The sequence below is a fragment of the Dama dama genome, chromosome 9, assembly GCF_033118175.1.
Source record: "Dama dama isolate Ldn47 chromosome 9, ASM3311817v1, whole genome shotgun sequence".
In the NCBI taxonomy this organism is placed as follows: domain Eukaryota; kingdom Metazoa; phylum Chordata; class Mammalia; order Artiodactyla; family Cervidae; genus Dama; species Dama dama.
In genome coordinates, this window is record NC_083689.1 from 20,029,673 (window position 1) to 20,166,082 (window position 136,410).

The 136,410-nt window shown below is 52.5% G+C and overlaps 10 protein-coding genes across 33 annotated transcripts in view; 6 read left to right on the top strand and 4 right to left on the bottom strand.

Moving 5' to 3' along the window:
• Positions 1-22,624: 22,624 nt before the first annotated feature.
• On the top strand, positions 22,625-39,041 carry CAMSAP3 (calmodulin regulated spectrin associated protein family member 3). 5 transcript variants are annotated; one of them, XM_061150443.1, is made up of 18 exons: positions 22,625-22,801; positions 29,542-29,795; positions 30,127-30,297; positions 30,387-30,482; positions 31,581-31,628; positions 31,896-32,034; positions 32,851-32,990; positions 33,066-33,159; positions 33,257-33,311; positions 33,489-33,562; positions 33,842-33,911; positions 34,008-35,481; positions 36,754-36,893; positions 36,976-37,283; positions 37,609-37,708; positions 38,074-38,186; positions 38,265-38,383; positions 38,473-39,041. In XM_061150443.1, the coding sequence occupies exons 1-18, from the start codon at positions 22,654-22,656 to the stop codon at positions 38,776-38,778; spliced, it is 3,849 nt and encodes a 1,282-aa protein (XP_061006426.1). In that variant the 5' UTR covers positions 22,625-22,653; the 3' UTR covers positions 38,779-39,041. The 5 variants fall into 5 exon arrangements, with proteins under 5 accessions (XP_061006426.1, XP_061006429.1, XP_061006427.1 ...); XM_061150446.1 differs by having other exon boundaries at positions 34,059-35,481; XM_061150444.1 differs by having other exon boundaries at positions 30,175-30,297.
• A 1,189-nt stretch (positions 39,042-40,230) lies between these two features.
• Positions 40,231-49,166, bottom strand: XAB2 (XPA binding protein 2). The gene is made up of 19 exons (XM_061150448.1): positions 49,020-49,166; positions 47,773-47,921; positions 47,379-47,502; positions 46,951-47,148; positions 46,094-46,228; positions 45,855-46,019; positions 44,455-44,599; positions 43,893-44,044; positions 43,665-43,784; positions 43,439-43,570; positions 43,175-43,306; positions 42,902-43,015; positions 41,856-42,018; positions 41,574-41,764; positions 41,266-41,388; positions 41,000-41,171; positions 40,670-40,799; positions 40,445-40,554; positions 40,231-40,343 (listed from the first exon to the last, which is right to left on the bottom strand). Exons 1-19 carry the CDS (start codon positions 49,068-49,070, stop codon positions 40,282-40,284), a joined length of 2,568 nt encoding a protein of 855 aa, XP_061006431.1. The 5' UTR covers positions 49,071-49,166; the 3' UTR covers positions 40,231-40,281.
• A 122-nt stretch (positions 49,167-49,288) lies between these two features.
• On the top strand, positions 49,289-51,110 carry LOC133061998 (protein PET100 homolog, mitochondrial). 7 transcript variants are annotated; one of them, XM_061150455.1, is made up of 5 exons: positions 49,289-49,405; positions 50,092-50,178; positions 50,326-50,358; positions 50,607-50,701; positions 50,971-51,110. In XM_061150455.1, the coding sequence occupies exons 1-5, from the start codon at positions 49,379-49,381 to the stop codon at positions 50,981-50,983; spliced, it is 255 nt and encodes an 84-aa protein (XP_061006438.1). In that variant the 5' UTR covers positions 49,289-49,378; the 3' UTR covers positions 50,984-51,110. The 7 variants fall into 7 exon arrangements, with proteins under 7 accessions (XP_061006438.1, XP_061006437.1, XP_061006440.1 ...); XM_061150454.1 differs by having other exon boundaries at positions 50,654-50,701; XM_061150452.1 differs by having other exon boundaries at positions 49,364-49,453.
• PCP2 (Purkinje cell protein 2) lies at positions 51,100-53,047 on the bottom strand. The gene is made up of 4 exons (XM_061150450.1): positions 53,006-53,047; positions 52,338-52,452; positions 51,961-52,085; positions 51,100-51,302 (listed from the first exon to the last, which is right to left on the bottom strand). The coding sequence occupies exons 1-4, from the start codon at positions 53,045-53,047 to the stop codon at positions 51,183-51,185; spliced, it is 402 nt and encodes a 133-aa protein (XP_061006433.1). The 3' UTR covers positions 51,100-51,182.
• Positions 53,048-57,283: 4,236 nt separating this feature from the next.
• Positions 57,284-65,888, top strand: STXBP2 (syntaxin binding protein 2). The gene is made up of 19 exons (XM_061150449.1): positions 57,284-57,400; positions 58,658-58,707; positions 58,976-59,057; positions 59,551-59,627; positions 59,784-59,862; positions 59,960-60,063; positions 60,456-60,604; positions 60,810-60,894; positions 60,984-61,114; positions 61,213-61,320; positions 61,615-61,672; positions 61,808-61,873; positions 61,977-62,057; positions 62,840-62,978; positions 63,439-63,548; positions 64,285-64,380; positions 65,088-65,173; positions 65,267-65,424; positions 65,746-65,888. The coding sequence occupies exons 1-19, from the start codon at positions 57,364-57,366 to the stop codon at positions 65,829-65,831; spliced, it is 1,782 nt and encodes a 593-aa protein (XP_061006432.1). The 5' UTR covers positions 57,284-57,363; the 3' UTR covers positions 65,832-65,888.
• A 19,080-nt stretch (positions 65,889-84,968) lies between these two features.
• On the top strand, positions 84,969-87,305 carry RETN (resistin). 4 transcript variants are annotated; one of them, XM_061149270.1, is made up of 5 exons: positions 84,969-85,061; positions 85,693-85,825; positions 86,301-86,428; positions 86,780-86,857; positions 87,143-87,305. In XM_061149270.1, exons 2-5 carry the CDS (start codon positions 85,800-85,802, stop codon positions 87,274-87,276), a joined length of 366 nt encoding a protein of 121 aa, XP_061005253.1. In that variant the 5' UTR covers positions 84,969-85,061; positions 85,693-85,799; the 3' UTR covers positions 87,277-87,305. The 4 variants fall into 4 exon arrangements, with proteins under 4 accessions (XP_061005253.1, XP_061005256.1, XP_061005252.1 ...); XM_061149269.1 differs by having other exon boundaries at positions 85,053-85,061; positions 85,755-85,825; XM_061149273.1 differs by lacking the exon at positions 85,693-85,825.
• A 6,469-nt stretch (positions 87,306-93,774) lies between these two features.
• MCEMP1 (mast cell expressed membrane protein 1) lies at positions 93,775-96,598 on the top strand. Of its 2 annotated transcripts, XM_061150458.1 has the most exons (7): positions 93,775-93,895; positions 94,186-94,275; positions 94,850-94,978; positions 95,133-95,183; positions 95,263-95,409; positions 95,714-95,782; positions 95,903-96,598. In XM_061150458.1, exons 1-7 carry the CDS (start codon positions 93,823-93,825, stop codon positions 95,914-95,916), a joined length of 573 nt encoding a protein of 190 aa, XP_061006441.1. In that variant the 5' UTR covers positions 93,775-93,822; the 3' UTR covers positions 95,917-96,598. The 2 variants fall into 2 exon arrangements, with proteins under 2 accessions (XP_061006441.1, XP_061006442.1); XM_061150459.1 differs by lacking the exon at positions 94,850-94,978.
• Positions 96,599-98,174: 1,576 nt separating this feature from the next.
• Positions 98,175-100,492, top strand: TRAPPC5 (trafficking protein particle complex subunit 5). Of its 7 annotated transcripts, none has more exons than XM_061150464.1 (3): positions 98,200-98,227; positions 99,600-99,740; positions 99,883-100,492. In XM_061150464.1, the coding sequence occupies exon 3, from the start codon at positions 99,892-99,894 to the stop codon at positions 100,456-100,458; it is 567 nt and encodes a 188-aa protein (XP_061006447.1). In that variant the 5' UTR covers positions 98,200-98,227; positions 99,600-99,740; positions 99,883-99,891; the 3' UTR covers positions 100,459-100,492. The 7 variants fall into 7 exon arrangements, with proteins under 7 accessions (XP_061006444.1, XP_061006445.1, XP_061006447.1 ...); XM_061150465.1 differs by having other exon boundaries at positions 98,209-98,227; positions 99,647-99,740; XM_061150463.1 differs by having other exon boundaries at positions 98,210-98,233.
• Positions 100,493-103,873: 3,381 nt separating this feature from the next.
• Positions 103,874-116,227, bottom strand: FCER2 (Fc epsilon receptor II). 4 transcript variants are annotated; one of them, XM_061150468.1, is made up of 11 exons: positions 116,095-116,227; positions 114,368-114,491; positions 113,247-113,366; positions 112,968-113,021; positions 109,202-109,264; positions 108,913-108,975; positions 108,743-108,805; positions 108,535-108,624; positions 106,451-106,821; positions 106,229-106,335; positions 103,874-105,952 (listed from the first exon to the last, which is right to left on the bottom strand). In XM_061150468.1, exons 2-11 carry the CDS (start codon positions 114,387-114,389, stop codon positions 105,814-105,816), a joined length of 1,092 nt encoding a protein of 363 aa, XP_061006451.1. In that variant the 5' UTR covers positions 114,390-114,491; positions 116,095-116,227; the 3' UTR covers positions 103,874-105,813. The 4 variants fall into 4 exon arrangements, with proteins under 4 accessions (XP_061006451.1, XP_061006453.1, XP_061006452.1 ...); XM_061150470.1 differs by having other exon boundaries at positions 106,451-106,602; positions 116,095-116,226; XM_061150469.1 differs by lacking the exons at positions 114,368-114,491; positions 116,095-116,227 and adding an exon at positions 113,989-114,122 and having other exon boundaries at positions 106,451-106,602.
• Positions 116,228-135,705: 19,478 nt separating this feature from the next.
• The window catches only part of LOC133061274 (C-type lectin domain family 4 member G-like), a 3,437-nt gene continuing 2,732 nt past the window's right edge, over positions 135,706-136,410 (bottom strand). Inside the window, exon 9 of the mRNA XM_061149274.1 lies at positions 135,706-136,248. Within this exon, the coding sequence (XP_061005257.1) occupies positions 136,110-136,248 (139 nt within the window). The 3' untranslated portion in view covers positions 135,706-136,109. The remainder of the gene's footprint in view (positions 136,249-136,410) is intronic.

Here is a 136,410-nt window from a genome sequence, read left to right on the forward strand (position 1 = left end):
AAAATTTATTTATGGCTGCTCTGGGTCTTCATTGCTTTTGGCGCAGGCTTTCCTCTAGTTGTGCCAAGCAGGAGCTGCTCTTTGTTGTGGTGCATGGACTGCTCATTGCTGTGGCTTCTAGTCACGAAGCACAGGCTTAGGCACACAGACTTCAGTAGTGGTGGCTCATGGGTTTAGTCAAAATCTTCCTGGACCAGAGATTGAACTTGTGTACCCTGAATGGCAGGTGGATTCTTATCCATTGCGTCACCAGGGAAGCCCCCACTTGTTTATTTTCTGTTTTTATTTCCATTACCCTAGGAGACAAATCTACAAAGATCTTTCTGTGGTTTCTAAGAGTGTCCTCCCTATGTTTTCCTCTAGGAGTTTCGTAGGATCCATTCTCATATTTAGGTCTTTAATCCATTCTGATTTTCCTTTTGTGTATGTATGGTGTTAGAGAATTTTCTAATTTCATTCTTTTGCAGGAAACTGTCCAGTTTTCCCAGCACCTCATAGTGAAGAGATTGTCTTTTTTCCTTTGTATATTTTTGCCTCCTTCATTGTAGATTAATTGACCATAGATGCATGGGTTAAAGCCTCTTTTCTATGTGAGGTGACACATTCATAGGTTCCAGGAATTACATTTTTGGAGGGAACAGAAATTATTTTGCCTACCATAAGTTCTTAGGAGAAGAGAATGGCAACAGCAACCCACTCCAGTATTCTTGCCTGGAAAATTCCGTGGACAGAGGAGCCTGGCAGGCTACAGTCCATGGAGTCACAAAGAGTCAGACACTACTGAGTGACTAACACTTTCACTTTATAAGTTCCTAAGTTCACAAGCTAAGCCAATAGAAGACCCTCAGTGAATTATGGTTGTTACTTGGATGATCAGTAGGTCATTATTGACATTATGACTATTTATACCTGGAACTTCAGCATCTCGAGGGTAGGAACTTAGTCTCCTGTGTCTCCATTGTTGAACCAATGATGGCTCCCTTCTGGGGAACAACGTCTCAGCGTGTCAGTACCATGGACAGCGAGGGTGCTATCCAAGGTGCTCCCAAGGCCCACCTCCCTCTGCCTTCACCTCCAAGCCTCTGATATCCCTGCCCCCTCCAGATCCTGGGGAATACATTAAGGTGAAAATTAAGCGCCGGTCTGTACCCTGCAGACGTCTCCACTATAATTGTCCCCCACTCCATGCTCACTTGCTCCTCCAATTCCACTAGCATTTCTTCTGCAACTCAAACTCTTCATAGATTCCTGCCTTGGAGCTCTTTACTCTGTGTAGTTGAATAAGTCTATTCTCAAATATTGCCTCTTCAGATTGTCTGAAAGTACTGTCTAAATCAGTTTCCCCACTCCCACTGCCCTGTTTTCTAGCCTTTTTTTTTCTTTTTAAAAAGTCTTTTGGCAGCACTGTGCAGCATGCATGATCTTAGTTCCCTGACCAGGGATCGAACCCATACTCCCATATTGGGAGCATGGAGTCTTAATCACTAGACTCCCAGGGAATTCCCCTCCATGCCCTTTTTTTAAAATAATTTTGTTTACTTATTTATAGCTGTGTGGGTCTTTGTTGATGTGCGGCTTTTCTCTAGTTGTGGTGAGCAGGGGCTACTCTCTGGTTGCAGTACTCAGGCTTCTCATTGTGGTAGCTTCTCTCATTCCAGAGCATGGGTGGGCTCTAGGGAGCTCGAACTTTAGTAGTTGCAGTGTGTGGGCTCAGTAGTTGTAGCTCCTGGGCTCTAGAGCACAGACTCAATAGCTATGGTGCGTGGGCTTAGTTGCTCCATGGCATGTGGGATCTTCCCAGACCAGGGATGAAACCTGTGTCTACTGCATTGGCAGGCAGACTCTTTATCACTGAGCCACCAGGGAAGCCCCCTTCCTTGCCTTTTAATCATACTTGCTGACCACAGTCACTTTACTTGTTTATCATCTGTCTCTTTTTGTTCAAATATAAGTTCCAACCCTGGAGGAGCCTTGTGCAGAAGAGCTTTTAGCCCATAGTAGGATCTTAGTAATGTTTGTCTAATGAGATCAAGCTCTAGGGGTAAAGCAAAGATACCTGACGAGTCCCCTATGCTCTAGGAATCTCAGAACCCCCACTTGGAAGCCACATAACATCCTCTTTCCCTTAAGCACATATGAGCACCACCAGCAGCAATAACAATGACAATTTTTGGAGAGAATTTCCATATATCATGTCTTGAGCTGATGCATACATATTCTCTCTTTGAACTCTCACAAAAGCTCCATGGACGATGTATATTATTATTATTATTATTATTATTATTATCCCATTTCATTGAAGAGATAACTGAAGCTCAAAGAGAGGGTCAAGTGACACAGTTGCTAAGAGATGGAGCTGGTTTTCATATTCAGAAGCTTAACCACCAACTTATACTATCTCCCTGGGAAGTGGATTTGTTGAAGTTTCCTTACTAGGCTGCATTCCTGTGGACAGCACTTGATCCTCAGGAAAGAAGTTCTCTGTGGACCTGGAAGGGGTCCCCTGATCACCCAGCTCCCTTCTCTCACTGATGCTGGGAAGGCTGGGACCCCTGGCACTTTGGAGTTGAAATGAAGTCTGTAATGGGATGATTTTTGTTGTTGTTGTTCAGTTGCTAAGTGGGGTCCAACTCTTTGTGACCCTATGGACTGCAATATGCCAGGCTCCCCTGTCCTTCACTGTCTCCTGGAGTTTGCTCAGATTCATGTCCATTGAGTCACTGATGCTATCTCATCCTCTACCGCCCCCTTCTCCTTTTGCCTTCTATCTTCCCCAGCTTCAGGGTCTTTTCCAATGAGTTGGCTCTTCGCATCAGGTGGCCAAAGTATTGGAGTTTCAGCTTAAGCATCAGTCCTTCCAATGAATATTCAGGGTTGATTTCCTTTAAGATTGACTGGTTTCCTCTCCTTGCTGTCCAAGGGACTCTCAAGAGTTTCCGCCAGCAACACAATTAAAAAGCATCAATTCTTCTGTGCTCAGTCTTCTTCTCCCACATCCATACATGACTACTGAGAAACCATAGCTTTGACTATATGGACCTTTGTCAGCAAAGTGATGTCTCTGCTTTTTAATACACTGTCTAGGTTTGTCATAGCTTCCCTTCCAAGGAGCAAACATCTTTTAATTTCATGGCTGCAGTCTCTGTCCACAGTAATTTTGGAGCCCAAGAAAACAAAATCTGTCACTGCTTCCCCTTGCCCCCCTTATATTTGCCATGAAGTGATTGGACTGGCTTTCATGATCTTTGCTTTTTCAATGTTGAGTTTCAAGCCAGCATCCCCCCTAAATCCATACATTGAAATCCTTATCCCCAGGACATCAGAATTGGACTTTATCTGGAGATGGGGTCTCTAAGAAGCAATAAAGTTGAAAGGAGATAATTCAGATGGGTCCTAATCTATTATGTGACTGGTGTCCTTGAAAAAGGGGGGAAATTTGAACACAGACACATAGAGGATTATGGGGAGACACAGCGAGAATATCACCTAAAAACCAAGGAACCCCTGAGACCTTGAGAAGCTGGGAGAGAGGCATAGAAGATTCTCCATTACAACCCTCAGAAGGAGTCAAGGCTGTACTGTAGCATCTTGATCTTGGACTTCTAGCCTCCAGAACAGAGAGAATCCATTTCTGTTGTTTAAACTACCCTGCCTGTGGTCCCTGGCTGTGGCAACCCTATCAAATGAATAGAGAGCCCTTGGTTGGACCCAGGTGCATGAGGTAGATGGGCTAGTGTATCAGTCAGGAAAATTTAGATTATACTAACCAGGGTGCATAAAATTTAGATTATGCAGATGTCACCACCCTTATGGCTGAAAGCGGAGAAGAACTAAAGAGCCTCTTGATGAAAATGAAAGAGGAGAGTGAAAAAACTGGCTTAAAACTCAACATTCAGAAAGTGAAGATCATGGCATCCGGTCCCATCACTTCATGGCACATAGATGGGGAAACAATGGAAACAGTGGTGGACTTTATTTTTTTAGGCTTCAAAATCACTGCAGATGGTGATTGCAGCCATGAAATTAAAAGACAATTGCTCGTTGGAAGAAAAGTTATGACCAACCTAGACAGCATATTAAAAAGGAAAGACATTACTTTGACAACAAAGGTCCATCTAGTCAAAGCTATGGTTTTTCCAGTGAACTGTGGTGTTGGAGAAGACTCTTGAGAGTCCCTTGGACTGCAAGGAGATCAAACCAGTCATTCCTAAAGGAAGTCAGTCCTGACTATGCACTGAAAGGACTGATGCTGAAGCTGAAGCTCCAATACTTTGGCCATCTGATGTGAAGAACTGACTCACTGGAAAAGACCCTGGTGCTGGGAAAGATAGGAGGCAGGAGGAGAAGAGACGACAGAGGATGAGATGGTTGGATGGCATCACTGACTCAATAGACATGAGTTTCAGCAAGCTCCGGGAGTTGGTAATGGACAGGGAGGCCTGGCGTTCTGCAGCCTATGGTGTTGCAAAGAGTCGGACATGACTGAGCGACTGAACTGAACCAGGGTGCCTAAAGAATAGAAAATTAATTTCTCACTCCCAGGATGTATCCATCACAGATCCACTGGGAATTCTTTCCCATGTGCCTTCACTCCATGACCCAGGTGATGAAGCAGCCACTACCTAGAATGTGTCAGGACACCATAGGAGAGGATAGGAACTCTCTGGAGGGCCTCACGCCAGCCATTCAATACTCTGGCCCAGAAATGACACAGCATTTCTGTTCACTTCTCATTGGCCAGAACAAGTCACGTGGTCCCACCCAACCAAGAGAGGGCAGGAAAGAACAGCCCTACCCTGTGCTCAGAAGAGACAGCATTGGAAACATTTGATGAATATTCATCACTAATAGAGTTATTCAGATTTCACTGGATCTTCTTGAGCTGTTTTGGCTACTTCTCTCTATTCCAGAGCTTGAGCCTCAGCTAACTCTAAGAAATCTCAGGGTTCCAGAGGCCTGACCCTGGAAATGCCCATATAGAGATTAGACAGCAAAGTGACAACTATGTTGGACCCAAGACATCTGGGAAGTTGAGTTTAAAAGACTTCTTATATACAGAGTTAGCTTATGGCCTAGCAATACCACTCCTAGGTTTCTACCCAAAAGATACGAAAGTATATGTCCACAGAAATATTGTACATGAAAGTTCAGGACATCATTCTTCATAATAGCCAATTAGATGCCCAACCACTGATGAGTGAATAAACAAAATGCGGCATATCCATACAATGGAACATTTGTTTGGACCTAAGTGGCACAGTGGTAAAGAATCCCCTTGCCAATGCAGGAGACACAAGAGATGCAGGTTCGATCCCTGGGTTGGGAAGATCCCTGGAGTAGGAAATGTCAACCCACTCCAGTATTCTTGCCTGGGAAATCCCATGGACAAAGGAGCCTGGAGGGCTACAGTCTATGGGGTCACAACTAGTCAGACACAACTGAACACAACAGAACAAAAAAGAATGAAGTACAGATACAAGTTACAATGTGGATGAAACTTGAAAGCATTATGCTAAGTGAAAGAAGCCAGATACAAAAGGCCACATGTTGTACTATTCCATTTGTAGGAGTACTTCCATTAATATGAAATATCTAGAACAGGAAATCCCTGGAGATAGACAGATTAGCAGTTGTCAGGGGTTGGTAGGAGGGGAAATATGGAATGACTGCTAATGAGCTCGGGGTTTCTTTCTGGGGTAATGGAAATGTTCTCTTTTTTTCCACCCAGCTTTTTTATCAAGGTATAATTGACAAAATTGTAAGATATTTTAAGTGTTCCATGTGATAATGTATACACTGAGAAATGATACCCTCTGTCTAGTTCATTAACACCTCCATCACCTCTCATATTTACTTTTTTTTCTTTTTTGGTGAGAACACTTCAATTCTACCCTCTTGGTCAGTTTCAGTCATACTGAAGTTTCAGTGTTATTCACAGTAATCACCATGTTATACATTAAATCCTCAGATCTATCTATTCATCTTCTAACTCAAAGCTTATACTCTTCACCAACATCTCCCTATTTACCTCACCACCAGTGTCTGGAAACTTCTTTTCTCCTCTCAGTTTCTATGAGTTCTACTTTTTTCCTTTCGATTCCACATATAAGTGATTACAGGACTTCCTTGGTGGTCCAATGGTAGAGACTCTGTGCTTCCACTACAGGGGACATGGTTCCATCTCTGGTCAGGGAAATAAGACCCCATGTGCTGCGTTGAGCAGCCAAAAATTCTTGAAAAGTAAGTGATTGCAGTATTTTTCTTTCTCAGTCTAGTTTACTTCACATAGCACAATGCCCTCCATGTTCATCCATGTTGTTGCAAATGACAGAATTTCATTCTTTTTAAAGGCTGAATCATATTCCATCCCCTATATAGTGGGGAAAAAAATACATATCCCATTTTCCTTATCTCTTCATCCACCAAGGAACAGTTAGGTTGTTTTCATACCCTGGCTATTGTGAATATGCTGCTATGAAATAGAAGTGCAACTGTCTCTACTGGAAAAAGGTATCATTTCCTTTGGATGTAGATCCAACAGTGGGATCACTGGACCATATGATAGTTCTGTTTTTCTCGTGGAAACCTCATCACTGTTTTCCACAGCAGGTACCCTGATTTACATTCCCACCGACAGTGCATGAGGGTTCCCTTTTCTCCACATCCTGTGATAGAAATGTTTTCAAATTGATAGTGATGATGGTTGCACAACTCAGAATAGACTAAAGCCCACTGAATTGTACACTGTTGATGGGCGAATTGAATGGTGTATGAATTAGATCCACAGACAAGGCAACAGAGGACTTCGTGATCAAAGACAGGGACCTGGGGGAATTCCCTGCTGGTCCAGTGATTAAGACCCTACACTGCCGCTGAAGGAGGCATGGGTTCGGTCCCTGTTCGGGGAACTAAGATCCTGCACACTCTATGACACAGCTGAGAAAAAAACAAACAAAAGCCAACCAAATAACAGCAAGAAAAAAACAGCCACCTGGACATTTCTCCAAGGGGTTGAGGAGCTATACCTTGCCAGTGGGTTGATTCAAATTTCTCATCTGTGTCTTTTACATAATTTTTGTCGCCAACTCAAAAGGTTGCTTTGTGATGTAAGTAAAATGGAACAGAACTTCTTAACAGAAGGTCAGGCATGTGAGTGTGCACATGCGCGCGCGCGCACACACACACACACACACACACACACACACACACACACACATCTCTCCCTGGATCACCTCATCTCTCTACCACCTACCACCAGGGGGCGATCCTGCCATAATGTTTGGGTGTTGGGCCCCCACAGCTAGCTCCCTCAAGGGTGGAGCTTTCCTCTGTGGCTCTGTATGGGTTAAGAGTGGAGTCCCAAGCTGACTCCCTTTTTTTTTTGTCTTTTTGTCTTTTAAGATAAACAACACTCATTGGGAAGGGGTGCTTTTTCTCATTATAAAATGATTATCAGTGTGCTTAGCGTAAAATTTAAAACCACATAAAGCATAAAAATAAAGGTAATCCGTGCTCACTTGGAAATCCATATTCATGATACATGCTCCTTAGAGCATTCTGAAAACAAGAAACATAAAAAAAGGAGAAGTCGTCTGAATTCTATCGCCCAGAGGTGAGCATTGCTAACATTTTCTTCTTTCTCAGTTTATCACTCTTTGTTGTTGTTCAGTAGCTCATTCGTGTCCAGATCTTTGCAACCATAGACTGCAGCATGCCAGGCTCCTCTGTCCTTCACTGCCTCCCAGAATTTGCTCAGACTCACGTCCTGTTGAGTTGCTGATGCCATCCAACTATCTCATCCTCTGTTGCCCACTCTATGTTCATTTTAAATGTCCTGGTTTTACTTTTTTTGAAGCTGAGAGCCATGAAAGAAAAGACAGACAGATTTGATGACATGGAAACATGCTAAACAAAGACAAAAGGGCCAACAGAGCTGCAGCCCTGAAGGAAATATTTGCAACATAAATGATAGCAAAAGGGCAATTATTGCTAATGTTTTATGAACTGCTCACGGCATACCGGATGCTCTTCTTGGCCTTTATATACATAAAGTAATTTAATCTTCAACCCTGTGAGATGGATACTATCATTATCTCTATCTTACAGATGAGAAACAGGGACACAGAGAGGTTAAGTGATTTACCCAAGGTCACACAGCCAGTAAACAGCTGAGCTGGAAGCAAAGCAGCTTGGCCATGGAGTCCATACTCCTAAACCCTACATCATCATGCGTCTTTATATAAATTAGGTTGACATCTGGACTGTGTAAGCTGGCTAGAAATATAAATAGAAAAAAAAAAAAAGACAGCAACATGCCCGGTCTCACTAGTAATCAGACAAATTTTAATCCTCATTCTTTAACTTGTGCTGTGCTCAGCTGTGTCTGACTCTTTGTGGCCCCATGGACTGCAGCCCACCAGGTTCCTTTGTCGATGGAACTTTCCAGGCAAGAATACTGGAGTTGGTTGACATTTCCTACTCCAGGTGATCTTCCTGACCCAGGGATCGACCCAGTCTCTTGAGTCTCCTGCATCGGCAGCAGGCTCTTTACCACTAGCGCCACATGGGAAGCCCAACAGTAAAACTATTGCAAGCATCAGATCTTATGGAGAATTGGATGAATAATAAGCATTGCCACACTGTTTTGCGGGGGAAGTGTGAATTACTGCAACTTTTTTGGAAGGGAATTTGACTGTGGTCAAACAAACTATTTAAAGCACGTCGCCTTTCACCTGGCCACTCTACAGCCAACAATTGATCCCAGGAATATATGTGCCCAAAGATGTGTTCTCACTGAAGCCTCGGTTGCAATGATGCCATTGCTCGTAAAAGCAAAACATGGAAAACAGTCTTGATGACTGACAATAGGGGCATAGTTAGACAAATTAGGGCATGGCAGACTGTGGGAATGCAGCACAACCATTAAAAAAAAATGACATGGAAAAATCCCTGTGTGTGTTGCTGGTATATTGCTCCGTGGGAAAAAAAACAACAACCATAACATTGTATACAGTCTGATTGCACTTATATTAAAGAACATGAATGATACGCAAGTACGTACATGTATAAGATGCCCTGGGAGTTTATTCCAAACAATTGACAGTGGTTTCCTCTTAGGAAGAAGTGGCAGGGTGACAGTTAAAAGTGGAACTTCTGTCTCATCACTTTTTGCATTGTTTGACCCTTTTTTACAATGAGATTGTACTATTTCAATAATTTTTAAAGCTCCCCAGAAAAAAACTTGTTAAGTAATTATCTAAAACAAGATTCCTGGGACTTCCCTGGCAGTCTAGTGGTTAAGATTCCTTATTTCCTGCGGGGGAAGGAGAGGGTGGGACAGATCGAGAGAGTAGCGTTGAATTATATACACGGGCAGGTGTAAAATAGACAGCTAGTGGGAAACTGCCGTGTAACACAGAGAGCTCAGCTCGGCGCTCTGTCATGACCTAGAGGAGTGGAATGGGGAAGCAGGTGGGAGAGAGGTTCAGGAGGGAGGGGATATTTGTGTACGTATGGCTGATTCATGTTGTCGTAGGGCAGAGACCAACACAACTCTGCAAAGCTACTGTCCTCCAACGAAAAATAAGTTTTTTAAAAAACTGCAGGGCTTCATGAAAGGGGAAAAAAAGATTCTGTGCTTCTACTGCAGGGGACATGGGTTCAATCTCTGGTGAGGGAACTAAGATCCCAAATGGCTTGTGGTGTGGCAAAGAACAAAAACAACAAACAGAGAGACAAAATCACAGGACTCCTTCTCTCTCCTGCCAACGTGGCTGGCGTAATTATTTAACCAGTTCTCTCCTGCTGGGCATTTAGGTTGGCTCTAACTTTCACTATATGAAAGAAATTGGGATGAATATCCTTGAGTGTTGACCTTTATTTGCCTCTGTGATTTCTTTATGCTATTCCCAACTGATTAGTGAAGAAATAAATACGACAAGCACATATTTCGTATTTCTTTGCTTATGCTCTTAAGGAAAATAAACCCAGTTGTGGAAATACTGGATTAAAAATAAGTGATTTGGATGCAATTCACCTCCGTGGGGAAAGCATCTGGAAAAGAATAGATACATGTATGTGTGTAACTGAATCACTTTGCTATACACCTGAAACTAACACAGTATTGTAGATTGACTATACTCCAACATAATTTTTTTTTAATTTTAAGTTAAAAATTTAAATTAATAAATAAGTGATTTGGGGAATTCTCTGGTGGTCCAATAATTGGGACTCTGAGATTTCACTGCTGAGAGCACAGGTTCAAGCCCTGGTCAGGGAACTATAAGATGCCACTAAGCTGAGCTGTGTGGCCAAAAGAATAAATGAATAATTTAAAAATAATAAAAAGACATGGTTTTGTTAAATTTCTTGATGCATTGTGCCACGTGGTCCTGGAAAAAAGGTCTGTCATCCCCAGCAGTGGATGCAAGTCTCACTCCAGAGGACACTTGAAGACCTGGGACATGATCACAATTGGAAAACATCTACGGATGGAGGGACTGACACTTTGACTTTCACTGATGCAACTGAAAATGGAATATCTCACATCCATGTAGTGTTACGGGCTTCCCTGGTAATTCAGCTGATAAAGAATCTATCTGTAAGGCAAGAGACTCGTGTTCAATTCCTGGGTCCGGAAGTTCCCCTGGAGAAGGGATAGGCTACCCACTTCAGTATTCTTGGATTTCCCTGGTGGCTCAGACGGTAAAGAATCCGCTTGCAATGTGGAAGACCTGGGTTCGATCTCTAGGCTGGGAAAATCCCCTGGAGAAGGAAATGGCAACCCACTCCAGTATTCTTGCCTGGAGAATCCCATGGACAGAGGAGCCTGGAGGGTTACAGTCCATGGGGTTGCAAAGAGTTGGACACGACTGAGTGACTGAGCAGACAAGCATGCCATTCTCCAAGACACTTCCTTTCCACCTTTTTTCATTCTGCAGTTCTGCTGGCAGGATTAAGTTTTGGGGAATGATAGGAAGTGGAAAAGAAGCAGAAAGCAGGAAGGATGGACTTTGTGGGGATAACAGCTTTGGAGAGAGCAAAGGAAAAGCATGAATGGTGGCTTGGAAATTTCGGTGGTGTTTCTACTCTCTCATCTCATTGCCTCATCTACTCCCTCCCTTGGGCCTCCACACACACATATCTTTGTGGCCAGTTTCCCCAAAGTCACCATTGAACCGCTCTGTCCTTGTATCAGCTGTGACTGCCCATTCTTTCTCCTGCAGACGCTCCAAGCCAGCCCTGACCCTGGGGGTCCCTCTCGCCTTCCAGAAGCTCCTGCCCACTCAGTCCTTCACCCGTGTCTCATTTTTCTCAGGGCTTCAATTTCTCAGACTCCCACACGGGCATCTCCAGCCCTGAACATTACTCTTGAGGAGTTCACCCACCATGGGGTCTTAGCAGATGGGGCCATTGCAAGACCCCAAAGTTTGTGTGTAATTTGCCGTGTGTCTCTTAGAGTTGAAAATGGTGGTTGGGTACAGCAGTGAATTCAAAGGATGATACAGACCCTTCATTTATGTTGAATCTCTACAGTCTTCATCAGCATCTGAAGATCAGCCTCTCATCCTATACCCTCCTTCCCCTACAATGATCTTGTGGATGTCCTTGCTAAGTCATTTCAGTCATGTCCGACTCTGTGCGACCATGTGGACTGTAGCCCGCCAAGCTCCTCTGTCCATGGGAATACTGGAGTGGGTTGCCATGCCCTCCTCCAGGGCATCTCCCCGACCCAGAGTTCGAACCTGCATCTTCTGCATGGGCGGGTGGGTTCTTTACCACTAGCACCACCTGGGAAGCCCACAGTCACCTTAGATTTTTGTTTTCTAGCCTGCTTTAGAAAGTCACTGGCTTCCCTGGTGGTTCAAATGGTAAAGAATCTGCCTGTAATGCAGGAGACCCAGGTTCGATCCTTGGGTTGGGAAGATCTCCTGGAGAAGGAAATGCCAACCCACTCTAGTATTCTTGCCTGGAGGAGACTTGCGGGATACGGTTCATGGGGTTGCAGTCGGACATGACTGAGCATCTAACACTTTCACTTTAGAAAGTCATTGCCTCCCTTCTGTCTGCCCACAGATCTTCTCCTCCCAGAGGGAGGAAAAGGGAGAAAAAGGGAGAAAGGAACAAAGTGGATAGAAAATGTCTTTCCATCAAGGACGTGCAGAGGACAGCAGGCACACTCGAGATCATCTTTTTTGCCTTGACCTACATCAATAATGAGTATGGCGTGAGTGTGTGTGTGTGAGGTGTTCGTGCACAGATGTGTGGTATTACTGTGTGTTTTTAAAAATTATATTGGGATACAGTGGATTTACAGAGTTGTGTTAGTTTCAGGTATATAGCCGAGTGATTCAGTGATGCATATGGATATATTCATTCTTTTTTAGATTCTTTTGCCAGGTAGGCTATCACAGAATATCAAGTAGATACCTGTTGATTATCTGTTGTAGATATAGCAGGGTGTGTAGGTTAATTCCCAGTTCCTAATTTATCCTCCCTCACATGTTTCCCATTGGGTATATTTTAAATGCCCCAGTATGTATTTATGAATATTTGCTCAGTGTTTATATGTGTGTCTCACTGTATATGTTTATTATAGACTAACGTTTAGAGCAGCTTTAAGTTCACAGCAAAATTGAGCAGAAAATACAGATTCGATTTTCCCACACTCCCCTCCCCCCCATAGCTTCTCCTACTATCGACATCCCTCACCACATGGTGCGTTTGTTACAATGAACACACCTACAGTGAACACTAACAGTTCATTATCACTCAAAGTCCAGCGTCGACATTAGGGCTCACTCTTGGTGTTGTACGTTCTGTGGGTTTTGGACAAAAGTATAACGGCAAGGGTCTGCCATGATAGCATCACACAGGGTGTTCTCACTGCCCTAAAAATCCACAGGGCCCTGCCTGTCCATCCTTCCTTCCCCCTTCATCCCCAGTAGCCACTGATTCTTCTACTGTCTCCATAGCTTTGCCTTCTCCAAAATGTCCTCAAGTTGGAATCACCCACTCCATAGATTTTTCAGATCAGCTTCTTTCACTTAGTCGTATGCATTTTCAAAAGTTGCTCTGAGTCTTTTCACAGCCTGACTGCTCATTTTAGCACCGAACAGTATTCTATTGTCTGGATGTCTCACAGTTTGTTTATCCTGCTGAAGGACATCTTAGTGTTTCAAGCCTCCATTGTGTCTTCTTCTTCTTCTTTTTTTTAAATGTGGCCATGCCAGATCTTACTTGCAGCATGTGGGATCTAGTTCCTTGACCAGGGATCAGACCTGGGCCTCCTGCATTCAGAGTATGGGAGTGTTAGCCAGTGGACCACAACACTATGGAAGTCCCTGAATTGTGTCTTTGTGCCACAGAGGCAAGGAGCCAAATTACCCCTTTGGGACTATTTTACGTCCGTGGACGCACACCAGGTACCACTCATCCAGACAGATAAGAGATCATGAGCAGATGCCCTCCTTTCCTCCCTCCAGGACCTGAAACTCATCCTGCCCAAGATGAAACTTGGCATCCTCCCCTCCCTCACCCAAGCTGGCCCCTCATCTCATGTCCCCATCTCAGCTGATGACTCCACATCCACCCAGCTGTGAAAGGGAAAGATATGGGCATCTTCCAAACTCCTCCCTTCTCCTGTCCTCTTCCTCCCATCAATCAGCAAGTTCTGTCAATTCTTTTTTTTTTTTTTTTTCTTGGCCATGGCAGGAGGCTGGCAAGGTCTTAGTTCCCAACCAGGCATTGAACCCTCACCTTGGGCAGTGAAACCACTGAGTCCTAATCATTGGACTGCCAGGAAATCCCCCAATTCTCTCTCTCTTTCTCTCATTTTTTAATAATTTTATTTATTTATTCTTGGCTATGCTGGGTTTTCGTTGCCGCACGTGCTTTTCTCTAGTTGCGGAGTGTGCGCTTCTCCTTGCGGTGTCTTCTCTTGTTGCAGAGCAGGGGCTCCGGGTGAGTCGGGCTTCAGAGGTTGTGGCACATGGGCTCTAAAGCACAGGTTCAGTAGTTGTGCTCAGTACTTGTATGGGGTTGGTTGCCCTGCAGTCTGTGGGATCTTCCTGGACCAGGGATGGAATCGGTGTCTCTGGCATTGGCATGAGGATTCTTTACCATTGGGCCACCAGGGAAACCCCTCAATTTTCTCTCTTCACACATTCTGAATCCTTGCTCCCTCTCTAGTTCCAAAGCCCAGCCCTAGGATTGGCCTCCTAAGACATGCTTCTGTGGTCCACCTAGCACGAGGAGGATTGTTTGGGAGATCCCAAGCCCCTCAAGGCAGCTGTGAGGTCACAGACATGCCTAGGTATTTGCGGACTGTTAGCAGGTTTGACCTCATCACCTGTACACATGTATGGTTTTCAATGGGCAAGTGATTGATCCGGGTGGCCTGGGGACTTTTGGTAACGTCTGGAGACAATTTTGGTTGTCACAATTGGAGGCGTGTCTGCTACTGGTGTCTAGTGGGCAGAGGTCAGGGATGTCGCTAAACATCCAACAATGCAAAGGACCGATCCCTACAGCAAAGACTGATCTGTTCCCCAAATGTCAACAGAGCCGAGGGTGAGAACCACTGACCTAAAACTGCTCAGATCAACCCACAGACCAGCACTGGTCCCATCCAGCCGATTACCCAGCCAGATAAGAGAGTATAGACAACGATAAGGAGGCACTTCCCTGGTGATCCAGTGGCTAAGACTCTGCATTCCCAATATAGAGGGCCTGGGTTTGATCCCTGGTCTGGGAACTAGACCCCACAAGATGGAACTGAAGCTCCTGCTTGCAGCAACAAAGACTTATGCAGGCACAGACAACTAAATAGATACTGTTTTAAAGAGGAAAGAATAAGCATTTAGAAACTTTATAGCAACTTGCCATGGTCATTTCATGAACTATTGGGCTTGTGTTTTGCATGTTTTGTAAATTCTTTTTTGTAATCATTTTTTAAATTGATGTATACTTTGGCCACCTGATGCAAAGAGCTGGCTCATTGGAAAAGACCCTGATGCTGGGAAAGATTGAAAAACACAAGGAGAAGGGGCGGGCGGCAGAGGATAAGATGGTTGGATAGCATCACCGACTCAATGGACCTGAATTTGAGAAACTCTGGGAGATAGTAGAGGACAGGGAAGCCTGGCATGCTGCAGTCCACGGGGTCGCAGAGTCAGACACAACTTAGCAACTGAACAACAACAAATAGTTTACAATGTTGTGTAAATTTAGTGTGCACAGATAAATGACTCAGTTATACAATCATATATAAATATTCATTTTCAGATTCTTTTCCATACAAATTCTTTATTTTAATTAATATACTTTTCTAGAACAAATTAAAATTTACAGAAACATTGGGCAAATAGTACTATTTCCATATATTCCCTGCCCCAACACACACACACATACAGTTTCTCCAGTAACTAGTAGAAGTAACATCTTCCACTAGTCTGAGATTAGTGGACCAAGGTTTCCCTGGTAGCTCAGCTGGTAAAGAATCCGCCTGAAATGCAGGATACCCCAGTTCGATTCCTGGATCGGGAAGATCCCCTGGAGAAGGGATAGGCTACCCACTCCAGTATTCTTGCCTTCCTTTGTGGCTCAGCTGGTAAAGAATCTGCCTGCAATGGGGGAGACCTGGGTTCGATCCCTGGGTTGGGCAAGTCCCCTGGAGGAGGGCATGGAACTCACTCCAGGATTCTTGTCTGGAGATTCCAATGGACAGAGGAGCCTGGCTGACTACAGTTCATGGGGTCACAAAGAGTTGGACAGGATTGAGCGACTAAGCACAGCACATCTATACATTATCATTAACTAAAGTTCATGCTTTATTCATATTTCTTCAGTTTTCCCAGAATATACTTTTTCTGGTCCAGGAGCCCACGTGACAACTAACTGACATGTCTCCTTAGATTTCTCTTGGCTGGGGCAGTTTCTTGAGGTCCCCCTGTCTTTGACGACCTGAGAGTTTTGAGGATCATGGTCAAGTATACAGGAGGATGGGGCTTCCAAAGTGGCACTAGTGTTAAAGAACCCACCTGCCAATGCAGGGAATGTAAGAGATGTGGGTTCGATCCCTGGGTTGGGAAGATGCCCTGGAGGAGGGCATGGCAACCCAGTCCAGTATTCTTGCCTGGAGAATCCCATGGACAGAGGAGCCTGGCGGGCTACAGTCCATGGGGTCGCAAAGAGTCGGACACGACTGAGAGGCGACCTAGCATGCATGCACGCATACAGGTGGATGCCTCTCAACTGAGACTTTTTGGATTATTTCCCTCATATTTAGACTAGGGTTATGGGTTTGGGGAGAGAAAGATCACAGAGGTAAAGTGCCATTTTCATCACATCACCTCAAGAGTGCATATGATCAAGAGTACAATTATGACTGTTGGTGTTGACCTTGAACACCCAGCCAGGTGATGTAGCATGTTTGGCAGTTTTCTCCACTTAAAAGTTACTCTTTCTTTCCCCTCTTTACATACTGTTCCTTCTTGGAAGGAACCCACTGTGTGCAGTTCTAACCATCCCTCGGGGTGGAGTACTTACAGAAATTATCTGAAAACCTTCCATACCTGTCCTTCATGTGTTAATGTATTCCATCATTTCTGTGTATCGCTGACAAACTCGTGGACATTTATTTTCTTCCTAGGTTGGTTTTTTTTTTTTTTTTTGTCTGTGCTGGGTCTTCTCTACTTCGCTTTCTTGCGATGCGGCAAGCAGGGGCTACTCTTCATTGCAGCGCACGGGCTTTTCATTGCAGTGGCTTCTCTTGTTATGGAACACAGGCTACAGGCTGGAGGGCTTCAGTAGTTGCAGCTTGCAGCTCAGTGGTTGTGGCATGCATAGGCTTAGTTGCCCTTCGGCATGTGGGCTCTTCCCAGACCAGGGATCGGCAGGTGGCTTCTTATCCATTGCGCCACTAGGGAAATCATCTTCCTTGGGTTATAATCCAATACTATACATATATATATATTTTTTTAATATTTATTTTATTTGGCTGTGCTGGGTCTTAGTTGTGGTATGTGGGATCTAGTTCTGTCACCAGGGATCAAACCCAGGCCCCCCTGCATTGGGAGCTTGGAATCTTAGCCACTGGACCACCACAGAAGTCCCCTGATACTTGATTAATTTTGTTGTTCAAATGGCTCTGGCTTTGTCTTCTTGAAACTCTTTTTTTTTTTCGGCATTGCTGCAGATATTTTATTTTTTTCCATTTATTTTTATTAGTTGGAGGCTAATTACTTTACAATATTGTAGTGGTTTTTGTCATACATTGACATGAATCAGCCATGGATTTACATGTATTCCCCATCCCGATCCCCCCTCCCACTTCCCTCTCCACCCGATTCCTCTGGGTCTTCCCAGTGCACCAGGCCCGAGCACTTGTCTCATGCATCCAGCCTGGGCTGGTGATCTGTTTCACCGTAGATAATATACATGTTTCAATGCTATTCTCTCGAAACATCCCACCCTCGCCTTCTCCCACAGAGTCCAAAATTCTGTTCTGTACATCTGTGTCTCCTTTTCTGTTTTGCATATAGGGTTATCGTTACCATCTTTCTAAATTCCATATATATGCGTTAGTATACTGTATTGGTCTTTATCTTTCTGGCTTACTTCACTCTGTATAATGGGCTCCAGTTTCATCCACCTCATTAGAACTGATTCAAATTAATTCTTTTTAATGGCTGAGTAATATTCCATGGTGTATATGTACCACAGCTTCCTTATCCATTCGTCTGCTGATGGGCATCTAGGTTGCTTCCATGTCCTGGCTATTAAAAACAGTGCTGCGATGAACATTGGGGTGCACGTGTCTCTTTCAGATCTGGTTTCCTCGGTGTGTATGCCCAGAAGTGGGATTGTTGGGTCATATGGCAGTTCTATTTCCAGTTTTTTAAGAAATCTCCACACTGTTCTCCATAGCGTCTGTTCAAATGGCTCTGGCTTTGTCCTCTGGAAACTCTGTTAGTTGACTCCTGTGGATGATATCCCCTCATCCTTGATCCTTGTCAGCTGTTCCTTGCTTTCTGGCTCTAAGCACATCTTTTTCTTTCTTTCTGGCCATATGCCACATGGCTTGTGGAATCTTAGCTCCTGGATCAGGGATTGAACCCGTGCCGCTTGCAATGAAAGCCCGGGAGTCCTAACTGCCAGGGTATTCCCATGCATGTCTTTTTCAATCTCATTTTCAATCTTATTTTCCTAGAAATTAATTTCTATTGCATTTTAGGGATTGTAGGGGAAAAAAAAAAAAAAAAAGGGTCTGCGTTTCAGAGAATTTAAGGAGCACTCCAAAACCTTCTAACATCTTCCTCTGCCTGCCTCACTCACACCAGCTCCAGGGACCTGTCCTGAGCACCAAGCTTTTACCTGCTTCCCCATCCCCCCTTGCCCTTTGCCCAGGCAGCTCTCGCCTGGAATGCTCTCCCTCCAACTGCTCCGGGTCATCAATCCTGTCTCACCTCCATCTCCCCCTCCTCAAAAAAGTCTCCTGGTCTCAAACTGAAGCAGCCCCCACCCTGGCTATTTCCAGCTCCCTCCCCCTGCCCCCACTTTGTTTCATTCCTGTCTTACTATTTTGTCCCTTGCTGAAATGATCTCTTTGATGGATTTGTTTATTGCCTCTGCATGGAAGTGTTATGAGGACAGGGACAACCCTGGGCAATGCACCATCGTGTTTTAGTTTTAAAAGACGTTATTTTGAAATATTTTAGAAATGTCTCCTGGAGGCCTCTGGAGGTCTGATAATTATCTCCCTCTACTCTGGCCAAACTTCAGAGGGACCACCATGGGAATACTGTGGGGATGTGGAGGACAGAAACACTGACCATACCTGAATCCCATCACCACAGTTTGCTATATAGGCTGCAGGTGCATAAAAGGGACCTCAAACTTCTTCTTCCACTCTGAGATCCCCAAAACTAGAGGCCTCACCCAACTCTATTTGAAGGTTCATAGACATGCAGAGAATGTGGGCCAGCCTTGGAATGGAAGGGCAGCATAATTATTAGGCAGATGCAACTTGGATCCTGGTGACTTGGGCTCAAAGTCTCCTTACATTCTCCTTACCATGTGACTTCGTGGTGCTCGGCCTCAGTTTACCCGTCTGTGAAATGGGTATAATACTATGCTAGGGTACTGTGCTGGGCATATCATACTCTCAGAAATTGCTATCTGTTAGCACAATCCCCGATAGTGCACTGCACATACAGAATTTTGCAGATGGCTTTTACGGGGTTCATCAGTTCCCTAAACTTAGTTCTGAACCCTTGACCTACAAAGGCTCTAAGTCATCCCCACCCCACCCCCGTTTAATAACCAGGGCCCATCGAATGAGTTAAGAGGCTTGAGAGCCAGGCCCGGAGGTGAGCGAGGAGGCTGGAGGCAAAGATGCCGGTAGGGTGGGAGGGGGCTGCTAGGATGGGGCGCCTGGCGCAAACTGGAGAGTCGGTGTGTCTGGAGCCGCCCGGGCCCCAGGAACAAGCCCCCGGGGGGGAAGGTGGGACGTGGTTTCCAGCAGGCGTGGGTGGGGCGGTCCAGCCCAGCCAGGCATTCCAGTCCGCCCAGTGTGGGGGCTGGGCGCCAGGAGGCCACTGGCTCCGGCTCGCTACACCACCGGAAGCCCCCTGGCTCTCCCACCCCGGGACGGTTCAGGGCTAGTGGAGGCGCCTCCCAAGGCGGGAAAGCCTTTGGCTGCGTGGTCACAATGCGTCCCCCGGGAGAGTGCCCACAAGCGGGAGGCACCGCCTTCACGCATGTTTGCCCTTGGGGTCCACAAAGGTCATGAGAACTTCCCCAGGGAAAGCACAGACACGTGTGCGCCGGCAGGACACGCCACGCCCCCAGGAGGGGCAGGGCACGCAGGCACGCCCGTCCCCGCCAGGTCACCTCCCTACGCCCCGGAGCCCGGGATCCCCTGACAGCGTCGCAGATGGGGACACTGAAGCCCAAGGGAAAAAGGAATGAAGCCCAAGGGAAAAAGGACTCATCCAAGTCTTTCAGGCGGGAGGGGTGGGGGGGGGGTGGTTGAGGATAGGGGCCAGGGCACGTGCGCCACACACATCCCACACGTGTGTTCAGACACATCCACACTGGCCCCTTTGTGAGTGCGCCCACACCCACTCCTGCACGGGCACATCCAAACAGGAGGGCCCACGCCCCAGCTCCCCTCCCTTGGGCACACCCACCTCCTGCCTCCCACCCGCCCTGGACCAGGAGATCCACTCCTCAAGCACCCCTGTACCTTGTATGTTAAGCAGATGGGCAATTTCTACGAAGGATGGGGCTCAGGGACCCCCATGGGGGTGGTTCTCGAGAGACTGACTTGCTGTAGTCAGTTTCATCTCATAGAATTTTACACCGTCAAGAAAACATTGTTCTGTGTGTGTGTGTATAGATTGAAACCCCCTCTATAGTTGTAAATGCAAAGACTCACTTACGTTCCCTTATATGGAAGTCACCCACCCAGTTTCACATATATGACACCCAAGTGCATCTAGATGCACAAATACTTACCCTTATTCACCCACAAAGCCATTCAAAGTATGACTTCTTACACACATACACCTACACACACATTGCAGCCATATGTTCACAACCAGGCACCCACAAAAGCACTTATACATAAAGAGATAGGTTCAGACACTCAGTTTACATTCAGAAACCAAATACACATTCTCTTCCAGGTGCAATATCCACAAATCCACAGAGGTAAACACCAGCTCCACACACACAAATATACACACAATACACTCAGCGATACAGGTCAATGCTCATATAAACAGATAACATATAAATCCAAACAGACACGTACATTTACTATACACACAAAACTGCACTCTGATATACACATCTAGACCTACACAAATACCTAACATTCGCAAACACTCCTGTGTTCACAATTACACACAGTTAAGAGGCCCACAGTCAATATAAAAAAAAAAAAACCCACTATGGAACACACAAGCAAATATTAAATATCCTCCAATAGGCGCTCAGGCAGTCACAAGTATACCCAGTAACATCCACACAACTGCATCGTGTACACAAATATCTGAGCTCACACACATATATTCACACAGACACACACACCTCCATGCCAACATACACAGTCAGGCTCATATCACACACAGATTTGCTCACACATATCTGCAGTTCCTACAGAAATAGGCACACACACTCATAAAGGGCTTCCCAGGTGGCGCTAGCTAGTGGTAAAGAACCTGCCTGCCAATGCAGAAGACACAAGAGACATGGGTTCGATCCCTGGGTCAGGAAGATCCCCTGGAGGAGGGAATGGCAACCTACTGTAGTATTCTCACCTGGAGAACTCCATGAACAGAGGAACCTGGTGTGCTACAGTCCATGGAGTCGCAAAGTGTTAGACATGCCTGAAAGGACTGAGCATGCACGCACACTCATAAATGCCTCCAAGAAATGGACATTCTTCTACAATTACATCCCCTTCCACGATTTACACACCCTGTCACACCACCTTGGTTCACACCATATGCCCAAACGCAGTCACCCACAAATACACTTACATGGAAATACATATATATGCACAAAGCACATGCTGCCATGTCTCCCCCCATAGACAGCCATTGCACACAATCACACTCATAGACTCATATACAAATGCACTTGGATACAAATACATAATCCCCATCTATACAGTTGGAGCCCCGCCCCCAACCAACTCTGTTGACACCACAAATCCACACACGAATGTAAATATATTTGCAGATATACCCAATAACAGCCACTCAAACACACTCACAGCTACAAGCCATCACATTCCTCTATAAATACACATACTCGATTTTTCACATATCTTCCTTCATTGACATTCATCACAGTCTGATACATAATACAAGTATATTTAAATGCTCACAAATAGGCACACTCACAAGCACAATGACAAAATACAAATACTCCTGTATCTTAAGGACACAGGCACCTACACAATATAGATCCTTGAAAACACAACACTCATGAAAATCAAGAACACACACACGCCTTGTCCCACACTCACACAGATACGCACATGCAGACACCCTCAAACACACTCGTTCACCACCCAGACACGTGCAGAGACCACACACTGGTGCCAACACAGACACCCGTTCTTGGACGCTCCCAAGACACAATGAGAAACAGGTGCACCCACGGGCGCGCTGCCTCCGGGCCAGGAATGACAAGCTCACACTCTCATCCAAGGAAACAACACTTGTGCCGGCACACACACCCGCAAGCCGAGGGTCCCTCATCCTCCCCAGTGCGCGCACACAGACAAGCGCGCGCGGGCGCGCACACACACATACACTCCTCCGCAGCCTCCCCCGCCGCCACCGCAGTCTGGGCCCGCCCCACCCTGCGGCGGCGAGGGGCGGGCGAGGCGAGGGGACCGGGCGAGGCGAGGGGACCGGGCGAGGCGAGGGGACCGGGTCGGGGGCCAGGGCCGGGGGCGGGGCGCACCTGGGCTCCGCCCCGGGGCGGGGCCGACGCAGCGTCGTGAGCGCGAGCGGCCGCACCTGGCTCGCCTGCGGTGGTGGTGGTGGCGGCGGCGGCGGGCCGGGCCCGGGTGTGAGCGCGGCGGAGCCCAGCCCGAGCGAGCGCGGAGCCGGTGCCCGCAGCCCCCGCGCCGCCATGGTGGAGGCGGCGCCCCCGGGGCCCGGGCCGCTGCGGAGGACCTTCCTGGTGCCCGAGATCAAGTCGCTGGACCAGTACGATTTCTCGCGGGCCAAGGCGGCGGCCAGCCTGGCGTGGGTGCTGCGGGCCGCGTTCGGGGGCGCAGGTACCGGGGCCAGGGGAAGAGGGGGGCGGCAGGTGCGGGGGGCGGGGCGCCGCGCTGGGGAGGCCGGGGCCGTGGGAACAATAGCGCCGGCCGCCGGGGGCGGGGGGGTCCCCGGGCCTGGGCCCCTCGGCGCCGGGCCTCTGGGCTTCCTGCTCGGCCCGGGCGGTGGACTTTGCCCGCGCGGCTGCGGGAGCGCGGTGGGGGTGGGGCCGGCTGCCCGGCTCCGCGCCACGATCGGGGCGTCCGGGTCTTCAGGTGAGCCGGGCAGGGTCTGTGGGCCGAGTGGTGTCCCCCAGTGCGAGCCTCACCTCTGGCACGTCCTCCCCCCACCCTTTACACCCTCACATCACGCGCCCGCGAGGACCCCCGCCCCTGTCCAGGCCGGACACACACACCCGGCGTCGGCCCTGCCTGCGCTGCGGGCGGCGAGGGGAGCTCCAGGAAGCCCCTCTCTCGCCTCCATGGCCCCGGCCGGCGGCTGGCAGCTGTGACTTATTGCCCCATTTTACTCAGGAGGCAGGCGAGCCCGGCGGAAGGGAAATGGCTTATCCATGATCGCCGGGAGTGGGGGCCCAGATGTGGGGCCTTGTCCCACTTCCTCCCCAAGACCCACATGTGTGGAGACCTCGGGCCACCCCACGGGGGAGGAGGATGCGGGTACATCCCTAGGATTTGAGGCCCAGGGCAGTTTCAGTCATGGCCTCATGCCAGAGCCGGGAGTCAGGGCCTGGCCATGGGGAAGACGAGTTAATTAAGGTCTGGGCCTTCTGGGGGGACGCCCTGTCCGCCTACGGGTCCTGCCCACTGGTCTTGGCACCAGCTGAGCACAGCCCATCCCCCCTTCAGTGGCCTTCCCAGACCAACCTGTTTTGGGTGTGGGTCTTGGTGACAGCTGTCCGTCTGTCTCCTGGTTCCGCCTGAGCCTGTCTTTTTCTCCCAGTCTCTTTCCCTGCAGTCTCCCAGGCAGGGCCCACTCTAGGGCCCACCAACCCCCGAATACCAGCTTGAGGAAGAGAGGAGGGATTGGCAGGCAGAGAGCCCAGCCTGCCCCAGTCCCCCAAATCCCAAGTTATGAGGCCACAGAGGACTCAGCTTTGGGAATCAGCTGGGTTTGAGTGCCACGCTCCCCCAGAATGTGGATGAATTAACCCAATTCTCTGAGCTTCCGTTGAGTCCTCTGTAAAAGAAGGCATGTATTCACTTTGTTATCCATTTCACAATTGTCCACTAAGTCCCAGGGCAGTGCTGGGGTGAGTGGGGTCCCAGTTCCATCTTTCACAAGGTGAGACAGACAGACCATGGGATTCTTCTGTGTCTGGCCCACTGTACACACTAAGCGGATGTCGCTATTTCTGCTGCCATGACTGGTGGTGTTTTTATTAATGATTATATTATTTGTCATCTGGCCAGGGGACCGAAGAGAAATTACTATTCCATTTTGCAGAAAGAAAAGTCAGGTCTCTGGGAGGATGCCCTGACTTACCCGGTTCTGTTTTCACTGACTCAGCTCCCCCGAATTGTGTGATATGGTCCCGGAGGGTCTTCAGTCTGTCCCCTCACTCATGTTCTCTGAACAGAGGGGGACTGAGGAAGGGGGGACCCCAGGCTCTAAGCAGGAAGTGGTGAGCAGACCCCTGCTTGACCCATGAACTCTGGAACTCTTTTACTGATGCCTGTTGGGTGCCAGGCCAGTGCTGGGCACTCAGAACAGAAAAGATGGGGATGAACTCTGGAGAGAGGACGATGGGACCCAAAACCAGACTGTTGCTTCTTCTAGTGATAAAGCCAGTGATGTCCAAGCAGTGTTGAAGCGGGCTGCCAGCCCTGCAGAGGGGCTGGGGGAGGAAATCCTAGAAATCTTCCAGGGAAGGGAGGAGAAGGGACAGACAGCTCACTAGAGGAAGGAGTGTTTGGACCTTGAAGGGTGTGTAGGAGTTTTCTAGGGAGAGGAGACCCACAGGGAGTTCTCCATGCCGTGCCCAGTAGTGGCTGGGGGTGATGAGGGAGTCTGGTGCTATTGGAGAGGTCCTTTCAGGCCACATGTGGGGATCTGAGGGCCCTGGGGAGCCGGGGAAGGTGTTTGGGGACTGACAAGATGATATCAGTTATGCAGTTGCCCCACTGGGGAAAAATGGCTAGGGGGAAGGGGTCTTTATGGTGGCCCAGGGCCCAGTCCTGAGGAGGTTGGGCAGGAATGCAGGCTAGTGGGCTCCACAGTGAGCTCAGAGATAAGATAAGGAACAGTGCCATCTTTATACAAGTTTGGGAAACACTACATGCAGTCCCTCAGGCCACCAGAACCTCCCTGTGATGCTTTAGGGAGCTAGGGTCCCGTCGGCTCCACCTTTTACTAGCTCTTTGATCTTGGCCAAGTCATCTTAGCTGTCTGGGTCTATGTTTTCCCATCTGTACAATGGATAAGTTTCATAAGAATTCCATGAGCAAGGGGGGTGGGAGGAGGCTCAAGAGGGAGGGGATATACGGATACTTATGGCTGATTCACGGTGTATGGCAGAAACCAATACAACATTGTAAAGCAGTTATCCTCCAATTAAAAAAATAAGGAATGCCATGAGCAGATGCACACAAGGTGGGTGGTCCAAAAGCTAGCCGTGCTGTCCAGTGTGGTAGCCACAAGCAACATATTGTTGTTCGGTCACTTAGTCATGTCCACCTCTTTGCAACCCCATGGATTGCAGCACACCAGACTTCCCTATCCTTCGCTATCTCCTGGAGGTTGCTCAAACTCATATCCATTGAGTCAGTGATGCCATCCAACCATCTCATCCTTTGTCGTCCCCTTTTCCTCCTGCCCTCAATCTTTCCCAGCATCAGGGTCTTTTCCAATGAGTCTGCTCTTCACATCAGATGGCGAAAGTATTGGAGCTTCAGCTTCAGCATCAGTCCTTCCCATGAATATTCAGGGTTGATTTCCTTTAGGACTAACTGGTTTGATCTCCTTGCAGTCCAAGGGACTCTCAAGCGCAACATGTGGCTGATATGACTTGTGAGAGGCTGTCAATGTAAAATACACAGTGGCTTCTGGGGACCTGGTACCAAAAAAAAAAAAAATGTGAACATCTCATTAATAATGTTTTTATCTTGACATGTTGAAATAATATTTTGGATATATATATATATATATATATATATATATATTGGGTGAGATATAAGGTCATGTTACTCCTTGCTGCTGTTTAAATGGTGCAATAGAAAATTTTAACCTTCTTATGTGGCTCATATTCTATTCCTGTCGGACAGTATTAAATGCTCCAATAAACATTTTATAGTATAGAGCTGCAGTTCTCAACCGAGGATGAGTTTGACACTTAGGGCATGTGGCAATGTTTGGGAATATCTTTGGTTGTCACCATTAGAGAGGACAGCGCTCTTGTCAGCTCGTGAGGAAAGACCAGGAAGTCTGCTAAACATGTTACAATGCCCAGAACAGCATTCCCTGCCGCAATTCCCCACACCTACAGCCCCACTAAACACAAATCATCCAGCCCCAAATGCCAGCTGTGCCTCGGCAAAGACACGCTAGTATAACCTAAGTACTTGATAAACATTGTGTGTGCTTGGTCTTGTCCGACTCTTTGCAACCCTATGGACCGTTGACCACCAGGCTCCTCTGTCCATGGGATTTCCCAGACAAGAATACTGGAGTGGGTTGCCATGCCCTCCTCCAGGGGATTTTCCCCTCCCAGGGATCAAACCCACGTCTCTTGTGTCCCCTGCATTGGCACATGAATTCTTTACCACTGCACCACCTGGGAATCCCCTGACCCCGGAAGCCCCTTAATAAACAGTAGCCATCAGTAGCTCCAGCTCAAGTTGTCATCTTCAAGTCCCTGACAAGTCCTGCAGGAAAGAAACTTGTTTCATTTTGCTGATAAGAGTAGGAAACAAACCAGGAGCTAGAGAGAGAGGGAGGAGGGTTTGGTTTCAGGGGATACCTGGAGCTGAAGCCCAGTGAGTGACTGACAGGATGTTGGAGGTGGGGAGAGAGAAGGAGGGATGGTGTTCTCTCACTGTGATGGGAACAGAGAGAAGGAGAAAGATGCTGAGGATTAGGGACAATGCCTGGGCTGCAGCAGGAGGCAGGGCTCAGATGACCATGGAAGCCATCACTGTGGTGGGAAGGAGGTGGGGGGAGGATGTCCATTGACAGGGCTGCTCAGACAGAGCTATCAGAAGCCCAGCAATGAAAAGGCATGGGGGCAGGCAGCCAGGCTTGAGTGGTGCAAGAAAGAGAAAAGTTAGGATATCGGGAGACACCAGAGGGAGGAAGACTTCCCAGAGAAGGAGGTGCTCGGCAGAGAGCCCAGACAAGATAGTGGGCGTTGGAAGGCCACTGCTGGCCTTGGGGAGGCTGGGAGCTACAAAGGAAGGAACAGATGGGGAGGGGTCTGAACCGGAGTAGGGTGGAAGGAAAGAGAACCTGGAGAACTCTTTTTTCTTTTTTTAAATTGGAGTATAGTTACAATGTTGTGTTTAGTTTCACATAAACAGCAAAGTGACTCAGTTATACATACATATATCGGCTTCCCAGGTGGTGAAGTGGTAAAGAATCCACCTGTCAGTGAGGGATATGCAAGAGACATGGGTTCGATCCCTGGGTTGGGAAGATCCCCTGGAGTAGGAAATGGCAACCTGCTCCAGGATTCTTGCCTTGAAAATTCCATGGACAAAGGAGCTGACGAGCTACAGTCCATGAGGTTGCAAAGAGCTGGACGTGACTGAACGACTGAACACACACACACATTCATTTTCAGATTCTTTTTCAGTATAGGTTATTACAAGATATTGAGTGTAGTTTTCTGTGCTCTGCAGTGGGTCCTAGTTGGTTATCTAGTTCATAGTACTATGTCTATGTTAATCCTAAATTCCTAATTAATCACTCCCCGCTTCCCCTTTAGTAACCCTGTTTGTTTTCTGTGTCTGTAAGTCTTGTTTCTATTTTGTAAATAAGCTCCTTTGTATCATTTTTTTAGATTCCACATATGGAATATTCCACAAATTCCAAGTTTGATATTTGTGTGTCTCTGTCTGACTTCACATAATATAATCTCTCGCTTTGGAGAACTTTTCCTTGAAGGGGCAGGGAGATGGCCCAACTCTTAACAAGGTTTTGGTATTAAGTGGGAAGGTCAAGTGTGAGTTTAAGGGGTGGGGAAAGATCAGAGGGGGCAGAGGGGTTGAAGGCAAGGGTGCCTGGGTCCTTGTAGCTGAGGGCCAGGATCTGGGGGCAGCACTGCTGTGAATTCAGGCACCTGAGGAAGGCCTGGTATGTCACGTTCAGATGTTTCTAAGCGGTATAATCCCACCTCCTCACATTCTTCCAACACAGGCAGAACCCAAGTGTACAGAATAGCGGCTCTGACTGGGATAAGACTTGGGGCCTCCCTGGAAGGCCCAGGAGGGCAGATCCAACTGAGTTGGATCCTCCTTCTCTACTTCCAGAATCTTCTAGTGGCTCTGATTTTTCTCCTCCTCACCCTTGGGTTCTACTTGGTTGGGGTTCTGCTACTGCCCCCCTCACCCTGGGGCTTCCTCAAGCCTCCTCTTCTTACCTTGCCCCTCTCTTTCAGAGTTTCCATGGCTGCCTCTAAGTCCCAGGCCATCCTGTACCCCCATCTCAGCCAACACCCTGTTTCTCCCATCTGCCTTCCCCCTCCAGATAGGGCTCTGGGTGCCTCTCTCCCCGTACCCCCTCCCTTCAGTCACCAGGTTCAGGCTATTCACCCCTCTCAATGTGTTTGCAGTCTGTCCCCTCCTGCATTCTATGCCCCTCCAGCCAGACCCCCACTCCACAGCTCATCCCACCTCCAGCCTTCACTCTAAGGGTGTAGTCTCCTTGAGACCTGGGTTTGAATCCCAGTCCCAACCTTTTTTTTTTTTTTTTTAAATATTTATTTGTTTGGATATTTAGTTGCGCCATGCGAACTCTTAGTTAAGGCATGTGGATCTAGTTCCCTGACCAGGGGTGTGCGGAGTCTTAGCTACTGGGCCCCCCAGGGAAGTCCCCCAGTCCCAGCCTTGATGAGCTGTGTGGCCTTGGTGACTAGGTTTCCTCATCTGTAAAGCGGAGTTGCCACATGTGCCCAGACTGCCTCTTCGTAGGGTTGCTGTAAGGGGAAGCGAGTCCACTCGGGGTGGTAAGAAGCACTAGGGAGGTCCATTAACCCTTCTAGTCACTGTTGCCCTTAGGTGAGGGCGAGAGGCGTGGCTACAAGACCCCGCCTATCTGACCTCCATTTCCACTCTGGGTCCAAGAGACAGCCATCTCCTCTAGGCAAGGTGCTCTGTCCCACCCTCTCTTCTTAGTATGCAGAAACACCGTCGTCCCTTACTCTGGGAAACTCCCCCACATGTGCGCCTCTTGTCTTAGCCCAGGTCCCCTATTCTCCCATCTTGGTGCCATCCTCCTTGGTACAGACCTGCCCCAACCCACACCCCACCCACCCCCTGCTTTAATTGGGGCCATGTAATTGTATGTAAGGGCTTCCCTGGTGGCTCAGACGGGAAAGAATCTGCCTGCGATCCCGGAATTCCGGGTTCAATCCCTGGGTTGATCCCTGGGTCCTGGAGAAGGGAATGGCTACCCACTTCAGTATTCTTGCCTGGAGAACTCCATGGACAGAGGAGCCTGGTGGGCTATGCAGCCCACGGGGTTGCAAGTATGGGGGTTTGTGCCCCGTGGCCCTGACCCTGCCGTTACCCCCACTCCGCCCCCACAGAGCATGTGCCCTCGGAGCTGTGGGAGCCCTTCTACACGGATCAGTACGCCCAGGAGCACGTGAAGCCCCCGGTGACACGGCTGCTGCTCTCGGCCGAGCTGTACTGTCGGGCCTGGCGCCAGGCGCTGCCGCAGCTCGAAGCGCCCCCTAGCCCCTCTGCGCTTCTGGCACTGCTGGCACGGAGGGGCACAGTGCCTGCGCTGCCCGAGCGCCCGGTGCAGGAGGCCGACCTGAGGCACCAGCCTATCCTCATGGTAGGCCCCGCCCCTGCCCAGCCAGGCCCCGCCCCGCCAAACAAGGCCCCGCCCCCACCAAGGCTCCGCCCATCAGGCCTGGCTCTTCCCACCAAGTCTGGCACCTCCCAAAAAGGCGCTACTTTGGCCGCCAGATCGCTAAGGCCTAGTTTGTGACCTCTAAGTATTCTGGCCTGGAGAATTCCATGGGCTTTATTGTCCATGAGGTCGCAAAGAGTCGGACACTGAGCGACTTTTAACTTTCCCTTTCAAGCTTGGCCTGCTTCCCAAAGCCCGTCCCACTACAAGACCCTCCCACCTCCAGGTTTTTCCTGTTTCTTTTCCCTTGGAGGCCTCCAACCTGCGCTCTGGGCTCACCCTTCAGCCCTTGCCCCCACAGGGAGCCCACCTAGCTGTCATTGATGCCCTCATGGTTGCCTTCGCCTTCGAGTGGACAAAGACACTGCCTGGTCCCTTGGCCCTAGCCAGCTTGGAGCACAAGCTCCTTTTCTGGGTAGACACGGTAGGTGGGATTTGGGCCAAGATGGGGAAGGGGGCGGGCGGCCAGGACCGGTCCAGCGACTGGAGCGCTAACCTCTCCCTGTTCCGCAGACCATCCGGCGGCTGCAGGAGAAGACGGAGCAGGAAGCTGCCCAGAGAGCTTCTCCGGTGGCCCCTGCAGATGGGGTGGCCCCAGCACAGCCTTCGGTGAGGCTGGGGTGATGGATGGAAGGAGGGAGGGGCAGATCTTTGAGGGCTGGATGGGCAGGTCGGGGCTGTGCCTCAAGGCCATTCCTGCTCTTGGGGGGGCCGGAAATGACTCTCTCTCTCTCTGCCCTCTTGCCTCTGCCTACTCCTGCCACACTCTCTTCTCTGCCTCTCTGGCATCAGTGCCCCACACGCTGGTACTGGAAGCTGGTTCCTGTAAGTGGGGCCGTCTCTCCTCCCGGTCTGCCTGCCCTGCTTGTCGCTGTCTGTGTGTCTTTCTGCCTGCCTGTCCCGTTCCCTCTCCTATTCTCCCCTGCTCCCTGTTATGAGCAAAGGAAGTGGGACCCAGCCCTGGGGGACAGAGAGAAGCCCTTTGGGGAACCAAGGCAAGAGGGTCATCTCTGCTCTTACTTCTCCCCTGGTATATGACTCCCCCTCCCAGTAATCCAAAGCTTGTCCCCCTGAGCCGAGGTGGGGAGACCTCTGGGGCTTCTGAAGGGAGGACCCCAGCCCATCAGACACATGGATCCTGACCTCAGCAGGCAGGGCACAGGGAGAAGACCCCTCTGGCCAAGAGGAAGATCCTCAAACCCAAAAGAGGGGAGAGGAACCTCCTTAACTGAGCCTCCAGCTTCCCTAAGGACAGCTCCCTGCTCCCAGCTCTGGAGGCAGTGGGGTGTCCATCCCTGAAGTGCAACAAGGGGAAAGTGACCACTGCAAGTGGGGTGAGGGTGGGGGTGCTTTGGGCTGAAGCCCCTGCCTTTGCTCACTTCAGGGCCTTCTCCTTTCCCCCACCCTAGGGCCTGGGTTGGGGGCTCCTCTCCTGCCTACCTGCTTCCTCTGCATCCCCTGCCCCAGCTGGGGCCTGGGTCTTTTGAGTGGGTGGGGAGGACTTTCTGCATGAGAGGCTGCTCTGTTGGGTCCCTCCGTGCTGGGAGGTGCTGGGGTCCCCAAAGCCGGCCAGAACACAGCCAGGGAGCTGGACGGCCAGGGCTCAGGACAGGGGTCAGGGCCGTCCCCCATCCTGGAGGTGTGCTTGGGGGCCCAGCAAGTCAGCACCCCTCCCGCCCCGCTGACGGCTGCTCCTCTCCCCCCCAGCACGCAATTGCCTTCTGTTTGAAGGAGTCGGGGAGCAAACCCCCCATGGTAATGTATCCCCTGCCCCAGAGTCACAGGAGTCTCTGCCCCCAGCCCCCGCTGCTGGCCTGGCTGCTCGCGGACACCTCCTCTGCCTCTTGCTGCTGCCCTTCCCCACCCTGCTCCAGGCTGGCCCCCCTCCCACTCTGGCTCTGGGACCCCCCTCTGGCTTCACGCCCCTCCGTGGTAGAAACCCCAGGCCTCCCCACACAGCTTGCATGACCGCTGACTTGGGGGCCAGCCCGACCTCTGACCTGACACGGCTCCCACCCGCAGATTCGATATCGCAAGGACCGCGCTGTGGCCCGACGCGCCCCCTGCTTTCCAACGGTGACCAGCCTCCAAGACCTGGCAAGTGGGGCTGCGCTGGCCGCCACAATCCATTGCTATTGTCCCCAGCTCTTGCGACTTGAGGGTGAGTGAACGGGTCCGAGCCAGATCCTATCCTGACGAGCCTGGCACCCAGGCCTTGGCTCCTGGCCCCAGAGTATCGCAGAGATTGTAAGTGTAGCTCCCAGGATTGGTAGACCTGAGTTTGAACCTCTCTCTTCTATTAATGAGCTGTGTGACCTTGCCCAAGTGTCTAAACCTCTCTGTGCTGCCTATAATTCAGTGTGTGTTAATTGCTCAGTTGTGTCTGACACTCTGTGACCCCACTGTAGACCGCCAGGCTCCTCTGCCCATGGGATTCTCCAGGCAAGAATACTGGAGTGGGTTGTCATGCCCTCCTCCTGGGGATCTTGCCAACCCAGGGATCGAACCCAGGTCTCCTGCATTGCAGGAAGATTCTTTACCATCTGAGCCATACTGTTTGATTCCATACTTCAGTCCTGCAGCAAATATAAGTAGAGTACAAACTGTGTGCCAGATCCTATTTTAGGCACCAAGAGATCCAACGAAAACAATATAGTCCTGCCCCTGGCCTCAGGCGGCTCACATCCTAGTTGAGAGAATGAACCATCAGTTCATCTAGAGGAATGTTCTGCATGTTAGGTACTCTGTTAGGTGCTGGGTAGTCAGAAGCCTTTTGAGTTGAGTTCTAGGGGGACTAGCATTCCAGGCGGTGGGGAGAGTAGATGCAAAGACCTGACGGACAGACAGCCTGTCACGACACCCACCTGTGAAGGGGGCCTGGCTCAGCTCATCAGTCGAAGGTGTCCGTGTATACTGTGTGCTGGGACCCCGTCCTCTCTCCTGGAGAGCCAGGGACCCAGGCATCCTGTCCCTACAGAGGTATGCCTCAAGGACCCCATGTCTGTGGCGGACAGCCTGTACAACCTCCAGCTGGTGCAGGATTTCTGTGCCTCCCGCCTCCCTCGGGGCTGCCCGCTGTCCTTGGAGGACCTTCTCTATGTCCCACCACCCCTCAAGGTAAGGCTACCTCATGGGCCTCATGGGCATCCGGGGCCGTGGGTCCGGGCGACTGACTCTGCCTCTCGCCTCCAGATCAACCTGATGGTGCTGCTGGCTGAGTTGTTCATGTGCTTTGAGGTGCTGAAACCCGACTTTGTGCAGGTCAAGGATCTGCCCGATGGTCACGGTAAGGAAGGCCTGGCCCCAGACCTGGGGTGGGATGGGGTTGAGGGGGATGGTGGGGATAAGACCAAGCCCTGCCTGACTCTCTGCTCTGCATGCAGCCGCCTCCCCCCAGGCCACAGAGGCCTCTACTCCCCAGAACAACAGTGGCAGCAGGTACATCCCCTGGTGGGTGGAGACTTCCCAGCCACGATGGGTTCCTCCTCCTGCTGGGTCCCTCCTCCTGCTGGGTTGGCTAGAGGGGAAGTGTTGGGGGGTACTCTGGTCTCCACTCCCAAGAGGGGTAGGGGAGGGGGATGGGGGGACCCTTAGCTGACACACCTCTCTTGGCAGCTCTCCTGTCTTCAATTTCCGCCATCCACTCCTGTCAGCTGGTGGCCCCCAGTCCCCACTCCGAGGATCCACAGGTGAGGGCAGGGGGATGGCTTATCACTGGCACCCAAAGACTGCCCCTGCTGACCTCATGTGGGCACCTTGTGACCCCTCCATTGGGTCTGTCTGGTGCCTGAATGACTTCCTTGGTGACATTCACTGGCCCCCACAGTGACCTCCCCAGGGGCTCACAAGGACCCCCTAGTGACACCACGTGGCCCCCAGCTATCCATCCACATAATGCCCCATCAGTGACTCATCCCCACCCAGGGTCCCCAGTGACCCCAGAATGACCACTTATCACCCCTCCCCAGGCTCGCTGAAGTCCTCCCCGTCCATGTCCCACATGGAGGCCCTCGGCAAAGCCTGGAACCGTCAACTCAGGTGAGCACATCGAAAGGGCCCGGGTAATGGAGTCAGAGGGGCCTGGGTGGGGCCTGGACCTGTCCCAGGGGCTGACCCTTCCCTCCGGCCGCCCAGCCGTCCCCTTTCCCAGGCCGTGTCGTTCAGCACCCCCTTTGGCCTGGACAGCGACGTGGATGTTGTCATGGGAGACCCCGTCCTACTGCGCTCCGTCAGCTCAGACAGCCTGGGTCCCCAGCGCCCTGTGCCAGCCCGGACCCCCGCGCAGCCACCCCCGGAGACTGGCGACCTGCCTACCATCGAGGAGGCCCTGCAGATCATCCACAGTGCCGAGCCCCGGCTGCTCCCAGACGGGGCTGCCGATGGCAGCTTCTACCTCCACTCCCCCGAGGGGTCCTCCAAACTGCCGCTGGCTTCCCCCTACCCACCAGAGGGGGCCTCGAAACCACTGCCTGACGGGCCCACCAAAGTACCTGCCTACTTGCCCCACCCCGAGGGCCCCTCAAAACCGGCTCCCTGTCCAGCCGGGGAGGTATCAAAACCACCAGCCCTGCCTGAGGGTTCCCCGAAGGTGGCAGCTTCGTCCCCAGCAGCCAGCAACTCCGAAGTGAAAATGACCAGCTTTGCTGAACGCAAGAAGCAGCTGGTGAAGGCCGAGGTTGAAGCCGGGTCCCCGGTGGCCACCCCGGGGGCACCGGAGGCCCTGAGCTCAGAGATGAGTGAGCTTGGAGCCCGGCTAGAGGAGAAACGCCGGGCCATCGAGGCCCAGAAGCGACGGATCGAGGCCATCTTTGCCAAGCACCGCCAGCGACTGGGCAAGAATGCTTTCCTGCAGGTGCAGCCCCGGGAGGCCGGTGGGGAAGCGGAGGCAGAGCTGGGCCCGGCCCCTGGCGGGGAGCGGCCAGCAGGTGAGGGCCAGGGTGAGCCATCCCCACGGCCAAAGGCGGTGACCTTCTCACCAGAACTGGGCCCGGTGCCCCCCGAAGGACTGGGGGACTATAACCGGGCAGTGAGCAAGCTGAGCGCAGCGCTGAACTCTCTGCAACGGGACATGCAGAGGCTCACAGACCAGCAGCAGCGGCTCCTGGCCCCACCGGAGTCCTCCGCGGCCGCCCCTACTCCCGCTGCCGCTGCGTGGGTCATCCCTGGTCCCACAACGGGCCCCAAAGCCGCATCCCCCAGCCCCGCCCGGCGCACCCCAGCTGCCCGGCGCAGCCACGGGCCAGGCCCCAGCCCGGGGCCCAGCCCCACCCCCCGCAGCCCCAAACACGCGCGGCCAGCAGAGCTGCGGCTGGCGCCCCTGACCAGGGTGCTCACGCCCCCGCACGATGTGGACAGCCTCCCCCACCTGCGCAAGTTCTCGCCGAGCCAGGTGCCGGTGCAGACGCGCTCCTCCATCCTCCTGGCTGAGGGGCCGCCCCCTGAGGAGCCCATGGCACGGCCCGGCCTCATCGAGATCCCACTGAGCAGCCTGGAGGAGCCAGCGGCTGAGGAGGAGGGAGATGGGAGCCCCCCTGGGGCTGAGGATTCCTTAGAGGAGGAAGCGTCTTCAGAGGGAGAGCCCCGCACCGGACTGGGGTTCTTCTATAAGGTGAGCACCTGAGCAGGTGGGGGCAGGGCCAGGTGGGCGGATGGATGGATGGATGGGCAGACAGGCAGGTGGACAGGTGGTCGCATGGATGGGGCTTTCTCAGTGTATGATCAAACAGAGCTGGTCGGGGAACAGAGATGGGTAGACGGTTAGTCAGATGGGAGCAGGCAGACATACAGGGTGTGCGTGGTCAGATGGACATGCAGATGGAGTGGGCAGTGGGTGAATAGAAAGTAAGTGGTAGACAGGTGGACAGGGGTGGCCCGGTGGGTGGGTTATGGACAGATGAATAGGAATAAGTAGAGGGACAGATGCGGCTGGTGTCTTCCACGGCACCCCCTCCCTCCTGTTCTGTCCTCCCCACTCCCCCCAGCATGGCCCCAGCAGTTCCTCTTTTGAATTCTTCCATATCCAATTACTCCTCTTCCTGTCAGCATCCCCAGCCTGGGCCAACGCCTTTTACTTGGACACCAGCAGTCTCGCCCTGGTTGGTCTCACTGCCCACCCCTCACCACACACCAATCCCTGGCCACTGTGAACTGAGCAGTTAGCATTTATTTAAAATGTAAATGGGACCTTGTCACCCCCTATCTGTGGGCTTCCCCAGTGGCTCAGACAGTAAAGAATCTGCCTGCGATGCAAGGCATTGCATTGGAATGGAATGCATCGAACTGGAGTTCGATCCCTGGGTCAGGAAGATCCCCTGGAGAAGGGAATGACAACCTGCTACAATATTCTTGTCTGGAGAATTCCATGGACAGAGGAGCCTGACAAGCTACAGTCCATGGGGTCGCAGAGTCGAGCACAACTGAGTGACTAACACATTCCCCTATTTAAAACCCTCCTGTGGCTCCCCTTTGCTCCTAGAATAAACTGGTCTCCCTGCTCCACACCTGCTCAACCTGCTCTGGCCTCAGGGCCTTTGCACTTCCTGTTCCCTCCCCAGAATGCTCTCCTCACCACTCAACCCCACCTAGTTCAGTCCACCTCATTCTCCAAGGCTGCTTCCTCCAGGAAGCCTCTCCGGGTGTCCCCAGACTAGGATAGATCCTGCCCTACCAGTGTGCTCACCAGTGTTGCATCCTGGCTGGGTTAAGGCCTTTGTGTGCCCAGAATCCAGCATGGGGTCACACACACAGCAGGCACCCACCAAAGGCCTTCAGACCAATGACAAAAACTCAAGGACACGTGAGTGGCTGGCAGGCCGGGTCGAAACAGACTCCAGCCGAACCAGGGGAGGGACAGCCAGCTACACTCGGTGCCTGCCCCCAGGATGAAGACAAGCCCGAGGACGAGATGGCCCAGAAGCGGGCCAGCCTGCTGGAACGGCAGCAGCGGCGGGCAGAGGAGGCGCGGCGGAGGAAACAGTGGCAGGAGGCCGAGAAGGAGCAGCGGCGGGAGGAGGCCTCGAGGTGAGGCTGAGCCCAGCCCCAGGACCTCTGCCCCCGGGAACCCTGCCACCTATCTGACTGTGTCCATCTCCTCTGTGCGTAGGCTGGCCCAGGAGGAGGTGGCCCCCAGCCCCCCTGCACCCACAGCTCCTACGGCCTCTGCTGTAACCCCAGCCCCAGCTGCCCGGGCCCCCGCTGAGGAGGAGGTGGGTCCCCGGCGGGGGGAGTTCACGCGGCTGGAGTATGAACGCCGGGCCCAGCTGAAGTTGATGGACGATCTGGATAAGGTGCTGCGGCCCCGGGCAGCAGGGAGTGGGGGGCCAGGCCGCGGCGGTCGGAGGGCCCCCCGGCCACGCTCTGGTTGCTGCGATGACTCGGCCCTGGCTCGGAGCCCAGCCCGTGGGCTGCTGGGTGAGGCCCCCTGGGGGCAAGTGGGGCAGCTTGGGGTACACACACAGGGCTGCAGTGTGGGGGATCAAGGCTTCCAGAAGGATGTGGGGGCCACAGCAGGGTGAAGGGTACTGGCCCAGAGTTCTCTCCGCAGCTTAACAGGTCAGGCACTGCTTCCTTACAGCCTGGCTTAGGGGGAACAGGGGGCGGTCAGTGTGGGGTGAGGGTCTTTGGCAGGATTGACCCCCATGTTCCCTCTCCAACCGGCCAGGTCAGGCCCTCTGGGCATACATGGAGGTAAGGGGGCTTGGTGGGGGGTGCCTGACCCGACACTCTCTGCTCCCAGGCTCTCGGCTCAGCAAAATCTACTCCCAGTCCACCCTGTCTCTGTCGACAGTGGCCAACGAGGCCTCCAGTAACCTTGGCGTGAAGAGGCCCACGTCTCGGTGAGTTTGGCCTGGACGTGCAGGTGCTTGTGGGCCAGGTGGCCTCTCGGAGTGTGCATGCGTGTGTGTGTGTGGGGTGGGCTGTGAATGCGTGCCTAGGAGTGTGATATGGCACGAGGGTACATGTTTACTGCCAGAGATGGAAGGTCACACACCTGAGATGGAACCCAAGGATGCGCCTCTCTGCTCCCATGTTCAGTGTGCCCAGGGCTGGGACCTGGCCCTGCAGGGACTTAGGAGCACAGACAGTATCTGTGGATACATCCTGCTTTGCAGTGTCCTGGGCACACCCTTCCTGGGTCTCACTGCATACTGACTTCGTTCACCACTGACCGCAGCCCCCCCCATCCCACCTCCCCCCTCAGGGCTCCATCTCCATCTGGCCTCATGTCCCCGAGCCGCCTGCCCGGCAGCCGCGAACGTGAGTGGGACAATGGCAGCAACGCATCTTCCCCGGCCTCAGTGCCTGAGTACACGGGTAGGTGGTGGGACTTTTTGGGGGTGGGGCGGTGAGCACCGGCCCCGACCAGTCCCTACTCACTGCCCTGCCCCCTAGGTCCGCGGCTATACAAGGAGCCGAGTGCCAAGTCCAACAAGTTCATCATCCACAACGCCCTGTCACACTGCTGCCTGGCGGGCAAGGTGAATGAGCCACAGAAGAACCGCATTCTTGAGGTAGGCCCTCTCCAGGGCTTTATGGGGGGGATCGGGGACAGATGGGGGGGTCTCTGGTGGCCTGGCTAACTGTGTCTACCACCCACCAGGAGATCGAGAAGAGCAAAGCCAACCACTTCCTGATCCTCTTCCGCGACTCAAGCTGCCAGTTCCGGGCCCTGTACACGCTGTCCGCAGAAACAGAGGAGCTGTCACGGCTGGCAGGCTATGGCCCCCGCACGGTCACGCCAGCCATGGTCGAGGGCATCTATAAGTACAACTCAGACCGCAAGCGCTTCACGCAGATCCCGGCCAAGACCATGTCCATGAGCGTGGATGCCTTCACCATCCAGGGACACCTCTGGCAGAGCAAGAAGCCCACCACCCCCAAGAAGGGCAGCAGCACCCCCAAATAGCCCCGTCCTGGGTGGTCTGCAGGCCCTGTGTACTCCGACTGCCGCCCCCTCCAGGGACCAGCCTGGAGGACAGTCAGTTGGTGTTCCTGGGTCCTGTCTGTCCTTGACCTTGTCCGGGTGGGGCTGGAGTCCCCACCCCCTAATTTTTGTCCCGTCCTGCTGTGGGGGCTGAGCTGGGAGGTTCAGGGACTCAGGGCTCAGCTCAGTGCCCCCCCACCGTCTGTCCTCCCCACCTTCTTGAATAAAGTAATTTAAAGAGACGAGACTACTGGCACCTCCCCGAGAATGGCTGCGGGGCTGGGGACCTCTCTGCAGGAGAGCGTTTCCCACACTCGCCAACCGCTTCCTGTCTCCCAGTTCTCTCTTGATCCTGCTCCAGCCTCTCGTCTGCCCCCTTCGATGGCTCTGGTGCAGCTCCTGCCAAGGTCTGGCATGACTCCCCTGCCAGGGCCCCGTGGCCGCTTCCCAGCTGCCTCTTAGCTGAACTCCTGGGCACCTGGGGCTTCCGGCCAGCCCTCCCCACCCCCACTGGCTTCATTTTCCTCCTCAGCCTGGCTGTTATTATCAGCCCCTCCTGTCATTTGGTCCTTGGCCAATTGCTAAACTTGATGTTCTCTTCCCCAGCCGCCTGCCTACGTTTCTAGGCTTGGTGACCACCTCTGGGACAAGGGGGTCCTGTTTCTCTCCTCCAAGCTCCAGGTCTGAGGTTGCTGCCTTGGCGTGGCCCCCGGATGTCTCAGGTGGAGGAGCTATGTCACAAGCTCAAGTGGGGAACCTCAGCCTCCCCAGGGTCACCTGATCCTGCACGTTCGCCTCCTGAAGGCCTCCCTGCTCACTCACTTCTCTGTCCCCATGACTGCATCCCCAGTCACCTCCTGCCACCAGCCGGTCCTACAGCAGCCTGCCTGGCCTGTTAAGGGCACAAATCTGATTAAGTCCCCGAATGCTTCAAATCCTTTAATAGCTTAGAGCCCGCTAATGGCTTCCCAGAGCTTAGGACTAAGGACCACACCCTGGCCGTGGCCCAGGGCCGAGGTCTGGCTCCTGGCTGCTGTCCAGGTAGAGAATAGCCTTGCTAAGATCTCGGAGGTGGTCAGGGCCTGCCTGCCTCCAGAGCTCTCAGACTAGTCACCTCCCAAGGGTGGGGGGGGTGCCGCCCTCGCCCAGGGAGGCAGGGTTAGAGGTGGGGTGCTGTCTACCTGCTGATGGGGAGTGGGGTGGGGCCCCTCCAGGATCAAGCCCTCAGGCAGCAGAGAGACTGGCCTCAGAGTCCAGAACTGGCTCGGTGGGGTGAGGTTGGGGCGGGTGCCTGCCCTGGCCTGGAGCCCAGCTGCCCCACCTCCCACATGAGCCAATCCGGGGGTGGAGGGGGGCGGGGTGCTGAGTTGGCAAACCCCTCAGGCACCTGGGCAGCAGGAGAGGGTGGGCAGGAAGGAGGCTCAGACCAGGACGTACAAACACAAGCTTCATTGAGGGGAGAGGCAGGATGGGCAGGGGTGGGGGTCAGTCTTCCTTCAGGCTCCCGAACACAGCGGCTGGCACGCTCTGCTGCTCCAGGCGCACCTCTGGATGGGGACGGGGTGTGAGGAGGACTTGGTCACTCTCTGGGAAGGGGTCCCGCCCCCACCCTCCACCTTCCACCCCACCTGGCCCACTGGCCCCTCACCGTTGGGCTCCAGGTCCATCTCATCTTCATCCTCGTCTTCTCCCAGCTCAATCTCCTCCGGGTTGGCCTGCTGGGCCAGCTCAGCCAGCTCCTCCCGAGAGGCGTCACTCCTGGGGCGGGCGGGGGCCACACTGCTCAGCCGGGCCAGCGGCCCCCCAACCTCCCGGCACCTCCCCTCCTGAGAGCTGGCTGGCCCCGAGCCCTGGCCTCAGGGCGCCCCCTCACCTCACGAACAGGATCTTGCTCTGGGCCCTGGAGGGCTGGTCCCGCTCAGCCTCCGCCGCCAGCTGCTCGGCACGCTGCTCCAGTAGCTTCATGTCATCCATGCCACTCTGCCCGGGCGCCAGGTCGGACACTGGGGGCAGGGGCAGGGAACGTGGGGCTCAGACGCCACGGGGACCGCGCCTGCTTTGCTTTGGGTGCAGCTGGGCACCCCCTACATGAGCCTGAGGCCCCGGTCCCCCAGGGAGTTCCCAGCCTGAGGCGTGGGGGACAGGGTGGACCCTGATGCTCGCAGACCTGGACGGCCAGCGCCCATGGCAAGGGCTCACTCACCGGTGCCCGTGGCGCTGCCTGACACCTTGAGCATCTGTGAGGCCATGAAGTTGACCTGTGTGTTGTATGTGGCCTGCACACTGCGGCGGATCCGCAGCATCTCCCGGATGGTGTCCTCGTTGCCATGCCGGACCTCGAAGTCCTTCCACGTCTGCCAGAAGGCACCGGTCGTCTGCAGAGGAGGGTAGCAGGAATGTGAGCTGGTCAGCTTGGCCACAACCTCCCAACCCCCGCCCATCCCTCCCCAGGCTCAGGACCGTCCCTACCCGGGGGTCGCAGATCTGCGAGCAGAAGCTGTATATGGCCCGGGCGCGGTCGATCTCCCCGAGCTTGCACTCCATGTCAGCAAACCGCAGGCACATCTCCCGGGCATGCTCATCAGACAGCACCTGGTGGGGTTGGCAGGGGTCCGGGAGGCTGGGATGGGGGTGGGGGTGCACACACCCCTCTGGGCACACCAGGCTGGCTCCTGGGCAGTGGGCCTGCCGTCTGCCACACACACACAGGCTCGCTCAGATTCCCCGCCTGCAAGACCCTCCTCTTCCCCCCTCCCCCCACCCCCCAAGGCGGGCACCTCAATGGCCTTCTGATAGATGCTGCGGGTGTGGGTGACGCCGTAGATCTCCGCTGCCCGCTTGATGTAGATGTTGAACATGTCGTACTGCTGCGCGGGCTCCACGGCCCTGGTGGCGCGCTCGTACACGGCCATGGCGTGCCGCGCCAGGCCCCACTCTTCCTCCAGCTGGGCGTACAGCAGGTACAGCGCTGCGGCAGGATGAAGCCGGGGGTGGGGTGAGAGGTCAGCGGTGGGGCCCGGGACGCGACGCCCCCCCCAAGACCACATGACCCCTCTCACTCTTGGCGTATTTGGGAGGGCAGCCATCCAGCGCCTGCTCAAAGAGGTCGCGTGCCCGCTCCAGCTTGCGGCCCCCGTAGCGGGCAATGAACTTCGTCAGGTAAGTACTCCAGATGTCCGACACGTTGGGCCACTTGAACAACGAGATGCCACGCTCATATGCCTGCCCGAGGGGGTGCTGTGTGTGAGCCCTCAGCAGGAGGACCCCTCATGCCCGCCCCTCCCTCCTGCTCCTCCCCATGATCACGCACTTAAAACCCAGCCTGGTGGCCAATATGTGGCCTGTCTCCCTCTACAGACTGCCAGGACCCTAGACAGAGCTGGACTAGGACTCACTAAGGTAACTCAGCAACTCTATGGCTGAAAACGGGAATAGATCCTCAGCTCCACAGACACTGAAGCCTGGGGAGAAAGGTCACCACCCAGGCGGGGGGCAGGCCTGACACTCAGAGGCGGCACTCATGTGTACAACACCCCCCTGTCCAGATATGTGCACGGTCCCCACATGTACACAACCAAAACTTCACAGAGTGTGGCAAAGCCCCTCTGAGTGTACATACACATATGGAAAACCCGTCACCCGAGCAGCAGGGCAGGGACACCCCACCACACACACACACAGAGGCAGAACTCTGTGCCTGTCGCAAGCTGACCCGTGTCCCTGTGTTCCCTCAAATTCAAGTCAAAACCCTAGCTCCCAGTACCTCAGAACAAGATTGCGTTTGGAAAAAAAATTTTTACAAGATGTAACTTGAATTAAAATGCGATGACTAAGGTGACCTCGCTCCAACACAACTGACATCCTCATGACAACAGAGGGAGCCACACCAGAACACCACAGAGAGGAGACCTCTGCAAGCCAGAGGCAGGGGCGGGGGAGGTCTCGGAGGAAAACAACCCTGCCCACACCTTGATCTCAGACTTCGGGCCTCCATGAGGATGAAAAAGCACCTCTGTGGGTTAAGCTGCCCAATGGGTGGGTACCTTGTGGGGGCTGCCTGAGCACATGAACAGTTCCCCAGACCCCTGGGTGGGGACCCCCTCACCTTGAAGCTCTCCTCAAAGTACTTGTGCTCCTCCAGGAACATGGCGTAGTTAATGACGATCTGTGGCGTGGCGATGCGCAGGTCCAGGATGCGGTCATACACTGCCTTGGTGGACTGCGGGGGGCGGGGGGGGGGGGGGGGGACAGGCACACCCCAGGGGTGGAGTCAGCCCCCTTCCCCTCCCAGGGAGCGCGTCCCATCCCATCCCCCACCCCATCCCAGGAGCTCAGCTGCAAGGTGCAATCCCACCCCCATCCTGTCCCAGGGGCTCACCTGGAAGGTGCCGAGGCTCTCCTCCAGGTCGGCCAGCATGGACCACACCTTCAGAGACTTGTACACACGGTTCTGCACAGGCTCTGAGCCATCGAAGTATTCAGCGCGCCGGGCAGGCAGTGCTGTCGCCTTCTGCATGGGCAAGGACCCCAGGGGGAGGCGCTCAGGGGGCCTCCGGAACCCTGACCGCACACCCTGCAGCGCCCAAACCCGTCCATCCCACCCCTCACCTGCCTATCCCACCCCTCGCCCGCCTATGCTCACCCGCAGAAGTCGCAAGGCCTGGTCGTAGTTCTCGTGCCGGAGCTCCAGCTCGCCACACTCGCACCACACGCTGGCCAGGTCGTCCACCTGCTTGAAGCTCACCTTGGTGGCTTTTTCCAAAATGACGCGGGCCTGCGGGGGCGGGCAGAGGCCAGGCTGAGACCACGCCCACCAGGGGGCGGGGCAGAGAACCCATAAGACGCCCATAAGCGACACCCATACTCACATCGTCCAGCTGCCCGTTGTCCTCGTAAAACTTGGCGAAAGCGACCCACAGCGTGTGGGGCTTGCCGGTGGCCTTGAAGGGGTCCACCGTCTGCACAGCCTCCGTGTACGTATTGATGATCTGGGCGGGAAGGGCTGAGTCAGGCTGGGCGGGGAACTGGTGGGAAGGGGGCGGGCCTCGGAGGAAGGCGGGGCGAAGACAGGCTCTGGAGGTGGGGCCGTCACGCACCTCCCGGGGGCGGCCCTGGTGCAGGGCCACACGCTTGTGCCACTCGTGCACGTGGTGCGGGTTCTGGCGAAGCAGGACGCTGTTGAGGAGCAGGGGCCGCCGGCTGATGAGCTGCTCGAAGCGGGCCAGGCGCAGCTCCAGGTCTACGTCGTCTGGGAAGTCGGGGCAGAGTGGAGGGCGTCAGCTCACGGTCCCGGGGGGTACCTCCAGCTCACAGCCAGTCCCTAGCCCCACACCCCCACTGTCCATCTGGGCACTCCCTCCCCGAGCTGCCCCAGGGCCACCCTGACCCCACACTTGCACAGGGTCCAGGTTATCCTGGAAACCCCTCAATCCCACTCCCCTCCCCAGACATCCTTCCCTGCAAAGTGCTGGCCCAGGCCCCCTCTCCACCTCACTGTCCACCCTGCTCTCCCTTCCCACCAGCGTTCAACCCAAGCCCCACTGAAAAGTGTCTCCAGTTCTGGCAACCCACCCACTCACACTCCCCTGCTGCTGGCCTCTGACCCCAAGACCCACTCACCCTGAGCAAGTCACTAGGGACCCCTCTCCCCCAGCTCACCCTCCTCCTCCCGCCCCAGCTCCGAGGCGGTCTCCATCTTCGCTGCAATCATACTCTCCTCGAATTGGGCGTAGCTGTCGAACACCTGGGTGAAGTCCCGCACAGTCATCACAGTCCGGATGGCCTCCTCATACACGTCCCGAGCCTGCAGGGAAGGGACGCGGGGGAGGGGGGTGTAAGGAAAGTGCAGGGGAGAGGCACGTGTGCCCACCGCAGGGACCCTAAGCATCTGACAGAACTGGCCTCTGAGCATCCGTCCCAAATCAGAACCCCTGCAGGGTACTCCCGGGGCCTGCCCAGCCCCGCCAGCACCCAACAATGGTCAGAGCTCTCCCTTCCCCTCTTCTGCCAGATGATCTGGGGACCTTGGCTCCTCATCAGTAAACAGAGTGACAGCTCCTCGTGCAGTCACCATGGGGCTCAAGTGAGATACATGACGGCCCAGCCCCAGTGGGGCCCAAGAGGAGACCAACCACGCCGGGATCTGAACCTTAGCAGGCCACGCAGAGCTCAGTTGTTGCTACAAAGTACCCTGCACACCAGTCTGACCCCCTTTTCCAGCACACATTCTCCCGGTCATCCCCCAAACCCCAAGGGGACAGGTAGTATGAAAGGAAAGTGGTGGGAGGCCCCATCACTCTGCCCCTGCCTGGCCAGTCTCCTGCTGTCAGCCCCAGCCTATGTGGTCCACTCAAAGTGTCAGCCTGAAGGGTCTTTGTATTTTTCTAAAACGCACAGCTGGTCAGGCCTGTGTCCTGCTCACAGCTGGCTAACTGGCAGCTCCCTGTAGCGGGACACAGTCGGCCCCTTCTTGGCCTGCAGGGCTCCCTCTTCCCCGAGGCCTGCATGGCCCCCTCTGGGCCCCGACTCCAGCTCCGCCCTCTTGCTCTGATCGCCCCTGGCCCACCCCTTCCCCACCCTCGCAGCCCCAGCCAGCCCCTCCAGGGATCTCTCTAAGCCACCCCCACACTGCCCCCATCCCCAAGCTTGCCACTCCACTGCCACAAGAACAGCTAACATGAACAGATGGTAACACCAACACTCAGGAGGGACCCTCACACCAAACCCCGACTCCAGCCCGAGTCCCAACAGGTGGGATGGCAACTGTCACTCTCAAAAGTTTATTCTCAGGAAACTTCAGCAAATGAGGACACCCAAGCTAAAACAGGTCCAAGGCTACCACCATGGACCATAGGTTTCGCTGGTTCAAGGTGGGCGCGCTTGCTAGGAGGGCTGGGCAGTCTGCCTCGCCCCACCTTCAGGAAGGCATGTGCAAAGGTGTGCACTAGCAATACATTGGCATGTGTTTTCTGCTCATATGCACGTCCACAGGCGTCCCCCAAGGCTGAGTGCTGGAAGAAGGCCCTGCCCCGCTCCCAGACCCCTGCCTGCCCAGGCACCTTCTCGAAGTGACCACTACGGATGTAGTAGTCGGCCAGCGAGCACCAGAGCTTGCCCAGCTGGTCGGTGAAGCGGGTGAGACCCCCGCGGATGATGGCGTCCACGTTGAGAGACTGCACCTTGTCAGGGTTCTGGGAGATGAGGTCACAGAGCTCGTGCCACAGCTGCAGGGCGAGGGAAGGTCAGCCTTGGCCCCAAGCGGCCAGCCCTCCCGCCCGGCCAGCACCCCAGGGCCCACCTGGTAGTTGGACTTGCCGGCCTTTGACACGAAGCGTTCGTCGTTCACTACGGTGGCCAGGCGCTGCGCCGCCTCATCCAGCCGGTCGCTTGACTTGAGGTACTCAATATACTCCTCAGCACTTTCAGGGCTCAGCTGGGCACCCACACACCACCGGCTGTCAGTGGGGCCACAAGGCCACACCACCATGCCTCCTCCCACCCCACCTCCGGTCAGCCACCCACCACTGTCCTGGGCAGGAGCTAGTGCTGCACTCCCAGTCTTAGCCACACCTGTCAAGCCCCAGCCCTCACCAGTCCAGTTCCAGCCCTCACTGGTCTGGGTTAGACACCAGCAGTCCAGCCTGCACAGACCAGGCCTTGCTTTCATCACAAGCCCCCTAACTAAAACAGCACTGCGCTAAGGATTTCATGATGCAGAAGAGACTATAAATTTGGGAAAACCACATGAGGCCTCCACACTATTTGCCCCTCAACTCTCAGCCCTGCCTGGTATGTGTTTATCTCCTGTTCCCTGCCCTCTCATGGTTGCAGATTTACTCTGGTTTATGCAGTCAGGTCGTAAGCATTTGTCTGCCAGGTGAGACTGAAAGCTCCGTGCAAGCAGGGACTGTCTTAGCCAGGCTGTCCCCAGCACCTGTGTCTCAATGCCTGATGTGGAGTGGATGCTCGCAAACTCTCTGGAGATTGAACACAGAACTCACAAACAAAAGCCTGTCTATCTCAACGAGCCGTGTTCCCATTTCCTGTCTGTCAGGGCAGACAGTGCCCCAACAAGCCCGTTTTTGGAAAGCCCTGACCTGGGGAACTGGCCCACCTGCCTGAACCTGGCCCCGTCTCGCCCTTCTGGGGGCTCACCTTGAGGAAGCGCCGGTAGCCCCGCACGGCAGTCTCAGGCAGGGGGTGTGAGCGCAGGAAGCGCAGGTACAGGGGCCAAATGCGAGAGTGCTGGGTGATGGGCAACGCCCGGAGGGCCCGGTCAAAAGTTCGGCGCGTGTGCGTGACACGTCCCTGGTCCATTAGGAACTGGCAGTAATCCAGCCACAGCCGGGGCATCTGGAGGGGTGGGGAGAGGAGGGGCTGAGCTGCCAGCCTCACCACTGGGCCCCAGGATGCTGGATGTCCCCTGCAGCAGGACGCAGAACCCCAGTGCCCCTGGAACTAAGTCTCATTCAGCCAGGCATGCACAGAGGTCACAGAATTCCCACCCCTGCTTTGTCCACCTCTGTGGACTCTGAGCCCCACCTCCCTACTCATTCCCTGGCCCAGCCACGCCCCCTCCCCACCTTGTGCATGAACACAAAGGCCCTCTCATGGCAGTTGTTGACATCTTCATAGGCGGGGTCGGTCACACAGCGATGCTTCACCTGTGCCCGGCGGGCCTTCAGATAGCGGTACCAGAGTTTGTAGCTGGGAGGTGGAGGGAAGGGCAGTGACTGGTCAGCTTTTCTGGACTCCCAGGACCCTCCCCTCTGCCCTATGAGATGAGTGCTGGGAGCAGGGGCCTGGGGAGAATGGCCAGGACATCAGGGAAGGTGTGCTCAGTGATTCCTGGGATGTTTACTTGCTGACACAACACCTAGGAGGGACCTGGGACCTACTAGCCAGTTCTGGTGTGATGGGAAAAGGTAGGGTGGGGCAGGGGGCGGGGCCAGGCAGGGCAGCTGCTGCCAATCTCACCTGCAGGGCAGCAGCTTGAGTGCCCGCTCATACAGTTGATTGAGCCTGGGCTTGGGGGCCCCCTGCTTGAACTCGATATAGCGGAGCCAGCACTTGACGGAGAACTGGTTCCGCATGATTTCCTCCTCATAGGGGAGGTCCTCTTCCTCCTGCCAGGGCCAGGGTATGGGGAGAAGAGACCTGCTCTCAAAGCCTGCACTCAGCACCCTCCTACTGGGACCCCTACCCAGGTCCCAGATGCCACTGCTCACCACTGGAGCCCAGTCACCCAGATACCAGAACTCTGGGCCAGACTTTTACCTCTCAGAACCTGATGACCTACAACATGACCCAGACTATCAGACTCCTCGGTCACCGGGTTCCAGGCCAGGCATGAGACTATTACCCAGACATCACTCTCTTGGCCTTCCAAATCAAGCTATCCACTTTCTGGCCCAGGTCACCAGACTCTACAGGCACCAAGGTTCTGATCTGACACTAGGCCTCTACCCTAGCCACCAAGTCTTACCTCCTCAGAGCATGACTCTCCCCAGACAGCAGACCTTTGGCATCTCAGGCTCCCACCAGCCAGTTTAGCTCAACTCTGCCCCAGAAGTTGGAAGCTAGATCCTTATCTCAGGAAGAAAGGTATGGACAAGTTCCCTAGCCTTTAACTAAGACACCAAGGATCAATCTAGTGAAAATGCCACGCCTCTACTCCAAACACCAAGACTTTGACTCTCCAGGATTCTACTGGCTGTCGCCCACTCAGCTCCACATCACCAGGTCTTTACTTCTTTTCCCAAGATTCTCCCCGTGCAGACACCATGCCTTTATCCCAGAAACTATAACGCTCAGGACCAGACCTGGACCGTTACCTCTAACACTTAGATTTTACCAATGAAACCAGCCCTGGACTGGTCACCATGCTTTTACTTCAAACACCAGGCCTCTCAAAGTTTAGCTACGAGTTTCCCTTCCCGCCCACATCCCGCGCGCTCCCATTTCCGTCCCAGGTCCGGGATGCCAGGCCCTTAACTTCGACCACTTGCTCTTTACGCAGGTCACCTGGGCTCCGGCACGAGATCTTTGCTTTTGACCAGCCTGGTCCAGACATCACCAGCCGGTCTTCGGCCCGTAAGGGTCCTCCTGCCCTCAGACCGGGACAGTTTTAGCCTAAATACCCCGAGTGGCCAAGCCCCAATCCCCTGAGGTATCTAAGCCCCGGTGCCCCTATGAATGCCACTCCCGGCCCGCCGCGGACTCACGAAGACAAGGTCCGGCCGCTCGGGCCTCGAGAGCCGCGCCATCACCACCATTTTCCAAGCTCTCCAGGTACGGACAGGAGTCGCGGTATGATGACGTCTACGCCTAAAGGCCTGCACTCTCGAACCAGACTAATTTCCCATTGGCTGAACTCTTCCCGATCATGTACCAGATGTTGTTGACTTTCCGTTCGACCGCCCCAGCTACCGGAAGCAGAGGCGAGCGCTCTAAGATGACGTCATTACAGAGCTAATCGGACCAATCAGCTTTAGCAGTGCAGCCCGCGGACTCCCAATGACCTACTGTCTTGTTGGACGGTTTGCTTTGGGCGGAAGCGGCTGTGACGCCTAAGAGGAGAAACATGGGGGTGAAGCTTGAGGTGTTTCGGGTCAGTGAGCAACGGAGCGGTCGGAAGGCTGGGCGCGGGGTTCTTCCTGTATGAGGAGAAGGCTCTGAAAAGGGAGGCCTCTGAGAGAGGGGCTCTGGGGCGAAAGCCCCAGAGATTTGAAAGGGACCTTTACAGTTGGAGACGCAGAGGAGGGGGCGCTGGTTTCGGGCTCTGGGAGGGCAGGTGTGGGGAAAGCCTTCTGAGAGATGTGACCTGGGGAGGAGGCTCTAAGAGGGAAGACTAAAGGCTCTGGCGGAGCTCTCGGGTTTACAGTGGGTGTGCGTCTTTCTAGACCGATTCCTAGACTCTGAAAAATGAGTCCTGGGTCTGAGAGTGCCCTGGAATCTAGCTGGGGGTGGTTTGAGGTCTCAGAGAGATGCCTTTATTGTAGTAGAGTTCTTCTGCTCCTGGGGCCAGTATGTTTGTGTTTCTTTGAGAAAGCGTCTTCTAGACTCGGAGGGGGCTTTCGGGGTGGAGGGGGGGGTGGCTCTTGGATTCTGGGGACTAGACTTAAAGGTGTGTGACTTCTGTATCCTTGATGGGAGTTTTGAGGCTCTGGAGAGCCCTGAGGAAAAACTTCGTCTCGGCTAGAGGATAGTCTTCCAGACTCTGAGCAGCCTCTGTACAGTAGGGGTGGAGGCGGGGATGGTAATTCCTGACTACTCATCCGTCCCCTTCCCTTCCAGATGACCATCTACCTCACCTTCCCTGTGGCTATGTTCTGGATTGCCAATCAGGCCGAGTGGTTTGAGGACTATGTCATACAGCGCAAGGTGGGCACCGGTTCATTCCAGGGGGTGGGGAAGGGTATGAGGGACCAGGGTCAGCCTCCCCTGAGCCGGGGGAGGCTCAGGATGCCCTGGATGCGGGGCTCTGGAGGCTTCTGGCTTGTGACTCCAGCTGTGACTTTGTCCCTACAGAGGGAGCTGTGGCCCCCTGAGAAGGAGGACCAGGTAAGCCATGTAATTTTCCTCCCACCGGAGGGGGGCGGGGTCTGGATTCCTGTGGCCACGATGAGACCCTCAGTCGTGGGCAGGGAACCTAGAGTGGAGGGACATATGATTTCCTTAACTGCCCTCTCCCTGAAAGTGAAAGTGAAAGTCGCTCAGTTGCGTCTGACTCTTTGCGACCCCATGGACTGTATAGTCCATGGAATTCTCCCTGCCAGAATACTGGAGTGGGTAGCCTTTCTCTTCTCCAGGGCATCTTCCCAACCCAAGGATTGAACCCTGGTCTCTCACATTGCAGACGGATTCTTTACCAGCTGAGCCACAAGGGAAGCCCAAGAATACTGGAGTGGGTAGCCTATCCCTTCTCCAGCATATCTTCCTGACCCAGGAATTGAACTGGGGTATCCTGCATTGCAGATGGATTCTTTACCAATTGAGCTATCAGGGAACCCCCTGAAGGTTGAAGCTAATCTGGGGTTGTAATTGACACAGGCTTCACTGTAGACAGTGAGCTCTGAAGCCACGATCTGGGGGGTTAAGGGGAGGCGGGCTGGGAACAAGATCCAGGCCCTGAGGTGCGTTTGCCTCTCTTTCCTTCCCATCTCACCTCCCCAGCGCCGAGAGCTAGAAGAATTCAAAGAGAGGATACGGAAGCAGCGGGAGGAGAAACTCCTTCGTGCTGCCCAGCAGAGCCCCTGAGGCCTCCATGTGCCGGAATTCCAGCCCTCCCCACAGAATAACACACACACACGGTTCTTTGTTTGCTCATGGAAGTGCTTTATTGTCGGCTCTCAGGGGCCAAGTGGGGCCCAGGACGCCTTAGGCCCTCAGGGGGCTTGTGTCTGGGGCTGGGGGCTGCTGTTCCGACGGAAGCTGAGAGCAGCTGGGTCCTGAGGGGTGAGGAGGGGTTGGGGACTGAGGGTCCCAGCTCGTTTCTGCACTCCATCCTGTTGATACACAGGGGTCAACCAGAGAGAGGGGGCGAGGGTAGTGCCAGCCAGAGGGGGACACAGACACTGGAGGGAGGCGGCAGATGGCAACTGAGTCACACCTCCCCCCTCCCCTTACCTGCTCCCACCATCCCTGAGCCTCTGTGCTCCTTGGTTACTCAACATTAAGGGTGGTATTTTGGGGCTGGTGGGTCTTGGGGGCCTCACTGGGGTCCTGATCAGAACCCAAGCTGTGGGCAAGTATGTGTGATGTGGACCCGTGGGGGTCTGGATGCGTCCTCTGCACAAGCTCACCTGTCCTCTACCCTCGGGGTGCCTTCCCAGGGAGGGGTCTATTCTCCATCACCTCTTCACAGCTCTCAGACACCCGGGCTCAGGAGCCTTGAGTTCCCGCCATGTCTCTGACTTGAACATGCCCCAGACATGACCTTGATCCCTTTTCAGCCCTGTCTGGGCCTCTGCCCTCCCTCCGAACTGGGATATTGGATCCACCGGGGTGTTGTGACTGGCAGGGACTCAGGATGAGTGCTCCTACCAGATGATGGACGGACAGAGATGGGGGTGGGGCCCCTTGCACTCCTGGCTGGGGGTGGAAGGCAGGGTTAAAGGCCTCAGCCTGGTTGGTCTCTCCTCAGCCCGGAAGATCATCACCTACCCTGGGGCCCAAAGGCTGGAAGCCAGGCAGGGCGCTGACCGTCACTCGCTGGTCATCCATGCGGCGGCCCTGGGTATTGGCCAGCATGTCCATGAGGCTGTCCATCTCGGGTGCAGGGTCGCTGTCTGCGTGGAGCCAAGGCCGTGGGAAGCTCAGACAGCCCAGCTGGAGCCCCCGAGCCCACCCTGCCACCCCCCACTCACATCCTCCAAGAAGCATGCTGGTATCTGCCCCCAACCCATGGGCATCTCTGTCCCCAGTCACCGGCTCACTTTCTCAGACTCTTGCCCACAGGTCCCCCAGGTGGCCACTTGCCCCATTCATGCCCGGCCACCCACATCACAGCCACTTCTGCACACCCTGCTGCCCACTCTCACGGCTGTCAGAGGCTGGGCTCGGCCCCGCCTGCAGCGAGCAGCGCTGCTCCTCCATCCGGCCGCCCTGCACGTGGCTCAGCAGGTTGAAGAAGCCCTCCTGGTCTGGGGAGCCAGCCTGGGGAACAGACAGGCTCAGTCCAGCCGGCCCTCAGCCAGGGGACCCCTCAACCCAGCCAGCCAGCTTCCACCTGGCTCCCGGGCCCGCCCTGAGCTTCCCCGTGGCTCTCACCATGGTCCCCGCCGATGTGCTGCTTTGCAGAGCCGCTCCAAATGAGACATGAGTCTCCTCAATCTCGCCCTGGTCCCTGCCCCAGGGGCCCACCAGCAGTGCCACGTGACTGCAGCACTGCCCCAGGAGAGAGGGCTGACGTCCTACATAGGGGTCTGACTGCGGGGCGACCTGGGGCTCGGACACTAGCCAGGGGACCTTCCCAGGGGCTGCCCCCTTATCCCAACCCACTCCCCCCATGGGGTCATCACTGAGAGCCCTGACCTCGCTGGGGGCCGGATTAGGCATTCAGAACCTCAAGTGCCCTCCTGCACCTTCTTAGGTGGCAACTGGGTCAGGGGTCCCAGAAGACTCCTTGCTAATTAGGTGCCCTACAAACGAATTAGTCTTGTCATTCACGGGCCCTTGAGTGGGGGGTGGGGGGGTGGGGCCTGCTCACCTTGTCGCAGGCAGAGCCCACATCCTCCTCTTCCTGGTCCATTGTTGTCCCTGCTCCCCTCCCCTGGATCCCGTCCACCTCTCCGCTGGCCTCTACCCCGGCCCCAGGCCAGAGAAGGCTTTTTAAGAGACTGGGATATGGGGGGGGTGGGCAGGGTGTGTGTAGTGGATACCCAGCCCCAAATCCCTAGCTCATGCCCCATCTGCTCCCACCCAAGCTTAAGCCCCATAAAGATGATCCAGATAATTGTTTTTGCAGCGTGAGGCTGGGGTTGCTGTGGGGGCAGGAGGCAGGGTGACCTGGGTTTAGGACCTGCTGGGCCTCATGGACTCTGAGGTGGGGTGCAGGGTCCCCACAATGGAGAACTTGAGCTGACTGGACCCCCTTGGGAGAGCTCAGACCATGGGACAGCTCAGATGAGATCTGTATCCATCTTGCCCACCCGTATTTGCTGGAAAGGCAGTTGCATCCACAGGTGGTGGGAGGAGAGGAAGCTCAAGGACACCTGAGCCACCAGCAGCTAGCCTGGCTCCACCTCTGTCTCCTGGCCACCCCTTCTACTACTGTCCCCAGGCATGGTTGTCCCCACCCCATCCCCCCAAAAAACCAGGAAGTTGTGGGAGCACCTGTCCCCATCACCAATGCCAAGTGGACCTGTCTCCTCCCATTTGACCCCCCTCCCCCAGTCCCGATTAGTGATGAGAGGCTAGAGTCCTGGCGAGGGAGGCAAGAGGGAAACCCGCCCCCCCCCCAGCAGCTGTGGCTCCCCATCAGTGCCCTGGGAGAGGGTGCTGTTGGGAGGACCCCATGTGCACCCCACCCCCTCCCCAGGATGCCTTTCTGGAAACCAGTTAAAGTGTATTCTCAGGATAAAGGGGCTGCACCATGACCATCTCTGCCCAATTGTAAATCTTGGTCCTCCTCCGCAAACAGCCCACTGCCCTCTGGAGCCCCTGTCCACATCCTCTCCGTTGCCCCATGACCCCAAATGCCAACGTGATGTCCTGCTCCTTCCCAGACATATTAGTTCCCCAGGCTACCTTAACGAAGTGTGCCAAACGAGGTAGCTTAGAGCAGCAGACATTTATCGTCATACAGTTCCGGAGGCCAGAAGTCCAAAATCCAGGTGTTGGCAGGGCCATGCAGAGGAGGGAATCTTCCCTTGCATCTCCCTGGGTTCGAGTGGCTGCCGGCAGTCCTTCGCATCCTGTGGCTTGTCGCTGCAGGACTTCAGTCTCTGCCTTTGTCATCACAGACATCCCCCTCATGTACTTGTTTCAACACAGCTGTCCTAAGACATGGACACTAGTCACACTGCTGTGGGGACTCACCCTACCACAGCACAACCTCATCTTTTACTAATCACACCTGCAAAAACCATATATCCAAAACAGGGCACATTCTAAGGTACTGGGAGTAAGGACTGTAACATACTTTTTTTTTTCCTTCAAGGGGTGGTTAGCACACCCTTGAGCCCATAGCAGCAGAAGACCTGATTATCCTCACCTGGTAGAGTGAGGCCAGACCCTACAGAGTCTCACCACCAGGGGACAGACTGAGACGCTAGAGGTGGTCCCAGCTTCCTCTGGGTTTTCCAGTTCCACCCCTGCCCCCCCCCCGCCCCCCGCCCTGGGCCATTGCCCCTACAATCCATCCTTCCTCTCAGGAACCACAGGGGTCCCTTCCCTCCCCCACTCAGAACTCTCCCTTGGCCCCCATTGTCCTCAGGAGAAAACCTGAACACCATGGGATCACGGAGATGTTCTAAACTTGACTGGTGATGCTGGTCAGAATGGCCATCATTTAAAAATCTTATAAATGCTGGAGAGGATGTGGAGGAAAGGGAACCATCCTACACTGTAAGATAGTGCAGTCACTATGGAGAACAGTATTGGAGGTTCCTCAAAAAACTAAAAATAGAGCTACCATATGATCCAGCAATCCCACTTTTAGGCATACATCAGAAAAACTGTAATTTGTAAAGATACATGCACCCCAGTGTTCACTGCAGCACTATCCACAATAGCTAAGACACAGAAACAACAGATGAATGGATAACAGATGGAAAATCAACAGATGGATATGTACATATACACAATGGAATATTACTCAACCATTAAAAAGAATGAAGTAATGCCATTTGCAGCAACATGGACCTAGAGGTTATTATACTAGGTGAAATAAGTTAGAAATACCATCTGATTTCACTCATGTATGGAATCTAAAATATGACACAAATTTTTTACATAACAGAAACAGACTAGCAGACATAGAAAGGAGACTTGTGGTTGTCAAATGCAAGGAGGTGTGGAGGAGGGATGGATTAAGACTTTGGGATTAGCAAATGCAAACTTTTATATAGAATATAGCACAAAACTCTAATATCCTGTGATAAACCATAATGGAAAAGAATATGAAAAAGAATGTGCATGCATATCTGAATCATTTGCTGTAAAGTAGAAATTGACGTAAATCAACTATACTTCAGTAAATAACTTTAAATTGACAGGTAATGGATACACAACGGTGAATATGGCAAAAGCAATTGATTGTCCCCTCTCTGTGGTTAAATTGTATGTGAATTATATTGTAACAAAGCTAAGAAACAAAGAGGAAAAAAAGGATGGTAGAGAGGGGGAGAGAGAGAAGATGAGAGAGAGAAACAAAAGAAAAACCCAAGCTCCTTTGTAGAGAGGCCAGCCCTCCTGGTTTGTCCAGGACTGTCCCAGTTTTATCACTGAAAGCCCTGGGTCCTGAAAACCTCTCAATCCCATGTAAATTGGGCTAGGTTAGTCCTGCCATGTCCCACTGGGGTCTGGTCTCTGTGGCCCCTCCAACCTCAGCTTCTGTCGGGGAGGGGGGCATCCCCACTCTCATCTCACTCCAGCCACTCCTCCAATCTCATCCCCTGCTTCTCTATGCACGGCTGCTCCCTAGTATCGTTCAGGGTTAAAAGATCACCTCCTCAGGATACCCCTCTGGCACCACCCCCAATAGAGTGCCCCCACCGCACCCCCAAATTTGCTATCGCGTCACTTTATTTCCTTAAGGCATAATTGATCATTCTCTCCCCTCCTCCTCCATTCAACTTTAAGTGTGCCTGACAGGCTTTCTGGTTTTATTCATTATGGTCAGTCCCATGCCCATCCTGTGAAAGTGGCAGAGGGCCTGGCACCTGGCTAAACTCTTAAAAATAACACGGCCAAATAAAAGCACGCATTCAGGACTGAGCCAGCTCAGGAGGCTGCATCCACACATGAGTGTCACACCTTAAATCCTCATCGAAAGGAGGTGATGCTGGACTGTGCCTGGCTGTGTGATAAAGTGTCAGCCCTTTGCTGGCACACAGCCGGGGAAGGCCCTGAAATTTCAAGTCGAGTATAAATTGAGATGTGTGTGTGCGTGTATGTGTGCAAGCAGTTGAACATGCCAATGAATTCAAGTGTGCATCAGCAAGGCTGTGACTAGCATACCTCCTGGGACTGACTTGTGCTTCAGACTGCAATAGGCCTATTCATCACCGGCCTTGGACAAGGGTCAGTCCAAGCTGTGGTTTCATTGTCCAACCTGCACTGCCCATCAGGGCCTCTGCAGCGTCGACTGAGAACCTGTGTGTGCGTGTTAGTTGCTCAGTCGTGTCAGACTCTTCGTGATCCCATGGACTGTAGCCCGCCAGACTCCTCTGTCCATGGAATTCTCCAGGCAAGAATGCTGGAGTGGGTTTGCTATTTCCTTCTTCAGGAGATCTTCCCGACCCAGGAATCGAACCCCTGCACTGCAGGCAGATTCTTCATCATCTGAGCCACCAGAGAAGCCCCACCCAACTGAGAACTTAGCACCCAATAATTGCTGGCTTAGCTCCAACCTTCCCCCAGGCCTCCTTATCAAGTGTTGCCCAAGCCCATTGCTGCTACTAAACTCGGGAACAGAAGGTAAGTGGATCACCGATTTGTGGTCCCGTAGCTCCAGGCAGGCACACACAGTATCCTTCAGACACAAGGGAGAAATTTCTGCCAGGGTGGAACTATGCCTGGGGAAGATAAAGGGGTTAATATTGCCTTGCGATCCCACTTTCTCTCTGCACACAAGCTAGGGAAGTGTGTCTGAGCTCACGTCTATGCACGTGTCGTCGGGGCGTGCTCCTCCGGCGACTTTGAAGGTGTCTGCAGTGTCTGCAGGGACGCTTTTGCCTGTCATTTTAGCAGGGAACGCAACTTCTCCGAGAACCAGCGGAGGGGCGGGGCCAGGTGGGCAGGGGGCGTGCCCCGGCCCCGCGGGGCGGGGTCCACGTGGATGACGTGAAGGGCCACGCCCCCACCTTGGGACAGACCCGGAAGCGGCGGCGCCCCTAGGGAAAGATGGCGCCCTCGGGGCTGAAGGCGGTGGTAGGGGAAAGTGAGTGCCGCCCCCTGGGGGCGGGGGGCCGGGGGCGCACGGGCTCTGGGAGGCAAGCGGCGGGGAGTTGGGGACCTGGCTGGGCGTCGAGCACCTGACCCTCGAGGGGGTGGGCGGGGACTTGGCTCTCCCTTGAGGGAGCGGAACAAAGTTGGGAGACTAAACTCCGGGGACCCAAAGGAATCAGACTAACGGTGGCGAGACAGGCGCTGGGCATGGACTCCTAGACCCCCTAGAGAATGGGCGTGGGGAGGGCGCCGCTGGACAGCCAGGCTCCCGGGTGTCTGAGCCGGGCAAAGTCCGGCGGGCTGGACTCTTGGGGCCCCATGGTGCGGACCGCGGCCGGCCGGGTCTGGGTGCGCTGGTCAGCGACCCCAGGTGGTGAGAGTGCTCAGGATGCGCGTCCAGGCTCCAATGCAGATCCAAGGGCGGGGGACGCCTTGCTCCTTGCTCGGCCCCCAAGAGCCCCGTGCAGCCTGGGGACCCTGGCATCCAGGCCTGGCGGGCCGGGTGCTGGGGGGAGGGGTGGAGGTCGTCCCCTCCCCCACCTCCTGTAGTTCCGGCCTCAGAGGCTCCTTCCGCCCTGGCAGTCTTGATAACAGTGGACAGGACACTCTTGCTGGGCGGAGCCGCCCTGGCCCTTTTGCCCACTCCCTCCACTAGGGAGAGCCGAGTGTGGCTCAAACTCCCCAAACCCCAACTGAAAAAGGAGCCTCCTCCTATGAAGGGGTTGATGGGGAGACAGGAGAGCCATTGATTCCATTTTACAAATGAGGAAACTGAGGCTGGATATTGGTTAATGGGATGACCACAGCCAGGCATGTTTCAGACAGGGAACCAGGGGTCCTGCGTTCTGGTTCAGGGTAAACGATGGAGGTGGAATGAGGGTGTGGCTGAAATCTACATGACAGGAGTACTCCAGTAGATAGGGGGATGGAGAGCCCAGCTCTGGAGGCAGGTAGACCTGTTATGTGAGTCCTGGCTTTCCAGTTATTCGTTTATCTAAAGCATATTTATCTACTACTTATGCTCCAGGCACTTGCCACTTAGGTGCTGAGGGTCCTTAGGCAACTTCTCCTCTCTGAACCTCAGTGGCCCTGTCTATAATTTGGGGGTGACCAGGAGCTACCTCAAAGGACTGAGGGGGAGGAGTAAATGGGAGTTCCCATGGAAATCTAGCCCAGGACCCAGAATGTTGGGGGAAACCGTGGGGCCAGAGAACCCCACATACTGAGCCCACCCCTCATTTCCCTGCAGAAATTTTGAGCGGAGTCATTCGGAGCGTCAAGAAAGATGGGGAGTGGAAGGTAGGGGCAAGATAGAATGCCTTGTCCAAACCCATATGGGGGGGCCCTGAATGTGGGACACCCCCCACCTCCAGCTCCTAGAGGAGGCTGCGGGTCCACAGAGGTGCGGTCACGTGGGTGGGTCTGGGATGGGCTTGGGTGGGGTCCTGGGTCCTCTCGTTCAGCCAGCTCATGAAGCTGAGAGACTTGCCCATGGCTCCAGCCCCTCCTCGGGGACAGCTTCAGCCTCTCCCACCCTCTTTTCTGTCCATTCCATCCATCTGGACAGGTGCTCATCATGGACCACCCGAGCATGCGCATCTTGTCATCCTGCTGCAAGATGTCAGACATCCTGGCCGAGGGCATCACCAGTGAGTGGCTACCCTCACCCCAGGCTGCCTAGCTGGGACCAGAGTGTGGGATCCCCTGAAATTGTCCAGAACTTCCACGCATGCAGTTTCCTGTACAGACAGCCCAGATATGGCAACCCCTAGATAGGCAGACTTCCTATGCAAGGGGCTCCCCAGCTGCAACCCCTAAGGGGTCAGCCTCCCCAGCTGTGTAACCCCTTTGTGTGGAACTCCATGTGGGACTCTCAGCATGTGACCCCGAGAATGTGTAACTTTCTAAGGTCGATCCCCAGGAGGCGATGACTGTGTGATCCCAAATGTACAGAGCCCTGCCCATATTGCTCTTAGCCCTGTGATCCATGGATGTGTCCCCTGAAGCTCAGGAGCCTCAGGGAGTGTGCATTTCCCCTCCTGCCTCTGTACCCCAAGTGTCCAGCTCCCTGAGTGTGCGACTCTGCCATGTGCCCTGGCCCCAGTGCCATCCACACATGTCCCCTTTCTCTGTTCCTACTAGTTGTGGAGGACATCAACAAAAGGCGAGAACCCATCCCCAGCCTGGAGGCTATTTATCTGCTGAGCCCCACAGAGAAGGTGCCTATGATAGCGTGTGTGTGTGTGCACATGCGTGTGTGTGGGCGTGCATGTCTGTGTGTGTATGGGGGGCAGGCAGCGGCTGGGAGGTTGGGTCAGGGGATGGTCTGTCTAAGGGTACTGGGCCAGGCCTGGAGCGTGATCCACCTTCCCCAGTCGGTACAGGCCCTGATCGCAGATTTCCGGGGGACCCCAACCTTCACCTACAAAGCAGCACACGTCTTCTTCACCGACAGTGAGTGAGGAGAGCCGGGTGGGGGTGTGGTGTGGGGGTCAGGGTAAGGGGGTGTGAGGGCTGCCCTGGCCTGATGCCCCATCTTGCCCATTCCCAGCCTGCCCTGAGCCCCTGTTCAGCGAGCTGGGTCGCTCCCGTCTGGCAAAGGTGGTGAAGACGCTGAAAGAGATCCACCTTGCCTTCCTCCCATACGAAGCTCAGGTATAGCCCAGCCTAGTTCTGGGTAGGAAGTGGGGCTTCGTCACCAAATATCCCAGGTTCCCTAGGAAACAGGCAAGGCGATAAGTAAAGGGGGTGCTGAATCAGAAAGGAAAGCAGCTAGCAACCAGTGGAATGAACTGTTAGTGCAATAGTCACCTGCAGTTCTGTCTCCCTGGGCAACAGCAGGGGCACCATACAGCTCACCTCTCTTGGGTGTCTTCCCACCCAAGGCGGAGGGGGCTGGGATATTCCACAGAACAGTAGTAGGGGGCTGCCCCAGACCTGCAAAGCAGGCTCCAGAGACCAGAGGAAGGCCCAGGGAGTGGCACATGGCCACGGCTGGAGGTGGGCAGGGGCACACCTCCAGTGGTGGCGGCTCTCTGCCCTCCCAGGTGTTCTCCCTGGATGCCCCCCACAGCACCTACAACCTCTACTGCCCCTTCCGGGCGGGCGAGCGAGCACGGCAGCTGGAGGCGCTGGCCCAGCAGATCGCCACCCTGTGCGCCACCCTGCAGGAGTACCCGGCCATCCGCTACCGCAGGTGCGTCCCCAGCCGGATGCCGCCCTGACCTTGACCCCAGCCTGCTTCCAACCTTGCACCTCTCTTCCAACCCCAGCTCCAGTCCTCACCCTGACCCCTGACTCCCATCCCTAACCCCATCCCTGACTCCCAGTCCGTGCCAACTGGCCCTCCCCAACCCCACACCCTGAGGCACCCACCCCATGTCTGCCCACCCCACACCCAGGGGCCCAGAGGACACGGCACAGCTGGCCCACGCCGTCCTAGCCAAGCTGAACGCCTTTAAGGCAGACACTCCCAATCTGGGCGAGGTGAGGGGGCTTTCTGGGGAGGTGGAGGGAGGCTCCAGCCAGGGTCAGGGTCAATGACTTCATACCCCTGCCCACCCCTTTTACCCCAGGGCCCTGAGAAGACTCGCTCACAGTTACTCATCATGGACCGGGCGGCCGACCCCGTGTCCCCACTGCTGCATGAGCTCACCTTCCAGGCCATGGTCTACGACCTGCTGGACATCGAGCAGGACACCTACAGGTGGGCAGACCCTGGAACTTGTCCTCTGCCTTCACTGCAGACCTGAGTCCCTGGTCTTCAGCGAGTGCTCGCAACCTTCATGTCTCTGGCTTTCCCAGGTACGAGACCACGGGGCTCAGTGAGGCCCGGGAGAAGGCGGTGCTGCTGGACGAGGATGATGATCTGTGGGTGGAGCTTCGGCACATGCACATTGCGGACGTGTCCAAGTACGTGCGCGCGCCTGCGTGTGCTTGCGGTGGGCACCGGGGTTGGGGGCCCTCTGGCACGTGGTCGTCCCCCCGCTCCCCCACTGTGGACCCAGTACTCCGTGAATGCCTGTCAACGAGCCACACCCCTCTGCTGGCCTCCCCATGCCTCTCCAGTGTGGGCTCGCACACGACCTGTGTCCCCTGACTGGCATCCCCGGGCCGTGTGACACCCCCCCACACCCCCAACTCTGCCCTCAAATGACCGTCTCGGCACCAGTCCCCAACCTACCCCCTGCCCACTCTCACCGCCAGGAAGGTCACGGAGCTCCTAAAGAACTTCTGTGAGAGCAAGAGGCTGACCACAGACAAGGTAGACTGTAGGATGTAGGGTGCGGCCCGGGGAGGGTGGCCACTTGGGAGGGGCGGGGCCTCAGTCGGGAGCCCCAACCTGGACTGGGGGACTCGGGTAGGCAGGGCCTGGCCTCACGCTCAGCCTTGTTTCCAGGCCAACATCAAAGACCTGTCCCATATCCTGAAAAAGATGCCACAGTACCAGAAGGAGCTGAACAAGGTGAGTGATGAGTGGAGACCAGGAACCTCGCGCCTCCAAATGTCACCCCGTCTCCACCCTGATTCAGTCTCTGTTACCGCTGACTCCCACACCTACCCTGCAGTACTCTACGCACCTGCATTTAGCCGATGACTGCATGAAGCGTTTCAAGGGTTGCGTGGAGAAGCTGTGCAGCGTGGAGCAGGTGGGTGGGCCCTGGGCAGGGGTGGGGTCTGCATGGGCTGGGCTGGGAGTCGGGGGGCGGGGCCTGTGGAGAGGCATTTCTGGGACAGTCTATGACTTGTGGGGGGCGGCCCAGCCTAGAGAAAGGTAGGACCTGGGTAAGGGGTGGGGCCTCTGGAGAGGTGTGGCCTGTGTGAGGGGTGAGATCTGTGGAGTGGAGACTGGGAGTGTGGGGGTAGGGCCTGTGGGGGCCAGCCCCTGGGAGAGGCAGTTTCTTGTGGGGAGGGCAAGCCCAAGGAGCTCAGACGGCAATCTGCCTGCAATTAGGGACACTCAGGTTTGATCCCTGGGTCAGGAAGATCCCCTGGAGAAGGAAATGGCAACCCACTCCAGTATTGTTGCCTGGAGAATTCCTTGGACAGAGGAGCCTGGCTGGCTACAGTCCATGGGGTTATGAAGAGTCGGACACCACTGAGCAATTAACACACAGACCCTTGGAAACGGCCGGCCTGGATAAGGGGCGGGGCCTGTGGAGAGGTGTGGCCTGTGCAAGGGGTGTGGCCTGTGCAAGGGGTGTGGCCTGTGCAAGGGGTGTGGCCTGTAGGGGAGGAGGCTGAACTGCGAGAGGGTAAAGCCTATGGCGAAGAGGGGCCTGTGTGCAGGGTGGGACCTCACGGCGAACAGGTGTAGAACCTTCAGAGACTGGTAGAGCAAAATGAAGCCCAGGGGTCTTGCCGAGGTCCATGGGGACGCCCCTGCCTTGCCACGTCCCCCCACGTGGTGGCTGACCCCCATGTCCTGCAGGACTTAGCCATGGGCTCAGACGCAGAGGGCGAGAAGATCAAGGACGCCATGAAGCTGATTGTACCGGTGCTGCTGGACGCTGCAGTGCCAGCCTACGACAAGATCCGGGTTCTGTTGCTCTACATCCTGCTACGGAATGGTAGATAGGGGGCCTGGAGTCGGGGGCGGGGGGTTGGTATACCACCATTCACCGCGGTCTCCGGTGACTGTGGGAGGCTCTCACCCCCACAGATGCCCCCACACATCAGGCAGGCCAAACCCCGCAGATACCCCTCTGGACTTTGGGCCACCCTCCGTTGGCATGGAGACCGTCTGAATCTATTTTTAGGACTCCTCCAAATTTGGCCGCCTCAACTGATTCCAGAGGCTCCCCCAATCTACCACCCACTCTGGGATTCCCATCCAGAGTTCTAACACGAGGAGTCTGCCCTCTGTGCTAGCCTGGGTGTCTCCCCCAGTCCCAAGGGTCTCCCGACTGCTGGATGCCCCCGCCCCAAGCCCCTCAACCCAGAAGCCCGCGTGGCCGCCTCTGCACCCTCCCCCTTGCCCACACCACCCTGTGAGCCTGTGCGTAAGCCCCACCCACCGGCCGCCTCCAGGTGTGAGCGAGGAGAACCTGGCCAAGCTGATTCAGCACGCCAACGTGCAGGCGCACAGCAGCCTCATCAGGAACCTGGAGCAGCTGGGGGGCACTGTCACCAACCCCGGGGTACGCCGGGCAGGGAGGGGTTGGGGGCCCCTGGGGAAAGGGCGCTGGGTCAGAGGGGAGTGACTGGGGTCAGAGGGCACAGCACCAGGGCGGGGATACACCAGGCGTGATGTGGTTTTCGGAGCACGGGGAGCCCTGAGTAGGGTCTGGGGGTTGGCGGGCAGCAGGGCTGTTCCCAGTCTCAGAGTCACAGGAGAAGTGGGGGCCAGGAGGCATAGAGCCTGAGCCCTGGTGGCGCTGCCACGTGGGGCGTGTGGTCCAAGTCCCACGGGTAGACAGCTGGGTCCCCAGCACGGGGCACTTGGTCGACCCTGGGCTTCTGGAGGTCTCAGGCCACCAGTGCACCCAGAACACACACAGCAGCTTCCTGGGCTCGGCTCTCGGCACGTCCCTCCTCCCTCGACCTTGCTTCCGGTGCCACTCGACTGCGGGCACCTCTCGTGTTCTCCCCCTGCCTGTCCTCTGCCTCTCTCCCAGGCCCCCGTCTGTCACCCTGTCCACCGCCTCTCAGTTCCCCTGTTTCTGCGTCCTCCGTTGTCCGTCCCCATCTCTCTCTCAGTTCTGATCTTTTTCTTTGTCTCATCTTGGTTTCATCACCTGTGTATTTCTTCCTCCCTCTCTCTCTCGTTTTCCCTTCCTTGCTCTGTCTGCAACCTCCCCCAGCCCGACAAGCCCCATCTGTGACCTGCCTCCTTCTCCCTAATTCCCCCACCGACCCCACCCACCCCACCTGTAGGGCTCTGGGACCACCAGCCGACTGGAGCGGAGGGAGCGCTCAGAGCCCACCTATCAGCTGTCTCGCTGGACCCCCGTTGTCAAGGATGTGATGGAGGTACCGCTGGTGGGGGTGGGACCTGACCTCCCCGATCCAGGCCACGCTCAGCCCCTCCCTGCTCACTGTCCTAAGCCCCGGGGCTTAAGAGAAAATCCCTCATTATGGGCATCCCCGTGGCTCTGCCTGGGGTCCAGGGGCAACCCCATCCCACACTGGAGGAACTGGGGCGCAGAGAGAGAGAAGAGCTTAATCTTCTCTCCACTTGCTGGTCCCCTCTTCTGTCCCCCTCTATTAACTCTGCCCCCTAGGACGCCACCTGGGTCCCCCTTTGCCCTGCCCATACCAGCCCCAGCCCCACTGTGGGAGCCAAAAGCAGTGGCAGCCTAAAAGACCTGGCCAGGGACCTGGCTTCCTGCTTCCTGCCATCTGTATGGAGTCCTGGCACCTCTGCCTACTTCTTGAGGCCCCCTTATCCCTATGGATCCTGGATGCCTAGACCTCCGGGTTCCTAAGGGACGAGGGGCTCAGAATCTTGGCTTCTCCAGGGGCTGGAGGTCCACACTCCTCAGTCCCTGAGGAGCTGAGCAGGAACAGGGTGCTTAAGAAGCTAAGCCCCGGGTCCTGGGTCATTAAGGGGCCAGAGGTACAGGCAGTGGCCCCTGTCTGCCAGGATCTTGGCTCATGAACATACCCGGTGGAGGAGGCCCCAGATCTTGGGCCTCACTGCCCGGGTCCCTCTCCTCAGCCTCCCTCTCTGGCCCTAGGATGCTGTGGAAGACCGGCTGGACCGAAAGCTGTGGCCCTTTGTGTCTGACCCTGCCCCCACATCCAGCTCCCAGGCTGCTGTCAGGTGAGGCCGGGGACACCCCCGGACCCACAGGAAGTGAGGCTTGGGTGGGTGATCTGCCACCCAGTCTGACCTCTGCCTGCCTTCCTTGCACAGTGCCCGCTTCGGCCATTGGCACAAGAACAAGGCAGGCGTGGAGGCCCGGGCAGGGCCCCGGCTTATTGTCTACATCGTGGGTGGCGTGGCCATGTCAGAGATGCGGGCCGCCTACGAAGTGACCAGGGCCACTGATGGCAAGTGGGAGGTGCTCATCGGTGAGTGGCCAAGACTGGGGTCTCCTGGGCTGGGCAGGGGCTGGGAGTCCAACTCTCCCGCCTGTGGGTTCCTGGTGAACTGATAGCTGTGTGCCTTCTGGGTCCCCAAACCCTGGAGCCTCTGCAGGGCTGGCATCTGGGAGCCCTAGGTGAGAGGGGTTAGGGCTTGGCTTCCCAGGGATGGGGTCCCCTGGGAGTGGACCCTTCCCTTTCCAAGAGGTGAGACTCCTGAGTCTTGAGAGCCAGGGTTTTCCTGAGCGACCCTCTGGGTGGAAGGGTCAGGGGCCAAGGCCACTCCCGCAGCCCTTGCCTCCCGCCCAGGCTCCTCGCACATCCTCACCCCGACCCGCTTCCTGGATGATCTGAAGACTCTGGACCAGAAGCTAGAGGGTGTCTCCCTGCCCTGACCCCCGCCTGACCTGCTGCGTCCCTTTCCAGAGAAATAAACTCCCATCTTTCTGCCAGCTGGCACCCACCTTGCTTTCTTTCCAAGGGAGCCATGTGGGGCCCACCTCCCTTGGGTCCCATCCCCTGACCTGTGCCTCAGGCCTCACCCAACCCTGTTCTTCCAGAGGGCGTTCCACGTTCTAAGGTGAACACGGACTCCAAGATCTACTAGCTTCCAGGTTCCAGCCAACATCTTGGGTTGGCCTTTCCAGAACCTGGGAACCAGTGATGGTTCTCTTGGCCATGCTGATGGGACTCAGTAGTAGAGTATCAACAGGCCAAACAGACTTCCCCAGCCCTGCTGGTGCTGTCTCCTTGGGACTTGCAGCCACACAGATCAGGCGTCTTTTCCACTTCCTAAGATCAGAACTGGCATTTGTGTGAGGACAGGAACATGGCAAACGATGCCCACCCAGTTCCCATCCCAGAGAGTTAGAGCTCATCCTGCTTCTTCCTCTCCATTTCTGGCAGGGTATTCACAGGGGTTCCTAACTGCAGGACTTACCAGGGCTTTTACTGGGTGGATTAGTATGCTGGGGCTGCCATGACCAAGTCCCACATTCCAGGTGTCCTACACAACAGAAATTTTTCTCTTCCATTTGTGGAGACCAGGAGTCTAAGATCAAGGTGTCGGCAGGGTTGATTTCTTTAAAGGCCTCTCTCCTTGACTTATAGATGGCTGTCTTCTCCTTGTGTCCTCACATGCTCTTGCCTCTGTGCGTATCTGTGTCCTAATCTCCTCTTAAGGACACCAGTCGTATTGGCTTAGAGTCTACACTACTGACCTCATTTGGACTTAATTATCTTTTTTTTTTTAAATCACTTCTTTCCATTCTGGATCATCCCTTTGATTTATTCTTCCCGACTGACACTGTCAAAGAAAAAAATTTGGGGGACTATACTGACTCTTAATTGCAGCACACAGGATCTTTTGTTGCAGTATGTGGGATCTAGTTCCCCAACCAGGGATCAACCTGTGCCCCCTGCATTGGGAGCATGGAATCTTAGCCACTGAACCACCAGGGAAGTCCCAACTTAATGATTTTTCTGAAAGTCTCATCTCCAAATAGAGTCACATTCTGAGGCATAGATAGGGCTTAGGACTCCAGCATATGAATTTTCTGGGGACACAGTTCAGTCCATAACCCTCAGCTAAAATGAGATGTGAATCTTACAGCGTGAATAAGAGCTATGAAGGCTCTTTCCTCTGGGGGCACAGACACATTGCCTGGTCAGAAGTCTGTACCACATGGGGCTAAGGGAGCCCTGAGGACACCATAATCCACTCAGCCTGGGGCAGTCAGGGAAGGCTTCCTAGAGGAGGTGGAACTTAAGAGAATGTGAAGATGTGTTACCTGCGAAGGGAGGGGGCATGTGGAGGCAAAAGCAAGACAGCAGAATAGAGCCAGTGGGAAAGGGTCTTGAGAGGGGACAAGGTCTAAGAGCCACCTGGGGCCTGAGTGAGAATATGACCCCTGGATATGACCCCTGCTTGAGTGATGGGAAACTGCAGAAGGGATCTCAGCAGGGTCAGGTGGGGTCCAAGTGTAATGTGGGTGATGGGGCTTAGCTGGGATCGGTGCCAGGGGAGGGGACCCTGATGGGAGGATAAGCTGAATATCATGACCACCCCCCTCCAGGTAGAGCACTACCCTACCTGTGATCCTGGAGTAGTGGCCCATCTAAGGTTGGAACCAAGAGAGTGTGGGCAGACACGGGACACCTAGGCCCCTCCTTTTCCACCTACCGAAGACTTGGCCCTGATTTTGAGGTCACCTATCCTTTTTGTTTTTTTGGTGGGGGCAGGCTGTGCAGCATGCGGGATCCCAGTTTCCCCAACCGGGAATCGAAGTCATGCCCCCTGCATAGGGAGCATGGAATTCTAACCACTGGACCACTAGGGAAGTCCTGAGGTCACCTCTCCTTTCGAGAATTCGGAGAAATCTAAAGACACCCTTCCCAGAAAAATCACACACACAGTTTTGCAGATGGGGCCTTGGAGAAGCAAAAACCCCTCCAATTCAGCATTTTTTCTGAGATTTACAGGGCTTCTCTGGTGGCTAAGTGGTAAAGAATCTGCCTGCCAATGAAGGAGATGCAGGAGGGCATGGCAACCCACTCCAGTATTCTTGTCTGGAGAACCCCATGGACAGAGGAGCCTGGCAGCCTTATAGTCCATGGGGTCGCAAAAGAGTCAGACACGACTGAGTGACTAAACAACAATAGCCACAACCAAGACTTACATGAAGCTCCTGACAGGACAGAAAGATGGGCGTGCAAGGCCCTCAAGTAGATAGGGTGCAGGGAAGAAAGTGGGTCATCTCGGACCCCTGAGACATCCCGTCCTGGATGCAAGGCTCCCTTCACAGACTCAGCAGGGAAGCCTTTCAACTGGTGGGAGACGCAATGGGAGGGAGGTGGTTTTAGAAGTTTAACTTAAAAAAAAAAATGTTTATTTTTGGCAGTGGGGCACCTTAGTTCCCCGACCAGCGATGGAACCCACATCTCCCCGCAATGAAAGAGTGGGTTCTAAGTCCTGGACCACCAGGGAAGTCCCCAAAATTTAACATTTAAACCTTGCTCTGGGAAGCCAGAGAAATATCAATAACCTCAGATAGGCAGATGACACCACCTTTATGGCAGATAGTGAAGAACTAAAGAGCCTCTTGATGAAAGTGAAAGAGGAGAATGAAAAAGTTGGCTTAGAACTCAACATTCAGAAAACTGAGATGATGGCACCCAGTCCAATCACTTCATGGTAAATAGATGGGGAAATAATGGAAGCAGTGAGAGGCTTTATTTTGGGGGTCTCCAAAATCACTGCAGATGGTGATTGCAGTCATGAAATTAAAAGGACGCTTGCTCCTTGGAAGAAAGGCTATGATCAACCTAGACAGCATATTAAACAAAGGTCCGTCTAGTCAAAGCTATGGCTTTTCCAGTAGTCATGTATGGATGCAAGAGTTGAACTATAAAGAAAGCTGAGCTCAGAACTGATGCTTTTGAACTGTGGTGTTGGAGAAGACTCTTGAGAGTCCCTTGGACAGCAAAGAGATCCAACCAGTCCATCCTAAAGGAAATCAATCCTGAATACTCATTGGAAGGACTGATGCTGAAGCTGAAACTCCAATACTTTGGCCACCTGATGCGAAGAACTGACTCATTTGAAAAGACCCTGATGCTGGGAAAGTTTGAAGGGGAGAGGAGGGAACGACAGAGGATGGATGGTTGGATGGCATCACTGACTCGATGGACATGAGTTTGAATAAACTCTGGGAGTTGGTGATGGACAGGGAAGCCTGGCGTGCTGCAGTTCATGGGGTCTCAAAGAGTCGGACATGACTGTGTGACTGAACTGAACTGAACTGGGAAGCCTCCGTGTTCCCTCCGGGGCCCGCTTAGGCAGGTAAGCGCTCTGAGCGCAAGGGGGCGCTATGGCTCAACTCGCCGGTTGCTTTGATGAACGATCAAAAAGCGTCTGTAACCGGGAATTTGGGTGACCCTAATTAGAGACCTCGCCGGGGGCGGGGGAGCAGTTACTACGTAGTTCTCAGCGCCAACGAAATTCTGTTGTTTAAATCGCCTCGGCCTCGGCCCCTTATTTGTACGTAAATGATGTTGTTAAATCTCCCAAAAAAAAAAAAACAAACAAAAACTCATTGGATTACCAAAAAAAAAAAAAAAAAAAAAAAATCTCCCACCTAAGGGCATTTTATTCTAAGAATATTCACGGACCCCACCCACCATGGACCCGAGCAGCCAGTAGTGTCAGTCCTGACCACGCCCCCAGGTATCACGCCAAGTGCCCCACAAGCGTTGCACAGAATTCTCAAAACCCTCTCAGGAGAGTAAACTCCAGCCTCTCTGCGTTCCTTGATGCATTACGTCAGGCGCTCCATGATGTCGTGTCCCTACGGTTGGTCGGTGGCTGGGGTGAGGGCAAGGGGGGAGGTCTGTGATGCCCAGCAACTCTCCGCATAAAGGTTTTAGCGGTCGTGGATTCCTGCCAGTTTATCCCTTAAAAAATTTTTTTTTTCTCTCTGCCTGGGGGCGTTCAGGATCCTAGTTCCCCTACCAGGGATTGCCCCCTGCACCTTAGACCCGCAGGGAATTCCTTCCATCTCCCTTTTTTAACTAATTTTTTTTTTTTTTTTTTTTTTTTTTTTTGAGGTGCCTGGAGGTTTGCAGGATCTTAGTTCCCCTAACAGAGAATGAACCCAGGCCACGCAGGGAAAGCAAGGAGTCCTAACCACTGAATAGCCAGGGCATTCCTAAATCTTTTTTTCCCCAGTATTTAAAACTTCCCTGGTGGCTCAGACGGTCACGAATCTGGCTGCAATGCAGGAGACCTGGGTTTGATTCCTGGTTTGGGAAGATCCCCTGGAGAAGGAAATGGCAACCCACTCCAGTATTCTTGCCTGGAGAATCCCATGGACAGAGGAGCCTGGTGGGCTACAGTCCATGGGGTTGCAAAAGAGTCGGACACAACTGAGCGACTAACACTTTCATGTAACTGTGTGTGTGCATGCTCAGTCATGTCAGACTCTTTGCAACCCCATGGACTGTAGCCTGCCAGCTTCCTCTGCCCATGGAATTTTCCAGGCAAGAATACTGGAGTGAGTTGCCAGTTCCTACTCCAATCTATATACCTATTTATTGTCAATAACTCTTGAGGATTATTTTCATCCCTGTCATTTCTCACACTGGAATCAGCTGGAATCCTTCTTCTTTTAAATTTTTTAATATGTATTTGTTTGGCCTCACCAGGTCTTTAGGTGCAGCATATGAGATCTAGTTCCCTGACCAGGGATTGAACCCAGACCCTCTGCAGTAGGAGCGTGGAGTGTTAGCCACTGGACCACCAGGGAAGTCCCTGGAACCCTTCTTGAAAGGACTGTCCCTCAGAAACAACTGTAGTTCGTTTGTGGGGAAAGTAGCAACCTAAGGCTTTTTAGGTATTATTTGTAGGTGTGGCTTAGGTCCCCAGGATCCCCAGGAGACAACTGAACATGTGAGCTCATCAGGGAGGCCTGGGGTGCAAACAGACCCCAGAGTCACTGTTGGGTCACAGTATAACCTTAGCGGCAACACTTAGAAACCCCTGGCTGCCACAGTGATAATAATATATGGATGTAATATTAATATATACTATAATAATATAGTCTTGATGTAATAATACATTATTATTATTATTGAATACCCAAAAGGGGTCCAGCTCTGGGCTGGGCAGTGTAGTTCCCAGGATGTACTAAGAAGGAGAGCCCCACAAAGTGAGAAAGGGATTCCTCAGGTCAGCAGCAGGGCTTGGGAAGGTCAGGAGGGCACCCCTGGGGTGGTGAGCACTGATGTTCTGGAGGGGGGTTGGGAACACATCATAGCAGGTGTTGGTTCTCAGTCCATGCTATGCAGGGCAGGGGGCTTTTCTAAAGTATTATCTCCCCCAAGTGACAGGAGGGAAAGGTTTGTGGTCTTGAATTTGCTCTATTTAAAAAAAAAAATGTGCTCAATTGCTAAGTCGTGTCTGACTCTGTGACCCCATGGACTGCAGGATGCCAGGCTCCTCTGCCCATGGAATTCTCCAGGCAAGAATACTGGAGTGGGTTGCCATTTCCTTCTTCAGGGGATCTTCCCAACCCAGGGATCAAACCCAGGTCTCCAATGTTGCAGGCAGATTCTTTACCGTCTAAGCCACCAGGGAAGCCCAAGATACTTGTTACAACATGAATAAACCTCAAACACACTATGCTAAGTGAAAGAAGCTTGATGCAAAAGAACACATATTGGGGGGACTTGCCTGGTGGTCCAGTGGTTAAGACTTTGCTTTCTAATGCAGGGGTGACAGTTCCAGCCCTGGTCAGGAAGCTAAGATCCCGTTTGCCTCAGGGTCAAAAACACCAAAGACATGAAAAACAGAAGTAATATTGTAACAAATTCAATAAAGACTTTCAAAATGGTCCACATCAAAAAAATCTTTAAAAAAAACACATAGAGTATGATTCTATTTATATGGAATGTCCAAAAAAAGCAAATTCACAGAAAGTGGTTGCCTAGGGATGGAGCCGCAATAGACAGCGACGGAAAAGTAGCACAGGATTCCTTTTAGGGGCAGTGGAAAGGCTCCAGAATTGGATTGCGGCGATGGCTGCGCAACCCTGTGAAATCTTACTACAGCTCACCGAGTCCTGTGCTTGAAATGGATACATGTTGTAGCATGCAAATTATACTTCAATAAAGCTGCTTCTCAAAGCTATGTTTTTTCCAGTAGTCATATAGGGATGTAAGAGTTCGACCATAAAGAAGGCTGAGTGCTGAAGAATTGATGCTTTCCAACTGTGGTATTGGGAGAAGACCCTTGAGAGTCCCTTGGACTGCAAGGAGATCACACAAGTCCATCCTAAAGGAAATCAATCCTGAATATTCATTGGAAGGACTGATGCTGAAGCTGAAGCTCCCATACTTTGGCCACCTGATGTGAAGAGCCGACTCATTGCAAAAGACCCTGATGCTGGGAAAGACTGAGGGCAGGAGGATAAGGGGGCAGCAGAGGATGAGATGGTTGGATGGCATCACAGACTCAATGGACATGAGTTTGTGCAAGCTCTGGGAGATATTGAAGGACAAGGGAGTCTTGTGGGCTGCAGTCCATGGGGTGGCAAAGAGTCAGACATGATTTGGTGACTGAACAACAAAAGCTGCTTTTAAAAAGAACAAAAAAGTGAGGGTCTGGGACACACTGTAGCTGCCAGCTGAGCCAGGATGGTGGAGGTGGGATGGTGACCCTCCGTTCCCTACCAGGGACCCTGGCAGAGCAAGAAGTGCCCAAGGCCTCCAGGGGAGGAGCTGAGGGTTTCTGGGGAACCCAGTAGACATCAAGGAAGCAAAGCAAGCTTCCTTATTTTTTTTTTTCTGTAAAGTTGCTCAAAATCTGAAAACAGAAATTAACCAACAGCTCCTGCTGAGAATATTGTGAAAAGGTTCTTGGGGGTGTGGAAATAGCCCCAAGAGTGGGAAAGTTCCATTCCTGTGGGGCCAAGATGGAGTCCCCAGGGCTGAGGTGTTGAAGGGTTGGGAGGGGAAGAGGAAGCCCCTCCACCTTCAGTGACCACTCGGAGCTTTGATCCCTGTCAGCAGTTGGGGAAATTCTGGAGAAATAATGAACAAAAAAGATGTTTATAAAACATTCATCATGCATTGTCAACGTAGATTCACATAAATTATACACTGGATGAAATAAGTCAGAGGGAGACAGACAAATACTGTCCGATCTCACTTAACTGTGGAATCTATTTTTTTCTCCTAGCTGTGTTGAGATAAGTTTACGATGTACAAAGTAGTGATTTAATACATATATACGGATGAAAGAAATTTTCCCATTATTGAGGTCTGTCTCACTTAACTGTGGAATCTGCTTTTTTCTCCTAGCTGTGTTGAGATAAGCTTACAATGTACAAAGTAGTGATTTAATACATATATACGGATGAAAGAAATTTTCCCATTATTGAGGTTTTGGGGAAGTCATTCTGTCTTCTACATGTGTGCTCAGTTATGTCTAACTCTTTGCGACCCCATGGACTGTAACCTGCCAGGCTCCTCTGTCCATCAAATTTTCCAGGCAAAGAATACTGGAGCAGGTTGTCATTTCCTTCTGCAGGGGATCTTGCTGACCCAGGGATCGAACTTGTGTCTCCTGTATTGGCCAGCGGAATTCTTTACCACTGGGCCACCTGGGTTAACTTGAACTTGATGCTAACTAGAACAGCCTGTTTGTAGCCTACCAAAGCTACATTGTACTTTGCTTTAATTATTAAAGAAAAGGGCACATTGACCAGAAGTCAAGAATTTCCATGTTCAAAATAAAAATTAAATGCCTCACTTCCTGGGACACCAATGCTGGTCCTGCTTCAGTAATAAGACTCCTTCCCAGGGGCCAAGGTCATACTGACTTGCTGTGTGTGTGCCGATCTGTTTCTTTGAAACTTTGGAGGAGTCTCTCCCTGACTTGTTTGATGTTCTTTGTTTTGACAAAACATACAACAGAGCTAAAATCATGCTTCTCTGAGGCAGTTCCTCGGAGTCATCAGAGAGGCTATCTTCTGGGCTATATTCCTCAGTTTGGCGCAAATACAACTCTTCTCTGGGACTTCCCTACTGGTCCAGTAGTGAGGAGTCTGCGCTCTCACAGCTGTGGGTCCAGGTTCAATTCTTGGTCAGGGAACTAAGATCCCACAAGCTCAAAAAACAAAACAAAACAAAACAAACAAACAAACAAACAAAAAACTCTTTTCTATTTCTATTAGAGATGGTTTGGGCTTCCCAGGTAGCACTAGTGGTTAAAGAACCTGCCTGCCAATGCAGGAGACATAAGAGATGGGGGTTTGATCCCTGGGTGAAGAAGAAGATCCCTGGAGTAGGAAACCTCTCCAGTATTCTTTTTGGAGAATCCCATGGAGAGAGGAACCTGGCAGACTATAGTCCACAGAGTTGCAAAGAGTCAGACACAACTGAAGTGACTTAGCATGCACACAGATGATTTATTGATTATTTGTGTTGACAATACTTTGCAAAATGATAACTACAAAAAGGTTAGGTAGTATGTCCACCTCCTCACATAGTTGTCCTGTGTGTGGTGAGAAATTTTTAGTTTTATTTATTTTTTTGGTCACACTGCTCAGCTCCTGGGATCTTAGTTCCCAGATCAGGGATGAATCAGCACCTTTGGCAGTGAAAGGGTAAAGCCCTAACCACTGGACTGCCAGGGAATTTCCAAGAACTTTTCAATTCTCCTTTCTTAGCAACCTTTCAATACACAATATGCAGTATTGTTAACCGTCATCCGTATGTTGTACATTACACAGCCAGAATTTATTCCTCTTATAACTGGAAGCTTGTACCTTTCAACAAGCCTTAACCCATTTCTCTTACTTCCCTTGGCCCTGGCGAGGGCCAGTCTCTTTCTATGAGTTTGATTTTGTTTTTAAAGATTTATTTGTGAAATCTAAGAAGGCTGAGCCATAGCAACAGAGAGGAGAATGGTGGTGACCAGGGGCTGGGTGGACGGGGACACAGGGAGATTCAGTTAGAAGATGAATAAATTTGGGGGACTTAACATACAGCATGGTGATGACAAGTGACACTGTACTGTGTGCTGGAAAGATGCTGAGAGAGTAGGTCTTAAGTGTTCTCGCCACACACACAAAAAGATAATTATGGAAGATGATGGAGGTGTTAACTAACCTTATGTGGTAGTCATTTTGCAACATACACATGTCACATCATCATGTTATACACCTTAAACCCACGCAATGCTACATGTCAGTTTTATCGCAGTAAAGCTGCGGGAGGAGGAGTGCTCAATCATCACCCCGGCAGTGTGAGGCAGTCACTGAGAATACTCCCATTTTATGAATGGGAAAACAGAGGCCCAGAGGTGTTTTAGCCACTTTCTCAAAGCCATGCAGCTAGTCAGTGACTGAGCTGGGGTTCCCAGGAAGAGGGCTGGACATCACCACCCCAGCATCCTTAAAGCTCCTTGGCATCTGCTCTTGTTTGGATATGCTGGGCAGGGTGGGTGCAGGCGGGGGCGCAGCCCAGCAGAAAGGGGCTGGAGAGACAGCTCATCCTGGGCCAGCAGGGCCCCAAGAGCTGGGCTGCCCCTTACTTTGTCCTCCATGTGTTCCCCCGACCTCATAGTATGGGGGGAAAATGCCTTGATTAAAAGTAAGGATTTTGAGGGTTCTCCCTGGTGGTTCAGTGGTTAAGACACTGCACTTCCACTGCCAGGGGCATGAGTTCAATCCTTGGTCGGGAAACTAAGATCCTGCAAAACCCACGCCACAGCCAAAAAACGGACTAAACACCTTGGCACCTAACAGGTCTGCATCTGAAATCTTCCCTTTGAAAGTGACTCAGTCTCACCCAACATCAGTTTTCCCATCTGTGAAATGGGGCACGTAGTGGAGGCTCTCAGGAAACTTTGGCCAGGCTTTCCCTTCTGCCTCCACACCATTATCTTTTATTCTTTTAAAATTATATTATTTTTTATTATTCAAGTATAGTTGATTTACAGTGTTGTGTTAGTTTCAGCTGTACAGAACAGTGATTCAGTTAGATATATAGCATATGTATATACATACATATATATTTCAGATTCATTTATAACTTATTATAAAATATTGAGTACAGTTCCGTGTGCTATACAGGAGGTCCTTGTTGGTTATCTAGTTTATAATAGTACTGTGTGTATATTAAGTCTAACCTCATAATTTATCCTTCCCCTATTTCCCCTTTGGTAGCCATAATTTTGTCTTCTGTGTCTGTGGATCTGTTTCTGTTTTGTAAACAAGTTCATTTGTATCTTTTTTTTTTTAGATTCCATCTATAAGCCATATCATAAAGTATTTGTCTTGCTTTGTCTGACTTACTTCATCTAGTATGAGGCTCTCTAGGTCCATCCCTGTGGCCGCAAATGGCATTGTTTCATCCTTTTTTATGGCTGAGTAATAATATTCAATTGTGGAAAAGGCAATGGCAACCCACTCCAGTGCTCTTGCCTGGAAAATCCTATGGATGGAGGAGCCTGGTAGGCTGCACTCCATGGGGTCGCGAAGAGTTGGACACGACTGAGGGACTTCACTTTCACTTTCCACTTTCATGCGTTGGAGACGGAAATAGCAACCCACTCCAGTGTTCTTGCCTGGAGAATCCCAGGGACGGGGGAGCCTGGTGGCCTGCCATCTATGGGGTCGCACAGAGTCGGAAACAACTGAAGCAACTTAGCAGCAGCAGCAGCAGCAACAATATTCAATTGACATATATATGTCAACAGAATATATATTCCACATCTTCTTTATCCATCATCTGTTGATGGATAGACACTGAGATTGTTTCTGGAGTATTGTGAATAGTGCCTCTATGAACATAAGGGTGCATGTATCCTTCTGAATTCTAGTTTTCTCCAGATATATGCCCAGGACTGGGATTTCTGGATTGTTACAGCAACTCTATTTTTAGTTTTTTGAGGACGCTCCATACTGTTCTCCATAGGAACTGCACCAGTTTACATTCCCACCAATAGTGTAGGAAGGCTCTTTTTTCTCAACACTCTCTCCAGCATTTATTGTTTGTAGACTTTTTGATGATGGCCATTCTGATCAGCGTGAGGTGGTATCTCACTATGCTTTTGATTTGCATTTCTCTAATAATTATCAAGACTTTTACTTTTATCTTCTGTCATTCTTGTGGGACAAGAAGCAAGTGTCAATGATTCTTTTCCGATTGACAGGGCTACCTGTCATTGCTACATCGGCATTGGCCAAGTTATGTAGCAAGGCAGTAACCAATCAAAATCACAGCTTGCCTCTGCAAGTCAGTTTCACAGGAAGTGGCAACAGTTCCCCATCTTCCAAGTGATACAGGCCTCTTTGTTCAAAACTACTTCAAGGGCAGATGTATATTAACAGAGGCAAGAACAAGCTGGTAACACTTACAAATATTCAGGGGATCTGCAGAGCACAAAAAAACAGTTGTTGGGGGCAGAAAAATCCTTCCTTTCTGTGACTTCAGGACACACAGTACCTTCAGCTCTCTGGGAGACTCCTTTTTTTCCCCAGTTATAATTTGAATTATAAATATTTGGTGGTGATGGCTACACAACTGTACACATTTGTCAAAACTCATAGAACTCAGTAAAAAGAGTGAATTTTGCTGTGTGTCAATTATACACAATTAAAAATAAAACCCAGTACTTGGGAAAAGCAAAACATTGATGCAGTATGCAGGTATATAGACTTGTCAAAATGCATCCAACTGAACTCTTAAGATGGACATATTTTATTTTATGAAATTACACACAAAATCTATTTTTAAAAATTATAGGTGGGTGATTGCCCTATTGTCCTTTTAAAAGACCTGGTTTTAGAATTTTATTAGGTAATTAGATGTAAAATTATGACCACTAGAGCTCAGTTTTGTTGGTAGAAATCAGGGAGAATGAAAGGATTTTTTAAAAAGAGAATCAAGTGAGACTTCCCTGGTGGTCCAGCGGCTTAGACCTCCTGTGAATTTAGGGGGCTGGGCTTTGATCTCTGGTCAGGGAATTAGATCCCATATGCCACAACTAAGAGTTAGCGTGCCCCAACTAAAGATCCTGCCCACTGCAACTAAGACCCAGTGCAGCCAAATAAAATAAATAAATAAAATATATTTTTTAAAAGAAGAGAATTAAGGGGCAGTCGATGACAATAATCAATAAAAATCTATAGTAGGAATAGAATAGGGTTTTGTTGGAGCAAAACTGAGGACTATAACACAGAAGACAGCCTCTCAGATTACTCTGAGGAAGTGCTCCGGAAAAGTATGGCTTTTCAGTGCAGTTTTATGTCTTGTCAGGGCTCCCCTCACAGCTCAGTTGGTAAAGAATCCACCTGCAATGCAGGAGACCCCTGTTTGATTCCTGGGTCAGGAAGATCCGCTGGAGAAGGGATAGGCTACCCACTCCAGGATTCTTGGGTTTCCCTTGTGGCTCAGCTGGTAAAGAATCCACCTGCAATGAGGGAGACCTGGGTTTGGTTCCTGGGTTGGGAAGATCCCCTGGAGAAGGAAAAGGATACCCACTCCAGTATTCTGGCCTGGAGAATTCCATAAAATTGAAGAAAGCGGAGAAAACCACTAGACCATTCAGATATGACCTAAATCAAATCCCTTATAGACTATACAGTGGAAGTGAGAAATAGATTTAAGGGACTAGATCTGATAGATAGAGTGCCTGATGAACTATGGATGGAGGTTCGTGACATTGTACAGGAGACAGGAATCAAGACCATCCCAAAAAAAGAAATGCAAAAAAGAAAAATGGCTATCTGAGGAGGCCTTACAAATAGCTGTGAAAAGAAGGGAAGGGAAAAGCAAAGGAGAAAAGGAAAGATAGACCCATTTGAATGCAGAATTCCAAAGAATAGCAAGGAGAGCAAAGAAAGCCTTCCTCAGCGATCAATGCAAAGAAATAGAGGAAAACAATAGAAAGGGAAGACTAGAGATCTCTTCAAGCAAGTTAGAGATACCAAGGGAACATTTCATGCAAAGATGGGCTCAATAAAGGACAGAAATGGTAGGTACCTAACAGAAGCACAAGATATTAAGAAGAGATGGCAAGAATACACAGAAGAACTGTATAAAAAAGATCTTCATGACTCAGATAATCACGATGGCGTGAATACTCAACTAGAGCCAGACATCCTGGAATGTGAAGTCAAATGGGCCTTAGGAAGCATCACTACGAACAAAGCTAGTGGAGGTGATGGAATTCCAGTTGAGCTATTTCAAATCCTGAAAGATGATGCTGTGAAAGTGCTGCTCTCAATATGCCAGCAAATTTAGAAAACTCAGCAGTGGCCACAGGACTGGAAAAGTTCAGTTTTCATTCCAATCCCAAAGAAAGGCAGTGCCAAAGAATGCTCAAACTACCACACAATTACACTCATCTCACACGCTAGTAAAATAATGCTTAAAATTCTCCAAGCCAGCCTTCAGCAATACATGAACCGTGAACTTCCAGATGTTCAAGCTGGTTTTAGAAAAGGCAGAGGAACCAGAGATCAAATTGCCAACATCTGCTGGATCGTCAAAAGAGCAAGAGAGTTCCAGAAAAACACCTATTTCTGCTTTATTGACTATGCCAAAGCCTTTGACTGTGTGGATCACAATAAACTGTGGAAAATTCTGAATGAGATGTGAATACCAGACCACCTGACCTGCCTCTTGAGAAACCTGTATGCAGGTCAGGAAGCAACAGTTAGAACTGGACATGGAACAACAGACTGGTTCCAAATAGGAAAAGGAGTATGTCAAGGCTGTATATTGTCACCCTGCTTATTTAACTTAAATGCAGAGTACATCATGAGAAACACTGGGCTGGATGAAGCACAGGCTGGAATCAAGATTGGCGGGAGACATATCAATAACCTCGGATATGCAGATGACACCACCCTTATGGCAGAAAGTGAAGAAGAACTAAAGAGCCTCTTGATGAAGGTGAAAGAGGAGAGTGAAAAAGTTGGCTTAAAGCTCAACATTCAGAAAACTAAGATCATGGCATCTGGTCCCATCACTTCATGGCAAATAGACTGGGAAACAGTGGAAACAGTGGCTGACTTTATTTTTCTGGACTCTAAAATCACTGCAGATGGTGATTGCAGCCATGAAATTAAAAGACGCTCACTCCTAGAAGGAAAGTTATGACCAACCTAGACAGCATATTGAAAAGCAGAGACATTACTTTGTCAACAAAGGTCTGTCTAGTCAAGGCTATGGTTTTTCCAGCAGTCATGTATGGATGTGAGAGTTGGACTATAAAGAAAGCTGAGCACCAAAGAATTGATGCTTTTGAACTGTGGTGTTGGAGAAGACTCTTGAGAGTCTCTTGGACTGTAAGGAGCTCCAACCAGTCCATCCTAAAGGAAATCAGTCCTGGATATTCATTGGAGGGACTGATGCTGAAGCTGAAACTCCAATACTTTGGCCACCTGATGCAAAGAGCTGACTCATTGGAAAAGACCCTGATGCTGGGAAGGATTCAGGGCAGGAGGAGAAGGGGACAAGAGAGGGTGAGATGGTTGGATGGCATTACCGACTCAATGGACATGGGTTTGGGTGAACTCCGGGAGTTGGTGATGGACAGGGAGGCCTGGAGTGCTGCGGTTCATGGGGTTGCAAAGAGTTGGACATGACTGAGCAACTGAACTGAACTGAACTGATATAGTCCATGGGGTTGCAGAGTTGGATACGACTGAATGACTTTCACTTTATGTCTTGTCAGAACAAAGAATGTCAGACAAGTCAGAGAGACACTCCTTCAAAGTTTCAAAGAAACCAGACCAGCATGTGCATAGTCAGCCAGTATGGCCTTGGAGCTTGGGAAGGGAGTCTTATCACCAAAGGAGGACCAGCATTGATGTCCAAGGAAGGGAGGCATTTAATCTTTATTTTGAACATGGACATTCTTGACTTCTGGTCAATGTGCCCTTTTCTTTAATAATTAAAGCAAGTATAAAATGTAGGTTTGATAGATCACAAGCAGGCTATTTTAGCTGGCATAAAATTCAAGCTAACTCATGTAGAAGCCAGAATGACTTCTCCAGACCTCAGTATGTGAACCTTTCTTTTATCAGGGCATGCATACCTCTTTCCTACTACTGCACTAGGGGTTTTCAAATGGAGTCCCTGGGGAATTCCAGGGGTTTCTACACACTGTCCTTGTTTTTCACCTCTCCTGTAGTTAGAGCTGCCCACTTCTTTTGCTTCCTTCAAAAGCTCTTATCTGAAAAGTTCTGAGACTAAAGGGTTTGAAAAAATCAGAGCACTCAGAAAATGACTTTTGCCTTAGTTTCAGGTGTACAACATAGTTGTAAATTGTAAAATTTGAATTTGTAAAATTGTAAATAAAAATTTTAAATTGTAAAATTTCAAAAAATTGAAATTTTTATAGATTATACTGCTTAATAATTATAATAAAGTCACCTGTATTCCCGTGCTGTACAATATGTATTTTTGTAGCTCATTTATTTTATACATTGTAGTTTGTACTTCTTAATCTCCTATTCCTCTTTTGCCCCTCCTTCTTCCCTCTCCTCACTGGTAACCACTAGTTTCTTCTCTTTCTTTTTTGTTATATTTACTACTTATATTTAATACTTTGTATTTTTTAGAGTCTGCATATGTCCTGATAACATACAGTATTTGTCCTTCTCTGTCTTAGTTCACTAACCATAATACTTTCTAGGCTGAGTAATATACCATCATACATATATATGTGTATATATATGTGTGTGTGTGTGTATATATATGCCACATCTTTATTCACTTATCTATTGATGGGCACTTAGGTTGCTTCCATATGTGGGCTATCATAAATAATGCTGCAATGAACAGCATTGGAGTGCATGTATCCTTTCAAACTAGTGTTTTCATTGTCTTTTGATATATACCCAGGAGTGGAATTGCTGGATCATGTAGTAGTTGTACCTTTAGTTTTTTGAGGAACCTTCACACTGTTCTCCATTGGGACTGCACCAATGTGTATTCCAATCGACTGTGTACACGGGGTCTTTTTTCTCTACATCCTTATCACAAGTTTTATCTGCAGTCTTTTTGTAGATGGCCATCCTGACAGGTGTGAGTTGATATCTCACTGTAGTTCTGATTTGCATTTCTCTGATTTTTCCAGTGGTCATGTATGGATGTGAGAGTTGGACTGTGAAGAAAGCTGAGCGCCGAAAAATTGATGTTTTTGAACTGTGGTGTTGGAGAAGACCCTTGAGAGTCCCTTGGACTGCAAGGAGATCCAACCAGTCCATCCTAAAGGAAATCAGTCCTGGGTGTTCATTGGAAGGACTGATGCTGAAGCTGAAACTCCAATACTCTGGCCAACTCATGCAGAGTTGACTCATTGGAAAAGACCCTGATGCTGGGAGGGATTGGGGGCAGGAGGAGAAGGGGACAACGGAGGATGAGATGGCTGGATGGCATCACCGACTCGATGGGCATGAGTTTAAGTAAACTCCAGGAGTTTGTGATGGACAGGGAGGCCTGGCGTGCTGCGCTTCATGGGGTCGCAAAGAGTCGGACACGACTGAGCGACTGAACTGACTGACTGACTGACTGAATAGCAATGTTGAGCATCTTTTCATGTACCTATTGGCCATCTGTATGTCTTCTTTGGAGGAATGTCTATTCAGGTCTTCCAGGGGCCTCTATTCTTGTGTCAGAAATCCTCCTAGAATTGAGTTCCTCTGCTTCAGGGAGAAAAGGACAGGTGGAGGCTGAGGCTGACTGAGTGCTCTCTTGGTGTCTGTCTTCCCGTGACAGGGCAAACTTTGAGATGGCAGGAGTGTCCCTTTGATCCCTACTGGATGCCCAATGTTTAGCATCTTTGCCACACCAGTAAGTGCTCAATAAATACTGTCTACACTCTGTCCATGTGAACACTGTTGTATTTACACAGCCATTTTACACACTGGTGGCTCAGTGGTAAAGAATCCACCTGCCAGTGCAGGAGACTTGGGCTCAATCCCTGGGTCAGAAAGATCCCCCGGAGAAGGAAATGGCAACTCACTCCAGTATTCTTGCCTGGGAAATCCCATGGATGGAGGAGCCTGGTGGGCAACAGTTCATGGGGTCACAAAAAAGTCACACAGGACTTGGCAACTAAACAACAATACTTTTATTGAGATATAACATGCATAAAGAAAAATGTGCAAATACATATGTACCGCTGAAATTTTTCACTAGTTTCTCAGAAGCCTTCCTTCTGCTCCTTTCTCATGTCTATTCATTACTTCCAGGAAAATTTCATTCTTATTCCCAGCAGTACAGACAAGTTGTGCTTTAGTGGATTTTTTGTTTTGGTTTGTGTTCTTTAACTTTTTATTTATTTGGCAGCACCTCACAGCATACAGGATCTTAGTTACCTGACCAGGAATTGAACCCACAGCCCCTGCATTGGAAGCATTGAGTCTTAATCACTGGACCACCAGGGACGTCCTAGTTTTGGTCCTTTAAAAATAGATGGATTAAAAAAATAAAAATAAAAATAAAAATAGATGGATTGATGTAATATGTCCTCTTTTGTCTCTGGGTTCCTTTGCTCACTGCTGGGTTGGTGGAAATCACCCAGATTGTTGCATGTAGCTGCCTGAAATTCATGTGTCCATTATGTATTCACATTCATGGCTATTGGGTGGGCAAAAGTTTTTTTCTGTAAAAGTGTGCTCAGTCACATCCAATTCTTTGCAACCCCATGGACCATAGCCTGCCAAGCTCCTCTGTCCATGGAACTTTTCCAGGCAAGAATACTGGAGTGGGTCACCATTTCCTACTGCAGGGGATCTTCTCCATCCAGTGATCAAACCCACGTCTCTTGTGTCTCCTGCATTGGTAGGCCGATTCTTTCCCACTAGCGCTACCTGGGAAGCCCTCTCTGTAAAGGGCCAGACAGCAAATGCGGTCGGCTTTGTGGGTCATTACGGACACTGTCATGACTTCTCAACTCTGTGAGTGACTTCGTAAAGGCAGCCATGGAGGATATCTTCAAAAGTGGGCATGCCTGTGTTTTGAGGAAATTTGGTATGCACCCTGGACTTTGAATTGCACATACTCTTCATATTTCACTAAATATTAAATTCCCGTCAATGATTTTAAAATGTAAACACTGTTTGGCAGTCCCTCGAAAAGTTAAACACAGAATTGCTACAGGACCCAGCAATTCCACTCCTGGGTTTAAGCCTAAAATAACTGAAAGCAGTCACTCGAAGGATACCTGTGGTCCCAAGTTCCGAGCAGTATCCTTGGCAATAGCCAGAAGGTAGAAACAGGACTTCCCTAATGGTCCAGTGGTTAAGCATCTGCCTGCTAATGCAGGTGACACAGGTTCGATCCCTGGTCAGGGAAGATCCCACATGCCATGGAGCAATGAAGTCCATATGCCCCAAGTACTGAAGCCCGCATGCCTAGAACCCATGCTCCACAAGAGAAGCCACTGCAATGAGAAGCCCACACACGGCAACTGGAGAGTAGCCCCTGCTCACCAAAACTAGAGAAAGCCCGTGTGCAGCAACAGAGATCCAATGCAGCCAAAAAAAAAAAAAAATCATTGAAAAGAAACATTTAACAACCTAACTGTCCATCAACAAATCGATGACACACAAAATGCAATATGTACATAAAATTGAATATTAGCCTGAAAAAGGAATGCGGTTTTGATCCATGCTACAATATGGATGAATGTTTAAATGTTATGCTAGTGAAATAAGGCAGGCACAGAAGGGTAACTATCCTAGGATTCCACTTACTTGTGGTATGAATAGGCAAATTCATAAAACAGAAAGTAGATTAGAGGTTACCAGGGACTTCAGGAAGGGGAAGTGGAAGTTAGTTAGTGTTTATGGGTAAAGTCAGTTTAGAATGATTAAAAAAAAATTGTGGAAATGGACAGAGGTGATGATTACACAATACTGTGCGTGACTGAAATCAAGCCACATCCCTTTAAAGGGATTTAAAGACTCTAGGAAAGAATCAGTTCTTGATTTCTTCCAGCTTCTCGTGGCTGCTGGCACCCTTTCACTTGTGGCCACAACAGTCCAGTGTCTGCCTCGGTGGTTACTCCATCTTAATCCCGATGAACTGTACACTTGAAAATGGTATGTTTTATGTTATGTGTGTTTTACCACAGTATTTAAAAAATCCATATTGGAAACAAAAACAAACCAAGACAATGTAAACACCATTCTTAGCTCATGGGTTGTACAAATACAGATGGTGGGCAAAGTTCCCTGGTGGTGCAGTGATTACGAGTCCGAGCTTCCACTGCAGAGGGTACAGGTATTCCATCCCTGGTTGGGGAACTACCCCCTGCATGATGCATGGTGTAGCCAAAAAGAAAATAAAAGATGGTGGGCTAGGTCTAGCCCATGGGCCATAGTTTGACAACTTCAGTTGCCCATTATTCCTTTGAAGGAATAAATCATAGTTTTTATTTTCTATTGTGATAGGCATTTGGGAATGAACATGGCATGTAGTTCTTTTTTTTAAGATTTATTTATTTATTTGTTTATTGGCTGGGCTGGGTCTTCGTTGCTGCACTTGGACTTTTTCTGGTTGCAGTGAGGTGGGGGCTACTCTCTAGATGCGGTGCTTGGGCTTCTCATTAGAATGGCTTCTCTTGTTGCGGAGCACAGGGTCTTAAGTTCGAGGGCTCAGTATTTGCAGAATGTGAGTTCTGGGGTTGTGGCGCATGGGCGTAGTTGCTTTGAGGCATGTGGGATCTTCCAGGATCAGCGATCGAACTGCTGCTCCTGCATTGCAAAGCAGATCCTTAATGACTGGACCACCAGGGAAGCCAGCATGCAGTTCTTACAAGAGGACATGACTCTGGTCACATGTGTGTGCCCCTCCACCGCTCCATGTAAGCTGGTTTCTCTCCCTGCTCTTCTGACTATGGTTCCTGGAATTATTCCACCAAGTGCTATCTTCTGGACCAGCCCCCCAGCCTAGATGTGGGCAGGAAAGGCTCTGGAAGGCAGAGTCTGTGGCATTACTAGGTCCCTGGACTCTACCCTGGGGGCTTCCTCTTAGCCCCGGATGTGGAAAGGGAGGCCCAGGATGCCAAGGGTCTTAGCCAAGACAGGAAGCTGCACACCCAGCAGCCTTAAAGAGGGAGCAGAGGCAGGGGTGTGGAATTAGTGTTCAAAATTTGGCCTGCTGGGTCCACAGAGAGGGTAAGTGACAGCTGCTCCTGCCTGTAGGGGCAAAGCTGAGTCTCCAGCCCCATCCTCAGTTGGGACCCACAGCTCCCAGTCCCATGTGCTCTGTGGGTCTGAGCTTCCCCAGGATGGGGAGGGATAGACCCACATGGGGGTCTCTTGGTTTTTTTCTTGCAGCACCTGCAGGATGAAGGCTGTCTCCTTCCTCTTCATCCCAGTCCTGGGGCTGCTGGTGTGTGGCCAGTCGCTGTGCCCCATAGATAAAGCCATCAGTGAGAAGATCCAGCATGTCACCAGCTCCCTAGGTGAGAACCCTCCCATCGAACCTCAGCCAGGCCCTCAGGGGCCCCTCTGATTCCTGACATGGAGCAAACATCAAGCCAGCCCCAACCCCAACCAGATCTCAACCCCAAACCCAACCCAACGCCAATCTCCACCCATCTCCACCTCCAACTACAGCTCAAAACCCTCCTCCCTCGAAAACACCCACCCAGGACAGAATCCTTGGAGGTGGGGAGTTCCCCACCTACTGGGCCTTCCACAGGGGAGTTTTCTTGACCCTCTGCCCATCTCCAAAACACCAGGGCCTAGGCAGTATGAGAAGGGGGTTGGGGCAGCTTGGTCTCACAGTTCCTTTGCATCACCCCTTCCCGCAGTTCCTGAGGCAGTGAGGAACATTGGCCTGGACTGCCAGAGTGTCACCTCCAGGGGGTCCCTGGTCACCTGCCCTTCAGGTAGGTACAGAACTCCGTTGTCCAGTCTCCCGGGTCTATTCTCAGCACCCCATACCCCCCTCCACTGTGTTCAGGTTCCATTTCTCTAGAACCACGGAGTCCCAGCCTCTAATTCTTTAATATCCCGGTCTGCACTCCCGGCCCTGTCCCTTCCCCCAACTCCCGGGCCCCATCTCCTCAGGACACTGGTGTCCAGGCCCCTAGCCTCCTGCCAGCCCTCTGGAAGCCCAAACTCGCAGCTTCTGGCTCGGGGTCCAAGCTCTCTCCTCCTTGCTCCCCCCGCAGGCTTCGCCGTCACTGGCTGCACGTGTGGCTCTGCCTGTGGCTCGTGGGACGTGCGTGCTGAGACCACGTGCCACTGCCAGTGCGCAGACATGGACTGGACCGGAGCTCGCTGCTGCCGCCTGCGGATCCAGTAGCCTAAGACTGAGCTTGCGCGGTGCAGGTCGGGGGGGGGGGGGGGGGGGGGGCAGGCATTTGGGGGCGGGGTCACATCTCCGAGGGGCCTTGTCAGGCCCCAGCTGGAAATAAACCTCCTTGAGAAGATGATGGAGAGGGCCCGGGCTCTGAGCTGTGTCTTCTGTGGGGTGTGGGTGACTGAGCTGGCGTCTCCAAAAAGAGCAAGGTGCATCAGTACCGGGGGGGGGGGGGGGGGGCAACCGCAGCTTTTCTTCTCCCCGTTTCCCCCTGCTCCCTTGTTGTCCGCCACTTCTACTTTTGAAAATGGGGTCCTAACTTCCTTTAATGACATCCACACTCAAGGCTCATGGTCTTCGTCAAAGGAAAAGAGAGTGTTAAGACTATTTTTGTGGGGGCCTCTCTGCACAGCATGTGGGATCTTAGTTCCCTGACTGACCAGGTATGGAACCCGTGCCTTTTGCAGTGGAAGCTCGGGAGTCTTAACCACTGGACCATCAGGGAAGTCCCGTAGTGTTACCTTTGAGGCCACCTTGATGGTCACACGAGGGTCCTAGGCTTCCTGGGAAGTTTCTGGGTTATTCTCCCCCACAATGATGCCTCTTGGGGGATCTGGGTCTGGACAGGACAGGAACCAACCCCCCCCCACCAACCCCTACCCCACATGCGCTCCAGAGCCTTAAGTCATGAGCAGCCTTAGGGTCAGGGTGCATCCCTATTCATCGCTGTACCCAAAGACCTGAGCTCCATCCCTCACTCCCCAACTGCAACAGGGATATTCGTTCCTATTCCTCATGAACACTCAAATATGACAACACGCGTAGGGGACTTGTTGGCTCTTTGGTATATCCTGCTTAGAAGAGAGAATGGCACATCGAAGGTGTTCAGGAAATGTCTACTAAATAAATAACCAGACACACAGGTGAATACACCACCTAGGTACACATGCTACACCTATATACACAGTGGCACCTGGCCTTGTGCACACAAAATACACAACCCAGTTACCATGGTCACACAAGGACGCCATGCCCTATGGACACGCACATGCCAACTGCGGGGAGGGTACTAGGGACACATGAACTCTTGTATGCCTTGGATGGACTCTTGTGCTTTCAACATCAAGTCCCCATCCCAGCCTGGATGACGTTGTTCTCAGTCTGGAGTCAATGCCCCAGAAGAGAAATACTCAGCATCACTGGGGGCACAAATCCAGGTGACTCAAGGTCCAGTTTCCTGAGAACCCTAACCCGGGAGTCTTAAAATCCAGTCCCTGAGAGATGCAGACAGAGACTTCAGAACACTTGGTGCCCAGATTTAAGAGGGACCCCAGACTTAAATAGCACCGTCCCCAGCAGCAGACTCCAGAGGCTGAAGAATGGGTGACAGGATGGGTTTCTGGTTTTCAGGATGATTTGGACTCTTCCTACTGACAACCACCTCCCCTGGCGGTACACCACCCCACCCAAGGCTGGTCGCAGTGATCATGAACTGATATCACAAACACTCCTGGTGCCCATGGAATCCACTACATGCCAATCCAGGGATTCCCCTCCCAGGTCCTTCCTCTTAAAGCACTTTGGCCTTGGGGTTGGAGTGGGATCACAGAGTCAGAAATGTGTTAAGGACCAGAGAGGGCAAGCATAGTACCTTGGCCATCCTGCCCCCTCACTGTCCCCACACTCTCATGTGAATGCCTCTGTCTTCAAGACCCACAACTGTCCCCTTGTATCTGGACCCCAAGAAGGGCCTCTTTTGAGCTCTCCGTTCCAACACAGTCTTCCTCCTGTCCCAGAGTGTAGACTTTGAAAGGCAAAGTCCTTCCTTAAGTCTCTTTCCTCATTTGCTAACTGCCCAGCCCCCTGTGAGAGTTGAACTGTGGTGCTGGAGAATATTCTTGAGAGTCCCTTGACAGCAAGGAGCTCAAACCAGTCAATCCTAAAGGAAATCAACCCTGAATATTCATTGGAAGGACTGATGCTGAAGCTGAAGCTCCAAACCTTTGGCCTCCTCATGTGAAGAGCTAACTCATTAGAAAAGACCCTGATGCCAGGAAAGATTGAGGGCAGGAGGAGAAGGGGGCGAAAGAGGATGAGATGGTTGGATGGCATCATCGCCTCAATGGATATGAGTTTAAGCAAACTCCCGGAGATAGGGAAGGACAGGGAAGCCTGGCATGCTGCAGTCTATGCGGTTGCAGCGTCGGCCACGACTGAGCGACTAAACAACAGCCCTGTATAGTAGCCAAGATTGTTGGTTGCCAGCCCCACAGACCCCACCTCAATCTAGTTCGAGCTAAAATGAACGGACATTTTCTGGATTACCTAAATGAGAGGCTCAGGTTCAGAACAACGGACTCGGGGTTGACTGAATCCAGGGTCTCGGACAGTGTCTCCAGGACCCGACTCCTTGTCGTGTCTGCTTTCCTTAGTGTTGACCTCACTTTTAAGCAAGTTCTCCCCTGTCATGGCTCCAGGCTTATATCCTGGCAGTCTGACAGAAGTGGGAAAGAGAGAATGCCCCTTTACCTGGCTAACCCAACAAAAGCCCCAGGCCTGGGTTTTATTGGTTGAGTCTGGCTCATTTGCCCACCCGCTCTGTGCCAAATCTTGGTCTTTGACTGGCTGGACCTGGATCATGCGCCCACCCTAAACCAATCCCTGGTTAGGGTTCATTTTCCTTCTTTAAAGAAAATTCATACTGTTGCCCCATGAAAGCATCGGGTCAGCCAACCCCACGGGGTCCTCTTAGGTCACCATGACACCATTGCTTGTGGGTCTTCAGTTCCTGGGCTACCTTTTTCTCCAAGTCCAGAGGGCTGTACCCTCGTTTTAGCCTCATTTTAGTCAGGGAAATGTGCAATGCTGCAGACCCGCCCCCTACGCCTGTCCATCAGAGCAGAGTCAGTTCCCCATTGGTCCATCTTTTCTGCAGCTATTGCATCATCAGTGGAGGCGAGGCCACGTCTCTCAACGACTGACTTCTTTGTAAGAGGAGATGGAAGAGCTGGCGTCTAATTATTATTAAACTGATCTTCCTTGAGCAGACAAGACTGGCAGTACTTTATTTATTTATACCTCACTGTGTGGCATGTGGGATTTTAGTTCACCAACTAGGGATATACTATAGCCCCTGCAGTGGAAGCTCAGAGTCTTAATCACTTGACTGTCAGGCAAGTCCCAAGATTGGCAATACTTCCGGAAAGAGAACATTACCAAAAAGAGAGAGAGAGAGAGAGAGAACATTATCCTCACCAGCCAGATCTCAGGGGTAATTCCAAACTTGCACGCATGCTGTCACTTCAATTGTGCCCTCTCTTTGTGACCCTGTGGACTGTAGCCGGTCAGGCTCCTCTGTCCATGGGATTCTCCAGGCAAGAGTACTGAAGTGGGTTGCCATGCCCTCCTCCAGGCGATCTTCCTGACACAGGGATTGAACACATGTGTCTTATATCTCCTATGTTAGCAAGCAGGTTCTTTACCACTAACGCCACCTGGGAAGCCCAAAGTTACTTAGAATTTAATCACATATTTTAAGCCTAAAACATACTCACTTCTCACATATAGAAAGTTTTAATCTAATTTTTTCCAAAGGGAGTGTAACAGAGTGGGACCCTATGGGGCCTTCCCAGGACAGACGCCACCTCCCCCCATGTCCTCTGCTTGTCTCTTTATCTACAGGAAAATTTTATCCAAAGAATAAATTTAATCAAAGAAATTTTAAAAGTGCAGAAACAAAAATGATCAAACAGAATAAAATAATAATAAACCATTAAACGAAGTCAAGGACATTTAGTCCCTCCTCAAGGGCTATAGATTATACTGTGTCATATGCTTGGAGCTGTTTCGAGGATATCAAACCCCCCAAGTGGGGGAAACTAACCACATGATGCCCAGACTGCAGCCATGATATAAGCGGCCACATCTTACACAATTTCAAGAGCTGGCCTCAAGGAAATGGGAACAATCCAACCCTGGAACTGAAGATTAAGTGTACTTAAAACAATCAAGATGACACTGATCAGACCGCTGCATAAGCAACTTCAGGATGATTGTCAGAGCTGATGTACTGTTTCTGCACACAGCCCCCTCCCTCCCCCTATACACTCCTAAAATTCCCCTTAAAGCTCTTGCCCCCGATCGGCAGCTGGGAGGTGACTTTTGGACATGCCATGTGTACACATGAGCAGACATGCAGCTGGAAGTATTCAGGTATGTATATAGACACACACACACATATAGACACACACACAATGGAATATTACTCAGCCATGAAAAAGGATAAAGTTCTGCCATGTGCAGCAACATGGTGGCCTCAGAGGGTATTATGCTTAGTGTGGGATTCCCAGGTGGCTCAGTGGGTAAAGAATCCACCCACAGTGCAAGAGATGTGGGTTTGATCCCTGGATCAGGAAGATCCCCTGGAGGAAGGCATGGCAACCCTCTCCAGTATTCTCGCCTGGAGAATCCTGTGGACAGAGGAGCTTGGAGTGCTACAGTCCACAGGGACACAAAGAATTGGACATGGCTGAAGCAACTGATCATGTACACACGCACATGTTTAGTGAAGTAACTCAGAGACACAAATAGTTGTATGTCATGTTAGTGTATGTTATCACTTGTATGTGGAATCTAAAAACAATTTTTAAAGGAATGGACGTAACAAAATGGAAATGGACTCACAGACAGGACAAATTAGTGGTTACCAGTGGAGAGAAGGGAGAGAAGAAGGGCAATATAAGGGCAAGAAATTAAGAGATACAAGCTATATGTATATAGTAGATTAGAAACAAGGATATATTTTACAGTACATGGAAATATATCCATTATTTTGTAATAACTTTAAATGGAGTATAATCTACAAAAATATTGAACCACTATGCTATACACCTGGAGCTAACATATTATATAAGTCAACTACATTTCAATTTTTAAGAACCCTGCCAGGGACTTCCCTGGTGGTCCAATAGTTAAGACTTTGTGCTCCCAATGCAGGGAGCATGGGTTCTATCCCGGGTCAGGAACTAAGATCTAGGTCAGTGCAGCCAAAAAAAAAAAAAAAAAGGAAAAAAAAAACCTGCCAAAAACCCACATGTGTTTCACATTATATTTACTTTTATCAGAAGGGAACTGCTTTAGACTAAAAGAGAAAATTCCTTGTATACTTAGCCTCATTTTAATCCCCAGTTTTCAAGGTCAGATAGACACAAGGAAAGCTTTAAAGATACCTAAACAGAGTGGAGACAGTATGCACACATGAATATGTATAAGCATGCAAATAAGCACACCATATATACACATACACAGATGTGTGATTGGGGGTATTCAGAAGTGTGAGTGTGCAAGTGTGTGTGTGGGGGTCTGGGTAGGTAAGCTGATACGTGAATGAGTGTGAATGTGTTTCTGAGTGTTCCTTCGCCGGGGGTCTCCAGGTGGAAGGGGAACTGCTTCTGGGTTAGACCAAGGTGACCTCTGGCCTCAGTCCCAGATGTGGGAGTGGACTTCCAGTGGTTAGCCCCATTGCCTCATATCCATTCTTCTCCTCTGAAGGGCCTTGGAGAAGTAGAACTTCTCTGGGTGGAGCTGAGCGGTGGGACTAGGGCAGAGGGAAGGTAGGTGTGGGGACCTAGGATCTTGCCCCAAAAGGTGGGGTGCCATAGTATCTCCCATGAGAGCAAGAGATGGGAGGATAAGGTTCATCCAGGTGGACACACACACACACACACACATACACGGAGAGCTTCCGGTAAAGTTCCTGACCATCCTATTTTCAAAATTATTTTTATTGAATATAATTGAGCCATGACTTTGTGTAAGTTTACTATGTACAGTATGTTTATTTGATATATTTTTCGATTGCAATATGACGATCGCCATGGAACTCAGGTCTCCTGCATTGCAGGCAGAATCTTTATCATCTGAACTACCAACAGGGCATTAGTTAACACCTCTACCACAAATTGCTGACCATCTTGTTCTGTTTCTGGGTCTGTGTGAATTTATCTTGTCCATCCTGAGACCTTTGGTCTCCTAAGACTTTTTTTTTTCCCAAGCTGTGACTGTTCTTTTTTAAAAACAAGGTGTTCTTTTATAAGATTTTCTTTTTGGCTGCACTGGGTCTTTGTTGCTGTGTAGGTTCTCTGACCGTGGCGAGGGGGACTACTCTCCAGTCATGGGGGGAGGGCTTCTCACAGCAGTGGCTTCCCTTGCTGTGGGCTCCAGTAGTTTCGGCTCCTGGGCTCTAGAGCACAGGCTCAGTAGTTGTGGTGCGGGGGCTTAACTGCCGGATTTCCCGGATCAGGGATCCAACCTGCATTGGATCTCCTGCATTGGAGGTGGATGCCTAAGACTCCTGTTGAACCGGGGTTGGGGTGAGGATGCCCCAAGGGTGGGGGGTTCCTGGATCCCTGAAAGCAGGAAGCCTACATTCTCCTTCCTCTCCTCCACCTCAACCCAGAGATTTCCTCATCTCCCCAGACACTTTCCGGTGGGTGGGGCTGTGTGAACACAAATTTGCTGCCGGGGACCATAGAGACTGAGGAAATCTACATGAACCAGAAGGTCAAGATGCAGGCGGTAGCCTTCAAAGACAAGAGACGGGGATCCTCGGGCAATAAAGAAGGTTAGGCATCTTGGGTGAGGAGGGGAGAGGTTGGGATGGGAGGAGTGAGGAGCTGAAAGTGAGGGTTGGAGGGCTCCTCCCCCCCCAAAAAAAATGTGTGTGTGTGTCACCCAAAGGCTCACACGCATTAAGATGAAGATCAGATTTCCCTACTCCTTATCTTTGCCCCAAGAAATCTGTTGTGTGGAGGATTCAGTAAACCAAGATGTCTGAGCTCCCTCTCCCATACTCACCCCTGCCCCAGAGCTCCGGGCAGCTTTCTTCAAGCCCTTTCAATGACTTGCCCACAGCTGCAGATGACCCTAACTATGAGAATATCACCTTTACCTTCAAAAACCAGGACCAGCCAAAGGGCAGTCATTCACCACCCAAGAATAAGGGTAAGCAGCCACACACCGCCCCCCCCCCCACCCCAGCCCCTATCACAGGGCCCTGGAAGAGGTCTGTGGGAGGCCCTGCAGGGACAAAGGGCAGTGTGTGAAGGTCAGGGTCAATGGTGTGGGGGTGTGGTGGCGTCGAGGCTTTGTGTGACAGTGGTGGGGGGCAGCTGTGTAGGCGGCGATGAAGATGACAATGTGATTGTGTTGGTTGAAGTGTTGGTGAAGGTCTGGGTGTTGGTGATGCTGGTGGGTCGGGACGGGATCACCTAGACAGAGCTGATGAAAGTGTTGATGAAGGCTTGATGACCTGTTGATAGGGACAGTGCTGGCAAGGACAAGCATGGATGTTGGTGATGGGGATCATAAGAGGGCATCGTGGGGACAGTGCTAGGGACAGTTGCTGGTGGCGCTGGCTGGGGTGCATGCTGGTGGCAGTGTTTTCGATGGCCACAGCTGCTCACGGTATTGAAAAGAGTAGATATAAGTGAAGAGCTTCAGTGGTGCCAGAGTCAGTGCCGATGGGCCAAGCAGTGGTGTTGGGCCCTGGAGATGAGCTGTCCTACCTCTATCCCAGTGCCAGCCGAGTCCAGGCCACCCTCGGACACTGCCCAGGAACACCACTGGTTGCCTAAAGCCATGATGAGTCTGAACACCTTCTTGACTCTGTCCTGCGTGGTCCTCTTAGCATTGGTCCTGGTGAAGAGTGAGTGGGGTGTTTCTGTTGGCAGAGGAAAGGGCTGGGGGCAGTGTGGAGGGGTCCCCAGAAGCTGGGGAGGTCCAGTGCTGCTCCCGACTGCAGAATTCAGGTGATTCTAAAGTTTTTCTAAGGTTTCCTTGCCTCCCCCCATCCTGAATAGATTTCGAGATGTCCAGGGAGCTGGTGGTCTTGAAAGAGGTGCTCTGGAACGGTGAGAGAAAGAGCTGGGTCAGGGTTGGGGGAGTAGGGGGAGCGAAGGTGCCACTGACAACTCCAATCCACACCCTTAGTCTCCATTTCGGTGCAAGAGTACCAAGGAGAGCAGAAGACTCAGTGGGCCACTGTGAAGCAGAACATCACGGCAGCCAAACAGAGCCTGAACACAATCAAGGGGAGCATCCAAGATGGGAACCCGAAACGGAGGCAGCTGGCTACAGGTGCCCTGGCAGACCTCCCTGGGGCGAATATGCCTCCGTGCCCAGTATTAGGTTGGGTGCTGGGGAATCTGGGGAGGGGACAGCAGGGGTCCTGCCCTCCCCGAGCACAAGGTTTGGAGGGGTGATGGATGTCACCCCCCACAAATACACCCCGAGTCACTCAGGGAGTATATATATGCTGCTGGGAACTCCAGGTACTTTGGGATTGTGTGGCATCTTTTTCGGGTCGGGGGTCGGGGAGAAGGCTTCCAATAAAGTTAAGAGTGCCCCATCTCAGCTTTTTCCTGTCTCCCCACCACTCCAGTCCAAAACATAGACGAAGTCAAGAAAACATTACAGGAAATCCTCAATATGCTGAAGATGCCAAAACCAAGTAAGCTGGGGCCAGGGGTGGCAAATGAGGGGGCCCCCGGATTTGGCTCCAGGTTCTCTTACAAGAATGAGATCTATCTGATCTCAGGTCTCCATCCTTCACTCCCGCCCCACTCTGCAGGTCCCACACCTTAATGTGTGAGAAGATCTCACAGCCCTAGCTGCACCGTGGAGGAAAGACAGCACTTCTCAGTGAAGATGGAACATGGGGACCCACGCTGGTCTGAAGCTGCCCTTCATCCCACATGTAGAAAATCACATGTCTTGCGAATGAGTGTTGTGGCGTTGCATGTGTGCACGTGCGTGCGTGTGTCAGGGTAAGCTCTTCAAGGAGGGTGGGTATTTCAATGTGTCCCACAAGAAGATGTTATGGGTGAGTGTTGATGGTGAGTGTGGTGTGCTCCCGGGTCACTCACTGTACATGGGCACACACGTGTGGGCTGTGGCGTGGCGTGAGTGTAATTCATGTCACCATGTGCGGCTGTGGGGGCCACAGAGGCATGTCACTCTAGGTGTGGGTGTCGGTGACATGTGTTGCAGGCGCCCATTTCACCGTCAGCATAAGCACAAGCCTGTGTCCTGCTGGGTGTTGTGTGACGGAGGTGTGAGGGGATGGGGCGGTGGGTACGCTGTGGGAAGGTATCACTGTAATTGTGGGTGAGTGTCCTGTCACGCTATGCCGGTGTGAACAGGTGCGTGTCAACACGAGTGTGCCTGATGACGCCGCCGAGGGTGTTCAGAGCAGTACCCGCATGTGTCCACTTGTTTCTGTACTCACATTCTGTGATTCATGATGATAAAGATCGAAGGGAAACCATATGGCTTTCCAATCTGTTTGGTGCGGCTGGGGGGCTTTGGGACCTGGTGGGGGAGGCTCCGTAAGTGTGCAGACTTGGAGAATGGGAAAGGTCATGTGGGGAGCACATGGACCTGATGCCAGGAGCCCTGGGGGCAGAAGGGGGTGTCAGAACCAGTGCACCCAGTGGATCCCTGTGTGTCCGTGAACCTGCACCCAGGGGTGACTGAATCCCTGTGCCTCTAACTGTCTGTGGACTGAGACGTCCAATGCTCTTGGACCAAAACAGAAATGAGGTTTTATTCTGATAACCAGGAAAATACAGGGAACAATGAACAGACTAGAGATGTAGCATAAACGGGCCTGGAAGAGTTCATTAATCCTAGCTTTATTTTAAATGTTAATAATCTGTAGTGTCTGTAACTCTGTCCTTTACAAGACTAACCTCTAACACTTTCTGATTCTGTGAATTATATCTGGCACCTAACACTCTAATTCTGTGTGAATTACATCCTGTTCCTGGTGTTTTACACTCCCTTGCTGCAAATCACCACTTGCAGCATTCTGCATTTCAGAAAGAAGATCGTGAGTCAATAACCAGGAGAGCAATGGACCCAATTACTGAGTTGCCTGACACTGTACTTAGTCGCTCAGTTGTGTCCAACTCTTTGTGACCCCATGGACTGTAGCCCTCTAGGCTCCTCTATCCATGGGGATTCTCCAGGCAAGAATCCTGGAGTGGGTTGACATGCCTTTCTCCACCGGATCTTCCCAACCTAGGGATTGAGCCCAGGTCTCCTGCATTGCGGGCAGATTCTTTACCTTCTGAGCCACCTGACATTAGCTCTGACTGTTTTGAAATAATGAAGGAAGAAGAAAAACACAAGACCTTCACCATTTTGATCTTTGCCACCAACCCGCACCCCCGGACTTGGAGCCCCACCTATTTATTAGACTTCTGATTCCCCAGGGCGGGGGATGGGGTTGGGGGGTGGGGAATGGTCTTGAGGCTCCAGGCAGCTGCGTTCCCTCTTTGCCTGGCAGAAAATAAAACTCCTCTTTCTTTTCTCCTCCAAACATAGTCTCCGTGCTTCTTCTGTTAGACATCGGTGCACCGAGAATCAAGATATTGGCATTAATGTCTCCTAAGTGTGCATGGCCTCACGGATATATAAGCCCCTGAATATGGTACTGTGCTCCGGAATGTTATCTGTCCACAAAACATGTATTCATGAGCGCACATGCCCCTAAGTGTACTATGGCCATGGCTCATGGGTGTACGTCCCCTCAGAGAACTTATGCCCATGGGCATGCACATGGACATGTTTGTCCGGAAGGTGAGCGTACATGTGACCCGAGACTAGCAGACGCACATGTGCCTGACACAGAGACCCGTGTTTAGCATCAGACGTGCACTCCTGAGCAGGGGATGACCCATGCCCCTGTCCCCTTGATTGTGGGCCAACCAAGGCCTGCGAGGCCCCTGCTCAGGTACCTGCGCCCTTAAGTCGAGTTCCACGGACACGCGCGCCCCCCTGCGGCCGCTCTCCGGAATCGCCTCGCGCGCACTGCCCACACCCCCGTCGCTGCGCCTGCGCACGCCCCCTTTTACGGCGCCGTAAAGCAGCTCGGCCAAATCGGCGGCCGCAGGTCCGGGTGAGACCCCGCCCGCCACGACCCCTCCCCGGCCCCGGCCGCGTCCGTTTCCCGACCCCCTCCCCGCGGGCCTTTGGGTCCTGGGCCAGGGCCTCGGTGCTCGCGATCCCCGGTCATCCCCCGCCTCGTCCCATCCGCCGGGGGTGGGGGGGCACGAGGAGGGTGGGCCTGGTCCACACCCGCGCCGAGGCCACGGGATCCCGGTCTTCCCGTGGCTTAGCTCACTAACCCCCTGGCAGCCGTGTGGAGAGGTTTTTACGCTCTCCCTCCCATCTCGCGCGCTGGGCCCTCTCCATGTAGGCGGCTGCGCAGCGGGGCAGGGACGTCCTGGAGTTCCTAAAATCCCCTCCGGTGCTCTTTTCATCCTCCACACAGACCCTAGTTTGGGCCCTGCCTCAGCCTCCCCAGACCCTTCCGGCCTCTGGTCCCGTCCCTGCGTAGTGGTGCGTCGGGGCTCTCAGCTACCCCTCCTGACGGTGGGGGTGCGTGTGTGTGTCTCGGAGCCCTTGACATCCCCCTTCCGCGGCCATTCCCATCGCAGATCCACAGTGCGTTTGTCTCAGCATCCCCCAGGGATTTTCTCCCCACAGCCCCACTTCCGGGTCTCTCCCGCCACCGATGGCTTCACGCCCTGGAGTGGGAGGATCACGGCGCCCCCTCCTGGCTCCGCTAACCCCCCGGGCCCGACAGTCCGCCCCCTCCATCTTGTTTCCCACAGTGCAGCTAGTTTTCTGGAAAGCACGGGGGGGGCGGGGGGCGGCTCTCAGGGCCATCCCTGGCCACCCCTCCATTTTTTTCACCAACGTGGGTTCACTCCGAGAGGCATGCTTCGTGCCTGACAAACTCGGTGTGCCCGAGGGTGCAGCTTTAGAAGAGTTGCCAGCACCCTCTCCTGGCTCGCTCTATGTGCCTTGCTTGTTCCCCAAGGCCCCAAACCCTCCTGGCCCTGGGTCTCGCCACACCCCCTTACTCTTCTCTTCTGACTTCTCCCTGGGAAGTCAGCGCTGTTGCTGCCGGAGCGCCTGGGGTGGGGGAGGGATTGCTGCCGTGTCCTCTCATGGCCCCTGACCCTTGTCCCCTCCCTGCCCTAGGTCTGACGCCCAGCCCCCTCCCCACGCACCGGCTTGAAGGGTTCAGGACGATGCTTTTAATGCACAAAGATCACCTGGAACTCATGGGTTGGGGTGGTTTCGAGTGTCTCCTTCTGGGTATCTCTCCCCACCTTCCCTCTCCACCAGAGAATGGAAGTGTTACTTGCTCAGTCGTGTCATGACTGCGACCCCATGGATGGTGGCCAGCCAGGCTCCTCTGTCCATGGGATTCTCCAGGCAAGAATACTAGAGTGGGTTGCCATTCCTTTCTCTAGGGTATCTTCCCGCCTCAGGGATTGAGCCCAGGTCTCCCACGTTGCAGGCAGAGTCTTTACCATCTGAGCCACCAAGGAAGCCCTCCACTCGCCTCCCTCCCAAGCCCTCCCCTGGCCAAGGGTATAAGCTTCATAAGGGAGGTATGCTTTATGCGCAGGTGGATTCTCCTTTTCTTCTCATCTCTTCCCGCGTGGGAAATCAGCGATGGCATACACATGGGAGGTGGTTGGAAGGGGGTCTCCTTCCCGCCTCTGACACCCACGTTTCTTCTTCTCTCTGCAGGTCGGCGGCATGGAGGCGCGCTTCACGCGTGGGAAGTCGGCGCTGCTGGAACGCGCGCTGGCCCGGCCACGCACCGAGGTGAGCCTGAGCGCCTTTGCCCTGCTCTTCTCCGAGCTGGTTCAGCACTGCCAGAGCCGCGTCTTCTCCGTGGCGGAGCTGCAGGCGCGCCTGGCCGCGCTGGGCCGCCAGGTGGGCGCCCGCGTCCTGGATGCGCTGGTGGCTCGCGAAAAGGGCGCCCGGCGCGAAACCAAGGTGCTGGGCGCCCTGCTCTTCGTTAAGGGCGCCGTGTGGAAGGCGCTGTTCGGCAAGGAGGCCGACAAGCTGGAGCAGGCCAACGACGACGCCCGCACCTTCTACATCATCGAGCGCGAGCCGCTCATCAACACCTACATCTCGGTGCCCAAGGAGAACAGCACGCTCAACTGTGCCAGCTTCACCGCGGGCATCGTGGAGGCGGTGCTCACGCACAGCGGCTTCCCCGCCAAGGTCACCGCGCACTGGCACAAGGGCACCACGCTGATGATCAAGTTCGAGGAGGCCGTCATAGCCCGGGACCGGGCCCTGGAGGGCCGCTGATCTCCCCGAGATAAAGGATGCAGACAGCCCCCTTCCCAAGTGTGTCTGTGTCTTGTTTGAGGGCCTTGGAGAGCCTCTACACACCTTGACGGGGACTTCCCTGGCAATCCAGTGGTTGGGACTCAGCAGTTTCACTCCTGAGAGTGTGGTTGGGGAACTGAGGTCCTGCAAGCCACACAGGGCCCTGCCAAACAAAACAAATGCCACCGTAACCCAGGCCCTTGCCTCAGGCCGCTGAGGGTGGCCCGAGGCCTAATACAATGGAGAAGTGGGGGTAGGGGCAGATTTGACCTAGCTTGGGGGTTGGGGGAAGTGGGATGGGACACGGGGGTGCGGCAGAGGGCAGAGAAACCAGGCCCTAGGAGCTGCTGGTTTGGCTCCAGAAGTGAAAGTCGCTCCGTCGTGTCCGACTCTTTGCGGCCCCGTGGACTATACAGTCCATGGATTCTCCAGGCCAGAATCCTGGAGTGGGTAGCCTTTCCCTTCTCCAGGGGATCTTCCTAACTCAGGGATCAACCCTGGTCTCCCTCATTGCAGGCGGATTCTTTACCAGCTGAGCCACCAGGGAAGCCCCCTGCTGGTTTGGTGGGGGTGGGGGGAATGCTGGCACTTTCTGGAATCACAGCTGGAGGCCATCCATCTGCAGAAGAGGTATGGGGAGGTGGGTATTAGGGTTCGGGGTGGGGGGTCAGGCTGAGGGAGATTTCTTTAGGCTAGGGGCTGGCTTTACTTTATGTAAAAGACCAGAGTGAACAGTTGCCCCCCACCCCCCGCCCCAGCCTCTCTAGTCACTCTGCACCCTCGGGCAGGCAGCAGGAGGTTGAGGAGTGGATGGAGCTAAGCATCTAGGAAACAAGCAGGAGGGAGTTGTTTGTCATCTTGGGGGCTCTGAAGGGCTCCGGTACCATAGTCCTTTATGCCTCAGCAAAGAAGAGAATTCAGTGAATGGCGAAGTGATAGATAAGAAATGATTGATTAGAACAAGACACTAGCAAGGCTTTACAAGCAGGCGGGTGAGAAATGCCACACCCTGAGAATTTAACTGGGCTACAGTTTTAGAATCAAAGGAAAAGTGAGGAGGGGGAGAAGACCTCCTTTGTCTTTCTTGAGTAGACGTCATGCTTCTATCATCAGCTCATTGTCCAGGGTGGGCAGGGGAGCTTTCTTGTCCCCACATGGTCAAGCTAGGGCTGTAAATTATTGTTGTTCTTGTGTGCAGAGAGCTTGTCCCAGGAATCACTAACTGAGCTCTCTGGGCAGGAGATGGGGCTCATGTCACCATTGTTTTATTGTTTTGGGTCATGTCCTGAGCTTCTGTTACACGGTTACATTGCGAAGTAGGCCTCGTTAGTTTTGTGGTTAAGCAAATCTGCTTTCTTGAGTAATTATTCATTTACAGGGGTCTGCCGTATCTTTCTACTTACAGTCTCCTGGCAGGATTAGCTGTCTAATAATCTACTTTCTCTGTTTACATGCGTGCATGCTCAGTCGCCTCAGTTGTGTCTGACTCTTTGTGACCCTGTGGACCATAGCCCCACCCGGCTCCAGAATCCTCCTGGCATTCTCCAGGCAAGAATACTGGACTGGGTTGCCATGCCCTCCTCCAGGGGATCTTCCCAGCCCAGGGATCAAACCCACCTCTCCTACCTTGCAGGTGGATTCTTCACGGACTGAGCCACCTGGGAAGCCCCTTTTCTCTGTCTCTGTCACATCTTCTGAGAGCCTGTCGGAAATGCAGACGCTCAGGCCCACCCCAGGCTAACCACTTAGAGTCTACATTTTACCAAGGTCCCTAGGGGATTCCCGTGTGTACATTGGGGTGGCTGCCCCCTCCCTCCACTCCCCAGAGTTTCCAGTTCTGCAGATCTGGGCCCCAGCTGGGGATTTGCATCTCTAACAAGTTCCCAGGAACTGCTAGTACTCCGGAGGTGGGGGGAGGGGGGTCGGGGGGACCCATTTTGAGAACCCTGGCCCTAGTGACTTGCTTCTCGAGGGGAAATGGGCGGGTTCACTGCAAAATCATCTGGGCGCTTAAAATAGTTTGCGGTTAATTTCTGAGCATGTGAGCGTGCCTAGACACACCTTCCTTGTTCAAAAAGGACAATGATTACACTTCAGGTGAATTGTGCCCTTGTGCCCACCACTCTTGATCACTCCTTTCTCCCCCTCCCCCGCCCAAGGAAAGCCCTTCTGGACTTTTGGGGGGGAAATTTCTTCAAATTTTCACTTCCTTTCTCTCCCAGCCCCAAGACCTGAACAAGTGTGTTTTGAGAGGGAATCTCAGACGCTTTTGCTTGGGTCCCCCTCACGGCTTATGAGAAGGGTTTAAGGGCAGGGCGGGTGCAGCTTTTCCACTGACTGTTTGGAGGGGGATACAAGATGAGGAGATGGGGGTGGGGTGGGGATGCCAGGCTTGGTCGGTAGCAGCTTCAGTCATCCCAGCAAGAGATGAGGCTCAGCACATTGCCAAGGAGGTACTGGGTGTCAACAGGAGAAACAAAAAACCCTGTGTAGTGCGGAGATGATCAGGAAATGGCTAGTGGGGTGGGTGTGTAGGGGTGTAGGGGAGGCAGCCCCAGGCAGCTGGGAGAGGACTAGCTGGGGTGGCAACCTGAGCCAGGGGTGAGGAGGCAGTGTCGTGCCTGGAGGATGGAGAGCCAGAGGCTCTGGGAAGCCAGATTTCAGAGGGAGCCGTGGGAATCACCTTTGGGCTGAGCAACCCGAGGGCCTCAGGGACCCTAGAGAGAGAGGCTTCCAGGCCCACTGGGGCAGGAGCGAGGGGCAGGAGGTGGGGGTGGAGGGACAAGCTCCGTTCAGAAGCCCAGCAATGAAGGATGCCCTAGAGCAGCGGTCCCCAGACTTTGGGGCACCAGAGACCTGTTTTGTGGAAGACAATTTTTCCCTGAATGGGGGATGGGAGAGGGGAGTTTTGGGACTATTCAAGCATATTAAATTTACTGTGCACTTTATGATTATTACACCAGCTCCACCTCAGATTATCAGGCATTAGATCTCAGGAGTTGCCCTATGTCCCTAGGGCAGGGGGAAGGAGATACAGTTGGTCCCCATAGGATGCTGGAGAGCTTGGGAGCTGGGAGTGGACAACCCAGGGTCTTTTGCTCCCTGCAGAGGATAGGTAGGGACTTGGGACAAAAGGAGGTTTGGAACAAGCTGAAGGATTATGGGGCCAGGTACCTGTAAAGGGCAAGGGGAGGACGCAGGGAGCGAACTAGCAGCCATGGTCCTGCAGGTTCCCATCACAGGGGCTCTGACTTCGGATGCTCAGGACTGAAGCCCCCAGATGGAGGGGAGTGGAGTGAGGAGGATGAACCCAGCACCAATCCTTGGTGAGGCAGGCAGGCAGCATCCTTCATTTCAGAGCCCCCCGAAGCAGGTGCCGAGAGCAAGTCGCATGTCAATTTAATTCAACTGATATTTATTGAGCACCTACTCTATGCCAGGCTCTGGGGACACAGCTGAGAACAAAAGAAAGGCCCCTGCTCACCTGAAACAGCTCAGTAACTTACACAACCTGCTGAAAGGAGAAGAGGCTTTGGTGCAAAAACACAGTGGGGTAGAAGGGATGGGGAGTCGGGAGGTGTCCTTTTAAATGGGAGGGAGGTGGGAGGAGCATGTGCAAAGGCCCTGTGGTGGGAGTTAGCCTAAATGTTGAAGGAGCAGTGAGGATGCTGGCAGGGGAGAACCTGGGGAGATACAGCCTGCAGGAGGGGTCCACACGCTCAGAAAGAAGCCTGTGGGACTCTGGCTTTTTCCCTGAGCTGGAAGGAAACTTCTGGGGGTCTTAGGGCAGTGAAGAGGAAGACCTGGGTGAGCAAGGAGGGGGTCTGCACCAAGGCTGAAGCAGGAGGGGGTAAGAAGTGGGGGGATTCTGAATGTGGCTTGACTGGGGCCTTGGCTCTTTCTGATGGGTTTGGAAGGGGGTTGGTGAGAGAAAGAGGTGGCGAGGGTGACCCCCTGTCGACCTGAGCAACCTGGAGGCAGAAACCTGAGTTCCCATGAGGAGAGGTTGGGTAGGCAGCTGTGCACTGGCCCAGAGTTCCGAGGAAGGGTTTGGGGGAGAGAAAAATCTCGGGGTGGTGCTGGGGAGAGTGAACAGGTGAGTGGGGGTTCTAGCCCATGTTTCGCTTAAGGGGTCAGCTTTGTCCCCATCCTGTTCTGGACCCCAGGGAACCCTCCACAGCCTCCAAACGTGTGGCTGAGGCTTAGCCTGGCCCTTGACTCAGGATTCTGCATGGTCCTGCGTGGCCCATTGTGGGTCTCTCCTCTTTCTTGAGTGGGCCCGAGAATCACATGAGTGTGTCTGGCTCTTCCTTTTCTAGACAAGAAACTGGGGGTGCGCAGGTGAGGTGCTTAACCAGGGCATTCTAAGATCCTGGTCTGCCTCCCTCCATGGCCCCCCAGAGGTGTGGGTCTGACCTTGGTCAAACCTGGGGTTGGTGCTGCCCCAGCCTCCCAGACCCGGCATGCGGGTGGGGCCGGCAGCTGAGGGCCCAAACTGGCCTCCAGGTGACCTGTCCTCCTCCCCCATGAGCTTCTCCAGCCTTCTGTGTACTGGGCCCTATTCTGGACTGAGAACTACGTTCATGGCAGTCCACTGCCTTGCCCTGCAATATTCCTGAGTGTCTAGGGGTGTTCTCTGCTCCATCAGACCCGAGTCTTCATCTTCAGGGCCTGCCTAGTAAATGCTTCTTATAATGAAGTAGGAAAAAAAAAACAACAGAGGGGAACTATCCATGCCTCTTCAGTTCCTGGCACTCAGAGGTGGCCCTCGGCACCACATTTTACAACTCCCAGCATCCATGTTCCACGCCTGGAGACCAGAGCCAGCAAGGCCCCGAGGAGGGGGCATGAGAGGTCATCATGGCCCCATTCTATTGATGTGGGTCCGTGTGTGTGTGTGTGTGTGTGGGGGGGAGCATTGGCTGCCTGAGCTGAGGTCTCTGTCCTCTGGGGCCAGGATATGGGTCTGTATCATGAGCTAGGGATGGAGGAGGCACGCTGGGGGTCTCAGGTGTTCCCTACCGCTCCCTGGAAGGCTGGGCTGCCAGGCACTGTGCCCCAAAGGGAAGGGGGCTTCTAGCCTCCAAACTGGAGGGCAGGGGACTCTCACTTGAGGGCAGGGCAGTGGTGACGGCCCGCTGGGCTGAGAGGCAAGGGATGGGCCCTCGGGGATGGTGGGGACGCGGGAATGAGTCTGCTGCTTCTGCTTGCCGGGGGTCCTCAGGGTCTTGCTGTGGGTCAGGCTGTTCCTGTGTTTAAGGTGGAGGAGTGATGCAGAAGGGTGCAGCTGGAGGGTGGGCAGGGGCACTCAGGGCCGAGGTGGCAGGCCAGCGCTCAGCATGTGGCCAGCCGGTCACACACCCAGCCATGCAGCTTGCTGCCACAGAAGGCATCATTCCACTTCCCAGAGCTCAGCATCATCACGCAGTTTTCACCCAGGCCCGCGTCGTTGGGCTCCCCTGGCTGCCAGTTGCTGGAGTAGAAGGCTTCAGGTCAGAGGATGAGGAAGGAGGAAGGGTCCCCTGGGCCCTCCCCACCCCATCACTGGATTCCCATCACAACGCCCAGCAGCCTGTTGACACCACCCTCCCTCCCCTGAGTCTAGTCTGAATCCAAACCCTGACCATCTCCCTTGGGTTCCATCCAGAAGCTCCCCAAGGCACATACCCCCCAAAACCCTCCTCTCCCATCATAGAAAGTTTCCCCTCGCCTCCAAGGGGCCCCTCCTCTGCATTCCCCCCTTCTTCACCTATAGTCCAGGGGCTGGTTGTCCATCCAGATAAACTCCCCCTCGATGTCCAGGTCCCGAAGGCCAATCCAGGAGCCCCTCCAGTTGGCGCGTTTGGTCAGGAAGTCCTGGGGAGGAGGGTAGGGCTGGAGGGCTGGGGAGACGTGCCTGGGTCCCCTCGCCCTCGCCCCACAGGAGATCAGGGTGGGGAGCTGCCACCTCCCCTGCAGAACCCAGGCCCACCTGCTCCTCTGGGCTGTGGATGCTAACCAGCCGCCCGTGCAGATTCTCGCAGGTGTACCGGGCCTCCAGCCATTTCTTGGAGCCCTCCCCGAAGTAGTAGCACTTCTTTTGGAAATAGATCCAGGCCTCGGGGCACGTGTTGCACACAGAGCCTGGGGTGGAGGAGAGGCTGAGGGGGGCAGCTGTGGTGGGCACCATGGTGGTTGCCGTGGTAGTTGCTGTGGTGCTGGGCATCGTGGTGGATGCTGTAGTGGATGTTGTTGTCGTGGGTACCAAGGTGGATGCTGTGTTGGGTACCGTGGAGAGTGCAATGGCGGGTGCCGTGGGTACCACATGCAGGGTGGGTGGCAGCGTCTCTCCTGGGGTCTGGGCTGAAAAGCAGATCAACCCCAGGGCCTAACAGAAAGTGTCCTTCTTCCCTGGAGCTCCCGTGTTGATGTACATGTGAGACCATCTCCACGGCAGGAGCACCTCAGCCACCACCACCATCAGCATACCCCCCACACACTGTCAGTAACACCGTGACCACCAGCACCTCCACCACAGGCACCCACAATGGCCAGCAGCATCTCTCCACCACCAACTCCACGGCCAGTGCCAGGCCAGCCACAGCTTAGTCTCCAGTGCCAACGGCACGAGGAGACCAAGACCGCCAGCATCACTTTCCCCGCTACCATCCCCACCAACAGCTGTCCCCCACAGTAGCCCTCACCACCATCATGGCCAGCACCCCCCAACCAGCACTCTTGGTGACTTGCTGGGAAATTGAGATGATTTTCTTCCATTTGGTCAGGGGAGTCTGTGGTGGGGGTGGGGTAGGAGAACATTGGAGGGCTGGATCCTGATGATCTCCATCAGGGACCACCATGGTCTTTCTTCCCTTGCCCCAACCCCAAGGAAACTCTCAGCCACTGTCATAACCAGCAGCACTGCCAGGGGGGAGGGTAAAACCACTCTTATTGGACTGACGCTCTGGTGACTTAAATTAGATTTTCTTAGAGTGAAGTTCATGGAGGGCTCCATAGCTTGGGTGGAATTTTTCTAAGGAGCCGTGGGTCTACCGCACTCTGAGGAGCACTGGGGAGACTTCCCACACATCAGACAGTAACCAGAAGTCAGCCCTCTGGGGGGAACAGTGTTAAAACAGAAGAGGGCGTCTCTGGTCCTTCAAGATAACTTCGGGGGATGATGCCCTGGCTCTGGGTCACATGATCATGGAGAGACAGCCACCGAGCTGGGCTCAGAACCCAGGCTATGGAGCCAGCTTTTGGGGGAGGGAGTCAGGTCAAAATGAATGAGATCCAGGTTCCGGTGTGGGGGAAAGGGCAGAGCGGGGTTTCTTGCTGGGATTCCCACAGCCACCCCAGGTCCCAGGGGACAGCACTCCTCCACACAGAGCAGAGATCCTTCCTCTTCTCTGACCCAGCTGGGGCTTCCCAGAGGCCAAAAATCGAGGGTACAGAGGGGCGAGAGGGTGGGTCTTCAGGCAGGAACACCCAGGTTCCACCCCAGGTTACAGGCACAGTGATTGAACCCTTTCTGCGCCTTGCTGGGACCACCCCTATGACCCTGGGGACTGCCAGCATCATCTCTCTCATTGCCACCCCTGGGAAGACCCCATGGTTCCCCTGGTCCTCACTACTGCGAGGTTGCTCCCCCCTTTGCCCCCTGGCTGGGTCAGACAATCCTCCAGGAGGGCTGTGGCTGAGGGCCTCCTACCCACGACCCTCCCCTGAGTGGAGATGGACAGAGGTGAGATCAGTAAAGAGAACACATTTTTGGTGAATGCGCAACATCTTTACCTGGAGGAGGAAAAAGTGTGGAAGCCCCCCACCCAGGTCAGTGGAAGGGAGCTGCTGGAATCAGAAAGGGTTTTCTCTGGTGTTCCCGTGTGTCGGGCCAGCCACACACACGAGCACACACCCATCCACGCTCACATGCCCACACCTCTACTGCAGGTTGGAACAGGTCGCTCCCAAGGTCTTCTGCATGCGCCAACAAGCCTCCTCCCCACGTCCCCAGCCCCCCCGCCCCACGCGCCCCCACGCGTCCCCCCCACCCCCCCACCAGACGCGCATGCTCACCGTTGGACGCGCGTAGCTCGATCCACAACTTTCCCACCTCCTCTTGGAGTCTTCCCAGTGAATCCAAGGCCTGACGCATCTCATTCAAGCCTTGAGTGGTTGGGTCAGGGGTAGGGGGAGGAGTCAAAGTGTTTGTTTTTAATTTGCGGAGGGGCGGGGCACATCCAGGCATACCTCCCTGCCCTGCTGTTCCTCCCGAGCCGCTCACCGCGGGACTTCAGGTCACTCAGGTCAGCTCGAAGACCATCCAGGTTCCAGGAGAGCGCAGACTCTGATGGGGGTGGTGGTGGGGGCAGGGCTGGTGTCAGGGATGATGCCCCCGAGCTCCACAGCCCCCCTTAGCTCTAGAACCCAACCGCCCCCGCCCCCAGCTCTCACCCTCAGATTCCATTCTCTTCTGTTCAGCTTGGATTCGTTCCATGTCCTGCATTATCTGGGCAGCTGGTTGCAGGGGAGGGGGCTCAGTGGTAAGCAAATTCTCAGACTCACCCCCCAGTAGTCCCTTTCCGACACCTCCTCTCCTACTCTCCACCCCCCGCCCACCCCCAGGGTGGTCTCCTGGCCTGAGTCTTTAGAGTCACCTGCCCATTTTGCAACTCATGGAGGGCTGGACCCCATGTCCACATGTTCATCCATCCTCCTTAGACCCCAAGCTCAGCTCACTCACCCTGGGATTTCTGGGCCATCTGGTCACCCTTGTGTGTTTCCAAGTCCTTGGACACCTGAGAGACTGGAGCAGGGGGAGAGAAGACCTGTTGAGCTAGGAAGGCAGGTTGACGAATCACCCCCACCCCCAGCCCAAGTGCACAGACCCCCATCACATCATCCGGATGACTGCAGCCGTTGCTTAATTTAGAAGCAATTAAAAATTGTTCTTAATTCCAAGGACAGGAGTACAAGCAGATCTCATTTTATTTCTTGGCATCTAACGCATATTTTACAAGAGAAAGTTCTGTGGCGACCCTACTTTGATAAAGTCTGTGGGTGCCATGTTCCCAGCTGCATTTGCTCCCTTCCTGTCTCTGTCACATTTTGGTAACTCTTGCAAGTTTTCAAACATTTTCATTCTGGCTGTATCTGTTATGATGGTCTGTGGTCAGTGATCTTTGATGTCACTCTGATAATGGTTTTAGGGCACCAGGAACCACACCCATATGTGATGAACTTAATTGATGAATGTTGTGTGTGTTCTGACTGCTTCACTGACCAGCGGTTCCCCCATCTCTGACCCTCTCTTGGGGCCTCCCCATTCCCTGAGACACAACAATACTGAAATGAAGTCAATGAATATGACTACAGCAGCCTCCAAGTGTTCAAGTGAAAGGAAGAGTCACATGTCACTCACTTTAAATTAAAAGCTAGGAATGATGAAGTTTAGTGAGGAAGGCACCTGGAAGGCTGAAACAGACCAAAAGCTAAGCTTTTTGTGCCGAACAGTTAGCCAAGTGGTGAATGCAAAGGAAATGTTCTCAGAGGAAATTAAGAATGCTACTCAAATAAAGACACAAATGATATGGAAGTGAAACAGCCTCATAGCTGATACTGAGAAAGTTTTCGTGATCTGGAGAGAAGATCAAACCAGCCACAACATTTCATGAAGTCAAAGCCAAAGAAGCCTGAGCGCCATAGAATTGATGCTTTTGAACTGTGGTGCTGGAAAAGACTTGAGAGTCCCCTGGACTGCAAGGAGGTCAAACCAGTCCATCCTAAAGGAGATCAACCCTAAATATTCATTGGAAGGACTGATGCTGAAGCTGAAGCCCCAATACTTTGGCCACCTGATGCAAACAGCCAACTCATTGTAAAAGACCCTGATGCTGGAAAAGATTGAGGGCAGGAGGAGAAGGGGGCGGCAGAGGATGAGATGGTTGAGATGGCATCACCGACTCAATGGACTTGAATTTGAACAAAGTCTGGGAAATAGTGAAGAACAGGGAAGTCTGGCATGCTGCAGTTCATGAGGTTGCAAAGAGTCGGACATGACTTAGTGACTGAACAACAAAGCCTCATCTAGAGCAAGGTCTTAACTCTCTTCAGTTCTAAGACGGCTGAGAGAGGTGAGGAAGTTGCAGAAAAGTGTTCAGCCTGCAGAATTTGGTTCATGAGGTTTAATGAAAGAGGCCGCCACCATAACATGAAAGAGCAAGGGGAAAGTAGCCAGTGCTGGTGTAGAAGCTTCAGCTAGTTCTCCAGAAGATCTAGCTAATTCATGAAGGTGGCTACACTAAACAAGAGATTTTTGTTGTAGATGAAATAGCCTTGTATTGGAAGAAGATGCCATCTTTCATAGCTAGAAAGGAAAAGTCAATGCCTGGCATCAAAGCTTCAAAGGAGGGAACTTCCCTGTGGTCCAGTGGTTAGGAATCAGCCTACCAGTGCAGGGGACATGAGTTCAATCCCTGGTCCGGGGAGATCCCACATGCCTCGGAGCAACAAAGCCCGTGCTCTGCAACCACCGAGCTTGCATGCCTTAGAGCCCGAGCCCCACAACAAGAGAAGCCCCCATTCTCCACAAGTAGAGAAAGCCTGTGTGCGGCAATAAAGACCCAGAGCAGCTAATAAATAAATAATTTTTTAAAAAGCATCCAAGGATAGGTTGACTCTCTTGTTAGGGGCTAATGCAGCTGGTGACTTTCAGTTGAAGCCAGTGCTCATTTAACGTTCTGAAAATCCTGGGGCCGTTAAGAGCTATGCTAAATCTACTCAGCTCATGCTCTATAAATGGAACAGCAAAGCCTGGATGACAGCACACCTGTTTACCACATGGTTTACTGGGTATTTTAAGCCCACTGTTGAGACCTACTGCTTAGAGAAGAAAGTTCCTTTCAAAATATGACTGCTCGTTGGCAATGCATCCGGTCACGCAAGAAATCTGATGGAGATAGACAAGGGGATTCATGTTGTTTTCATGCCTGCTAACCCAGCATCCACGCCGCGGCCCATAGATCGAGGAGGCATTTTGACTTTCAAGTCTTATTCTTTAAGAAATACATTTCATAAGACTAGAGCTGCCAGGCTTCCCTGGTGGCCCAGACAGTAAAGAATCCTCCGCTTGCAGGAGACCTGGGTTCAATCCCTGAAGGTTGGGAAGATCCCCTGGAGGAGGGCATGGTAACCCACTCCAGTATTCTTGCCTGGTGATCCCCATGGACAGAGGAGCCTGGCGGGCTACAGATCAAGGGATCACAAAGAGTTAGACATGACTGAGCTGCCGCAGATAGTGACCCCACTGATGGGTCTGGGCAAAGTCCATTGAAAACCTCCTGGAAAGGATTTGCCACTCCAAATGACATGAAGAACAAGTGTGATTCATGGGAAGAGGCCAAGCTATCAATGTTGATGGGAATTTGGGAGGCGTTGATTCCAACCCTCAAGAGTGACTTTGAGGGGTTCAAGACTTCAATGGAAGAAGTCACCACAGATGGCGATGGGAACAACGAGAGAACTCGAATTAGAAGGGGAACCTGAAGACGGGCTTCCCTGGTAGCTCAGACGGTAAAGAGTCTGCCTGCAATGAAGAAGACGCAGGAGACCCAGGTTCAATCCCTGGGTTGGGAAGATCCCCTGGAGAAGGGAATGGCAACCATTCCGGTATTCTTACCTGGAGAATTCCATAGACAGAGGAGCTTGGCGGGCTATAGTTCATGGGCTTGCAAAGAGTCAGACACGACTGAGTGACTAACACTTTCACTGAAGATAGGACAAATTGCTGCCATCTCAGAATAAACCCCCTCCACCAGCAAAAAAGATTATGACTCGCTGAAGGCTCAGATGATCAGCAATTTTTTTAGCAAGAAGATATTTTTACATTCAGGTACGTACACTTTTTTTAAACCTAATGTTATTACACATTTAACAGACCACAGTATCGTGTAATCATAACTTGTATATATACTGAGAAACCAAAATATTCCCATGACTTCCTTTATTGTGACATCGGCTTTATTCTGGAACCAAACCCTTGATATGTCTGAGGTCTGCCCGTACTCAGGAAAGTGCAGGCAAGAGTCCAATGACTCTTTTGCCCTTTCGCCACCCAGAACGAAATGTAAAAGCAGCAGGCATTTCTCAAAAGCTCACTGGACTCATTTCTGAGCTCTTCAAAAGCCTTAGTTTTTTTGTTTTTTTGTTTTTTTCTCCTGCCTCTTAGCACTAACATGATGCCTATTTTACAGGTGTGGAAGCTGAGGCATGGAGCAGGTAGGTATAAGTTCCATCAGGCACAGCTCAGAGCCTCCCCTCCAAGACTCTCTGGGTTTTTATCCCCTACCCCACCTCCTCGGGTGAGCATAGACCGACCCTTAGATCCTGGGAGAGACACTGGGGCCCAGACCTTGTCTCTCATCCCACACCAGTCAGTGGCAGAAGCAAGACCAGAGCCTAGTTTCTGCCTCCCTGCTCCCCCGCACCTCCCTGCCTCAGCCCCTCCATACCGTTCTGGGCAGCGGTCTCCTCCAGCTGTTTTAGATTTCGTGCATTTTCCCAGTCTGTGGCATGGGAGAGGGGGTGGATGAGGGAGAGGAGAGGAGAGAAAGGATATATATCTGGTGTTCCCATCCATCCACACCCCACCTGCCAGCTGGAGATGGAGGTTTGGGGTGGGAAGTGTCCCAAGGTGGGGAGATCAGGGAAATCGGGCTCCCCAGGATCTGGAAGTGGGGGTCTGGGAGGGAGCATGAGATGAGGGCCTTGGGGGTTAGGGGTGTCCTCACGCCACAAGAGAAGCAGAGTCAGCAGCCCAGCCCATAGGGCCGTCATCACCAGCGCCAGCAGGGCCAGCTGCGTCCCCCTAGAGCAGCACGACCTCCGCCTTCTGGAAAATTTCGTGACTTCTGCCAGGAACAGGGGGAGCAACAGGGAGTGCAGGGTGAGGCTAGGCTCCGGCTCGGCCGGTCTTCCCCATCCTCCCATCACCCAGAGTCCTAGGAGCTCATCCAGAGACCGCAGTGAAGCAGAGGGTTTCAGTGGACCCCCAACCTCCTCTGGACATTTTACCCACATGCTACTTTCATGTCCATCAGCAAATGCCACCACCCCCCATCTTCGTCCGTCTCTGCATCTCTGAGTCTGTCTCTCTGCCAGTCCAGCCCAAAGACGGCTGCTCCTTCTGCCCACAGTCCAGCAGCAGCAAGCCTGACGTGGTACCAGGTCCCTGCCCTGAGAGATGGGTCTGGGGACCAGGAGCTGAGATCTCCACCTCCTCCACAGAGCCCCCTCCTCAACTGGCCAACCCATGCCCCTTCTCCCTTGTATAGATTCAGTTACCTGTCTGCCCCCAATGCTGGGTCCCCAGCACCATCTCAGGAAGACTGGGTCCTCCTTCCCCGGCCCCCTGGCTCCCCACCCCCAGCCCTCACCCTGATGCCTATTCCCTAAACACCAGACACTGGGTCTCAGTTCTTCCCCAAATCCAAACTCTTTGCTCACCCCCTCCGGGCTCCCCCAAAACTCTACCTTGATGCCCCATTGCAGGCCTGGGTCCCCTCCCCTCAGCCCGGCTGTGAGGAGTCATTGTGTTGGATTCCACTTGTCCTGAGTCCCCTTCATATGGTCTATCGGGCTCCCCCGTGCCCCAGCTGGAGCTGGGTTTTTTGGTTTTTTTTTTTTTTGGTCTTGAGGGTGTTGAGTCAGGGAAGGGCGTGGCCTGAAGCTTCCTTTGTCTGCCTGGCTCTGTGCCACGAACCCCAGTCAGGGCTCACCTCCCTTCCCTTGCTGGGCTTTTGCTAAAAATTCACTTTTCTTTCCAAATAGGAGCCCCGCTCCTCTCCTGGGTGGAAGATAGGAGGTCAGAATTCTTGATATGGCCAGGGTCAGCTTCAGAGAGTTCTCTCACCTGAGTAGGAACTTTCCTCCATGGCAGCGCTGCTTGGATTCTCCCAGTGATGGGGTGCTCACCACCTGTCAAGGCAGCCCACTTGACCGGCACGGTGGTGGCAGTTCTGGCTGGGATCTGGGTTCTAACAGGGGGTGAGGGTTAGATGTCAGTCTCTAGTTACTCACACAGGCCAGCACCTGGGACTTGAGGAGTGCAGTGACCATTGGCTGGTTTTGTTTAGTTGATGACTGGAAATCAATGCTGCAGTTAACCGGGGGATGCAACTGGTGTGGAGGGCGAGCGGCCTGAAGCCAGAGGTGGACGCCCCGGGGCCCATCACATGTGAGGCGCAGAGCAAGTGTTCCATCAATGTGCACCTGAGCCATCTTGGCAAGCGGCTTAACCTCAAAACCAATTTCCTCATCTACCACATGACAAAATTAAGGTATTTTACTCCATAGGGCAGTCTGCTCTAGGTGAATGTGTAAAGTGCTTTGGGACACAGCAAGCACCAAAAATACCATCGGCTATGGTTACTGTTGCTGCCGGTGCAACCTCAACCCAGGACTCAATCTTTCTGAGCCTCAGTTTTCCCCTCTGTAAAATGGGGGCAAAGATAGTACCCAACCCATGAGCCAGGGTAGGACCAAATGAGATAACAGTGGACTTAAGGCTTGTGGCCCAGCTGCACACAGTGGGTCTTCAGGTCTTAAATATCTATATCAAGCATCCATTCTGCGCCAGTTCCTATTGGGAAATGCAGACTCTGTTACCCAGGCCTCGGCCTCCTTCTCTTCCGATATGCCCAAGGCATTTTTAAAAGTCTTTTGACTCTAAAGTACCTACTAGGTGATGAAGAGCATGGACTTTGCCGTCAGAGAAGCCTGGGGTCCACCAGCTGCCCTGCCTTGCTGGGTGACGATGGGGAAGCAAGTCGCTTCCCCTCTCTGAGTCTCAGAGAAATGGAGAAGGGGACAGCCAGGCTGTCGCTCAAACTGGGTCTTTCGCCATCCTGGAGGAAGCCAAAGGGGTCACCGTCCTGTGGCCGGACATGCCTGAGCCCCTGCTGACCAGACCTGGGGCTGAGTCCTGGCTTCTCCCTAGACAAAGAACTCAGCTTGCCCATCTGTAAACTGGGGACGAGTGACAGCACTGGCTCCCCTGGAGGCAGCATGGGAGGTGCTGGCGCGCAGTAGGTGACCTAAGGGACCCGGAGGGGAAGGAATCTGCCCACATCACACCGCGGTGGGACTGGACCTGGAACCCAGGATGGGTGACCTCGGAACCTATTGGCTCCACCCCTGGGAGACGACCTCCTGGCCTGTGTGTGCTGCTGAGGGCTGGGGTGACCGGGTCCTATGCCAGCCCACCTCTCTAACATGAGCACTCCTTCCCCTGATTACAGCCTTCCATAGCTCCACAGGGTCCGGCACGATCAGACCCTCATGCACCCAACCGAGCCCATCTTTCTTGCTCAGTCATGCCAATCGGCTGGGTTTCACTTCCCTAAACCTGGTCCCTGCACACACTTGACAATTCCATCCCCACCTGCCCCCCTGCCCACCATCCATTTCATAAGCAGTCCTCCTCCTGGCCATCCCTTAAGACTCAGTCCAGAGGTCGGTTCTTCCAGGAAGCCTTTACACTTTCCACAACCACCACACACACACACACACACACACACACACACACAGAGTCACAGACTCAGAGGAACGGACACACAATCATATGTGTTGCACACTCACATGAGTTTTGAGTGTGTCGCTGTCCTCCTGGTCAGTTGGGGCCAATGGGAGAGGCTGGCAGAAGCCACGGGCTGTGGTGAGGAGTTTAAACCCAGAGAGATACTTTCTTCTGAAACTAGATTCACGCACTGCTTGTATTTTCACAGACCTAATTATGGGCTCGCCACCCGGATAACCCCAGTCCACGCATGGCCTCCTCTGCAGCCCCTGCCACCTGGCCAGATCTCTGCTATGTTGAGCTGCATCTCTCAGGTGAACTGACTGAGTTCTGAGGCATCAAGTCACCTTCCCAAAGTGCCAAAGGAGCTAAGGGATAAAGTCAGGATTTGATCCCAAAATGACTAAATCATCATGCAGGGAAGAGGGAGAGAGACACAGAGAGAGAGATGGAGAGAGAGGAGTGGAGAGAGAGAGGAATAGAGAGAGAGAGGGGTGGACAGAGAGAGGGATGGAGAGAGAGGGGGATGGAGAGAGAGGGGGATGGAGAGAGAGGGGGATGGAGAGAGAGGGGGATGGAGAGAGAGGGGGATGGAGAGAGAGGGGGATGGAGAGAGAGGGGGATGGAGAGAGAGGGGGATGGAGAGAGAGAGGGATGGAGAGAGAGGGGGATGGAGAGAGAGAGGGATGGAGAGAGAGGGGGATGGAGAGAGAGAGGGGGATGGAGAGAGAGGGATGGAGAGAGAGAGGGGTGGAGAGAGAGAGGGATGGAGAGAGAGGGGGATGGAGAGAGAGAGAGGGATGGAGAGAGAGGGGGATGGAGAGAGAGAGGGATGGAGAGAGAGAGGGGTGGAGAGAGAGAGGGATGGAGAGAGAGGGGGATGGAGAGAGAGAGGGATGGAGAGAGAGGGGGATGGAGAGAGAGAGGGATGGAGAGAGAGGGGGATGGAGAGAGAGAGGAGGATGGAGAGAGAGGGGGATGGAGAGAGAGAGGGATGGAGAGAGAGGGGGATGGAGAGAGAGAGAGGGATGGAGAGAGAGGGGGATGGAGAGAGAGAGGGATGGAGAGAGAGAGGGATGGAGAGAGAGGGGGATGGAGAGAGAGAGGGATGGAGAGAGAGGGGGATGGAGAGAGAGGGGGATGGAGAGAGAGGGGGATGGAGAGAGAGAGGGATGGAGAGAGAGGGGGATGGAGAGAGAGAGGAGGATGGAGAGAGAGGGGGATGGAGAGAGAGAGGGGGATGGAGAGAGAGGGGGATGGAGAGAGAGGGGGATGGAGAGAGAGGGATGGAGAGAGAGAGGGGTGGAGAGAGAGAGGGATGGAGAGAGAGGGGGATGGAGAGAGAGAGGGATGGAGAGAGAGGGGGATGGAGAGAGAGAGGAGGATGGAGAGAGAGGGGGATGGAGAGAGAGAGGAGGATGGAGAGAGAGGGGGATGGAGAGAGAGGGGGATGGAGAGAGAGGGGGATGGAGAGAGAGGGGGATGGAGAGAGAGGGGGATGGAGAGAGAGGGGGATGGAGAGAGAGAGGGATGGAGAGAGAGGGGGATGGAGAGAGAGGGGGATGGAGAGAGAGGGGGATGGAGAGAGAGGGGGATGGAGAGAGAGGGATGGAGAGAGAGGGGGATGGAGAGAGAGGGGGATGGAGAGAGAGGGGGATGGAGAGAGAGGGGGATGGAGAGAGGGGGATGGAGAGAGGGGGATGGAGAGAGAGGGGGATGGAGAGAGAGGGGGATGGAGAGAGAGAGGGATGGAGAGAGAGGGGGATGGAGAGAGAGGGGGATGGAGAGAGAGAGGGATGGAGAGAGAGAGGGATGGAGAGAGAGAGGGATGGAGAGAGAGAGGGAGAGACAAAGAGATGGAGAGAGGGAGGGAGGAGAGAGAGAAAAATAAGGAAGGAGGGAGGGAGGGAAGAAGGAATGGAGGGAAGGATGAAAAAGAAACATATATGAGATAATGTGATAACCTTCCGGTCAAATACTGAGAATTTTGTTATATGGTTTATTTTAGTAGCAACCGATGTTGGGCACAGTCCTCTGTGTCTTAGATGCATCAACAAATGTAACGTTCCTGACCCACCTCCTTATGAGACAGACAGTTTTGTTACCAGTGCTGTCTTAGGGATGAAAGATGGGGAGCAGGGAGCGGGTAAGTAACTTTCCGAGGTCACACAGCTCTCAAATGGCAGAGCCAGGATTTGAACCCAGGTGGTGTGGGTCCTGAGTCTGCAGCCTTCCCCACCATGCACCTAGCCTTGTACTGACAGGGAACTTCCTGACACCTCACGCATCCTGCTCTTCCTCCCTGAAACGTGTCTCCTGATCCTTAACTCAGGGATTCTCAGTGGGGAAACGATCTGTGCTGAACCGGTTGGGCCGCCTTCCCGCCCCAGGCCTGATACTCTGCCTCTCAGAAAGATGTCCACCTGTGCCCACTGTGTTCCACTTCCCAATCAGACCTAGGCCAGGCTGTCCACCAGGCAGGGAGGGGCTAGCTGGAATGTCCCTGGAAGGCAGACTGCAAGATAGCAAGCGCGGTGTTTGCTCATCTGTCACCTGTATCCCCGGCTTGGGGATGGGTAGCCTTCAGCACTTGTCTACTGAACAAATGACCGGTGGCCTGAGGCTGCTCATACTGGGCGCCCAAATGTCCCTTGCAACCTTGATCAGGGCTCATTCTGGGGGCCTGAACCCTTGGCATGGTTTATCAAGCGACAGAGGAGAAACACTGTAAGTTGGGGAGAGAGTTATCAGCTGGGCATCAGAGAGAGGTCACAGGGAGCCACTGGGTGGACAAAGATGGCAGGAAGCCTGGGGAGTGGGGACCCTGGGGGACTTCCATGGGGGCCAGGTGGCAATGGGGACAATGGTGGGGGCTATCACCTGATTCAGGAGCCAGAGGAGGTGGCCGGGGGCCGTGGCCATGTAGATGGAGAGAAGCAGGTAGGTTTGAGATGAGACGGCTTTGGTGACAGGAAAGAGATGGGGACGGGTGCTCAGAAGATGCTATGGAAAATGACCAGTCTCGGCAGGAGTGTCTGGGTGGACAGCCGGGCAGTGAGGCCACTGGAAGAGGAGAAAGTTTGGGAACAAGTCCTGCTGGGCTGTGGCTAGGCCTCAGGATGGAGTCCCGGATACAGGCTGGGGCTGGAGTAGAGGCTAGTGACGGAGTCTGGTGTTTCCCGGTTTCTGACAGCTCTGCGGGTGGATGCACCCAGCCCCGATCTCTACTGGTGCCCACTGGTCCTCTGTGTTCTAACTGGGGCTCAAGGCTCACTGCAGTCCTGGGTCCCCACCGAGACTCAATTTAGACAAGAGGATGTTTGAAGGGCATGACCCCCCTCCGACTCTGGGGTCGGGGGACCGTATCACGGACCGCCTGCTCCCTCTTCCCTTTGAGAGTGTCAGCCCACGTCTCTCACTGACATTCGTGGATAAACAGGAAACCACACGGATGTGGGCTGTGACCCGAAGGTGTTGGTTCTGCTTTCAGGGTCGGCATCCCTACACTGCTGCTAGTCACTCCTGGATCTGGACTCCGTAGGAACTGGTCAGAGATTAGGCAATGACCGTAAACAATTCTCAGGCGGGATCCCAGCCACAATGGGGGCTCCCTGGACCCCGATTCGTCCCCCACGAGGCTCCCACCCCCAACACTAACTGGTCCTCAGTGCAGCGCCCACGCAGAATCTCAGCACCAGGGACAGGGCCCCACACTCAAAGCCGCTGTGATGAAGGAAGGAAACTCGCGACCTTGACCCGGACCCTGTCCTGGCACTGCTCAGGGCTCACCCCACCTGTCTAGTTTTTCCTGATGTTGCAAGGAGGGGCAAGGAAAGGGTATGTGAGTGTGTGGTGGGGGAGGCAAGTAGGTGTGTCAAATTCAGGAGGACTCCCAGGCGGAGGTGTCTTTAAAGCTGGGTTTCTCATTCTCTGCACTGGTTGGAGTTGGACCCAGATGATTTCTCATCTTGGGGGAGCGGTCTTGTGCACTGTCGGATATTTACCAACGTCCCTGGTCTCTGCCCTGGTCTTCCCAGGTGGCTCAGTGTTAAACAATCTGCCTGCCAATGCAGGAGACGCAGGTTCAATCCCTGGGTTGGGAAGATCCACTGGAGGAGGAAATGGCAACCCACCCCAGTATTCTTGCCTGGGAAATCCCATGGACAGAGGGGCATGCTGGGCTACAGTCCATGGGGCCACAGAGAGTCGGATACACTTAGCGACTGAGCATGCGCACTGGCCTGGACTCGCCACTTGCCTAGCACCTCCCCTCTCCCTTCCAAAAATGTCCAGGCAACTCCAGATGATGCCTGAGGGGCAAAGAATCGCCCACAGTTGAGGACTACTGCTTCGAAGCAGATTTCCAGTGGAGAAGTACTGGTTTCAGGCTTTTCCGTATTTCCCTCTGCCTCCCATCTCTCTCTCTCCATCCACCGTGGACAGATAAACTCTGACCTCTTTCATTCATTCAACAATCAGTCACTGAGCACCGACTGTGTGCCACATTGCAGACAAGATTAAGTCCCAGCTCTCTTGAGAGAGGAAAACAAAGATTTTTGGTTTTAATTCTGTATATACAATATACACAAATGTTATATTGCTTATATTACACATACAAATATATTTCACACACAATGTACCATTTAATCATTTTCAGTGGCGTTAAGTCCATTGTTGGGGTGCAACTATCCTTACCATCCATCCCAGAATGTTTTCACCTTCCCAAACTGAAACTCTGTCCCCCTTACACACTAACTCCCCTCCCCCAGCCCCCAGCCCCACCACTCTACTTCCTGTCTCTATGGATCTGACTACTCTAGGGACCTCCTAGAAGTGGAATCAATCAGTATTTTTCTTTTAGCCTCTGGCTCACTTCACTGAGTGGGAGGTCCCCAAGGGTCATCCCTGCTGCAGCACAAAAACAAAGTTTAAAACTCATCAATCCACAGGATAATTTCAGGTGGTGGAGAGCAGGGTGGGGGCTACTCAGAGGAAGAGCTGGTTTAGACCAGAGGACTCAGAAACCTGGGGGGAGAGGGGAGGGGGCAACAGAGGAGACCACCCCTGGAGAAGCAGATCCTGCTGCTGCACTTTTGTCTAAAGGTTTCATGCTGCCAGTTGCTCCCCAGGGCTTTGCAGCCTCAAAGTCACAAGTGGATGCTCTCACAGTCAGGGGAAACCCACACCATCCTTTCCCAGAGGCCCCAGGTCCCAGAGAGGCGCCAGGGGCCCTGCAGCCTCCCCTGACCTTGGCCGTGTGGCTTACACGCAGACCCCGTAGGTCTCAGTTTTCCCTATGGAGGAGGGCCCTGGGCTGCTGGAAGCCCTGGGGCGCCAGTCAGCTCCTCCCTGGCAGGACCACAGGTCTCGTCAGAGCGCTGTGGGGAAGTAGGAATTCTGAAGAACTGGGGTTGGTTCCGAGTGACTCACTGGGGTGAGGGATGTGGGATGTAGGGGCCCCCAACAATGCGGACACACACAGAGACATGAAGTGTTGCAACACCTTCACATGCAGCGTCACACAGGCACACCACAGACCGACAGTCACTACGCAAATAAACCACAAACACCCACACAACATACACACACACACACAGAGACACAACACAACACAATACACAAATACAAAGACTCACACACGCTGACAATCAACACCATCCCACCACAGACACCTGCATGTATCTGTACAAAACCACACATGTACCCCCCACACACAGACACAGCCTGGAGGCATCTATACAACACACACACAAAGATACAGACCACAGGACACCACCAGCCACACACACACACAACACATACACACAGATGCAATCAGATACAAGTACACAGAAATGCATCGAGGTACGCACAACACACACACACCCAGCGTAAACGCACAGGAAGAGACACCACACAATGGAACTGCAGATGCAAGATGAACACCCAGTGAGCACACAGACACACGCATGTCATCACACACACATAAGCACAAACACGCACATAAATGCACTGAAACACACACACAAACGAAACACCCAGACATACAGACACACACACACAGGTACAGTCACACGTGCGCGCGCGCCCTCTGCTGGTCTTCGGCAGAACTGTTTCAGTAGAGGGTTTGATGGGCAGAAGCAGGCCCCTTCAGGAGCAGCCCTTTTGCTAGTCTCAGCCCTGCCCCCGCTGCAGGGCTATTTGCCCTCAGGACCCCCGCCACCTGGCTCAGTCACTCCCATCCTTTCTACTTCCACCGTCTCTCTGTTTAGCCCCGTGCATCTCTTGTGAATCACTTGTTCATGCGGTGAAAACACTCACGAAAAATCAATCTAAGAAAGAAATGGAAACTTTGATTAGAGCCAACCTGCGGATGATAACCCAGGAGACAGTCTCTCATCTGAGGGCTGTTCGAAAGAAATAAAGGGGGACACTGGTACAGATGTGATTTTGGAGAAGAGGGGTTCATACAACTGAGCATTCATCTTTTTAACATTTTTAAAATTTTCACTTTTGGTCATGCCATGTGGTATGTGGCATCTTAGTTCCCCGACCAGGGATCAAACTTGCAACCCCTGCATTAGAAGCCTGGCCTCTTAACTACTGGACCACCAGGGAAGTCCCTCATCTTTAAAAAAAATTTTCATTGAAGTGTAGTTGATTTGCAATGTTGCGTTGATTTCTACTGTACAGTACAATGGCGCAGTTATACATATTTTTTTTTTCCTATTTCATATTTGAGCACTCATCTTGACAGAAGGTTGCTGCTAGTCACAAGAAACAGATATCTTCCTTAATGGTTTTAGTGCTTCCCTGAGGATGGGAAAATACAAGGAACTGAGTTCATAAAATTGTCTCCTGAACTGTCTAACTATCTGAAGGCCAGTTCTGTCCATTTTCCTAGAGCACAAAGTGCCTCGGTCTGATTTTCACTCTGGGTTTCTTGCCATAGGTCAGCGACTGCAGTGGCTAATGACTTGATTCTTGTTGAACTAGATAGTGTGCAACATTCTTTGTTTTACAATCCCCTCCCTTTTGGTCTTAATTTTGACTGAGTTCGGGAGGTATTTTGTGACCAGTTTGTCCCATGGCGCTAGAAATGCTCATCTCGGGGTCTCCAGAAAGATCCCTTGGAGGAGGGCATGGCGGCCCAGTCCAGTATTCTTGCATGGATAATCCCCACGGACAGAGGAGCCTTGTGGCCTACAGTCCATGGGGTTGCAAAGAGTCAGATACAACTGAAGCTAAGCTCACACACATGGATCAGGCAAGGATTTCATGACAGAGCCCCTCAGTGCGCTATTGGTGGACTGTTAACAGAGGCCAAAAGGGACTTCCCTAGTGGCCCAGTGGTTAAGACTCCACTTGGCAATACAGGGGACATGGGTTCAATCCCTGGTCTGGGAACTAAGATCTCACATGCCATGGGGCAGCTAAGCCTGCTCACTGCAACTTCTGAGCCCGCATGACACTAGTAAATTTTAAAAAGAATTAAAAATAATTTTCTTTATTTTTGGCTATGCTGGGTCTTTGTTGCTGCATGGACTTTTCTCTACTTGCAGAGATTGTGGGCTACTCTCTTATTGCGGGGCACAAGCTTCTCAATGCGGTGGCTTCTCTTATGGAGTGTGGGTGTGTAGGTTTCAACAGTTGTGACTCAAAGACTCAGTAGTTGTGGCTCCTGGGCCCTAGAGCACAGGCTCAATAGTTGTGGTGCACAGGCTTAGATGCTTGGCAGCATGTGGGATCTTCCCAGATTAGGGATCAAACCTGTGTCTCCTGCATTGACAGGTGGATTCTTTACCACTGAGCCACCAGGGACAACAGCCAAAAGCCCCTGCAGCATCTGTCTTACTAGCCTGTTATGGTCCAGGAAATTGTTCCCTCTTGTTGCTTCTTCCCCTAGCTCAGTTCAGTTCAGATCAGTCGCTCAGTTGTGTCCGACTCTTTGCGACCCCATGAATTGCAGCACGCCAGGCCTCCCTGTCCATCACAAACTCCCGGAGTTTACTCAAACTCATGCCCATCGAGTCGGTGATGACATCCAGCCATCTCATCCTCTGTCGTCCCCTTCTCCTCCTGCCCACAATCCCTCCCAGCATCAGGGTCTTTTCCAATGAGTCAACTCTTCACATGAGGTGGCCAAAGTACTGGAGCTTCAACTTCAGCATCAGCCCTTCCAATGAGCATCCAGGACTGATCTCCTTTAGGATGGACTGGTTGGATCTCCTTGCAGTCCAAGGGACTCTCAAGAGTCTTCTCCAACACCATAGTTCAAAAGCATCAATTTTTTGGTGCTCAGCTTTCTTCACAGTCCAACTCTCACATCCATACATGACCAATGGAAAGAGTTACACTATTACAATCATTGATCTTATAGGACTGCACATTTAATCAAGTCTTTCAAGTCATCTAATCATGTTTAAATTTACCTGAGGCTTGATTATACATTTGGTAATGCAAGAAACAATCATCTGGTAAAATGGACAGACTACAAGTCATGTAGCTAGTGGCATTAATAAGGTCATAAGTAAGTCAGTTCAGTTCAGTCACTCAGTCATGTCTGACTCTTTGCGACCCCATGAACCGCAGGACGCCAGGCCTCCCTGTTCATCACCAACTCCTGGAGTCCACCCAAACTCACGTCCATTGAGTCGGTGATACCATCCAACCATCTCATCCTCTGTCGTCCCCTTCTCCTCATGCCCTCAATCTTTCCCAGCATCAGGGTCTTTTCAAATGAGTCAGCTCTTCACATCAGGTGGCCAAAGTATTGGAGTTTCAGCTTCAACATCAGTCCTACTGATGAACAACCAGGACTGATCTCCTTTAGGATGGACTGGTTGGATCTCCCATAAGTAATTATTTAAGCTAAATACTTAGGTATTTAAGTATTTATCCATTAGATACATTAACCATGTAATGTATACATAATCCATGTAATGGATAAAGTATTATCCATTAGGTACAGCCCAGGTTCACCCCAGGTCATCTGACCAGTCTGTTCTGCATCCATCTCTACCTTGAAGGAAAATGATTCTTTGGCATTGTACAAAAGTTCACTGGAGGTGTCTGTACCTACAGGGCAATTGGTCATCGTGACCCCTTTCAGACTGTGGAAGGGATGTCACTGTCTAAGGACTTACGGGGACTGATGCAAGAGGAGAAAATTGATCTTTATGGTGAAGCAGGTTATTTTTACCTTTGGGGGGTGGGTCTGGTTCACACATAATGCAGGCTCCCGATGCACACAAGAGGGTGAGGGAGGAGGCCAAAGAGCAGAGGAAAAGTTTTATGTTTAAATTTGTCTTGTTTTGCCCTAAAATGTGAATTTTTATTTCATTGCTGTCATGCACTCATTCATCCATTCACTCATTTGTTCATTCATTCATTCACTCAGAGAGACGCTGGACACCATAATGGGGCCCTTAGGACTGATGTCATGAACAAACTGGACAAATGTCTCTGCCCTTGAAGGTGACGTTCTAGCAAGGGAGACAGACAAATATCAGAGGGTGATGAACTCCAGGAAGAGTCATAAAGGAGACAGGAGGAGGGGTGTCAGAGGAGCTGTTTATTTATTTATTATAATTTTATTTATTCATTTTATTTTTGACAGTACTGGGTCTTTCTCCAGTTGCAGCGAACGGAATCTACTCTCTAGTTGTGCACGGGCTTCTCATTGTGGTGGCTTCGCTAGTGGAAGAGCACGGGCTGCAGAGCGCGAGGGCTTCAGTAGTTGCAGCTCCCAGGCTCTAGAGCACAGACTCAGTCATGTGGTGTACGGGCTTATCTGCTCCATGGCATGTGAGATCTTCCTGCACCAGGGGTCAAACCCATGTCTCCTCCGTTGTCAGGTGGATTCTTTATCACTGAGCCACCAGGGAAACCCCAGAGCTTTTAAATAGTGATCCAGGAGGGCTCTCAGAGTGGGTAATGGTGGGGCTGGGACCCCTGCAGGAAATAAGAATCCCCAGCTTCATGGATGGGGGAGGGGTTCCCAGCAGAGGGAACAGCACGTGCAAAGGCCAAAGAAGCGCCCACACAGCCCTGTGAAACTGCCATCTTCCCCTCCTGCCCATGCCTGGGGAATCCCCTGGGCTGGATGGTGTAGAGTGTGTTGGAGCAAATCAAGTCGGCCGGTGTGATGAGCAGAGTGAGCACAGATGCCGCCCCTGCCGTGGGCTGAGCAGAGCATTGCCCACCATCACCTGCTCCTCCCCACGCCCATCATCCGCCTTCCTTATCTTTTCATTGTCTGTCTCTCCTCTTGTGGGCGTGCGTGTATGCTTGGTCGCTTCCGTCGTGTCCAGCTCTTTGTGACCCCATGGACTGCAGCCCATCAGGCTCCTCTGCCCATGGCATTATCCCAGCAAGAATACTGGGGTGGGTTGCCATTTTCTCCTTCAGGGTCTCTCTTCTTCCATGACCTCAACCCTGATCACCATCCTCCCCTCCCCTGGAAAATGGCAGCAGCCCCCCCTTCTGGCAGCCACATGACCCTATCTTCCCCCTGCTTCCAGCCACCGCTCCCCATGCTCTGCTGCCTGGAGTTCGAGGGCTTTAACCTGCTCTAGCCCATCTCTCCCCACCCCCACTCCCTAGGCACACACTTACACCTCAGGGCCTTTGCACTGGCAGCTCCTACTCCTGGGGCGTCAAGCTGACCCGCAGTGACGGTTTGCAGGGAGCCTGCCTGCCTGCAGAGGCCAGGCAGGGGGCCTCTTCTGAGCCCCTGCAGTTCCTTGTATCCCTCTTACCCCAGTCCATCTGCAATACATGAGCTCTCCTAGGAGCCAGAGCTTCTTGAGGGTGGAACCTGGGCACCCTTCCTGGAGGGGCCCTGAGCTCACAGCCACAGAGCCCCTCCTCACCCACAGGTTGGGGGGCGGGAGACAGGTCAGTAGGAAGAGGGCAGGCCAGAGTGGCATGGGGAGGGGCTGGCTCTGCATTTTTACCTCCTGGAGCCTCAGGGTCTGGAGCTGGATTTGTTTTTTTGTGTTGTTGGGAGGGTAGGGAAGGGTTGGAGAGGGGCCCAGGGTGAGGGGGACACAGAGCTTGATTTGTCCACATCCTTCCTTCTGGAGAGACTCCCAGGCCCCAGGCCCACTCCCTTCAGGCCCCAGCACACTCCCTGGGACCAGGGGGCTGAGTTGGCCCATCCTGGGAATCCTGAGAGCTTTCCAGGGCTTGTACTGGGAGATTCATGGATTTCTCTGGGACATTGCCCATGGTTCTCAGAGAGGATGGAAATTGTGTGGGGACCAGACCAGACAACAGATAGTTCCCAGCTGCCTGCTGCTGCTGCTGCTGCTGCTGCTAAGTCACTTCAGTCGTGTCCGACTCTGTGTGACCCCATAGATGTCAGCCCACCAGGCTCCCCCGTCCCTGGGATTCTCCAGGCAAGAACACTGGAGTGGGTTGCCATTTCCTTCTCCAATACATGAAAGTGAAAAAGTGAAAGTGAAGTTGCTCAGTCGTGTCCGACTCTTAGCGACCCCAGGGACCGCAGCCTACCAGGCTCCTCCATCCATGGGATTTTCCAGGCAAGAGTACTGGAGTGGGGTGCCGTTGCCTTCTCCGTCCCAGCTCCCTAGAGATACAGAAATCTCTAGGCAGCTGAGAAACCAGAAAACCCCAGGCTCCATCATCAGGGACCCAGGCCCCTTGCCTTTAGGAGTTCCAGGACTCCACAACCCTCGTCCTGACTTTCAGGAACCCAGAAATCTAGGCCCCCAGACCCCCAGGCCCTTAGGAACCTTGTCTAGCATGGTGAGTTCTATCCACTCCATCTGGAGGTTCAGCAGGCTGGTTCCCTAGATCTGTCAGTAGGAGTGCTGCCTTCTGCTGGATACACCTGGTCACTGCGCCCTCCTACTAGGTGACTCCCACAACCCACAGCTGCTGAGAGAAGGCCTCAGAGTCCTAGCTCCACCCCCTCCCCTGCGGGCCTCAGTTTCTTCATCTGTAAAGTGGGGATACGCACAATGCCCCCATGTAGCTTTTCGTGTGGTAAGTCCTTCTGCGCAGTAAGAAAAAAAAAAGTGTCTTCCGCCGCATAGAGAGAAGTCCGCCATAAATGGGAGCCCTGTTGGCGTTATTTCCTGAAACATGTTGCTGTTGCCTATCTCCCATTATTCATAGCTCCCCTCCCAAACATGCACACTCAAAGCACAAAGGCTCTTAGAGAAAAACCCAAACTGCCCACGGCCGGCGGGACCCTGTGTGGCTGGCACCTTCCCCGTCTGCACCGCTCCCACTTTGTTCAGCTCCAGTCACACCCGCACACTTTTCTGGTTTTTGAGTCCTTTGGCTGGTCATTCCTCATTCTCCAGGTCTCTGCGTTCTGAGGAAAGTGGTCCTGGCTACACCGGTCCCTAGCCTGTCAGCCCTTCAATGGTCTTTTAGTCATGTAGAGACGTGAGCTGCTGCTGCTGCTAAGTCACTTCAGTTGTGTCCAACTCTGTGCGACCCCATAGACATCAGCTGACCAGGCTCCCCTGTCCCTGGGGTTCTCCAGGCAAGAACACTGGAGTGGGTTGCCATTTCCGTCTCCAAGAGACGTGAGAGTGGGACCATAAAAAAGACTGAGCGCTGCAGAATTGATGCTTTTGAACTGTGGTGCTGGAGAAGACTCTTGAGAGTCCCTTAGACTACAGGGATATCAAACCAGTCAATCCTAAAGGAAATCAACCCTGGATATTCATTGGAAGCACTGATGCTGAAGCTGAAGCTCCAATACTTTGGCCACCTGATGCGAAGAGCTGACTCATTGGAAAAGACCCTGATGCTGAGAAAGATTGCATGCAAGAGGAGAAGGAGGCAACAGAGGATGAGATGGTTGGATGGCAACACCGACTCAATGAACATGAGTTTGAACAAACTCCAAGAGATAGTGAAGGACAGGGGAGACTGGCAGGCTACAGTCCATGGGATTTCAAAGAGTTGGATATGACTCAGCAAGTGAAAACACCACCACGCCCGCCCCTGAGACATGTGAATGAGCCTGGCTTGCTTGTTCCTTGCATGGAGCCCTGTTGGAACACGAGTTCTAGGGGGAGAGGTGCTGTGTCTGTTGTCACCACAGGGTCCCCAGCCTGTGGCTCAGGGCTAGGCACACAGTGGGTACTTTATAGGCATTGCCTCTGCATGAGTTTCTTATGAGTGCTGTGAGGAATTACTGTAAACCGGTTGGTTTTAAACAACACGTATTGTCGTGCAGTTCTGGAGCTCAGAGCCTCACACAGGTCTCACTGGCTAAAATCAAGGCACTCACAGAATGGCCCTCCCTCTTTTGGCCACGTGCTGGGGCCTGTGGGATCTTAGTCCCCACCGAACCCCCTGCCCCCCGCCAAGGATGGAAGCCATGGCCCCTCTGCAGTGGAAGCACACAGTCGTAAACTCAGAGCCACTAGGGAAGTCCTGCCTTTTTGACATTCTAGAAAGAATCCATTCTCTTACCTTTTCCAGCGTCTAGAGCACCCCACCCACCTATCACATTCCTTGGCTTGTGGTCCCTCCCTCCATCTTTGAACCAAACAGTGTAGCATCTTTCCACACCCTCTGACTCTGCCTCGGTGGTCACATCTCCTTCTCTGACTCTGATCCTCCTGCTGTTCTCAGTCATGTCCGACTCTTTCTGACCCCATGGACTGTAGCTCAACAGACTCCTCTGATCACGGGATTCTCCAGGCAAGAATACTGGAGAGGGTTTCCATTTCCTCCTCCAGGAGATCTTCCTGACCCAGGGATCAAACCTGCATCTCCTGGGACTCCTGCATTGGCAGGCAGATTCCTGACCTACTGAGCCACCTGGGAAGCCCCTCTGATCCTCCTGCTTTCCTCTTTTAAAGGCTCCTGTGATGACATTGGGCCCATCTAGGTCATCCATGATCACCTCCCCAACTTCAGATCTTTAACTTAATCTCACCTCAAAGTCCCTTTCACTCTGTAAGGTTCCCTATTCAGAAGTTTCAGAGACTAGGATGGGGACATCTCTGGGGGGCCATTGTTCAATGGACCACAGTACCCAAGGAGATGAGTGTTTTTATTATTGTTTCCACTTGACAGATGCAAAAACTGAGGCTCAGGGAGGCAGTGTCCTGTGCCTAGGCTCACCCTGTGAGTGAGAGGGAAGCAGTGTGGCCTTTCTGCCTGTGTCTGGGAAATCCATCCATTTGAGCCATCTGTGAGTGGGTGTGGGGACATAGGAGAGGCAAGAGTTGGGCGGGGGGCAAGGTGAGGTGGATGGGGAAGGGACTGCCAAGGGGGCCAGAGAAGCATGTGTTCTGTCCTAGCCTGGGGGCTTCCTCAGACACCCCAGCCAATCTGGTAAGATGCCCCAGGAATTCCTGGGGGTTTCCTGGAATTTCAGGGAGTGAGATTGGAAAGGACAGGCTATTCTGTCCCAAGGTCACTTCCTTGGAAAGGGGGGTGATGGATAGGGCTGTTCCAAGAAGGAAACTCTGGCTGGGCTCCAAGGTCATCTCTGACTTGCTGACTCGGCCCTGGAGAGTGAGGTCGTGTGGGTGCACAGGGGTTGTTGGTGGGGACACCTACTGGGAAAGGATAAGAAGGTGGTCACAAGGGTTCTCTTCTGCCCTGAACCCCCTGCTTCCCAGCACAAGCCCTACCTCATCCTTAGGCTAGAAGGGCAAGGAGTTAGGGACTGTGTTTCCAGAATGTTCCACCTCCAATCTCCCCATGTGGACTCACCACCTTCTATCGTGCCTCACCATCTCCTCCTCTCCTGGCCAGACTGTGAGCCCCAGGAAGGCAGCAGCCGCAGCCTGAACCCCAACATTTCATTATGACAATTTCCAAGCATACAGAAAGCTTGAGTTTTAGAATGAAAACCCATCCTTAGATTCTACAATCAACATTGTCTCTATTTGCTTGATTATCTGCCTATCCTAGAGCTTCATATAAATGGATTCATGGAGTCTATACTATTGATATTTTGTGGGTGGCTGCTTCTGCTCAGCCTGAGATTTTTTTAGATTCCTTCATGTCCCTTGCTGCTGACCTCTTGTTTTCCACTGTAACTCCAGTGCCTGATGTATTATAAGTGCACAAGAAATGTTTCTGGGTGAGAAAATGATTGCATTAAATGAATGAATGAAATTGCTCCTTGTTCACACAGACTTGCTCTTCCATCATCTCTCCTCTCTCCAGCTTCTCTCTGAGGCCAGCCTCCTCCTTGGTCTGCTGAAGTGCCGTCTATTGTCATCCCCAGAAGCCCTCCCTTTGTGGTACAGTCAACCACCCTTCTATCTGTCTCTGAGTGAGTGGGTGAGTGCCATTCCAAATAGCAGAGACCCCCTCCACCACTGCCTGCTTCCCAGCCCCCCAGTCTCATCTTCCTGTGAAAACACGTGTTATCAGGCACGTGTAAACCCGTGCTTCCTGCCTTCCCACAATATCAGCTTCAGTTTCCAGCCTCACTTCCGGCCCTCCTGCTTTTCTCTAGATAAGCCCCTGCACCTGATTCTGGAACTGCTGAAGACTCTGTTGGGTCAAAAATACCCTCAGACTTCCCTGGTGGTCCAGTGGTTAAGAAATGGCCTGCAAAGTGCAGGGGACACGGGTTTGATGCCTGGCTCAAGAAGATCCCCCACATGCTGCGAGGCAACTAAACCCCTGTGTGCCACAACTACTGAGCCTGTGCTCTAGAGCCTGGGAACCACAAGTACTGAAGCCCACACACCCTGGAGCCTGTGCTCTGCAACAAGAAGTCTCTGCAATGAGAAGCCCAAGCACCTCAATGAAGAGTAGCCCCTGCTTGCCGCAACTAGAGAAGCCTGTGTGCAGCAATGAAGACCCAGCACAACCAAAAATCAAATAAATAAATCTTAAAAAAAAAATACCCCCCCCCCCACCACATCCCAGCTACTGCAGGCTCGAGACATTACTGAGCACCGGGTGTGCAGAAATGGTGCAACCACTTTGGGAAACCGTGTGGCAATTTCTTATAAAGTTAATCCTCACCTCCTATCTGACCCACTCCCAGGTATTTGCCCAAGAGAAGTGAAAACTTAAATCCATAAAAAGATTGTTCATAGCAGCTTCATTCATAGTCTCATATTGGAAACAAGTCAAACATCTGTCAGCAGGTGACTGGACACACAGAAGGCAGTTCAGCCAGCCAGTAGCAAATGATCTGGCAATGAAAAGAAACAAACTTCAGGGATTTCCCTGGTGGTCCACTGGTTAAGAATCTAGCATGCAATGCAGGGGATGTGGGTTCAATCCCTGGTCAGGGAATTAAGACCCCACATGCTTCAGGGCATCTGAGCCTATGAGCTGCAGCTAGAGCCCCAACACCAAGCCCAACTAAGACCCGTTGAAGCCAAAAATAAATAAATATTAAAAAAAAAAAAGAAAAAGAAACAAATGACAGCACTCTACTCTGTATGCCTCAGTTTATATGGCATTTGAGGAAAGACAAATCTAGTCAATACTGATGGAAAGCAGGTCATGGTGGCCTGGGGGAAGGAAGAAGATGAGGACTGACTGGGAAGGGATGAGAAGGAATTTTAGGGGCTGATGGAGATGTTCTGTATCTGCAGTACAATGGTGGCTACACAGTTGTATACAGTCCTCAAAACTTGTTAACTTGCAAATAAGTGCATTTAAAATAAAAAATTGGGGTACTTCCCTGGCGGTCCAGTGTTTGGGATTCCTCATTTCCATTGCAGGGAGCATGAGTTCAATCCCTGATTGGGGAACTAGGATCCTACAAGGTAGGGCAGCTTGGCAAAATAATAATAATAATAAAGTGAAAATAAAAATTTTGAAATTGTGGAAAAATACACGTAAGATAAAATTCACCATGGGCACTCGGCGGCGGCCACAGTGCAGACCAGACTTCACTCACTCGCAGCTCGCTCCGCGCCCTCTGCAACAATGTCTGACAAGCCCGATATGGCTGAGATTGAGAAGTTCGATAAGCTGAAATTGAAGAAAATGGAAACGCAAGAGAAAAACCCACTGCCTTTGAAAGAAACGATTAAACAGGAGAAGCAAGCAGGCGAGTCGTAATGAAGTGTGCGCCGCCAGTATGCACGGTACATTCCACAAGCATTGCCTTTTTATTTTACTTCTTTTAGCTGTTTAACTTTGTAAGATGCAAAGAGGTTGGATCGAGTTTAAATGACTGTGCTACCCCTTTTCACATCAAAGAATGGAGAGCTACTGACAACGTAGGCCGCGCCTGCCTCTCCCATCTGCCTATGTGGCTGGCAGGGAAGGAAAAGAACTTGCATGTTGGTGAAGGAGGAAGCTGGGTGGGACGACAGTGAAATCTAGAGTAAAAAGCTAGTCCAAGGTGTTCTGCGGGCTGTAAAATGCAGTTTAATCAGAGTACCATTTTGTTGTTGTTGTTGTTCAAATGATTTTAATTATTGGAATGCACAATTTTTTAATATGCAAATAAAGTTTTAAAACCTGGAAAAAAAAATTCACCATGTTAACCACTATTTTTTGCATTTTTCAGCCTATTATTAAAAACGTTATGAAATGTTTCATAAAATTTTATGAAATGTATTATATGTAGAATGAATATAGAGCTACCTCCATCCAAACATTTCTTCTTCCCTTGTAATCATACCACCTTAACCATTTTTAAATGGACACTTCAGGAGTGTTAAGTATATTCACACTGGGGACTTCCCTGGTGGGCCAGTGGTTAGGCCTCTGTGGTTAGAGGACCTAAGATTCCCAGTGCTGCCAAAAAAAGTATATTCACATTGTTCTGTAAGGGATCTTCAGAATTGTTTCTCTTGCAAAACTGAAACTCTGTATCCATTAAGCAGCAGCATTTGTCCTTTGTGAGTGGTTTATTTCACACAGCATACTGTTACAGTATGTGTCAGAATTTCCTTCCTTTTTCAAGGCTGAATAATATTCCATTGTATGGATGATTACTTGGTTTGGTTTATCCATTCATCCATTGATGCACACTTGGGTTGCTTCTACTGGTTGGCTATTGTGAATAATGCTGCCATAAACATGGGTATGCAAATATCTTTTCAAGACCCTGCTTTCAGGACTTTGCTGGTGGTTCAGTGGTTAAGAATCTGCCTGCCAATACAGGAGACATGGGTTCGATCCCTGGTCTGGGAAGATTCTACAAGCTGTGGAGCAATTGAGCCCTTGCACCGTGACTACTGAAGCCTGTGAGCCCTAGAGCCTGTTCTCTGCAACAAGAGAAGCCACCACAATAAGAAGCCCATGCAAGGTAAGTAGAGAAAGCCTGTGTGCAGCAACTAAGACCTAGCCCAGCCAAAACTTTTTTAAAGAACCCACTTTCAATTCCCTTGAGTATCTATCCAGAAGTGAAATTGCTGGGTCATATGGAGTTTCTGGAGGGACCCTGATCCTGGTGACCTTGATTTCATCCCAGTGAAACTAATTTTGACCTCCACAAGTGTAGAATAGCTGTATATTGTTTCAAGCCACCAAGCTGGTGGACATTTGTTACAGCAGCAGTAGGAATCTCATGCACTCTGCCTAGCTGACTATCCAGAAATCCATCAGTCTGACCAACAGTCTGCCAGGTACAATATCTGTCCAGAAGTCCAGACAGCTCCTGGGCAAGGTCACTGCCTTGCTCTGGGCTGCAGTTTAGAGGATTCAGAGACACTGAAAGATTCCGCCTGGTCAGGGAGTTTCGGTGCTGATCCCTCCTCTTCCTGTTCAGTGGATGCGCTCAGGGCTGGGCAGCTTGGTTCTGGACTCAGCTTTGCACCGAACTAAATGCTGCTAGCCTGTCACTCCCCTCGGTTGGACAGTTGGACCGGTCTCCACTGGAAACCCTGGGAGAGCCTCCAGGTCCCCAGGATGGGAGTGCTGGGTAAATTCAGATCAAAAGTCCCCAGTTGATAAATTCAGGCTGTGTGTTCCTCACATTCCCCACCCCCACCCCGAAATGGGCTCAGTGACACCCTCTACTTGCCAACACCCTCTGTCTGCAAAGCCCTCCCTTCCCAGCTCCACTGTCAGAGTTGAAATCCCATTGTTCTTCCAAAGTCCATCTTTTCTGGATGTATTTCCTGAACTCCTCACAGGACCTGGGGTGCCCAAGACAGAAGGAGTCGGCTCACCAGATCCGAGCTGCCCCTCTCCCATCTCTGTGTCGGGGCCTTGTGTCAGGCTACCTGTAATCTCAACAGGGTGACAGTCTCCTCAGGGAACTGGGCCAGCACTGCAGCATCTCAGCAGAGTCCCTCTTCTGGGGACACAGGAGACTTCTCCATGCATTCCTCAGTCTAGTCACTGGTCACATTGTCCCAGGGCATAGGGACAGGGTCTGACTCATTCCTGTGTTCCCAGGGCTCTACAACCCCCCTGACCCAATGCAACTTACACACTGGGTTTGGGGTGGGGGGTGAAATCATCGGCCCCTGGAGGCTTCCCAGGTGACTCTAGTGGTAAAGAATCTGCTTGCCAATGCAGGAGACACAGGAGATGCAGGTTCAATCCCTGGGTCAGAAAGATTCCCTGAAGAAGGAAATGGCAACCCATTCCAGTATTTTTGCCTGGGAAATCCCATGACAGAGGAACCTGGTGGGCCACAGTTCATGGAGTAGGAAAGAGTCGGACACACTTGCTTGCACGTGGGCCCCTGAGGTCAGGGTCACTCACATGAATTACATTAGAGTCTCTGAGATAAAGCTTAGATCAGAGGCAGGAGCCAAGATTCATTTTCTCATTTATTGATGCTCCCTAGGGCTGCCAAGAAGGTTCACAAAATCCCCTATCTTTGAGGCAGCTCACCTGGAGTAAAAATGCAAATAAATCAAACAGCTCCATCCCTGAGTCGCCGGGCCTTGGTTAGGGAGGGCGATGGGGGTCAGATCACGGGTCCAAGGAGCTCAGAGTTTTGGAGCGGGAGCAGACTTGGTGAGGTCCACGGGTGAGGGGTTGCAGAGAGATTGGAGCGCAAGTCTCCCCGTGCAGTTACTGGCTTGGGCTGTGGGTGGCGCCATGGTTATCGCTAGAGTTGGGTGGGGAGGGGATTCACGGTGGTGGGCGGAGCCAGGAAGGTGAGCGGCTCAAGCGATTGGACAAGTGCCAGTGGGCGCGGCCAGGGGCAAGGTCAGCAGCTGAGCCTCTTCTCACAGATCCAGTTGTCGTTCTCGTTGTCACACGGCGCGTCGTTCCACAACCCCGTGCGGAGCATCATGATACAATCCTCGCGCCCCATAGAGTCGTTGGGCTCCCCCCGATTCCAGTGGCTGCAGTGGTTTGACCGGGGGGAGGCGGTGTTGCTGAAAAGCTAGGCTTTTCCGAGTTCTAACCTGTTTATTACTTGGGTCTAACCCTCACATGCTGAGAATTAACACCTTGGTATATAACTTTCTCAGCCCAGAATTTAACCCTAGTCGGTTCCTGGGGTC

Excerpts from the sequence above, each read along its gene's own strand:
- MCEMP1 (XM_061150458.1), top strand. The coding sequence starts at position 93,823 with ATGAACCAGAAGGTCAAGATGCAGGCGGTAGCCTTCAAAGACAAGAGA. Across the intron at positions 94,276-94,849 it reads TTCACCACCCAAGAATAAGG|TGCCAGCCGAGTCCAGGCCA; the intron begins GTAAGCAGCCAC and ends CCTCTATCCCAG. Across the intron at positions 95,410-95,713 it reads ACGGAGGCAGCTGGCTACAG|TCCAAAACATAGACGAAGTC; the intron begins GTGCCCTGGCAG and ends CCACCACTCCAG.
- STXBP2 (XM_061150449.1), top strand. The coding sequence starts at position 57,364 with ATGGCGCCCTCGGGGCTGAAGGCGGTGGTAGGGGAAA. Across the intron at positions 58,708-58,975 it reads AGAAAGATGGGGAGTGGAAG|GTGCTCATCATGGACCACCC; the intron begins GTAGGGGCAAGA and ends CCATCTGGACAG. Across the intron at positions 64,381-65,087 it reads TTGTCAAGGATGTGATGGAG|GATGCTGTGGAAGACCGGCT; the intron begins GTACCGCTGGTG and ends CTCTGGCCCTAG.
- TRAPPC5 (XM_061150460.1), top strand. The coding sequence starts at position 99,503 with ATGACTGCGACCCCATGGATGGTGGCCAGCCAGGCTCCTCTGTCCATG. Across the intron at positions 99,562-99,646 it reads CTGTCCATGGGATTCTCCAG|GCAGAGTCTTTACCATCTGA; the intron begins GCAAGAATACTA and ends CCCACGTTGCAG. Across the intron at positions 99,741-99,882 it reads GTATAAGCTTCATAAGGGAG|GTCGGCGGCATGGAGGCGCG; the intron begins GTATGCTTTATG and ends TTCTCTCTGCAG.
- PCP2 (XM_061150450.1), bottom strand. The coding sequence starts at position 53,047 with ATGGACCAGGAAGAGGAGGATGTGGGCTCTGCCTGCGACAAG. Across the intron at positions 52,453-53,005 it reads TGGGCTCTGCCTGCGACAAG|GCTGGCTCCCCAGACCAGGA; the intron begins GTGAGCAGGCCC and ends TCTGTTCCCCAG. Across the intron at positions 51,303-51,960 it reads TCCAGCCTTTGGGCCCCAGG|GATGGAGTGCAGAAACGAGC; the intron begins GTAGGTGATGAT and ends GTGTATCAACAG.
- RETN (XM_061149269.1), top strand. Across the intron at positions 86,429-86,779 it reads GCATGTCACCAGCTCCCTAG|TTCCTGAGGCAGTGAGGAAC; the intron begins GTGAGAACCCTC and ends CCCTTCCCGCAG. Across the intron at positions 86,858-87,142 it reads CCTGGTCACCTGCCCTTCAG|GCTTCGCCGTCACTGGCTGC; the intron begins GTAGGTACAGAA and ends CTCCCCCCGCAG.
- LOC133061998 (XM_061150451.1), top strand. The coding sequence starts at position 49,379 with ATGGGGGTGAAGCTTGAGGTGTTTCGGGTCAGTGAGCAACGGAGCGGT. Across the intron at positions 50,359-50,653 it reads CCCCTGAGAAGGAGGACCAG|ACGGATTCTTTACCAGCTGA; the intron begins GTAAGCCATGTA and ends CTCACATTGCAG. Across the intron at positions 50,702-50,970 it reads GGAAGCCCAAGAATACTGGA|CGCCGAGAGCTAGAAGAATT; the intron begins GTGGGTAGCCTA and ends TCACCTCCCCAG.
- XAB2 (XM_061150448.1), bottom strand. The coding sequence starts at position 49,070 with ATGGTGGTGATGGCGCGGCTCTCGAGGCCCGAGCGGCCGGACCTTGTC. Across the intron at positions 46,229-46,950 it reads GCTACCGGCGCTTCCTCAAG|CTGAGCCCTGAAAGTGCTGA; the intron begins GTGAGCCCCCAG and ends GTGGGTGCCCAG. Across the intron at positions 41,389-41,573 it reads TCTATCAGAAGGCCATTGAG|GTGCTGTCTGATGAGCATGC; the intron begins GTGCCCGCCTTG and ends CAACCCCACCAG.
- FCER2 (XM_061150467.1), bottom strand. The coding sequence starts at position 114,046 with ATGACTCCTCACAGCCGGGCTGAGGGGAGGGGACCCAGGCCTGCAATG. Across the intron at positions 109,265-112,967 it reads GGAGACCGCTGCCCAGAACG|TCTCTCAGGTGTCCAAGGAC; the intron begins GTATGGAGGGGC and ends CCCCTGCTCCAG. Across the intron at positions 106,336-106,450 it reads TCCACAGCCCAGAGGAGCAG|GACTTCCTGACCAAACGCGC; the intron begins GTGGGCCTGGGT and ends CCTCCTCCCCAG.
- CAMSAP3 (XM_061150443.1), top strand. The coding sequence starts at position 22,654 with ATGGTGGAGGCGGCGCCCCCGGGGCCCGGGCCGCTGCGGAGGACCTTC. Across the intron at positions 29,796-30,126 it reads GGCACCAGCCTATCCTCATG|GCCTCCAACCTGCGCTCTGG; the intron begins GTAGGCCCCGCC and ends TTTCCCTTGGAG. Across the intron at positions 37,284-37,608 it reads CCCAGCCCGTGGGCTGCTGG|GCTCTCGGCTCAGCAAAATC; the intron begins GTGAGGCCCCCT and ends CTCTGCTCCCAG.